The sequence below is a fragment of the Sturnus vulgaris genome, chromosome 2 (assembly GCF_052056855.1).
Source record: "Sturnus vulgaris isolate bStuVul1 chromosome 2, bStuVul1.hap1, whole genome shotgun sequence".
NCBI lineage: Eukaryota > Metazoa > Chordata > Aves > Passeriformes > Sturnidae > Sturnus > Sturnus vulgaris.
Genome location: NC_142244.1, coordinates 1,400,106 through 1,544,284, shown reverse-complemented (window position 1 = coordinate 1,544,284; position 144,179 = coordinate 1,400,106). Strand labels below are relative to the sequence as shown.

The 144,179-nt window shown below is 39.3% G+C and overlaps 1 protein-coding gene and 1 long non-coding RNA gene across 3 annotated transcripts; one reads left to right on the top strand and one right to left on the bottom strand.

The window, feature by feature from the left end:
* The first annotated feature begins 61,887 nt into the window (after positions 1-61,887).
* Positions 61,888-142,167, top strand: LOC148224596 (uncharacterized). Of its 2 annotated transcripts, XR_015799453.1 has the most exons (6): positions 61,888-62,247; positions 117,189-117,333; positions 120,219-120,442; positions 120,663-122,049; positions 135,043-135,135; positions 139,798-142,167. It is a non-coding gene; the product is annotated as an uncharacterized LOC148224596 (long non-coding RNA). The 2 variants fall into 2 exon arrangements; XR_015799451.1 differs by having other exon boundaries at positions 120,219-122,049.
* On the bottom strand, positions 124,585-132,953 carry LOC148224597 (uncharacterized). The gene is made up of 2 exons (XM_088160600.1): positions 131,129-132,953; positions 124,585-124,730 (listed from the first exon to the last, which is right to left on the bottom strand). Exons 1-2 carry the CDS (start codon positions 132,711-132,713, stop codon positions 124,585-124,587), a joined length of 1,731 nt encoding a protein of 576 aa, XP_088016726.1. The 5' UTR covers positions 132,714-132,953.
* Positions 142,168-144,179: the final 2,012 nt, after the last annotated feature.

Here is a 144,179-nt window from a genome sequence, read left to right as displayed (position 1 = left end):
TGGCTTTTTCTTTCCCTATCAAACTGTCTTTATCTCAACCCACAAGTTTTCTAGGTTTCACCCATGCAATTCTCTCCCCGATCCCTGGTGGGAGAGTGAGCAAGTGGCTGCAGGAAGCTTGGATGCTGACTGGGGTTGAACCACTAGAACCACCATTGTATTTTATGTGGCTGGTTGCAAGGTCTCTGCAGATTGGCACTAAATGAGATATATCTGTTGCAAAGGTACTGCAAATGCAACAGAAGTGTATTGTTCATGACTTTCCATGACATTGATTCAGTGACAAGAAACTGAAATCTAGTGCAGCATTGATTTCTTGTGAAATCAGAAAGCCACTGTACCTCAGAATGCTCCATTCTACTCAAAACCATCTGTACTATACTCTCCTCATAGTATTCATTCAGATGTGACAAAATGGTGGTTAGTTATGACTTGACATGCCTCTGGAAAAATAAACAGCGTTTACCACATCTTATAGAAAAATGTATTGAGACCAAGTTAAATCAGTTATCTAAAATTGTGACTGGTAAGAATCCCAGACTCTACGTGGCTTATTACATTCACTGTCACACACACACAAGGTGACAACGGAGGTGCCACACAGCTCACAGGGAAACTATGTAAAGGCAACACTAAAACTTCTGTTAATAAAGTGACAAGAGGGAAAATTCTTTACCCCAGTGGCAGCCCTCATACAGGGACTGAAGCAATTTGCCAAATGAACTACCAAATCCAACTGAAGCACCAGGAGTTTAGAAGAAAACCACCAAAAGCTATCATGAGAAGTTCACAGAAAAGAGAAGCTACACATATGTTGAACTTCAAGTGACAGAAGTGCCACAATACAGTTAGGATGTGCCTTTGTTCAGCCTCCCCATGAACACAGACAGCAGAAGGTGCAGAAAATACTATGTTAAGCTGGTCAGCATTGCTTCCATTCTGAGAAAGCTAAATATATATATGACTTAGAAAAAGGGTTTTTTCTAATAGAAAGGACTACCTACTAACTACTTAAAGTTTACATTCAGAGACAGTCTCACCAATTAATTCTCTGTGCTCTACTTCCCTTTACTTGGCAGAGAAAAATGAGAGCCCAACACATGCTGTTTGCCAGCATTAAGCAGCTTTTCAAAAACACACTTCAGGCTTGGATACATCAAAAAGATGATGCTAATAGCACAGGATCAATGATTTCCTTGTGACTCAGGGTAGAGGTCAAATCCATATGCTCTTTGACCTCTGTACAAATTTTGACACAGCCACTGATTGCTGATGATCTGCTAACAGACTCCACGAGCATAGCAATGTATGACTCTTATCCCTTCAGGAATGCCTCTCAAACAGGACCTTAAACAGAGACAGTAGACACAATTTTCCGCCACAGACAGATACATACCCATACCCAGGTTGAAGATCAATGCAGGCACATTCCCTCAATTTCAGTTGCTACAAGTGATCTTCTGAAGGAACAAGACCCCAGTCCTTACACTGCACAGCTCTTCTCTAAAGAAAAGTATATCTGAATGACATAAAGCTCAGAGAAAAATTTCGCCTGAGACCTTTATTAAGAATAGAGGAAAAGATTTCTCTATGACTGCAGAGGCGTGTTTTCAAATTAGGGCAGTCACAGCCAGCTGGGTGGACACTGGAGCAGAGGTTCAGGGTACTTACAGTATGTTAGGAGGCATCACTGGTAGCAAACTAGGTCTCTAATAATGCAGAAATAAAGGAGGTGCAGTAAACAGCTCTCTCTGCCAAAGAACTGCAAGAAGCTTGAGGAACCTGCTCAGTCCTTCAATAGCACCAGACATGTAGCATTGAAACTTTTTCTCATTCTTTAATTAGAGAAGGAAAACTATAGTGTGCTTAATTTGGTTTGGTTGTATTTTATCAGATTTCCTTCTTTGACATTATACAATGTGCTTCTATAAATCCTTGGCATAAATTGAAAATTCAACCTCAGAGAAAACCAACAACCTTATTCAACACACAAAGAAACTGTTCACAAAACGGAACATTGCCCTTTTCTCAGCTACTACTAAATTCTACAGAAAATCTTCAAATTTTGTCTAAACTTCATTATTCTCTAAAACTGGAAGAAATCCTTGTTTCATACTATAAAAATTGACATATTGAAATGAACACAATAAACTAGAAGAATTCAAAATGGCCATGCTTGTTTTATGAATGCATTAAAGTCAATGCATCATCTCATACCAGTGAAGAAGTGCAATGACAACAAAGAATCTTTTCCTCACATTTAATTGCTGCTTTGGCGCCAATCTGAAAGTATTCACATGTTTTATTTAATAGATATATTACCTTCTGTGGGTATATGAGTCTTCTGTTGCACCATGTCCTCAAAGTATTAGGCAACAGCCACAAAGCCTATGAAAGATTATTCGTAGACCCAGATTGTATGGCTGAACATAGTTTTCATGTTTTATGCAAGTCTGAATTATATACATTCAAAGTGAACTGTTCAATTCAGAGACTCACAGAGCTCAATTTTAAAATTATATAATAATTTTTGAATTAACAAAAAAGGGAAACCATAGCACCTGTGGTTTACTGCATAGCCTGTTAAATATGCAGTGTAAATTTGGAAAGAATAAAAAAGCCTTTAAAGAAGAAAACTTATAAAAAACAAGTCTCAGTTTAGAGTGAACTTTGACACTTTAGCTATAAATTTTTTAAAATAGAGTGCATAAAGAGGAATTATATAACACAAGCTTCTCTTTCATGGATCCTCACAGCCACTGCCATTCTATCTCACCCCTAAGGGTCACTAGCATCTTACCTATTTCAGAATAGCCACCTACATATAAGAATCTAATAGAGTCACAAGGTAATAAAAAAATTGCCATTAAATTACTAAGTTGAAATATTTATTTTCTTTACAGTAGCATGCACGTTTTGTGGCAGTGCTCTGGAGCCTCACCTCTTGACTGCAATCCTATTGTAACATCAGAGACCAAGCAGCAGTGGAGTGGGGTTTTTGAAGTTCAAGCACCACTAACAAGCAGGAATCCTTAAGAAAACATCCCCTCCTCATACAGAGAGGAGAAAACCACCTGCAGATGGGCAGTAATCCAATCAAACCTAATAGCTGTACCATAAACTTCATTGAAGTGAATTATGGAAGTGTGTGGCTAAAATGATGGAGGCACTTAAAAACACTGACAGGTAGGCATTGTTAGAGCTAAGAAACCATATTTACTTTTTTTTTTTTTTTTTTACTTATAATAAACAAGAGGCCTGGGGCCTGGAAAAGAAAATAAAAGAGAAGAGATAGAGAAGCAGAGGCAATATTGACACTACCAAGATGACCAAACAATAACTTCAACAGAGCATATAATAAATAACCTTATTACATCATTGAAAAAATAAAACGGAACAAAAATCCAAACAACCAAACAAAAACCCCCACAAAAATCTTCAGAGCTGTTAAATGTTAAATCTATCCATTTTGTGAAAGATGATATGCTAATATCAGAACAACACAGTTTTTTAAAGCCCTACAAAATGTTAAGTTCAGATTGGCACAACAAACAGAACAAGATCCCTGTTCTTTGGGTTGACATTTACATTTTACATTTTGCTTCTTCAAAGTATACATATACTACAAAGTATACAAAAAGTTGTTTTTAAACATTTTTCACTCCTCAACCTCCCCACCCAGATTCAGAGTTAGGCCACTCCTGTCTGTCAGCAGATAATTCAAAACATGTACCTCAGCAGACAGTAGGTTCTTGCCATCTGCCTTTTATCAGAGATGTCTGCTATACTTCTTGTGCACTGTGTGATCTTATAAGTAAATCAAACATAATACAAATTAAATATTAAATGAGGGGAATCTTGGGCATGGGACAGATGCTATCCATTTTGTTAGGGGACTCCTGATGTGAAATGGAGGCAAAGAGGAGATTGCAGCAGGGGAAAGAAAAATGACCTGAAGAGCTTGTTGCTAGCTACTCAACTGTTGAAAGTCTTTTTGTACCATCTTTCTGACCCCAATCAGAATTAACGGGGAGTGGGAAAAAGTCACTTGATAACAAAAGAGTAAAAGTGGAGAACAACAACTAATCTGAAACTCCCTGTTTCCCAGTCCCCTAAGCCATTCTAAAGCTAACCATGAACAATAGACATCACACATTCATTTGGCACTCTGATTACATTAGGACACTTAAAACAAGTTCCCAAAAACCAATGAAGGTCTTTGGCCATGAAAGAGCAGTACCAAGATACAGAATGGGGTACTTGTATGGCAGACACTCCATTATTCATCTTCCATGAAGGGGAAATCTGAGCATAGCTGGCCTTGCAGATTAGGCAGCTGGCAGAAGCATCGTGCCCAGAATATTCTGGTGCCAAGCAGTTATCTGGAAAAAAGTGGTATTTTCCTAGGAGCTCTAAGACATTTCTGTACTGTTGACACATGACTATGTGAATCACTTCTTGCTTCTGGGAGAAACCTATAAATGCCCAATATGTTCTTCATGAATATTTACTGATTTAGAGTTAAGTAGTTATGCCCCTGTCATATTCGTGTGGAGTAAATTCCCACACTTACTCCTTTCTCCTTTGCTATCAGTGCTTGTAGTGAGATGAGGGGCCAGTTTGCACACCTCTGCATTCCAGGGACACTCACTGAACTCACATTCAAGGACTGAGTGGTAAAGAATATGTCATATTGTCCCATTTTTATGGGTTCTGCTTTTGCCAAGTGGAAGTGGCACAGGTACATTTCGAAATATGAATTAGGTTTTTAACAAACAAACCTTGTCACGTATGCCAAAAACTATGCCAAAAATCTGGATTTTGGTAGAAAATTTAAAGAATACAACTCAAAAGCCAAGTAAAACCTGTGAGTCAAAACTTACATTAGAACACATCCAAACTCACATCAGAACACACCAAAACATTGGTAGAAAATCAAAGTTTTCTAATATTTTCTAATATGCTAATATTTTCTAATATTCTAATACTTGCTGGTCTTACAGCAAGTCTCAGTATTTTCTAACTAACTACTTTTAATCACCAAGGAGAATAAGCTAACCAACTGCATTTATAGCCTGTGACTCAGCTGGCAATCACTTGAGTTTTCAAGAGCACACACAAGAATTTATTGCTGCAGTCCAGTGAAACTGCACAGGTTTGTACAACTGGCTAAATAAGAAAAGGGTCTACATTAATGTCTAATGAGATAAGGCCAGTTTCGTTCTTAATTTCAAAGATAACTATTAAAATTTAGCTCCTATGCACTCTACAACTAAAATTTTTGAATGGTTCTTCGCCTCCCTGGAAACTTCTGGATCCTGTAGATCCAATATTTTTTAGAAGCTTGTGCCCTTTTGGGTTCTAAATTCTGAAAATTTTTTACAAGCTTGGTAAGTGGATGCTTTACAACATTCTGCATGCCATTTTCCACATCTTTCTAGTCTGTAAGTCAGATTTCTCTGTCCATTTGTGAAGTTCCAGGTGAAAAAGCACACAACTAACAAAAACAGGAAACAAAGAAAAACGTCCTCCCTGACCTCAGCTACTTAAAGATACTCTTGATGTGCATCTAAGAGTGAAATCTGCAATTCTGTAGCACCTTAGTAATACTCACAGCAACCACCAGGCACACTGTTTGGTGGTTCTGAAATGTCCTGTTTTACAGCCTGTATTGGTTTGAAAGCAAAACTAATGAGAGACTCCAAGTCAGTAATACAAGTTAATAGGGGAAAAAAAAGAGAAAAAATAAAATACATGCAATAATACAAAAGAAAAACCACTGACAGAGTCAGAATACAACCTGACACCCTGTCAGTCAGGGTGTTGGTAGCAGTCCGTATAAATGGTGGCTGCAGTCCTCCTGGATGACAGATGTGGTTCTGTTGAAGCAGTGCTCCTGGAGAAGGTGCAGTTTTCCTCCGAAGATCCAGCAATGATGTGGAAAAAGGTCTGACTTTCCTCTGGGATCCAGTAGAAAGGTCTGCCCTCGGGTCCCAAACCCCAGTTTTTTTATCTAGGTAGGAAAGGCTTGGCTCCTGCCCCTGGTTGGGGCATCTCCCAATGGGGTGATGTAATCTTATCAGTCACACAATAGGACTTAATGGCCCATTAACAGAATATATCTTCTGGAGGAAGGATGGGTTGTGAATAGATAACGATGATCATCCCCCGATCTTATCAGATGGCACATCAGCAGAGGATATCTCCCACAGAGATAAGGATCACCACCCCTCCTACATTTCAACAGATGGTGATAGAATACACATTTTTGCATTGTGCCCCAGGACACAGCCTCTGAAAGCAGGTAGCTTTGAAGAGCTGAGTAACCAGAACTTTCTAAATGTCTGCTATGCAAGAAGTATAGTTTCAGGTGATGTGACCAAAGAAAAACTACCTACAAACTGGAGTGAGTTGAGGGTTTCTCAAGAAAGATTATGCTGTGCGGTAGTTAATGACACCAAAGCTGGGTGCACTGGAACCTCTTACTGTCTGCTTGAGACTGATAGACACAAACATAGAAACAGTTCTGGATGACAGACTTGGGGCCACAAAACATGCTTCTGAGGCATTAACTCTGAAGATGCAGGGGGGGCAGAAGCAAGAATTTTCCATTGATCCTAAGGGAGCCTGTATTTGAATATACCTAAAAATGCTTGCATAGGTATCAACACAGGCTGACATTTAGTGCTTGCACACACACAGGAAGCTGTGTCTATTGGGACATGGCTTCTAGGCCTGTCCTTGTGCTGGACCAGAGAAACTCATTTCAGAAGTGCTTCTACTTCCACATTTTCCTTACATTTTTTTTTGCATTTTTTAATGAAGAATGAAAAATTTTTTAAAAAGCACCAACAAACAATAACAAAAAGCTTTCAGCATAACCTACTGTTATGGTATCAAGCCTGGAACTGGCATAAAAGTGCTGTTTCTCTTAAGAGAAGTGACTGATTCACAGTACTGTAGATCTGGATCACACTTTTGAAAATAAAATCTGTTTATGAAAGGAATGTTCAAGTCCCATACTGTTGCCTTCCATTGAGAGATCTGTTATCACAATTTGTCTGCTGAGTGATATGCATACTGCGAGGACAGACATGCTCCCTGCTCTAGACACTGCTCAATAATATCAGACTCCTTTAATACTGAAAGTAACTTCATTAGTAGCTTGCTTTGCCTAATCTATTCTCAGATTGAATAATGCCTTCTTTGCAAATAACACTAATTTAGGTACATTTCCTTTACAAGTAATGCTAATCACTCACTCCAGCTCTCCCTGTAGTATTAATCTTTGATTTACTAGGGTTTCCAAAGCTGAAGAAGGAGGTTTGGAGAAGTAAAAAAAAAATGCAATTTCACTTGTTTAATAAATATTCCCATAGTGCAGCTTCTAGGAATGTCCTATTCAATATGGCAAATAAAAACTCTAAGCCCAGTTCATTTCAGTATTGTTGACTTTCCCTTTTAAAATATCCCCACCTTTCTCTTATGAAATCAGTTGACACTGTTGGCTTCAAAAATTTTTAATATTCACATGCAAAGGCAGATTTTTCACATCTTTCTGGTGCGTGCCTTTTTCCTCTAAACCATCCCCTGCAGCTTTACATGCTGACTGAGGGTCATAAGGAGTGCCTGGAATGAGAATTTTAGATGTAAAAATCTTGTAAAGACAAGCTGTGGATAGGATTTTGTAGCTTCTTAGACACATCTTCAAAGCAGACCCCCAATAACTATGGCATTATGCATACCATACATCTGCTGTCTGCTCTGCTTGGGACCCTTGGAAAAAATTGAAAATGTGTTTGGGTATAGTCCCACTCCAGTTGCAGACAGCTTCTCAAATGCATTTACATTTTCCTTACCAGAAGTGAGGGTTAGTCTGTATTTTGTGCTTTTGTCTAAATTTTGCCTCTTAAAGACAAGGAACAGGACAAATACAGCTCCCAGTACCTTTGGATGTGCTGTACCTGGCCAATGTATCTCACTGAAATTCCCAGGGGATCAAAGCAGACATTAACACTTCTCTAACAGAAGAAGGCAAAAGATTGGCTGGCTCACTGAATACTATCCAGTTTCAAATGTATTAAGTATGTCAGAGATTTTCTTTTTTTTTACACTATGAGATTCTTCCCAAAGGATGATATACTCAGTATGCTACCGTACTAGTATACATTGTTCCATCAGGTTTACTCAGATCTTTCTTAGTGTCACTTTGTGAACAAAAGCAAGAACCTCAAGCTCTGAAGTAACAAGGTAGGAGAATGCCCACCATCAGTAGCTGCACATCCCAGCCACAGGTTTATCACATACAGGTGAAAGACAGAAATCTGGATGCATCATAAATCACCACCTCTCTCTTTCTTATTTCTTGCCAGCAACATAAGCAATTTCCTGGTACTTTCCAAACAGAAAAAGGAAAAAACTGACAACCAAAACACACCCCCCTCCCAAAGAAACCCATCTAATATGAAGGAAACACCCACCCTTGCACAAAATTCCTCCAAACATAAGAAAAGGGGTAAAAGAGGTAGCATATTACCAAAAGAGATACCTGTGTATTTATGCTTTGGTACATTGCAATTTAAGAGGATATGATTGATATGATATGATATGATGATTGATATTATATGATGGTATATTGAGATGCAGTATACTACTACACTCAAGAGAAGAAGATTTCATGGCCACAGAAATATTCCGGTAGAAAAATCTGGAGGAGAGAGAAAAAATCTGAATCAGAGAGTATTTCTGTCCTTGCATGTAAGTAACCTTCATAGATGTGCTCAGGCAGGAAGGCCCCATCCCTTGGAGACATATCAGACATCCCTGTGCCACAAGCTGTGATTCAAATTTATGGAAAAGATCATTGCCATAGACAAATTCCTGTTAGTGGAGGACATGAAGGTTCCTTAGGACCCACCAAGGTAGCTGTGCATACCTGCCCCTCAGGATAGTCATCTCCTGATGGTGACAACTGACCTGAAGGATCATTTCTTATGAGACTACTCAGGTTGCTTCCAGACACTTGTCACAAGAGTTCCTGATCTTCAGTCTCATATCAGGTATCATATGCAGAGTGTCTCCCAGAGTAAAAAAAAAAAAAAAAAAAAAAAAAAAAAAAATGTTTAAACTAAAGCAAACATGGCACCATCTCAATTTCATACAGAGTTATTAATCCTTTCTCTTCTAAGTGGTTCACAGCACTCTGCTTTTCTTACTGTGCTCTGACAAAAATTTCCTGCCCAATATTATGCCATTTTACCATCTCAAGACATCAATATCTCCTTATGCTTTCCAGATATTTATCTGGACCTGTAAGAATCACTGGATCATCCTACAGCAATACCACTAACGATTCTTCTTCCTATGATGTTTGAGTGGCCGACATCCTACATATCTGCATTTTACTCTGCCACAATGCCTGCATGAATTTAATTATGCAGAGGTTGGAAGGCCACTTTAACAGAAGTTGTCACTTAAAATTACAATGAAAGCAAATTTGAGTTAATAGCTTTCTTTCCTTTCCTCATCAGCCAATCCACAACATCCACACTTTGTCCTTTTTATTTCTAAACATAATGGATCAACAGCACCAGTAAAAGTTTATAAAATATCATGGACCATAGTGACTTTTAGGTCAAATTGGGAAATAATTCAAAATCCCTCTATTTCCACTGGTATCTGTCTTAAATTCTCCCTTTGCCCCACAATTTAAGACAAGACTATATAATACCTTGGTACAGACCACAACAACAATTACAGTTGCAACACATTTTGTAGCTTCATCTGTGATGTCATTACAATTTTAAAGTTTCAAAGGCTCCAATGATCTGTAATTGATGACTTTGCCTTTAGATTAGATATGCACATAAATAAATTAATTAAAAAGAGAATATGAAAGATGGAGTAGAAGCCAAATTCTGCTTGCTACTACATGAACATTAAAAATGTAGTTATTTAAATTAATAAAAATTTGAAGAGAGAAAACACTGAAAGAATAAATGCTAATGATTCTTAAGGCAAATGTGCTTATCACTCAGCTGGAATATTTTAGACTGTCATTTAGGCAGAATTTTAGTTTTTGTTCTAAATATATTTAGAAGCAATTATGCTAACTCTGTAGACTGAAGGTTACTGTTAAATTGTTGAGATTAGTCTACTTTTAAAATAAGCAGGTTTGTGGCCAAAAGAAATTGGAAGCTCTGTGAAATCCATTTTGTACCTTAAAGCAGGAAGCTGGGGGGGAAATGAAAAAATTGCTATTAGAGGAGTAGGGAGCTCACCAGAATACATGAGGAAAAAAAATGACAGAGCAGTGAGTGAGTACACAGAGAGGAACACAGGTATTCAAAAGTGAAAAGCCCAGACCTGCATGCTGCCACATGGTAATTTCGCTCTATTGTACCTCTGTACCAAATTACCAACATGGAGGCAAATTTTACCCCACAATATGCAACTTGGCACGGCCATAATAAATCAGGAATAAAAGCGCCAACAGGAACACTTGAAAAACCTTGGGAGTTGTAGAAAGCAAGAAGATAGTGCAGTAGTGTTTGAATGGTCTAAAAGCACATAACCATAATAATGAGAAAAATGGGCCATTGAGGCTGACCATCAGGGAAAAAGCAAAATGAGTTAGACAGAATTGTGTCTAGATGGTATCTTATCTTATGAGATGTTTAGAACAAGGCTCAGTGAAATGGCTAAAAAAAATCAACCTGTAGGAAAAGATATTTTAGGTCAAAAAAGTTATTTTTCTATCTCTAATTCTGTTTGTTCCATGGCACTTCAGAGAAAGGTGGAAGAAAAAATGAAAGGAAGTGGGGAAAGGTACAAGCTGTCTAGAAACAGCAGCCATATTCATACAAGTGAGAAATGGTAGGAGCTTTCCAAAAGTGGTGAGAGTTGAGAAAATGTTTTCAACATGGGAGTTTTATGCAGGCTATATACAAGGGGTTGGAAAAGGAAAAGTGTAAAAGTTTTACTGCAGTAAAAGACCTGGGGCACAGGCCACAGAGATTTGAGAGGAAATAGAAATGTACCCTGTCTGTGCTCATTTGCATAAGTACAGTTGTACTTACAAGTTTGTTGAGGGAAAAACATTAGAATACTGGATTTAAAAGAAAAAAAAATTAAAAATCTGAGGAGGAGAAACTGCAGTTTTATGGCAACACAGGCTAGGCAGAAGTGCAGGTGCAGAATAGAGGCACAGCTCAGCTCTCTACAGTGGGGTCTGTGCAAGGGCAGCTCAGCTATCTACGACCTGTTGCAGTCACCCAAGGGAGAAAACCAGAAAGACAAAAGAGGAAGAGCAGAAAGTGAGGGCTCGGAGCTATGTAGCGCCAACAACTACAGATGGATGCCAAAGTAGACATCCCAAAAACAGCCAGCACCACAATGTGCTGCTACTTGGAGCCACTGCAAAGCACAGATAAGTGCAGATACTTTCTGCCAGGTTTCAAACTGATAAGACCTCAAAAAACACATTTTTCTTCAACAGAGCTGTGTAGGACCAAGGAAACTTGACTGGACTCAGCAGGGGCAGAGACAAGAAAAACAAGACTGTAGTTATCGACCTCAGATTAATAGTTATTTCACTGCTACATTAAAGGAATTGTTTGACAAAGCTGGGAAATAATATTTGCTGGCACAGTCACAAAGCATTACTTTGATATGAAAATGTCAGTGAATATCTCTTTCAATTATTCTTCCTTTCCTATTTGAAAGTGGTGTTTATTCCATAAAAACCTAGTGTTATCTCAGTTTAATTCAGAGAGCTATTCATCAGTGAAGCACAATATAATAAGGTTGTGCAAAATATTACAAAATACAAAAACCATTTAGGACATTTAGGAATGATCTTCACAAAAGGAAAGAAGGTTTTAACCATGCATAATAAACAGGATGATAAATCTTTAAACACTTAAGTAAATTTTTCCATGAACTATTTAACAATCTTCTTTTTTTGAAGGGAACATAATATTTTCAAATCATCTCACAGCAACCTAAGACCTTTAAGTTGCACTTTCTACAAAGCACAAAGCCTGTTATGTCTGACTGCAGTGGAAGTGGTAATTTTTAAATACAGGTTCCAGGTTTATCAGAGGCCCAGATGTATGAGCACTGTATATATAAAGTGAGCATATAATACCATCAATTATGTGGTTAAAATTACCTCTCTCTTCTTAATAAAACCAAAGAAAATCTGAACTTCCAACATCAAGTCAGAAAAATCTGAAAAAGGGATCAGAGAACAGTCATACATTTATTTTTGCATCTTTTATAAAAATACCTGCAACTGCACAGTGTTGCTTATCTTCCTGTCCAAAATATCCACAACTAGGTAAAACAAGTCCCATCCCACTGCTCACACGAGCATTTCAGGAGTGACCTAAGTTGATCACAGTGCTCTAAGAATTGCTGTAGTAGATATTCACACACCATGCACTGCTTCACGTTGCCACATTGCTCCAGTTCTTCACTTCTCCTTTCACAAGCACTCAGAGGTCCTGATGCAGGGATCTTACCAGTTCTGTGGCACAGCCAGATGCACATCAGGGATAGTTGGTATCAACTATCCCTGTGTACTTCCTACACAGCCAGAGGAAGCAAGAAAGATGTTGCCATAAGAACTGGGGGATGTAAAAGGGAGTACAAGGCTGAAAGGTGTGGTCAGGCTAATAATCAAGTCAGAAACAGGTGGTGTCATTAATGCAGAAAATCAAGATGCACAATGTCTCCAACATGTTTTGTGAGAAAGCACAGGGTAAATACTTACCAAATATAAGGAAAGGCAGTTCCTCCCCTTCAGGTCGGTCAGAGGCAAGCAATGTAAAACTTGGGGAAGGTTTCAATATTAAATGCAAGATGACAATGTGCTAAAGCATGCCAATGGAAATGCAGAAAGAGAATTTGCAAAAATATCACAGTAGAAATGACACATGAGGAAAAACCTACACCAAAAAATCTGATTTTAGGAATAAGAAATCCACTTTTTAAAAAGAATTGTGGTTGATTATGTGTGCAGGCACAGTTTCTTTCATTTCCATGTGTTTCTGCTTGGTTGCAGGTCTCCTACAGCGTATCTTACACAGTAAAGGTTGTTCATTTCTGCAAGCTACTGTAAACTCTCTCTTCAAATGGAAGTATGTGACTTCCAATATACACAGACAATGGATGCAAAGCAGTATGAAAGATGGAGGTCTTCAAAATGGGCAGATGCAAAAATATGAATCTAAGATATATCTGACAATTAACTTGATGTCTCAGTGACAGATGGTAAGAGCATGGCCACTCAATGGTAACAGCTTCGTAGAATGAGTTCTGCACAGCAGAACTTCAGTGGTTACAGGAAAGACTCTGAAAATCCTCTATTTGGCATATTCTAGTTAACTACAGTTATCCTAGAAAGGGTGGAAAATATCAGGTGGTTATCAGAAAAAAGTAATCTGAGCGGTTTTGCAATTTTTATCTGCCCATTTGTAGTTTTTACTCTTTCTTTAAATTTGCCAGAAAGTAGTCTTAAGAAGAGAATGACATGAGTGTTTCATCATATAACTCCAGGCATGTCCCACTCGAGCCCATGTGCTCTCAGGCACCTTGGTGTGACTTAGAGCAGATGAAGATTTGCACTGCAGTAAGTAGGCAGCCCTGTGCAGTGTTTCAGCTGGCAGGGAGGCATTCCTGTTAGCATTGAACAAAGAAATTAAGGGGGTGTCTGGGATGATGATTATAATGCAACAAATGGAATCACTTTCCCTTCGGATTCTGCTAAATCATCTCTGACAGGAACCGTTTATCCCCAAGGCTCCTGAAAATATTTTTGAAAAGTCGTAAATTCTGTCTTTAGAAAGGGCTTGATCTTACCAAGGGGAGGTATTTCCAAAACATTACCGTGTGAGATAATACTCTCTAACACCTTTTATCCCTTCTCAAGCTTCCTACCAATCACACTATCAAAATATATTTTTATGCTTCACAATAATCACACTGTTTTTCAAGCAGCGTTCACCTAATGTTATTTTGTTTACAAAGAAATCTGAAGCCTTGCCCGTTGCCATAAAAGGGAATATTTTAAAAAATTCTCCAAGTTTCTTTCCTGTTCAAAACAGGCATGCTCAGGGAGTACAAGTGTAAAAATAAGCAGAAATATTTGGAAATCCAATATCAAACACAGGCATCCTGTCACTGATACCGAGACAAGTTTTACATTGATCTTTCTTCATTCTTGCAATTGCACTGTCTCCAGTAGTACTGTAAGGCCTTTATTCCTAACAGTCTCTTGACTAATAGGAGCCTTGAAATAGTTGAAAATGCTGTACAGTTGTGTAGAAATTTTCCAGAGAACTAAAAAAGATGTTCTTTCTATAATTGCAGCTGTGTCAGAGATAAACAGGCAGCCAGAGCAGGAACAGGCTGAACAAGGAAAACAAGAAAGGCTAACAGAGGAGTAAGAACATTAAGGAGGAAAATTAACTAGCACATCAGAAAACACCAACAAATTCCCAACAAGTAATGTGCAAGCAAGGATCAAAGGGTATGATGAACTTGATGAGAAGCAAAGGCCAGGTCTCTGCTCAATGAGCTCTCACCACTCCCTATTTAGAATCAAAGTTTCATGGAGTTTCCCCATTCTTCAGTGATCAGAAGAGATGGAGCGTAAGGAAGGGTAAAATTTAGGGAGGAAAAAATAAAAAAAACCCAACAATATTTGTCCTCTGTTAGAGCTAATGTTCCTACCTCAAGCTAGGCAAGTTACTTAATTAATTGTTTTCTGTTGGTAACTTCTAATGTGTTCCCCATTTTCTTGCTTGGCTTCGAAAATGATTTGCAGAAATGCTGAGACCTCATAACTACAGCTGGGAATTGCGCTTGCACTCTGGCAACTGCTCAGTGAGAATCACGAATGTGTTACATTGTCCACATATAGTGTTGACTAATGCTAAGTATGCCAAAAAGAAGAAAATACCACCCATTTCCTTAGGCATTTCAGAGGGGGATGCACAAAGGAGATACTTTCATACATTTCCAGTACCATAGAATCATAAAATGGCCTGGGTTGGAAGGTTCCTCAAAGATCACCTCATTCCAAACCCCTTACCATGAGTAGGGACACCTTCCACTAGACCAGGTTGGTCAAAGTCCTAATCCAGCTTGGCCTAGATATTCTTCCAAGAATGGGGTATCCACAGCTTCTCTGGGCAACCTGTTCCAGTGTCTCATCACTCCCACTGTAAAGAATTTCTTCCTAGTATCTAATCTAAACTTACCTTCTTCCACTTTGAAGTCAATATCCCTTGTTCTGTCACTCCATGCCCTTGTCAAAACTCCCTCTCTAGTTTTCTTGTAGGCCCCTTTAGATGCTGAAAAGTGCTATAAAGTCACCCTGAGCCTTGTCTTCTCCTGAAGAACCCCATCTCCCTGAGCCTGTTTCCATAGGGGAGCTGCTCCAGTTCTCTGATATTGTTTGTGGCCCCCTGGACTCATTCCAAAAAGTCCATGCCCTTATGTTGGAAAGCTGGATGGAGACACACGGGGGTTTCAGACAGCAAAGCAGAGTGGAAGATGCATCTCCATAGATCTGTTGGTCAGGCTGCTTTGGATGCAGCCCAGGATACATTTAGCTTTCTGGGCTGCAAGGACACATGGTCAGCTCATGCTGAGCTCCTCGTCCACCAGCCCCCCAAGTTCTTCTCCTCAGGGCTGCTCTCAATCCATTCTCTGCTCAGCCTGTTATTTGTGCTTGGGCTTGACCTGACCTAGCTGCAAGACCTTGCACATCAGTTCACAGCATTTTTCTGAAAACAAGCAGATTTTTGAGGACAGATACAAAAACCAATAGTGTCATGTCCTGAGAGAATTTTAAACAGCATTTAACAGGTGAGGTTTAGACACCTCTAATGAAGGACAGGGAGAAAACAAAGCATCTGCTCATCAACCAAGCACTGCACATATGTCAAACAAGGTGGGGGTTCACAGGCGAAAAACTAAATACTTTCTATAATCCCACTCTGGCATTTCCTAAGAAGTGTGGCTTTGATATTGTTATATCAGGTGGGGTTATTTTGTGTACATATTAGGAAAAGTAGAAGCTCACTTCCATAAATTTTTGAATTATATAAAAATTTTTCAAAATTATATACACCTTTTATGGGATTTTCCAGCTGAGAGAGAAAGTAAGAAAAAGCAGAATTAGTATGGTCACATTACCATACAGCCTCCATGCACGACTATGTCTGCTCAAATAAAGCTTAGGTTTAAAAAGCATGAGCTGACAGCCCTAACATGGTTAGTTGGAGGGGAAAGGGGAATATATTCTTTCATTCTCATGTAGAGCTTTAGGTTGAAGATTTTATGCTGAGTATGTATGGTTGATTTAGACACCTTAAGCCAAATACTACTAAAGTCAGAACATATGGATGCACAATTCAAGTGTTGGTTAATAATGTCTTGGGGAAGATGGGAGAAGAAACAGGGAGAACAAGAAGTGCAGATGAGAGAAAGGAGACAGGATATTTAACTTTTTGTAAATATAAACAAACACATGCTAAATCAAGTTGTATGGTAAGTTCTTTGCTTGCTCAACATATTGCAGTGATTTAAGAAACAGAATGCTGAGACAAGATGAAACATTTGGAGAGTACATATGCTAGCACATTGGGTATATGGCATTACAAATCACTTGCATACACAGAGTGAAAACCTTGTGATTTTAAATGTTGCTGTTGAAACGTAGGTAATGGTAAACTGCACTACATGACTACTGCCACAGTACCATCCAAACCTTTCTTCACACTTCCCTATTCTTAGCCAGCCCTCAAATAGAAAAAAAAAAAAAAATTAAAAAATTAAAAATAGAGCTTGCCTTTTGTTTCCATGAAAGCATCACAGATGAATAAATACAATAATTTACTGCTTCTGAAACAGCAGTAATCACCTGGTAAATATACTGAGACATATTTGTCTTGTTAATATCACTTGTATCTGCCAACAGTAGTCTTGAAGATTCCCCAGGGCATAGCAATTAAGTCTGCAAGCGCTTCAAACATGTACAAGGCAAAGCACAGCATATGGATCTGGGTGTCTGGGTCTCTCTACTGAACTTGATAGGAATCATGGATTTCCTATTTATTCTGTCAAAAAAGAGTTATGAGTTGCTCATCCTCGGGCTGGAAGGTATCCACAAGAGGACTATAAACTCTCCATTTAGAAGGATGCATTTCTGTGCTTTGAGTATTTATAGGTGCTATGACATCATTATGCTGGGAATCATAGTATTTATGTGTTTTCTGTAAAAGACTCATTTACAGTAAGGCTATTAGAGAAAGTGAAGAATACTAACTTGCCTATCAACAAGTGCTACATAAACACAAACAAGATTCATAACATAGAAAAACATACTGTGAGTCTAGTATTAAACACATAGCTGGATATTAATTTTATTTTTTGTCATGACAGAGACACTGGAGGACAAGAAATACACGGAAATAAATACTAAAAAAGGAGAAGAACAAAAGGAAAAGTATTTTACTAACTATACATTAGTCTTCTGTTCACCTGCCATACTAGCTGTCCTTCAGCTTCGTCCTCCAGTTTCTCCTGTGACACTCTTACCATGTCCTGCAGCATAATCGGTACTCGTTCACCAAATGTGAGTGCACCTTAATCTTCTGTGCAAATGTCTATAATCTAAAAAATGTTTTGGTTTTCAAGGCATGTAATGAAATAGATATCATACATGGCAATTTTTCATGAACTTGCATTTATTCAATAGGGAATGTCAGTTAGCACAAGAGAACAAATAAAAAGAATAATCCACTGTCATATGAAACCAAGTTTTCAGTAAAATTGTCATTAGTATTTATGTTAACTGCCATCAAAACCTAAAGAGACATGTTAACATTGGAATCTGAGCAGCCTGGTATCACACTGGTCTTCAGTTTCAGAGAAAAGCTGCTTTAAATTCAAAAGCTCTGATTTCAGTTCTAGCACTGATTGTTTCCTTTGAAAGTGTTCTTCCCCACACCCACCCTCATCTTCCTTCCAGATGTTCATGGAGCAAACACCAAGTGCTTCAGATAAATTGATGCATACAGTTGTAAGAGCAAATTGACTTCTATTTGCTAAGATTTTTCCTAGTCAGATTTGCTGATGTGGTTTTCTAATTTTTTTTGTTGTTGTTTTTTTTGAATTGGTTTGGGTTTTTTTGTTTCGGTTTGGGTTTTTTTGTTTCATGTTTTTTTGTTTTGTTTTGTTGTTTTTGTGTGGTCACAATGCAGAAGACTTTCTTGTTGATCATTAGGAATACACTCTAAAAGTCATAGTCATTATTATGTCAATGCATTATTAAAGGTTGCCTCTGCACAATGTGATACAATGTGATGTTGTGAAAAAGATGCACAAGCTACATTTGCAACTGCAAGATATAGCAGAAACCTGTAAAGGGAAAGAACTTCTGCAACCTGTACAGGCAGAACTGACCCTTTCTTCCAGAATACCCTCATGGAAAACTGTGTAGCCTGAGTTCCACTTCCAATTTTTTTTTCTTCTCCTTTCTATGTCTTCACATCCTCCTGACTCAGAAATCAGACAGTCATTAGGATATGTGTACATTGCTGGCTTGCAACCAGCACACTATGTCACACTGAGGAAACATGGTAGATGTAAAGGCATAGGGCATTGGACTACCTCACATTCTTCTCCTTTAAAAAAAAACTCAAAAACCCACAGAAAAAAAATAAGACAGCAAAACAACAACCAACCAGCAAAAAAAGCCCAAAACCAAAACCCCACAACAAACAACAAAACTCCAAACAAAAACAACACATGCACACTCTTGAGTATAATGTATTCCTCTCAAGAACCAGTGTACATGCTCTCATACCTCTGATTATTCCCTAATGGCTACAGACAGCAGTGAATTTACAGAAAGCCCCATAATACAATTTCCTTAAAAAAAATCAAGCAAATAAAATGGAAATAAAAAAAAAACTACAAAAAACCCAACCAAACCACCACATCAGGCAAAACTATTCCTTAAAAATTCTTTTCTAAATTCTCTTTTTCATCTCAATGGATGGAAGGGAGCAGGATCTGTCCTAATTAGCTCAGGGTCAAGGCTAGAAATGGAGCTGCTGCTGTTCATCTGTGCCCCAGACAGTACATTTTGCAAAAGGCAGCATCAGAGAAATTGTTGCAATTAGTTTATAACTGCCTGGTGTGCTCTGTCCATACTGAGCTGGATTAATCAATCATTAGCAACCTTAACACTGAGACTGAAAATTCGCTAGCAGAATAAACACTAAACAGATGGCAAGTCCTTGACACTGCAAGGACAATCCAAACCGAGCTCCAGCAGCTCCTTCCTTCCAGGCAGGCGTAATCCAAGGTCCCTGCTGGCCAGGGGAGTGATTGCTGCAGGAGGAACCAGCAGCAGCTGCACTGAGGGGGTGTCCCCAGTTCTGCGCACAACTGAGTTTCCCAGGATGTGCATCTGAATGCTGATTCCCTCTTCCTGAGGGATGTCAGAGCCACGGCTGCAGGGAGCAGGCTTGGCAGCCAAGATAAGGAGAGTCAATCCTCACTGCTTCGATCTCGTTACTGCTTGACCACCAGTGGGACCTGCCATGACTGCTGCTGGGGGCTGCTGGGCTTTGCTCCAACTCAGCAAGGTAAAAATGCCTTTTCCAGGGGGAAAACTATCTGGAAGAGCACAGCCAAATACATAGATAACTTTGGTATTGTTACCAGTAATAGGGGACCTACTGATTGTTTTACAGTCAGTGGGATTGTTGTTCAACCTTCCTTGGCCAGAGGTAATTCTACAGTGGAAAATAATTTGTCAGAACAGATTCCTTCCCTCAGGTACCAGATATACCAGCAAAACAATGATCAACTACCTTGAGAGGCATTTTCTCAAACTTGTTCTATCTCAAATCTCTTACAGTCACTTTCAGGAACCTAAGACAAGGTTGTAATTTTTCATGGAAGATATTTTCAATACACTAGGGTCATGACTTTAGGCAGAAATAGGTACATGCAATCCTTCCACTAAATAAGGCCTTTGGGGAATCCTAGATTGCAGGTTTTGGGCTGTTTGTTGTTAGGCCTCATGTTTAAAATAACCACTTAAAAAGGCCTAATGATGTAGCTCAGTTTTGTTAAAACCTGAGAAAATCAGAATCAGAGGAGCAAAGTCCAGTCCTCAGAGTGGAGAAAAGAAACAAAGAACAATCAATTTAGACGTGTTTGTAACTGAGGTATGTCCTTATCCCATTGCACATGAAGGGGAATATGGGAAGATGGGCCAAAATGGGAAGATGGGCCCATATTGACTCTTCTGTGCCTCTCCCAACACCATGTGAGTTGAAGGTGCTCATAGCTGGAGGCTGTTTGTGGCTTTATTGTGATGCACCCACCCACAGGATTCTGGAATGCATTAAAAGCTAACATGGGCAAAAAAAAAAAAAAAAAAAAAAAAAAAAGCTGGACAAGACCAAGGAAGAAAAATCCATTAAGAGCTGTTACATACACAGAAACTACCTTTGACTGAGGTCCTTGACTTGTGGTTCAGAGGGAATATCATATACCAGAAGTTCCTCTGTATTCTTCCGTAAGCACCCACCTTCAGCTCCTTTGAGACAGAACACTGCACCAGATAAACCTTGATTTGGCACAGCCACGCACATGTAATGTAGAGAGGAGGAAAAAAGCTCCTACAAATGCTTTTTGTAATTCAATTACTGTATCATTTTACAAGCATCAGAAAGTTTAAAGAGTTGCTTCTGGTCTTTTAACATAAAATTCACATTCAATTCTGAATTCCTTAGAGTTTCAGACATACCAAGTTTGTTTTGGTTTGTTTGTTAACACATGCAGAAGAATGTTTCATTTAAAGTATTCTACTGATAGAGACAAATAAAACATAAGTATACCACCCCTGAGCCTGGATTGTTTACATTTGTATAACTATGGTGGTTTTAGTGAGAGATGAGAGATGGCAACTGAGGAATCAAAATGGGACAGCCCTTACTGCAGCAGACAGGACTGGAGCTGTATGGTGTTTAGTTCCTGCTGAACCAAGGGCAGCTGAATATACAATTACCTATTTCCAAAAGAAAAAGTCCAGGAAAAACAGCACAAGTTTCTTTCAGGGTACGGTATGAAATCCATTTTATAGGAATATGTAAATCTATCAATTTTGTTTCTTGATATGACCGGTCCTTTTCTTAGTTATATATTTGTTCTTGAAACCTTTTATTCAATACCTATAGAGTATACTTTTGTCCTTAGAAATATATACCTCTTTGAATACACAAACAGAAGCCCACATCTTCCAGCCATTTATAAACCAAGTATTAGACACTCAATTATCACAGCTGAAAGATATGTGCATTATTTTATTTGACTCAGAGTTTGCAAGAGGCCAGAAAGACTTTTGTTAATTTAGTTTCTCTAAAGCAGGTTATACCAGGTTCTATAAATTTCTCAAGTCTTGAAAATTATACAGGAATTCAAGTCTACATGGATTTTCCTACCCTGCTCTCAGAGGCTACACCTACTCACAGGTCTATGTTTGTGCTAGAGATATCTCATTTAATTTTGTAGGGTTTTTTACTGTCAGTTGGGATCTAGACACATCCCACTTCTATTTTTAATTCTTCTCTCCTCCACCAGTTACTACTGAGCTGAGGGGGTTGAGCTAACATCTTCCATAGATCAAGAATAAACACACTGCAGCTGAGGCAGCAGTAAAGCAAGTTTCACTGCTGCTCCCATCCATGTGTTTCAGTCACTCGTCAGAGTAGCTGGGCATGGAGTCAAATCCCATAATCCTGCCCTCACCACTGACCTGGATCACAGGGGCAGTAGCTTTTCCCAGCACCAGTCACCAGTTTACTAGAAAGCAGAAACATTGCTCCGTTTATATTCCTTAGAGCTGTGGAGTAATAACAGGATGGAAAAGGTTTGAGGCACCATTCATCCTGTCTGGAGCTGATCTACTGACCTATATGTGAAGAGCTCCATGTATCCCATTACCATTTCCTGGAGTCATCCTGACCCTTTGTTCCCCACCTTTATTTAAAGACCTGAAGATTAATGCAGGGAACAAATGGCAGAGAAATAAATCTTCATCTCTGTTACATTTCAAGGGTAATGTTTCACAAGTATAATTGTGTGGAAAAGGTGTTTTGTTATGAGGTGGGTTTTTTGTTTGTTTCTTTTGGATTTGTTGTTTCTTTAACACACAACAAAAAATCACCATAAAATCTGCTAGTGTTTATACATATCTAGCTTGAGGCTTCTATAACTTTGAAGCCATTGTAGGCAAAAATATTGTTCAGAATTTTAGTTTTACAACATTAAATGGCTTTATTATCTCTCTAATTTCAAAGCAGACGTGTAACTCAGTTCCTCCAGGAGCACAACATAATTAGTCATCTGTAGACATTACAGAATGATTTTTTTTCCTGAAAAAATTAAAATCTTCTCATTATCTTTAAAATACTTTGTAGCTTATCTTGCTTTTAAATTTAAAGCGGGGGAATAGATGACAAATTAGAATTTGCATCTTATTTACCTGGCTTTCTAACTTGGTCAAAATTGGATTATTGTTTCAAATAAGAAATCGTTCCTTTTCTTTGTACCATCATTAAGACGGTTTTTTTCTCAAGATTCTTTTCCTTTATTTTTAGGTGTTTGTGTGATCTTACTAAACTGAAAGGCAGGACTGCACTGGTTGTATTTTGTTCTAGACAAATCAATGCTGTCTCAGATAGTAGTGTAAAAAAATTTTTTTTACCTTCCCATTTTTATTTGGAAGCTGATTTTTTTCCTCATACAAGAATTCCAAATGTTCAACATAATAAGCAATGAAAAATAGCCTGAAACTAGTGCTGACCCACACTTGCCCCACTGGTTAATATTCTGCAGCCTTAGTGTTGACACTTGCTGCATCACATTTGTAAATAACTACTCACTTTGTAGCTAACACTTTCACTACTATAATCCAGAGTTTATGCTTAAATAAGCATGCACACATCTCTAAAGTATTTAGGAAAGTTACCCACACTTCCTATTAAGTAAAGAGCATGTAAAAATCTGCAAGTGATGAGAGGAGATATAGACAATTTTTTAAAATTTAATCACAAAATAGGCTCTTTTAAAAGCATGATCCATAGATGCATATATTGGCAAAAATATCCCTGCCTGCTGTGTCTTTACACTGCTAACACAAACTCATTTAGTGTCTTCTCTTTTCATTTGGGAGCCCTCTCATTGCAGAGCCCCTAAAAGATTTCAAACATTTTGGGAGTCAGCCCAGAGGGACTTGGGGAAAAGGCACAATAACCCTCTTAAATATAAATAACACAAGTAATTAATTTTTTCCCCTGCTTCCAGTTCCACTACCTTAGAGAAAGCTGAGAGAGCTGAGCAACAGTTGAGCAACATTTAACTCTACAAATAATCTACCAATTTTCAATAAAGGGTCTTTGACATGTTTTCCCACCACTTTCAGCCTCTCCCAAAGCCCTAGGAAATAAACTTTTAGAGGGTAAGTGTTCACAGAAAAAATTGACAAAATTCAAAGCAACAGCATATGAAATTTGAGAACATTTTTCAAAAACTGTGAGTATATATCTCTTATATATAAGAGATATATATTTATATATGTATATCTCACATATATATATGTCATTCTAACCAAGGTATTTTATTTCATGAGCTAATCACAAAGAATTATTGCTCAATAAAAGCTATAGAGACTCTACACAAGGAGTAGAGTTTAGGATAAAACCAAAAAATTTCAAAGAATATCAGTAAATATCTAAACCATTTTAAGAAAAACACATGGTCCATGACTCTAATATTGAAGGGAATCACCAGTGAATCAAACTTTAATCCTACTCCACCACTAACTTTCTTCATGTTTCTGACCAACAATAGCAATAATTTTATTTTCCGTTCTATTTTCTCCCTTTCTCTTGTTAACTTTAGTATTTTACAGAATACTAGAGAATTCTGGAGAATATTACAGTGGAGATGGTACTCTTAACTGTTCTAGGTGATGTCCCTTCAAAGTGATAAAGGAGGTGCCTGAAATACATGTTTGGTATCTCTACAACAAATCGACAACAAATCAAAGCCTCTAGTGAAGACGGTTCCAGAACTTGGAAAACTCAAGTTATGCTCAATGTTTCTCTATCACAGTTCATGAGAAATAATACATCTCCATCAGAGCTCTACTTTGGGTGTGACTTTCTACAAAACTGTGAAACAAATCGTCCTTATCTTTTACACACTCCCTCTCAGAGACCACTAAAAATGTGGGATGATGACCACAGCTGAGACCTGTCCTCCTCTGACACAGGGAGACTCCTTACAAATGAGGATGGAACTGATCTAGGCTGAGATCAGAGCTGTCTTGACGTGCTGGTCTAAGACTGCACCGTGAATCACTCTCTCCCTCAGTGAGCTCAAGGTGTTGTTGCATACACAGCTACCTGAGTGCTTTGACAAGCAAATCACCCCTCTAAGCTCAAAAGGACAGGTCAAATAACAGGACCAAAACACCCATCAAAAATAAAACACATGAAAAAATGTGATGTATTCACATTGCTTGGTGCTCTGGAGGATAACAGCTAACCCTAAAAGAAAGCCTCAGTTGGAACAAGTAGTATCAGCTCTTACAGGGACAATGATGACAATTTGATCTTCCCAGTAAGAATATCAAGAATACTGGAGGGTCCATTTCTCAAGAAAGCTATTTGTTTTGAATTATTCACTTAGTTCCTCAGTTAATTAATTCCAAGGATCTGGCTATTACATCCCAGGCTATGATCTTTCGAACTGTGTTTAATTGTCATGTCAAAGATTAAATTCTTTCCCTCATTTTGAAGTTGAGAAAGAAATAGTTGCAAGAAAAAAAATTAAAAGGAACAAGGCAAAAAATCTAAAAAACAGTAGAACAACCCACAAAACAATAAACATCACTAAAACTCTATAGCTCTGAGAACAGACAGAAAATTAACACGGCCTAATAAAATTCATGGTGGAGTTGTCGCTGTTATTATCTAGAAGACAATAAACATTATTGACTGGTACTTCTTCACACAGAATCCTTCAATTGTCAGCCTTCACATAGGCCTGTGGCTATAAATAAATAAATAAAATTAGATTTATCTGTGTTATAAATATAGACCTCTCACATATGAGCAATTTATAGACACAAGGAAAGCACAATGGGCAGAGAGCAGGACATGGCATGAACCTGGCTCCATTCCAGTCCCCTCGGACCAAGGACAAATCACTGGCATTCAAGTCTCATTAATTTACCTCCACCTTCAAGCAAAGCCACTACAAACACCATGCTCAGCACCATGACCTTTCCCAGCTTGTTCCCACCCATACAAAACATCACTTTATTCATTTTTTGTAAAAGCACATGCAGATTTCTACCTAAAACTTTCAAAGTCACACTCCATATACAGCCTTTTCCTGCTCTACACTCTGCCTTTCAGATCCTCCTACAGAAACCCAAAATAGTTTGTCAGATCTGTATGTAAACCCTGTTTCTCTGTAAGACCTCAAAGAGAATTTATATTCATGCTATATGCATGTATCTGCCCTCTGTGGGATATTGCCAGCTCAGCTAGGGTACCTTCAACATCTAATCCATGCACATCAAAGCATCCTAGGAGCTCCAGAATGAATAACTACAGGCTTTCATGGCATAATTTATACACATATCTAATGTGGTGAGCCAAAGACATCTGTAGTCCTGAGAAGTAGTTCAAGTTTCAGAACTGAGCCCTAAAGTTTCAGCCTAGTTCATGTGGCTTCACCACAACTAACCCAACTCCCCGCTGCCTCCACTGCCCCACAGGACACAAGGTGGTTTTAGTGATCCTGTCACAGAGCAGTGTCACAGCAGTGCCATTGGCTGTGATGGTTCCAGACACCTGCTGAAGTCACCCAGTCACAGGGTATTCACACCAACGTGGTGAATGGAAGCACCTGGGATGTATTCTAACACTACAGGAGGTCTTTTTTAAATCTGCACCTGGCAGCATTCAGAAAACGCCAGCATTCCCAACATTTGAGTATCCCCAATGTCCCAGTATGTTTGTCCCTACAGAATTAATCCTATTGTTACCTTGATTTTTTTAATATATTTTTAAAATATTCTGATCTTTTATAAAAGCAATCAAAGCTAGGCTTCAGAAAGCAACTTTGTATTAGTTTGAGGGTCTTCTGTTTGGGTTTTTTCCCCTCAAACAGTCCAACAGTCCTCAAACATTGCTCCTTACATAGCGAATATCTCCTTATTCAAAAGATCCTAGTCTTTTCCCAATTTTAATTTCCCCATAAGCCACCCCTTGTATACAGCCTGGCAGAAGTGAGGTTTACCTCAATAACTGGAATCTAAAAACTCCATTTAGAAATGCAGTAAGTCATATTGCTGTATCACTGTATCACAGTAAATGTAGCTCTTCCACTAGTCAACCCTCAAGTAAATTCTTGGGATCACATGAACCAAGATGCTTAATTACATACCAAGCTCTCAGAGGCAGAGACATCTGTTTGTGGCTATGAAATTTCTAGTGGGCATAGTAAAGATAGATTCCAAAAAAGCTTTATGTAAATAACCTGAATACAATTTTTGCTTTCTGTTTTTTCATTTTTGCTGTCTGCTTTTCTGCACCAATGTAACTCATGAGATCCTTAAAATGTTTCAGTAGGATGGGCACAAAGCCCACCAGATGCCCACTGTGATTTTTGCTTTGAAGTGTTAAAATGGCAACATTTGTTTGTACAGTTTTTTGTAAATACTCCAAGGTCTTTAATTTGTAATTTAGTCTGGTGTTTTTGTAGAAAGAGTCTTCCTTTAAAAATCTGTACTTGAAGGAACCTGAAAACCAGTTGCTTGGCACATAGACAAAGATATTTAACGTTTAGTGGAGGAAACATACCTGAAGGGAATCTGTAAAGCAGCTGGGAGAACAGGACACTTAGACGGTAATATTTTGTCAATAATTGTACTTTTCAAATGGAATCATTGCATACATGTAAGTGAAGCCATTAAACACCAATTTTTGTTTTTTTAAGAAATCAATCTTAGTCAAAATTTGATTTCCTTTACAGAAAAAGAAAGTAAGAAAAAAAGGTTATCCTCAATTATGTCCTCAGGCTGAAGGACATAAAGCCAAACCAAACTGTGTCTCACTTTATTACTCTCCTACCTCATGGAAACTGCAGTTGAAGGGCCTCTTGTGCTCTTTCCAGCATCTCAGGATAGACTTCATCTTGACAACAGCCAGAATTCCTATTTTCAGGCAGGTCACAAGTCTTACAGGCTCCATCTGTAGCCTGCTTCCAGGAAATGTGAGTAGGAGGCTCTTGAACTACAATTCCCATAAAGCATTTTTAACTGGGAAAGTTATATAAGCTAATCCTGCTTTTACCTCCAAGGAAGCAAAAGTAAAAACCTTCTTTCTGAAGGCTGAGTGAAAAGTGCTATTCTCTAGCTCTTCCCTCCCTATCCCAGGATGGAAATGATTCCCAATAAGCCTGTATTTCACAAAATGGGCATTGCTGTTGTCTGTAACTCATAGCCAATGATTACGAAGTTTAATTTTAAATAAAATATCAAAGGAAACTGCCCTAAATGAAGACTTAGCTGTTGAAAATATTGACCTTTTGAAGAATTTCTCTTCTACATCAGTGAAACTCTATCAAAGGACTTCCTTAGCTGCTAAAGGGAAGATGATATGAGGAAATGTTCAGTTTGACTCACATCTATGAGAACAAGTAACAGTGTCAATGCTCTAAAATACATTAAAAACAATGCATTTTGACATTACATATGGCATAAGGATGGCAAACCAAAGAACCAGCTGGCTTGTTATCCCTCCAAAATTCATCCTCAATGATTCAAATATTTACCAACACTTGATTTACACTTTATCATTCAACTACTTCTGAGCACCATGCAGTATAAATCAGGCTTGGAGAATACTGCAGAGAGGCAACATATCATCTTTATACCTGTTGACATGGCATGCTTTGATCTTTAGGTCTGCCTTGGGCTAGGTTTAAAAATAAAAGTGTAAAGCATGGCTTTAGTTTCACTAGACTCTTTTGATTCAAGTTATAAGGATACACGGATCCATTATATTAGTCACATATTTCCATCTGTCTGCAGAGCCAATTGGACAGAAATGAGAAAAAAAAAAATTTATCCAAGTGTGATTAGAACCCCTCACTTGAAAAAAATCCTTAGAATGAAAATCAAACATAAGATAAAAGTCAACAAGAGTTTAAGATGGATTATAGCAGAAAAAACCCCCAAACAAACAACAAAAACACACACACACACACAAAAAAAAATTAAAAACCACCACAAAACCCAAAACAAACCTAGAATGTACACTTTAGGTAAAGTGCTGACCAACTACTCAATTTTTCAAGTACACACTCTCTGTATATTAGGGACTCAAGTTCTTCAACAACCAAAATCTGCCTACAGCCTCTTGGTGTTACAAAATGTCCATGCACACACAGCTTTTCAGACTCCCTGTGAACAACTGATGCCAAGCCTTTGAGACACAAGCTATAACATCTAGTTAAAGTGACATCTACACTTATTGTCCTGGTTCTTTTCAAAGGGGATTTCAAAGTCATTTTATTCCCTGATGTCACATCAGTTTACAGCATCCTTGCTGTAAATTAGTTCAGATTGTCGTATAAAATTTCCGCATTCAACAAAGAGTTGTACACCAACCCCTTCCCAGCAGATATTTCACAGTAAAGAGGTGGAAGACAAAATGAAAAGAATGTAGGCAATGAGACAACTGAAACCCACTCACTGCAGAAAAACCTTTTTCTCTTGGATGCCACATGTTTAAATTGTAAAACTTCTCCCAATGTCTGTGCAGACACATTTACTAGGAAAACAAACAAACAAACAAGGAAAAAAAAAAACCCAATAAAGCCCTCAATATTTTAGGGTTGATTTTCATGGATTTCAGTTGATATGAGAGTATCAACTATTTCATTATAATTTTTCACTGCAATTTCTGCTTCCAAATCCCTTAGGCCCATTTTCAAACTCTGTTGAATTGCTATGGTGGTATATTCTTTTACCAAACAACATACATATATAGGCTGCAATATCCAACAACTGATGAAGTGTTTGCAAACTTAATTCCCATTTTCTTAAAATAAGGCATTGCTATGACAACCTGCAACTACCACACCACAGCTCCAGCAAAGCAAGCTGCAGAAAACACTATCTACACATTACTTTCCTCTACATTTTGGAATTAAGATATTTTCCTTACTTATTTTGAATACTTATGGATACAATTCAGCTGCTGTATTAATTTTCAGACATCTAATGCTCTTTAACCCTTACCTTCCTCACAGAAGAAATACCTATCATCATTTCTAACCTGGGATCTTTGAGTGCTTTTCTGGACAAATACCAGAAACAAACAAACAAACAAACAAACAAACAAACAATTTCAGATTTTTGCAACATTAATCTCACTCAATTTATAACTCAATTCAGTTTTTCCAACAGTCCCCCTGACCCTTGGCTTGAATGCAGATTCCTTCTACACATCTCTTTTTATAGTCCACATATTTAACCTGTTTTCTCATATGTCATTTACTACCTTTTTTCCTCTAGAGTTTCTATATTTCATTAAAGTTTTCCTGACATATCTTTTTATTAACTTTCTCCTTCAATATCTCACACTTCAAATAAACTGTCTTATTTATACTTCAAATACGTTTCCTTTGGTTGTTTTTATCAGTTAATTAAAAAAAGACAAACCCTTCATCTCAGTGTGTTTTCCCTCCATTTTCACTAGTCTCTCCTAGAGTGGATCAGAGTACAGACAGAACTTGTTTAGTTGAAAAAGTATCCCTTTGAAATCAGAAGCCCACAGCCAAGCTGAAAGGAGTGTGGAGAATAAAATTAATTTTGAGGCCCCTTAAAGACAAGTTAATATTGGAGGACAATGTTAAAAAGTTAAAAGTGGAGGACAACACAGTCAACATTAAAAATGTCCAGAAAGGATCTCAGAAATGGGGAAAGTAATGTCCTGAGAACAAGGAATTCAGGTTGCCAACTTGACATAAGACATTTCTGCTTGATGACTAGCTATTGTCAACTTAAAGGCAACTATAAAAAAAAAGTAAAACATACAGCAACAATCTTCCAAAATATATGACAAAAATGTTTATTTTTGAGCTATTTAAATCATACTTGATGGGTAACATGGACAATGTGATGGATGTTCAGTCTCTAGTCCCCAGCTTCAGTGCTCTGCCCCCTCCCAGAAATGTCTTCTGTAGGAAACACAATGGCAAATTAACACATTGTTTTATTGCACTGTGTGGATATTTACCAGCTGAGCATCAGAACTGAAAATTCACCCACAGATTTCATGAAGGACATCAAACAGCCATTAAAGGGAAAGAGAAGGCTCACTTCACATTAAGATTGCCTGAACTACCGTAAGCAAGCAATGGTTCTACACCATGTTAGCAATCCCCCCACATCATCCAGTCCCTCTTAGTAGCAGTTTTAGAAATATATCCAGTTAATATTTTATTAGCCTATATAAAACATGGGATTCATCTGTTCCAAATATCCCCTTAATGTTAGTCTTAAACCAAATATTGTGTTAGTGTTTTCAGTTTAGATTCTTACTATTTTGCAAAGAAATTATGTATTTAAATTGTTTTATGCCCTGAGCAACGCCAGTACATAACTCTTATGAGCAACTTGCATTCCTAATTATACTCTTTGCATTCTTGCTCCACAAATGATGTTATTTATACTCCAGTACTGGTCCACTAGACAATGTACCAGAGATATCCCAGGCCACAGAAAATAGGTCTGTTAGAGCTACTCATTGAGAGTCTTGCCCTTTAGCTAAGCTGAATGCATTTCTTTTCCCATTGAAGAATCTCTATGAATCTCTATAAATCAAATAAAAAAAGAAATAAGAAGGGAAGAAAAAAGACCACCTAGCAAAGCAGAGCTTTGATTTCCTCTGCTGAAGCACTATTAATGACTCCAGATAGGGTCCAGAAGAACCTGCATCTACTCGAGTCCTCACATGCAGACCAGACTAATGCTTCAACATCTGACATGCCACCTTCCTAACTAAAAAAAGTTATAGTATAACAGAATTTCATGTCAGTCCACGATGAGCCTTTTATATGCTGAACTGCTTTTCTTTTTCTAACAGCTTGCATATAACAAAGGGTGTGTGTCAGAGAGCTTGTTCTGTTGAGACTTCTTGGGACTTCCCAAAAAACTCTGCTTTGATTTTCTTCTGACTTTACAAAACCCCACCCCTTATTATTAGATATTATTTAAACAATTCCTTGAAATCTATAGTGTTGGATTTTTCAGCTAATCCAGACTGTAAATGGTTTGAGTTATTTTCTCCCCCCAGGCCTTATCCAACCTCTTCTTTCAGACTTTGCTATATTATATGCAAAAGATGTCTGTAAGTTTCAAAGGAATATAAAAGATGGGGCAGAAGTGAAAACTTCTAAGTATGGAGTGTGTGATTGGTGTTTGTGAGGTCCAACCTTTGTGCACAGATCTGTCTGTCTCCACTAGGCTTGTTTGTTCCCTATTTCATATGACAATGGAGAGGAGAAGAAAATATTACGCCACACTAAAATTTTAACCCTTGTCCTTTAGGCTGGAGATCCCAGTGACATATTACAGATTTGACAACAAAGCTTGAACCCATACTGTTTCTTGGGGCTGTTGGTAAGGTCCTGTACAGCACATTAAACCATCATCAGGCTTTTGTAATGTCAGCTTTATTTCAAGCAGAACTGTAAAGAAGTGGTAAAGTGCATTACATGAGACTCCAGTCAAGAGAAAAGAAGAAAACAAATATACCATTTGCTTACCTACACAAGAGTGCACAGTAAAGACATGATGAATACAGCTATCTTAGCCAGAAACACTTAGAATTCTATTACATTAATATGTTTGGACATTCATTTACTACCTGCAGTTTTTTGCAGAATATATCTTCTCATAGCATTTTCATTTCCTTATTTAATCGAGAAAGAAAAAGAAGAAAGGGGTGGTTACAGCAAGAGAAAAAGGAAATACTTTCTATATGATATTCAGTCTAGAGAGGTGGGAAGAAGTAAATCATTGTTTTCTTTGTGGCAGAATGTTTTATTAGAGGACAAAAATTCAATACAAACATCAAGTTATCTCACGGAAATGGCTCAACACCATCCATGAGAACTGCTAAATCAGAAAGAAGAGATGATAGAAGAGTGTAAAAGCAGATTAAAGTAGGGACTCAACTTGAATTAAATAATAATTTTGTTACCTAGACAGGATCTGAAGCGTAGCCTCACTATATGATGACATCTTATTGGACTGAGATGATAAAACAGTACACTGCACTTCTTGAAGGGAAGAAATTCACATGCTGCTATGGCTGCTTCACTTATGGACACCTAAAGTATAGAAAGCTGCCTCTCAAAATTACGATTGGAATTCAGTGAAAAGAACTTGAGAACAACCAACAAGAAATTCCAGGTTTCCATCTAAAACTTCATCCTTCTAACCAACTGTTAACTCTTGTTTTCTTTACAAAAGCAATTAGGACTGACATGCTTGCAGAAACTTGCATTAGCATACAATTTTAACTGGAATGAACCAGCTCATGGTATTTCTGGCACATAGTAATGATGACACAGAATGAGTATATTGATATAAGTCACTCTTATTCCTCAGACTTCAGTGAAAAGCATGAAATTCAGAGTGACTTTTAATATATTAATAGTAAAAAGTGAAGCATTGTTGTTCAGTGTTGTCTGTAGCACGTTTGGGCTTCACACATCCAGAAAGAATTGTTCAGCTGGTAACAGCCTTCCCTGGAAGACAGCATGAGATCACAGAAAAGTACTGAGCCAGATGCATGAGCTTTGAACAAAACTTTGGAAGCACTGACTTCAGTAGAACTACACATACACTGAAAATTTACATACGTTAATTACTCCTGAACTGGAGACGCAGTATTATCCAATATGCTGTTCTATAAATCAACCTTTCAAAATAGGTTATAATAGGCATTACCAATGTACTTAGATTTTGTCCTGCTGTTTCCATTACAGAGGCTAATGCCATTCATCAAAAAGTTTTTGCTTGCTGCATTCCTTGCTCAAATGGTACTCCCAACCAAGTAAATAACAGTGGTCTGTGTCACAAAACTTCATAATATAAAAGTACAGCATGTGCTGCAGTTAAAACTCTGTTGGTGTTGTTCTGCCATCCATACTTTTCTTTCTTTCATCTGATACTGTCACGTCCCTGATACCTACCTGAATGGACAGTGTGTATTTGAGTAGGGTTGGCTAGGAATAAATATGTTCCTGAATATACAAAGTGTGCTCTTTTACTGCTGGGGCCTTTATTAAACTACCTGAATATTAGTGGCCCGAAATTGCTATGATTAAGGTTTAATGAACTACTGATTAGCACTAATGAACACAACCCAACACACATTTTATTAAATGATTTGTCTCTTTTGAAATGAAAGTAATGTTAAGCCCATTAATAAAAATTATTTGGGTCATTTCTGAGCACTGTTGCACTCCCTGGAAGCCAGCCAATGTGCTGTTTGATTAGCGTTTCAGGAGGTTTTACACAGCAATAGTTAGGGTTCATAGACTGTATTTTCTAGGCTTAGTAAGGTCAGAGTAAAAAAATTAAAGACATTTCTATGAGTGTTATTTGACAGGAGAGATGCATCCCTATGATCTGTCAGGATCTGAAATGGTACAGCACACAAGAAATGGGAGGGCTTTGTCCCTGGTTCTATGAGATAAAATAGGTGTGACTGAGAGAAAGATAGCATGCACAAAAAAAAACCCAAACAAACAAAATGAAACAAAAAAAACCCAAAACAATAAAACAACCAAAGAAGAAACAAAAAAAACCCCTCAAACAAACAAAAAACCCCAAAAGTCTCCTTACTCCCCAAACACAATTAAACATGGTTGCAAAGATATTCTTTCATATCCTTGCATAATTTCTTCATCATTTTCTAAATAAAAACATTTTGGCAGCTGCATCTATCCATCTGCCATAATGGACTGCACTAGTTTATATACAGTGCAAAGGCTTAAAGCCTTTACGGAAAGACTGAGGAAGTCTTGATGAGCAACTGTTCCTTTATGTGAGGGTAAGATGCAGTTAATTCTCTTGCAGTACAATGTCATAAAACACCCATTAATCCTCTTGGATCCATGATGACAAGTGATGAGAACATCACTTTGGCTTGTATTTTACGGCCCTATGTTCCACATATCCAAAGTGACAGGTTAGGTTATTAAGATATCACTCCAATTAACAAGAAAGATTCCTAACAAATAGTTGCCCCCATCCTACATTAAGTCAGTTGTCCCCAGGAGGATTTCTTACTGATTACTCAATCAGTTATGAAGGAAGAAGGAGTGACAAGAACACAGCCCAGGGCAGTGCTTTTCAGAGACTGCATTATCTTCTTACAGGTAACATAAATAGACATTGCACCTCTGAACACTGCAAAATTTATTCATTTTCTATTACCATAAACATCAATGTTTGCCATTCCAGCCACACAGCAACCCTGAAGTAAAAGCCATACATTTCTCCATGGGTCCCCTGTCTCCAATATGCATTATATCCAAGGCCTTGATGATGCTGAGGAACCTGAAGAAAAACCAATATCATGCTGAAAAGTTCCTGGCTTAGCAAAGACAAAAACATAATGAAAAAAAAAATTAACAGACATCTGTTGGCTTAATGGAGTTTTCTCTAGTGCAGGTTCATTATAGTCTTGAAATCATTTATCCCTTTGTTAAATCAAGTTCAGCTATCACCAATAGAAAACTCAAGAACACATCTAGAGATTCAAAAGAAGTATTAGAATATAAACTATCTGTGCAAACAGACCAATATCCCTCATATATTAGCTGCAATGAGTAATGTAGTAAACCAGTGGCAGAAATAGAAAGGCTAATGAGACCTCTACAAGATGATTTTCATGTAATTAAGTGCAATGGGCTAAATTCTGCTTCAAATTGTTCCCAAGTGAAAGTGTAAGAATCTGTATGCATTTCAAAAGATCAAGAAGAGAGAAGCCGCAGGCAGAATTTGACCTATTGCCAATAATACCAGCTAAGCAAAAGAACTTATTTGCTCTACCATGTAATTAATTGAATGAATACACAAAGTCTCAAAACGGATTTCTTCTTAGAAACTTTGAAAGGTTTAATGTAGGAGGAAGAGACTGAGTGCACAGAAGAGGAAGAGTGAGCAGCTGCAACAGGCCTAACCCAAAGGCTTGGGAAGGCACAGGGAACCTCCCCAAGGGTTTCAGTCCTTGGACTTGATGAAGGGTGGGTGTCAGTGGTCACCTTTCCTACCACACAGATAAACAGAAAAGGAAGATATTCTCCCTTTTTCTACGGGTGGTTTACGGTGTTGAAGAGGCAGGCTGTGCAGAGTTTCCCTTTGGAGGAAATAGATGAAGACCACCCAAGACCTCTGGAGCTACACCAAGAGCTGGAAAACTGCTGGCAAAGAGCATTGCTACCACTTTTAAGAGATTTACTACAGGGTTTAGTGTGTGCCAGTGATGAAGGTGGAACTTCAGAGCACAATCTCCCTACAGAGGCTCCTGTGTTCTCTCGAATGTCACATCCTCATTAATGGCTCCTCTGTTTCCAAGAACACTTTGTCCTCACTTAATAAGTAGAAAGTTACTTCCACACCAATGAGCAACAATTTATGTTTGCTATCCTCTCAGCTCCTTCAAGTAGACAATCTTCCTAGCTCCTAATAGAGAAAACATTCACTTTCATTTGTGGATTAAGACATCACTACTTTAAAGAGGACTAAACCAAATTCAAGCCTTGGTTACAGTAGCCAGGTTTAATTAAAAAGTAAAGAAGAAAATTAATAAATCTTTCAAGGTGCAGAAGTATAACCTAGAGGATGCAGGAAGGGGAAACTGTTTTTATAGATGACGGTCTTCAACAAAAAACTACTAAGGCAAAAAATCACACAGAATACCAAAATTAAAAGTGGGATGCTGTGAAATTGAGCCTGAGAAAACTAACCAAGTATGTGATGCAAGCATCATCTGTGGAAGAAAGATCCATAGTTATACATACTGCAGACAAGCAGTGGTTCTACAAAACAGACATTGTAAAACACCAGCATGATGCAAGCATTTACTGTTGAAGAAATCAGACTTTCACGAGTATAAAACAACCACGAGCTGGCTGAACCCTTCTGTGAGAAAGTTTTACTAAAAAACACATTTAGAATCCAGTACTGTGTATTACAAGTGCTTCTGATGTGCTCCTGCTTTGATCCACAGCAAAAAATGTTCCTAAGACTACGGTCATATTTAGGTTATGTGTGTATACACACATACACACACACACATATATACATATATATATATATATGTATATATAATCCAAAACTAAGAAAAATCTGTAATAAGACATCATCCTTGTCCCTGAGAAAGCTGTATTGAAGTACAAAATATCCACTTTTAGTGTTTATAACTCAAAAGGGAGTGGCAGGATTTATGTACATGAAATTACTGTTTTTATTAGCAACTGGATTAATCATATTTCTTTTTAATAAAACATCAAACTGGCAGTCTATAGGTTGTAGGAGATGCACATAATTTTCAGGAACAGTAAGTCTATATTTCTCTGCAATGGAAAATTTTAAATTCCTGTTTAGAAAATACTCCCTTGGATGTGTAATAAGTATTAAGAATCAGCAAATCTCTTTCTATCTAATTACAAGTAAATTAGAGGTTGTTTTAAACATTAAGAATCTGCTTAATTTTTAGGAAAGGCTTCATAGAGGTAGGGAAACTGAAGACAAATTCAAGGTCTTAAGACTAAGGAATTTTTTTTAAATTACATCTTCATTTCTCAGGAAAAAAATAAATTTTGGATTATCTCAGCATCTCATAAAGAGATAAAGCATTAAAGTTATGTACCTAAGATCATGTATTATTCATGCAGTGCAAAATGTGCATCCTTAACTAGTTATTCCCCCTACCCCCAGAATGTAATTAAAACCAATGACTCCTCTATCAGGACATGTAAGAATAATAAACAAGACTGTTAAATAACGAATTGAATTAAAGCTCCTGGTAAATTTCTTTGACAAGAATTTCCATTACGAGGAAACATGGGAGGATAAAAAAATAAAAAAAATAAGCATTTTCCGTTGTTCCTACGACTACAGCTTCAGGAGTAGCTGTTCCTAGAAAAAGCATGCCTAAATTTAACAGAGGTATTTTCCTTTTGCCCAGGCAAGTCATCTCTCCTATTTAAATCTCTTTACCTATGTCAGATGATTGACAACTGGATACCATTCAAGACACCTGTATTTGCTCTGAGTGGCAGCCTGAAAGTCTCCAGGGACTTTTCTGAGCTTGTACCACAGGAAACGGGTCAAAATATTTACTTCTGGCAACAACCATGAAACTTCATTTGCTGCTGCTATTTTCTTTCTAATTAAAGACTCATTTCAAAGCAGAGTGGAAATAATGTGTCTGCTGTGGTTAATACTTAATCAGCAGTCTAGCATGCCAACCATGTATCCCTTGTAATAGCCCGGGGTCAGTGCCCTGGATCCCACTGGGATGCCATATGGCTGTGTCCAGAAGACTGCAAGCCACAAATGACCCATCATGGGTTCAGTGATAGCATGAATCAATGAGGATACTAATTATTGGTTTTGAAGAGCTGACTCATCCACTGTGGGAGTGCACATTATGTTAACAACCTTGAGTGTTTCAAATCATAATATGAGATGTCATTATCAAAATACAGCAAACCAGATTCAAATCATCCAACTTTTTCCTCGTCATTTACTGTTAAATAATTGAAATATGATTTATCTGTGCATAATGAAAATGTGATACTTCATGTCAGCCCTCCAATCTAAGAATAATATAAAAAATAAATTTTGAACCTATTTAAAATCCAGACCTCCAAATATCAATATGCAAACTTTCTTACATGGTTATAACAAGGGCATTATTTAAAATCTATTTCTGCAAACGGAACATTTCTCTCATACTTCACAAGGACCTGGACCAGATTTTGAAATGCAGAAACTGGGAAAGCACTTAGGTGTACATTTAACCCTCAGTGAGAATACATGTGTCTGCAATAAAGCATCTCCTGAACCATCATCAAGCCTGGACACGCTTGCTAATATGCTCAGCAAATCCAGAAGCTGCACTCCAGAGAGCCCAGCATCCCTCTTTGCTGCGCTCTTCCAGCAGCTCCGGACATTTTCCCAGCACGTTAGAACTTCTGATAAAAGAAAACCTCATTACTGTTTCTGATTCATTACTGATATCTGAGAAAGTAATTTGCTCTGAAAGCCAGGCTACACTCTAGAGATCCCACCTTTTGTAGCAGGATGTTAGGCAGAAAGAGTACTATCTAATATATCAAGGATCTTTGTTAGTGGGACACAATTACTCATCTTCCATGCATAACTTAAGCCAGTGCTTAATCCTTTAGCCAAAGTGAAGCTAGAAACAGGTCTTGCTCCTGAAGTCCTGGATGCTTCTGTATGACAGTTTTGAGGTTTAAAGACCACCCACAAAATTCACACTCAAAGAGCACCTCACAGGCAGATCCTTTCTTTAGATACGGCATTTTCTCTTTTGTCATTAACAGCAGGGTAGTTTGCCTAATGCCTCAGGTGAGCGTGCAATCTCTCGCAGAAGAAAGTTGGTACAGCTTTAAACTTTATTTAGCTTTCTTGCAGAGCAGCACAGCTCGTATCTGTACGAACTTCCCGGGACACAGGTCAGCTTTGGGGCTCGCTCAGGGACGCGCTATCCCACAGAAATCTAGTGGTGATGTTGTGCCCACCAGCACGTCCGTATGTGCTGTGTCCTATACCTTTTTATAATATATTCATATATGCATCATAGAGGATGTCCCGTGCAGTGCGGGAGGTAGCGCTGGAGCTGGCGTTTACCCCGGACTGTCCGGAGCTGGCTGCCAGACAGAGTGACGTGGCTGCAGGACAGAGTGACCCGGGTGCCGGACACAGGAGTGCCCCGGGTGCTGGACACAGTGCCTCGGCTGCCGGACAGAGTGATGCGGCTGCAGGACACACTGACCCAGTGCCGGACACAATGACCCAGTGCCGGACACAAGAGTGACCCGGTGCCGCACACACTGACCCGGTGCCGCACACACTGACCCGGTGCCTCACACACTGACCCCTCCCCTCCTCTCCCGGCCCGGCCCGGCCCGCGTTCCGTGGGCTAAGAGCGGCTCTCGGGCCCCCTCTGGCGGCCGTCCCACGCCCGCCGCTAGCTCCGCTCCGAGCGCCCGCCCCTATTCCTCATAGGACAGACCCTTCCCTTTTTTTCGTAGTAAAGCCTTCCCCCACTTTTCTTTCAGCCACTAGAGACTTCAATTCTGCAGCTGGATCCTGGCCAAACTATTAAGTTCTGTGAAAAGCAGCACCAATTTTATTGAGACTCGACACTGGAATAAGCAGTGTGGGATAATCTTGGGGCTGTCATCACTGCAAACCATGAAGAAAATGGGCTTTCTACTCTGGGAGATGGGAAATCGTGTGAGAACTTCAGGCTTTTTTACACCTGGCCTGGCAAACCACAAAGAAAACCTTGAAAATAAAACACCTAAAGACTAAAGAAAGAAGCAGTGCTTTTCCTAGGACAAGAAATAAACAGAAATTGGCATTTAATTTTGGTTTGTGTCGTTCTTGATGGTTTAAGAGCTGTTGGTTGATGGTCAGAATCAGCAGTACTAGGCACAGAGTCAGTCTTATCAGTATGAACACTACTGTGGTCTGAACAAGCAGAAAAACTGGCAGAGAAAAGGTAGCAGAAATAGTTAATTTTGAGGCATTCTCAAAATTTTCTCAAGACTTTTTTTTTTAATAGACTAGAGAGTAAGTTTTTAATAACTAGAGAGTAAATGTAAGAATACAGCATGCATATATTCTCTTTCTGTTTCTTATTCTTTGTCACCAACGTTCTATCCAAAAATAAGAAAGAGAAATTAGAACACTGTGGGAGACATCCTCCGGGAACAGGCAACCCCTCAGCAAACAAACAGATTACTTATGGAGGAAGGTGCTCAATCTACAGCATCCCAGGCACTTCTGTCTCCAACCAGGCTGAAGATTATGTGCCTGCACGGAGTAATATGGCACAGCAGTTTCCAAGTGGCCTTGAAATCCTTCTCTGAGCTTGGTGGGCATTTTTCATTTTGCGCATTGTTCAAAATTTGCTGCAGTGATTTCAGAAGTTATGTAACTGTGTCAGATGCTCATATGAACAACTATTTCTCTGGCTTTATTTTCCCAGAAATGCTTCTGGCATTGCTTTTCACAGAAACACCAGAACAGAAATAGCTGTGTGGCAGTGCTGGAACTTTGCCTTTTTTTAGGTGCAGTGAAGAAAATTTTTTAACTAGCAGGCTGTTATTAGTTTATTCCTATGTTCCTATGTGATACATTGTTCTGCTGATTCTATCAGGGCACGTCAGGTACTGATTTTGCCTACCTAAATTTCAAAAACAAGGAAAGAAAACTTATTTGTCCTCTGTATTTTAATGACATCTCACTTCCCAGCACCCTGTTCAGTGTTACCAGTCCATCTAAAAGCTCATTCTCATTATTAAAGCATAAAAGAAGTTGAGAAAAGAACACAGAGGGGAAAGGTTGCAGCATGGCCATTGCTCTCATGGCCATCTCCTAAATTTACCAGTGGTCTAACCAAGCTAAATTAGATCATGGGATCTAAGGTCTACAGAGGAAAATTATTATCTCAAAGCACATTACAAACATGGAGTCATTTCTACAGAAATACACCTCTATGAAGAAAGAAGGAAAATTCCTTATTTAATCAATGGTAGGGAAAAAATGAAGCACAGAAAGGTTAAGTAACTCATCGAGGTCTCACAGAGGAGGTTGATCCTGCTCACTATAAAATTTGCTTTAAGGTTAACAGCAGTGAGATTAGACCAAATTTAGAGACAGAGTTGGCATAAAATTCGAACTGTGGAGCTACACTGACCTTTCCACCATGAGGGCACACTTCTTTGCAAAAGAAAAATTATTCATCAAAGATGACTTGTCTGCTTTCCTATCCAGGTACAAATACCACTATGTGAGACATGTAGGTGATCTGATCCTGCATCCTCCATACACACACATATACGCTGTTAGGCAACACAAATTTGTCTAAAATGACCAAATATATATCTTTTGCTATTTCTTTTCCCTAGTAGTGATGTTTCAGAGAAAGAAAAATTGTTTCTTCAACTCTTGTGAAAAATGCTCTTTAAAAGAGGGAGAAGGCCTAGAGGAAAACAGGGAACTGTATGGCAATGACAGTCTTTCAGATCTTGTCATGAAAACTAAGCTTGCATTTCAATACAGTATTATTTTCAAAGAAAAATGTGGTCATCTTTAAATAGATAAAGCTAATCACAACAATTCATTTTAGAGGGAATGAAACACTCCAAATGACCTTTATTTTTGTTCAATCTGATTTATAAAATGTTTCTGTTCTAAACCAAATTGTCACCTTTTCATTTGGTTTGACAGTTTGGCTGTTGAACTGAAAAGATCCATTCATCACCTAGTTTTATTATGATCTTACAGCTGAGGAACTGAAATGCAGAGAAATCATGTTTATTCTTCAAGTCAGCACAGAAAGTCTTTGCCAGACCAAGAAATTGGATCAGCACTGCCAAACCTGTGCTAACATCATTGTGCTTTCTGTGCCAGCACATCTGCAGGGGTTTGTTTACCTGCAACCAAACACTAAACTAAAATAAAATAGGTAGAATGATGCGATCAAAATGAGTTGTTTTTCCTCTGACAGCATCAATTAGATTTAGGAAGGGAAGATGAAAATAAAGAATCACAGCAATGGCTTGCTGCTCTGCACAAGAAGTTTGCCTGGTTCTGCCAGACACCCAAGGTGATGATGATGAAAACCATCCTGCTGCTCTTGTGGCATGCAAGGGCCAATGCCCCGATGGCATGGGAGAGTGCGCTCCCCAGCTGCCTAAAACTGGGTACCCACCTTCTGTACATTCATGTCTATCAGCAAGAAGGGCTCCCAAAGGTGCTCAGCTGTCCAGATTAATATTAGATCAGATTGCATCAGGTTCTTCCCCTCTAGCTTTCTCTCTCTTATGGCTGTTGCTGTTATTTCTGCATCACTTTCTGCTACAGTCAGGCTGTTTCTGTTTCTCCCACAGCTTGAAATATAAAAGTTGTCAGGGATTTCTTTGCACTGGACCATGTCAGGGTTAATATTCTGCTTCTGGTCCTTGCCCCTTTGCAATCTAGTGAAGATTTCCCTACATGCCAGGCTTGTTTTGCTGAAGACAGCTATGAAACATAAAAGAAGGAACATCAGAGTCTCCTGAAACAACCTGAGAGCTGGCTGCAAGTCTAGTGACACGACTTGAAAAGATGGCAATGAAAAACAAACATACCTCGAATTCCCCAGCTATACAGTCTCCACTTAGGCATATTGCAAAGCATTGTGTGAACTACTGCTCTCCTTCCAGTCCTGTTTTCAGCAAACATTTAATTTGCAGAGCTACAGCTCTTTTTAATGTGGTATTATTCAGGAGAAAATCCAAATCATAACATTTGGAACCAGCACCAGCATACTGTGAAAAAAACTGTGTGCTTGTACAAAGAAGGTTTTAGATCAACTATTTTCCAAGTTCCTTTATCCTCACCTGTATTTTAACCATGAAGGGAATATTTTACTTCTGGGTTCAGAAGTGTTTGGAGCTCAGAATGGAAATTCAGAGCTCAGAAAGGGATTCTGGGCAGTGCCACAATTCAGCTCTTAAAAATCATGGTGATCTCCTCTTGGTAGGATGAGTGGGACAACAGTGGTGTCTCGAGGGGCTGGTCAACTAAATGAGAATCATAAGGTCCCATTGGGGCACACCAGTGCAGCAACAACTATCTACTCCTTTTCACTACACATGCAGCATGAGAAAGCTTTTAGTCATGTGCAAGCCACCTTCCTTGCACTCACTTGTAAAGACAAGCTCTTCCACCCACAGCAGCATGTGCTCTGCAAGGAAGCCCCCAGTTGGAATTAAGCCCAGAGGTGGAACTAGCTAAAGTGAACTCAGTGTTCATAGAGGAGGATAAGCACATAAAAAAATCAAAAAGTGAAACACGAGAAGGGCAAGAAAGCAAACAAAAGGAAATAAGCAGTGAAATAGCTACAATACTTGTGCTGCAGGGTGGTGTTCCCACTCCAGTGTGTGTAATTTCAAGGTGATGCAATGCAAAGGCATCAGGGAAGTGGAGGGTGTTGGAGGGAAGGGGACTCCAGAGTGATAAGGAAAGGCAGTGCCCAGGTCAGGCTGGAAGACGACAGTACTTGAAGTCTCAACAGAAGAAAAAACCTGAAGCGTAAGTGTTAACTCTGGCAACTGACCGTCAGTGCTTGCAACTGGTGACAGGGTAAGAGAAAATTTAAAAAAGGGTGAGTGTTCAATAGCAATGTATCAACTTTGATAGCTGAATCTTCAGTCTTCTTGGAAATACTAAAAGCTCTACTCTTTGTTTCTCCTCTTCTCTAAAGGTATGACAAAGAAAATACACTGCAACAGTCAAGCACATAGACTAAGATTTATGGGCTGTCTTCAGTCATGTTGTTGGGTAGCTAACAACGGCCAAATAAACATCTTATATTGAAATATAACTATAAGTTATCTCCTAAAATTAAACAAGTGTTTGTCTTTTGTTTAAAAGAAAAATCATAACAGTCCAAGATTCAACTATTACCGTTTGATGTGATCTTTAGAATTACCCCCTCAGACAACTTTCTAAACAAAAGAAAAGAGAGACATTGTTATATTTACCATACTTCTTAGACAGAGTCCAGTCTGTCATACCCTGGTTGTAGGATGAAGGAAGGATTGCCTGCTACCTCTTCTCTGTCCCTGGTTCCAGAGATGGAATTCCTGCTTTTGCAGGCAGGTTAGCTTTCCTGACCACCAAGAGTTGCCACCTGGCTGAAGGCATTGTAATGTTTTCATGACTGAGAGACTTCAGCAGCTGAATGTGAACGAGACCCAGCCCTTTTGAAACCACCTGCAAATTATTAGCTTCTTTCATGAAACTAATAATTTCATTAATAATAAAATTATTGAAATAATTTACATTATTTAATTTTAATTTATTGTAATAATTAATTAAAAATACATTGAAATCATGAAATTAATGAGTAGCCCCATTACAATGTCCACAGAACTGAAACATAAGCCAGGAAACATTGGGTCAAATGCACTTTTGGTTTAGTTGTATGTATAGGCAAGCAAAAAATATCTGCAAAACAAATCACAAAGTCTTTATTACTAACATTAATAGGGCAAGCCTCACTGAAATAACCCTGATATCTTCAACTGCAGCTTCTGAATACAAAGACCTTAGCATGAAGAGGAAGAAAGGTGTGACCACAACATCATTAATCTGATCAGTAAGAAATAAAGTGGTGGTTACAAACATAGCCCTAAAAGTTACCAGAAATAAACTGATCTTTTATTCATTATAGACTTTTACTCCTCACCGAACCTACTTAGGCCATCTGGTGCAAGAGGGCAATAGAGACAACATAATGAGAAGCACAGATAACACAAATGCACTTAGTGTGATGGAGTAGAGGAGAATTGAGGTGGAAATGTGGGAATCTGGTTCCAGAATCTGATTATCAATCTTTAGTATTTGAAAGTCTTGCATATGTGCTCTCCACATAGCATGTAGACAGAGGATAACTTTAAGCTAGATCAAGCCTGTAAAGGCCTCCTTAAAATATAGGAAAATTAGGTTATTCAGGGGCTACTAAAACATTATGGCCCCGTAAGACTTGTGACAACTTAATTACAGACACAAACAACATTTCGTATGGAAACCAGCTTGCACACAGGGCAGACACTTGAAAGGAGCAGAATTAAAGCTGAATGGAAAACTTCTAGGTCTGACATTTCCAGTACTTGATTTTGCAGCCTAAATAGCAATGTTCAGATGTAAGTGATTTTATATGATAATTAATGATGTAGGAATTAATATTGCTATTGTGCTCAGTATGTTGCTTCAGGAGAGGTTTTCAGAACTCGGCCTCTGAAGATGAAGTGTAGTTTTTGTTTTGTAGCTTCTTTCATGCAAACTATGTCCCCAAAATGTCAGAGTTAACTGAACTGTCACAGAGTCAACTGAGCTGTAGCGATCATAACAAAGGAAAAGAGGCAGAGGCAATGGAGGAAAAAACGCAACCCTTAACAGTTTTCATTTAAGTTAGAAAGGAGATAAAAACACCATGCAGTGACAGAGGTGAATGTTCTATCAGCCTCTTTAAATAATTGTGTTTTACCAGGTATTGAGCCATAACACTGTAAAATAATAACATGTAAGTGGGACTATAATAGCCCAGAGAGAGACAAAAGGGTAAAAATGGGAAAACAGGAATTCTGACAATGCAGCACTGAGGCACTCTATTGGCGACTGCTGGGCTCCAGACAATAGTTATATCAATCCCTGGCTTTTTCAGCCCCACTATGTTGTTTCACATACACAGAGACTTATTACTATCATAGTATTGATATGCTACTGTTTATTACCTTGTGTTCACAGCTGAGGAATAGCATAAAAAAACCACAAGCAAAAACGTAAGACAGATCAAGTTACCAACAAGTCAAATAAAAAGTTTCCACCCTCCCCCTCAGTACATAGAAAAAACAAAACAAAGCAAGACCAAAAAACACACCAAGAAAAAAACCAAAACAAACAAACAAACAAACCCCCAAAAAATTATTACCAGAATTTTGAAGGAAGACCTAGTACATACTGTTTTATAAAGGTCCTGAGTTATAAAACTTACATGAAATGCACAATTATATACAAGAAACAACACTCTAAAATATAACAGAGAATTCTTTTTGAGAGATATCAGAATGCAACTCTTTACTTCTGCGAAAACATAAAAGAAAGGTGCAAGGGGAAGCATAATTAATATCAAGTATGCTCTTCAGCTCCGGCAGAGAATAGTTGCAAACATACTTGCAAAACAGCCCTTCATTAAGCTTCCACATTGAAAGTGACTTCTTCAGATGGACATCTCAGGCAAAGGTCCTCCAAGATGGTCCCACGATAGTCCCTGGGGTAAATGTAGGCTGTATTTTCCCATGGGAGATTTACATTGTTGTTTTGGACTGTTTTTCATTTAAAAGAAAAAAAAATAAAAGCTCCAGAAATTTGGATTATCAGTTGATGTCTTTGAAAGACTTTCATATTTATGCTTGATCACTATCAATCTCATTGAAGTTGGAAATGTAAGGGTGTCTAAAATTCGAGTTGCGAAATAGACACAACAGTTATTAGAGAAATAAAAGTATTTGTGCATAGTTAAATGTCCTGGGGTACAATGCAAAAATGTGTATTCTATCACCATCTGTTAAAATGTGGGAGGGGTGGTGATCCTTATTTCTGTGGGAGATATCCTCTGCTGATGTGCCATCTGATAAGATGGGGGGATGATCATCGTTATCTATTCACAACCCATCCTTCCTCCAGAAGATGTATTCCGTTAATGGGCCATTAAGTCCTATTGTGTGACTGATAAGATTACATCATCCCATTGGGAGATGCCCCAGCCAGGGGCAGGAGCCAAGCCTTTCCTACCTAGATAAAAAACTGGGGTTTGGGACGCGAAGGCAGACCTTTCTACTGGATCCCAGAGGAAAGTCGGACCATTTCCACATCATCGCTGGATCTTCGGAGGAAAACTGCACCTTCTACAGGAGCACTGCTTCAACTGAACCACATCATCCAGGAGGACTGCAGCCACCATTTCTACGGACTGCTACCAACACCCTGACTGACAGGGTGTCAGGTTGTATTTCTGACTGTGTTGGTGGTTGTTTCTTTTATCTTATTGCATGTATTTTATTTTTTTCTCTTTTCTCCTATTAAATTGTATTACTGACTTGGAGTCTCGCACTGGTTGTACTTTCAAACCAATACATTAAAAAAAAAAATATTGTTTTGTGCTTGCTTGGGCAACAACCTGGAATGGTTCTATCATAAATTGTGATTGGATTGGAACAGCTTAATATGTGAAATAACTGTTTCTTTAGACACATTTTGATAGGAGGCAGACTGGCATGTCAGTGGCTTTATGACAAGAAGTCAGGGTGAGAACGTTACAATTCTTTTCTACAATTTCTTCATACTCTCCGGGTAGAGGTGAGTATTGGGCTCTGAGGAATCAGAAATACTTCATTCTAAAAAGTTAAAAAAGGATAAAGACCTCTACGTTTTTAAAAATGCATTCTCAGCTCTCTGACTGAAAGTCTGTATTTATTATTTCTAAAGGAAAGCATCACACCCAACTTCAGACATCCCCAGGCTTGGTTCACTCCTCTCACTTCACTCCAGTGAGAGATGTATACCACAGCAGGAGTCAGAACAGCTCCCCCTTCCTCTGGACTAGTCTGCTGATACGTACACAGGAAAAAAAATGCTATTCTAAGCTGTTTTGGAAGTAGCCCATTTCTAAAGTCATTAAACACACAGCTTTGACGGGGCTCTAAAGAGTAAACCTATATGCCTATGGTCAATATGATAGTCTGTTAATTTGGTGGCTGGAAGAAAGTTTATTTTCTGAACCTCTAAGTTTTCAACACTTCAGGTTCATTCTGAGGAGTATCTCAGAAAAGATGTTTTGCAAGAACCAGACAAACCAAATAAGTTATTAGAGATGGACTGTGTTCAGTAGGAAGACCAACATAGAGCTGTGTTCTCGGATCTACTTGCCAGACGTGCAAATTTACGTGGTAAATACCCAAAGTCAGAAACACGGAGGGTTCAGGTGCAATCAGTCATCTTCCAAGCAGACAGGAGTAACAACAGCATCGGTTCTGCATTGCAGTCCACACTGGTGTCCTACTGGGAACAACAGCACCTGATCTCTCCCTCTTTCTTCATGGAACAGAATCACAGTGAAGACAGCTCCACAAAATTGTAATATGTCATTCAAATGGTCTCAATGTATTGTTTTCAACCTACAGGAAATTATGTGGGAGAAATCCCATCCCACTTCTCTACACAAGCAGTATTATTAGAGGAGTTTCCATTATCAAAGAGTTCCTCGGCCTCTTTTAACAGCCTCTAAGCTGTCCTATCACTCTCCTGTTGGGTCATCTTTCCTCATCTTTAATATCCCTTAGTCTTAAAACAAGCAAAGCAAAACTATCAAGCAAACAAACAAAAGACTCCAAACAAGCACCCCAAATCACAACACAATAATTTCAATTGCTTTCTAGGTTTCTCTCATTTTTTAAAATACCTAGTCCAGGAAATCCCTTCCTACTCAGTTTTAGAGGAAGGGATTACAACAGCTTTTCTGTACCTTGAGAAGTTTTGCCCATGAGGGAAATATACAGTTTCTGGGATTCTTCTGACACAGACTGATTCCCAGTCAAATTGCAGAGAAAAAGACAGCATCAGTAACTTTGAAAAAGAGGATTCAGCAAGAGCATAAGTTCAGACATTAACAGCTTTGGTTCATTTATAGCAGCTGAAGGATTTACACCAGTACACCTTATGTGAACGCCTCTAAGAATATATTTTTTATCTTTAATCTATCTGTTGATACTATTTTACTTTGCACCACTGTGTTTTATGATTTCATCATTCAGCCTCTTCCTGCTTCCAACAAGGCAGGATTTTCTGAGCACATCATCAAAAAGTTGAAGGCCAGCCTCATCCAATTCCCTGATGGCTGCTCTGGTCCATGCACAGATCTGCAGTTTCTCTGGGAGGATTGCCCCCACTCAACCTGTATGGATCTCCCGTGGGGTTTTCTGGTTTCCAGGTTCAGCTGCAAGTGAATCCTTCCTGATAAACAGGTTGAAGAACTAAGGAACACTTTAATTTGAGAACAACAGCAACAAAATTAGGGGTTTTTGCCTTTCTTAAGATGCTTTACCAGATGAAAGCCTGTTTTAACAGGTAACTCACTAACTCAAAAGATTCAGGTCAATTCCCACTTCATCAGCAGACTCTGTATGTGACCTCCTTAATCTATTCCACACTACTATTTCATAGCTGTAAAATGGAGAAATTCCCTGCTTCAAAATGATGAGAGGAGAGAATGCATCAAGGATTATGAAATACTCAGCTATCATGGTGAGGGGGAACTTACAAGCACAAAGATAGTGATACTTCATTTTGAAAGCTGACCTCTGCTTCTGTAGCATTCATAGTCCTTGCTCTTTTAGACTCATCCATTTACACCTTATGATTAATATCAATGATTTAGCATTTCTATTACCCCCTACATTAATATAAAAAATACCAAAAAACAAATAAGTAGCTGAAAGAGATGTTTATTAGCTAGGATTTTACATTGTGATTACAGCACTTAGGCCATAGGTCTCTCATGCACTTAGAAGCATTTTCCCCCTTAGAAGCATTGTGGCCCCTTCATTGCTTTCCTATATAATAATTAAAATTAAATTGCATCTGGAAAAAAATGCTGGACATTTTATGATGCATTATTCTTGGGCTGGATTTGTTTTGCTTATTCACAGAGTAATTTGTGAAACTCAGTAATTTGCCATGGCTATCCCAGTCATTAGTGCAAATTATCCTCCTTCTACTGTATTTGTTTGTAATTGGCTCTTGAAATTAATTCACTCTAATTTCTTAAAAATAATTCATTACAGGATGTTAGTTTTCTTAAGGGGATTTAATTTCTTAAAAGAGTTCTAAGATTGTAATTAAGATGCATATTTAGAGGAGGCATTCTTATATATTCACCTTGGAAATTTATACTTCATGTATTAACAATCAATATGTTCCACAAGCTGGGCCACACTTAAATTGTTTGTTTGGGGTAAAACTAAAACACACTCATATTTGACTGTTCTGTAAACTAGAAGATTATCCAGCATGCTTGGGGCAGCACTGTAACCATATCATGTTACTTTCTATTGAAAAAGCATTCAGAAATGGCCAAGGTTTTCACCTGGAGTATCACACTGAAATCGTGGACATCTTTGTAAATCCAGGACACTTCCACAGATATTTTTCTTGTTGGTTGGGGTTTTGTTTGTTTGGATTTTTTGGTTTGGTTTGGGTTTTTTACCAGTGTTTCTCATATATTAATTTATTGTGAGAGGTATAAAAAGGTTTCTTCTCACATTTGGATAATAAAGTTGTATTTTAATGAGACAGATAATCTAATGGAGATCAACACTGAACCTTGATCCTCAGATATAATCACCTGATCAGCACAGCCTCCTTTTGTGCAGCTTCTACATCAGTGAAATTTAGAGCATCCTTGAAGACTCTGGCACAACAAACAACTCAACAGTTTAAGTGAGCAATCTCAGCATCAGAGGGAATAAAATACCAGCTCCATATCACTAAAATCATTCTCTGAGCTTTAATAAATTCTAGTTACACTTCAGGTTGTAGGGCTCACCACCTTCTGGTGACATTATCATGTGATGAAATACAACACTCTTTACAGAGAGGTTGAAGCCATTCTTTTGATTTTTACTTTTTTAATGACAATTCTAGTAATTAGTTAAATATATACTTAGGAGGACCCTGAGTGCAATCTTTTAGTCTGGTGGCTCCAGTTAACATTAAAATTAGATTTTTGGAAGATGGCACTCTGACTAATAGGAAAAAAATAATAATAATGGAAATTTGCTTTGTACAATGATTCCTTTCAGTGTAACGTGCCTTGGGCTGTTTAAACCACTGAATGTCAGTATTTGTCTTCCTTTCAAGTCCACCTTTATCCAGTCTCAATGGACTGCCCAGCAGGTATCTATCTACTCATGTCCTTTGGTTGCACAAAGTCTCAGTGAGCCTTTGAGTTCCATAAGTCATCTTTATATCACTTATTTAAATTAGCATGTGTGTGTATACACACACAGAGAACAGTATCTACACAGGGTAGTGGCATAAGTCTAAGGTTTTTGCAGATGAGTCAAAGAAAAAACATCCTCATGACATGCACCAGTGCAATTGGATGGCACTGCACAATTAAAAACCAAGGTGAGACAAGCCAGACGTCCACAGATTCATCTTGTTCTCGTGTGGCTGGAGATCACAGCAAGCAGTACCTAATTTAGATTATTTATAAGCACTTGGAAAGCACTTTCAAGTCTATGCAACACTGTGAAGAAAAGGAGACCGTGCTTGCAGGAATTTTTAGTCTAGGAGAGAGCAAGCAGCAGCTGAGATGCAAAGCAGCAAAGCCAATGGAATAAGCACACTTCAATATACATTGTTAGTGCCAACAAGGCTGCAGCAGCTGCAAAAGCTATTTGGAATGAAAGGTTGGAAAGGAAGGGCAAAAAAAGTATTTCTTATATCTCTACTGCCTTTCTCTTTTCTTCTCTCCAGGTTGGGGCGAAAGAAAGGGGTTTGCTTTTGTCAGCACTTCGCAGAAAATCTCCTTGGGAGGAAAGCAAGCAAATGGTTAGTTTCCGGGACATTTTTAATAAATTTTATGTTTCCTAAATGAAATGAAAAGCCTTCTGTGGAATTGACACATTGCAATTTTTGTTTCACAGAGATTCTATTTCTAGCCCTGCCTCTTTTCTGAGTAGGCTTTCTCACTAAGGGCAAACAAGGAGTAAAGGAAAAAAATATTTGTGGATGGGCAGTTATGTACAGATTTGTGCACAGAAATAGAAAGCTTAAACACCAAAACCTAATGCAAAAGGTGGAGAAAGCTTTTTCTGAGCTTTTAAGGTAGTTTTAGTGCCATTAGGTAGAAATGGACTGACTGGAATATAACAAGACAAACTGAAAATCCAGCAGGAGCAGCATACCAAAAAAGCACAAAAAGGCAGTTGGAAATAGTGTACCAAGTCCAGAACTATGTTTACAGAGGAGGATTAAAAAAAAAAAAAAAATAGAAATAAAAGCAGAGTATTTTTACAATGTATGATTAGGAACACCAGCCAAATTACTTCCAGGAAGAATATCGTATTTACAGAGCTCTCTAGAGATTCTCTGGGTTCATTCAGCTGACTGTATTGTACAATTACTTCAGTTTAGTTTTCTATCTTCCACATTTGCAGTATATTTGTGGCTATTAGTGGTTCTCTGAGGATAATTATTCTTTAAGCAGAGAAGAAATTTCTCCTTTTCCTTACTCACAAAATCTTAGGAGAATAACACATGCCCAGAAGGTAAGAGCTCAAAGCAGAATTAAGCTGGGAGCTCCCTGACAAAACCACAGCTTGTATAGGAGGACAACTGCATTAGTCTATGTTCACAGTGTATTTCTTCCTAGTAGTTGAGTTTTCTCATTCTTCCTGCAATGTAGAGGATATCCCTGTATTTGCTACAGCTCTAACAGTAAATTAAACAGTTCTGGAAATGTTCATTAAAGTGCTTCATTTTGTCATATAGATGCAGACAGAGTATCTATCAGGAAGAAATAGCTTTTTCTCTATTGTATTATGAAGTTTTTCACTTCTGACAAGTGGATGAGCAAATCTAGGAACTTAGTGATCTCTCTGCAAGTTTTAAATTCTATTCTTAGTATCATCTGCACTACTGCTTTGGGAAGTGTTTTCCAGCCCCTCTTGTACTTTGATAGTGGATGACTGCACCGATATAATAGGTAGAATGTAGTACAATCTGAAGAATTAACATTTGAATAGTGTTTGTGATTTCCAGATTGAATAGGAGCTAATTAAGAAGTCACAAATTCCAGGAGATGGCATTTCTTGTTACAGTTTTATGTCCCGGTTTTCAAGTGAGACCAGGTAGAGCTGGATAAGGAAAACTGGAAGGTGATGTATTAGAAGAGCCATTTGTATTTCTTTCCCTGAATCTGTGGTTTTTATTCTAAATTATCTTCTGTCACAAAATTGATGCCAGCTTCTGGCTCCTTCTTCTGGTTACTCCAGAACAAATAGAGGAAGATGCCCAGGCACACTCTTTTCCTTTGCTCTCACACTCAGACTGGAGAAGCTCATGCAGCATAGAAATAACTTTTGTAGAGTTGTTATTATCACGGAGTCTCATAGGTGACCTCATTGCTCTCTATAGATTCCTGAGGAAGGGGAGTGGAGGGGGAAATGCTGACCTGTTCTCCTCGATATCCATTGATGGGATTGGGTGGGAACAATTAAAACCTGCATCAAGGGAAGTTTAAATCGAACATTAGCAAGCATTATTTGCTGAGAGGGTGGCCAAGTACTTGAATAGGCTTCTAAGAGGGGTGGTAGATAAAGCTTGAGGATATGATAAAGAAGTAATGAGGATGACAAAAGAATCAGGCAGAACAATCTGAGTGCCCTGGTTACTTGGTGTCCTGGGTCCATTCAAATAAATACAGTTGCTGCAGTGAAAGAAATCAATGAAGAAACATCTGCAGAGAAGAGGTAGAGGCCCTATCAGCACTGAATCTTGGGAGCTGTGCCCTAGAATACAGTGACTGAAAGAAAATTTTGTGGGTTCTGTTGGACAAGCCACAGTGCTCACCATACTGGGGTTATAAATTCTGGGCCTTTTTTATGTTTTATGTGTTAGAGCATGGAGACTGCATATGGGGAAATTACCTCTGTTAAATTCATTGTGCTGATATTAGAAAACTGCATACATTTTTAATAGACACATTTAAATATATTTTAAACACTAGAGATGTGGGAGGGTGGGGAAATGCCAGATAAATTCCTTCATGACTGGGAAAAATATTTTACAGTAGCAGAAGTAGGAAGTTCAGTCTGTTGTTTTTATCAGAAAAATTGATTGACAGCTGACTTGATGCCAGCATAAAAATATCTTCACGGGAAGAAAATGCAAGGTGCTAGAACAGTATCTTTCTTATTAAAGCAAGGAAACACGTAGATACGATATTTAGAAAGAAAAACCAAACAATTCGAGGTAAAATCAAGCCTTATTTTTTTTTTTTTTGACAAAAAAAAATATGGTTAACTCACTAAAGGGAATTACAAAGGGAAACAGTGAATGTTTTCAAAACAGGGCTAGATAGCTTCTGTATATTCTTGCAATTTAGTGAGCTCCAAACTTGAGCTAGGACATGGGCAATAAGGTGAAAGTCAATACCTGCTAAGGGTTGGTTTGCCAGCATACAAGAGAAAATTGGTTTTTTCTGAGCTGAAACACTGGAACCAAACCTGTCCCCTTGAGCATGATGGGCATCTTTAATTTTCTGTGTATTCATATGATCTTCACAGAATCACCAAATCATTTAGTTTGGAAAATATCTTTGAGATCATTGAGTCCAACCTATGACCTAACACCATCTTGTCAAACAGACCGTGGCACTGAGTGCCACATCCAGTCTTTTCCTAAACACCTTGGATACAGATTTCTCATATCCTTTATGGATAAATTTCAAGAATGGAAATTTATTGTCAATCTTGTACTCTTGATTTAGATGTCTGGAAAGAGTGAAGGGTGAGTTAGAAGGTCCTACTTACAGTTTTGGAAATAATTTTCTTGTTCAATAACCTACTGGGGAAAAAAAGTACCAGAAGGAGAAGAACTAAGACAACTTTAATGAAAGTTACCAGGGAAATACTATTTCAATGGCTTCAATAGACCTTATAAACATAGTGTTTTCAAGCCCTCTGTTAAACAGAACAACAGCAAAAGCTGTAGCTAGTCCTATTTTAGTGGCTTGAACAACAGCGATAACAAAAACAGCAGCTTTGCTTTTCCCTTCCAGAAAGCAACAATGTCAGCTAGAATTGGCAGCCAGCTGAAAATAAAGTGAGGCCCCAAACAGCTGAGAGACAACAGTTGACATTTCCCACACTTCTGTGCATCCAGGCTTCTTTCCCTGTAATTCTGGCAAAACTTGCCAGCTTTTTGCTGTTATTTGGAAAGAGGATTAGGGCAAGTAAAAGTGAACTAGGAGTTCAATAATTTGTTCCTCTGCCTTTGTTGGTCTGGTTACTTTTCCAGAATGACAGGCTGCATTTCAATTGGAGCAGTTGACAGTGTTTGTATGTCCTCATTGCAACCTTTTTATGAAACACCTTTTTTTTTTTTTTTTTTTTTTTTTTTTTCCCCACCGTAACATTCACTATTAGTGCTACATTTTGCTACATAGCAACTAAAGTGTGAACAATTTTCTTTGAAACATTCAAGACACAGAGAGAGAGACTATTTGCAAGAGTATTTAGTGACAGGACATTAAGGGAAATAACTTCAAACTGAAAGAGGGCAGGTTTAGATTAGATATTAGGAAAGAATTCTTTACTGTGAGGATGCTGAGGCCCTGGAACTGGTTTGTGGATGTCCCACCCCTGAAGTGTTTAAAGCCAGGCTGGATGGAGCAACCTGGTCTAGTGAAAAGCCTCCCTACCTCAGGCTAATTTACTTTTCTATGAAATAGGTCTTAGTTCTAGGCAAATTTTATTGGAAACAAAGAATATAGTTCAGGAAAAAAACATAACCAGAACAAAACAACTCAAACCAACCACCCTGGGTGATTCAGAGAATAATCTTCTGGCAGACTGACTTTGTTTCTAGCATGACCACATACTGCACAGAATGTTACAGAGGGTCAGATGCAGCCACCCGTGCTCGAGAGAAACTCTGCAGGTTTCAGTAAAAAACTACTTATTGCATTAATTAATATTACCAAGGGAGACAAAATCAGTCCAAAAGAAAAGGAATATATTTTTACAGAAATGCACTAACATTAGCAAGTTTTGCAAAACAGAAATAATATTTTGAATATAGAGTTGGGTACAACTACAGCTGAAAGGAATTCAGACAACAGAGGAGAGAAATTTTAAGAAAGGTTTCATGACAAATAGAGAATACAGAAGTTAGGAAGAAAAGAAAGGAAAGATAAGAGTACATACACAGACAAGGGAATCTGCATAGGGCACTAAAGGGAATGAGCATTGTCTTAATTTATTGAAGAAAGAGGGTCTAGATGAGTCCCCCTGAATTACACATTCAGAATAACAGTCAAAGCTTATTTGAGCTCTTGCACTTCTGATAGACAAAGATAAGACATGATTTCAACTGGAAAGAATTAGAGTAATAAAATAGAAACATGTGCAGGATACCAAAAAGATTTCTGAAAAAGGAAACCAGAATCATAATTTTATCATTAGACCTTGTGTTAGGAGACAAGACAGTAGCACCCAATTTACCTCAGAGAGAGCTTGGAATATTATGATGGGCAGGAAGCTAAGGAAATTTGCATCAGTTGAAGGAAAGTGAACTGGAGGAATCATCCTAAATGAGAACATTCAAAAGTCCTCTGAATCAGGGCTCTGGAAAAAGCTATCCAGTTTCAACACAAGGACAGTGCACAAACAGATGAGATCATCCACAATTTCAATGAAAAGGCAAGCTGGCAGATTTTTTTCAAACACAGGTGACTGAAAGGTGCACCTAGGTTGTGACTTCTTTAAATGATTAGCTCTTGTCCTCTCCCATTAAAGATCTTTTGAATTAACTCCCTTGAGGTAATACATTCATAAGCGACCAAATATTAATTTTAAACATGTCAGTAGGACTGAGGAATTCAAATCGAAATATGGCATGCAGGTGGAAGACTCAACAACCAAAAAACAATTTATTAGTATTAAGAGGTAAGGGAGAAAGGTACTGTAAGATAAAAGGAAGTCAAATTCAGGGAAAGATAATAGGAAAAAACCAATAAAAATAAAGAAGGTGCCTTAAGCACCATTCAGAGAGAACAATTGGGGTTTTGACAGAAATCAGTAGAAAGGGGGTCTGTACCAAGGACTAGTAAAGATTAATCCAAAGAAATAATCAAAAAACAATTAAGACATCAAAACATTTTAAATCTTTTTTTCCAATTAACTGTTCTTAAAAAAATCAAGATTTGCTTTAATTAATTTTGCTTTTTTTCCCCTTTTGTGATAAAACAAGAACAAAATAGTCAATTCAATCTTTTTGGTTTCAATATAGCATTGTACTTCAACTCAACCCTTTATTTTCTAGGGCAAAGTGGAAATGGAAAAGGACTTCATTTTGAAGCAAAAAGTGTTATATTGATTTTTGAAACTAGTGTATCTGTTTACTTTTTGAGCTATGCAACCCAAAAATTATATCAAAATTTTAAATATGAAGAGATAAGAAAGATTATCTTAAAGACAAAACCCCTATGTTTGGAAATTACCAAACTTGGAAAGTGAATAAGCAAAGGCTTCATTTCTTAGAGGTGAGAGTATGAGAATGAACAACCCTGGTGTAAGTCACTGAGTGGCAAAATGCAGGATCAGTCTTTCCAGCCTTACCAGTCTAATGCAGCTCCAAAATCAGCATACAGTAGTGAATCAGACAGCAGGTCCTCACATACCAGTGTTTTTAGGTAGGCAAATCAGAATAAAATGTGTCCTGGCATGTGTTATTTTTCTTGGCAGTCACTAACAGGTGCTATAAGAGAACAATGGGCAGTTTCACATACAACAGGGATGAATCCAGGATGAATCCTAATTATCTCTGTTATCCAAATAGATATTTGTTTCTGAGAGTGTCTGGGCTGCAGCATGTAAGTGTGAAATAAATGGGAAAAGCATACAAAATTTAGAGGCAGGAAACTCCGTGGAGACAAATGGAAAGGTAAATGCACAGGATAACAAAGGGATTTATGTAAATGCACCTGGGTACCTTAGGTGAACATTTCAGTGACTGCATCTCCCCATGCAAGGGAATTCAACTTCTGAACTCTCTCTCTCAACACTTCCTTTTTAATCTTGGTTAGTTTTTATTTTTTTTTTTTCACACAGATTTCTGGCTTTAATTGTGCAGATCTTAGACCTTAAAGATGTTGTTTTCTGTTAATGATGATACACAAAGCTGACATGAGGTCAGAACTTAATTAATTTCAGTTCTTTGACTACTTTTAGAAGACAGCAAGAGAGGGGAAAAGATTAATACTCTATGTCTTTCGAAAAACCAACAACAATTATTTTAAATAAAAAGACCTTCTCTCTCCAGAAGTAACAAAAATGCAGTGTACAAAAATAGATGGCACAATTTGTGACTGTGTGAATTTTTTATGAAGATATATTTCCACATTTGCTTCTCCTGAATCATGTGAGTTACAAGCATGGTTTCTGATAAGTATCCTATTTTTGTGGTGCTGACTGTATACTGCTAATTCCATTTTCAAATAATGTATCCTTAAGTGGCATATGTATCTTTGTGTCCTAGGAACCCATCCGTAGAAAAGAATATTGAGTATAATTGATCCAGTTTTGACAGCTACAGAATACAGTATTTTCTTGGCATATGCAATTGGTGCATTTGTCTATATCTCCTCAGCCTAAGAAAGAAAATATTCTGGACTTCTGGTTGGCTTCTGTGGAAAACATCATCAGTAAAAGGCAACAGAGTTGTGCCAATCACAGTAAAAATTTTCCTCTGAAAATCTTTCATGCTAGAATAGTAGTTTTTTCAAAGAACGCTGCTGTATGTGAAACTACTTGCTTTCTTTATAATCAAAGCTTGCTTTTTAAAGTACACTAAAAAAACAGTAAACTTGTGTTTTAGCAACAAACATCTATTTTTATTCTGCCATAATATCTTTGGGTATATGAAGATAGTTTATATTTCTGTTTCTGTGCAGGCCTGTGAACCCAGTTCTGTGGTGAAATTAGGTAGCTACTGCGAAGAGTCTGCAAAATAAACACCATATTGCATCTTGGGTGCTGTAGTAATTCTGCTGTCTGTTAAAAATTATAAGGCAGATGAACTAACAGGAGGGGAGATTATATCTTTTCCTGAAAAGTAAAAAACAACCAACCAAATCTCAAACTTACACAGAAGATTCCATGGAAGCAACAAAGTACTCTTAAAACATTCTCTACTGATGGGTACCAATAGATGGATAGATTGTCTTTTTCCCTCTACCAGAATGTCAGTGCAAAAATAATAATGTCCACAAGTACTTTCTCTGCCAGAATGACATTTCATCATCTGCAGTACTGGTCCCTTAGGTCCCTCCAGAAGATCCCTGGCCTTATGTGCATGTCACAGCATTTCTCTCTCATATTTCCTCTCTTTATCTCTTCCTCTGCCCCTCTGCCTGCCTTTCTTTTCTTCTCTGTCCCACTCCATCTCTTTTTCTTTTCTTTCCTCTCCCCTCTCCTCTCATATTTTCCCACTTAAGATGTCAGTGGATCATTCTCTGCCTGTGTGCTTGTGCACAGAGGATATGGGCAGGACAATTACCTGTTCAAAATGCTATAGCACGGCTTCCAGTCAGGACTGGAAGGAATTGTGTGATGGCTGAGGAGCTCAGTCAGAGAGCAGAGAGCAGGTTTTAGCCATGGCTGATGTGTAGAAGCCCTGTGTGCTGAATGCACATGGGTGGCAGTAGCTGGCAGAGGTCTGGTGCCCGGTGGTGACTCTGTGTGTGGCTGTAAACCATGCAAGGGCCACCTGACAGCCTTAGCTTAGAAACTGGCCAAGGACACTTGGAGGATCCTGCATGTGAATAGCTAAGAGTGGCAGCAGGAACCAGGGCTGAGCAGGGCTGGAAGACCACGGATTCATCACACTTAACAGAGGTAACCTGAGAAGGACTCACACCTTAGGGCCTGATGGCCACAGCCTGATGGTTTGCATTGCACTCTTCCAGTGCAAGTGCAAACCCAGCAAACCAGGGCTTGATACTGACAGAAGAGAAAGATCAGCTTCCAGCTAGTGGGATTAGTACAGTCAGCCCTCTTAGCAAGAGGATTTAAATGCCCTGGTTGGGCTGTGGTTCCATGTCAAGGACATGCTGCATGTGGGCAAACTGGGGCTCAGGGACACGGCATGACAGAGAGCAGCTGCAGCCTCTGGCACAGGTACTGGCCCACTGCAGCAGCTGTGTTCAGGGGGCTCACAACGAGGGAGGCACTGGGAAGGCAGTGGTTCCCAGAACAGCTCCTGGAAAATGTCTGGGGGCACTGTGCACATCCTGGGTTGTGCCCTCCTGACTATCTCCACACTGAGGGCTGCTCTGGGCTTGGTGGGTGGGCAGCTTGGCTCTGAAGGTGACACTAGGAGCACTGTGACAGCACTAAGAAGACACAAGGTGTGCAAGCAGCACCTTCAATATTCACAGGCAAACCCCTGTGCCACGTAAAATGGCCAGAAGGCACAACGTAACAAGCTTCAGTTAAAATAATTCCTCAGCAATTTCCCCTAAGAGACAAGGATGGTACCTGACCTGTTCCCACTGCCCCATGCTAGGATAATTTGTGTCCCCTTCAAGGCCTCTCTGACTCAGCAACACAACCCAGCATACAGCGCACAACCACAGGTGACAGAGACACTGCCAAAAAGGGACCTGCATTCACTCCTTCAGATCAAAACCATTATTTCAGCTTTTCCATGCACTTTCCAACATAGCAATCTTGGCTGTCGTAGTGATCATCTCTAAAAAGAAGACAGCTCTTCTATCCAAGCCAATACTGACCACAATCCCCTTCTCTTTAGTTTCCTGTCACTCCATAATTCTGGTACTGAGCACAGACAAACTTCTGTCTTATTAATGGAGTAGGATAAAGGAACAGGAATATAAAAAAATTCCAGTTGGCAAATCTGCTTGGGTTTTGCTGGACTTATCTTTCACTGGGATCAACCTTTTCAAATCTGAAATGATGTTTAAGTCTTTCAATTTTTCCAACAAAAATAACCTCCCACAAACAAGCTGAGTACATCATAAAGAGGCATATTTCCTCTTATAATTTCTTGTAGAAACACCCCTTTGGCCTATTGGTGCTATTGGAATACAATGTCCTGAGGGGTTTTTTCTTTTGTTTTTTTTTTTTTTTTTTTTTTTTTTTTTTTTCTTTTTTTTTTTTTTTCTTTTTTTTTCCTTTTTAAATAGAACAGAATATCTGGTATTCTATATGGTCTACTTGCAAGTAAGATCATACTCGAGAAATTAAAGCCTGTGTTCAAGCTGAAGTGACAGATAACCTTAAAGACCACTATAGCTTACTAAGGGATTAGGAAAAAAAGCTTTAATGTGAACTTTTAAATCAAATATTTTGAGCTAGGGCTATGAAAAGGGAATCCAGCTCATTCTAAACACCATCTGTTTGCTGAGTGTACTTGCATATTTTCAATTTCTTTATTCCACAAACTGCCATTTAATACCCAAAAATGTCTCTTGGTTTGAAGACAACATTTCATAATAAGATGCTTTTCCATTTTGGGGATCCTGTTGGTGGGCCATGCAGTGGTATTAGGATACCAGACTTCTCCAGGATGTAAACAAAGCAAACAAAAAAATTAATGAAACTTTAAAAACAGTAAAAATTATGCTCTCTGCTATGAGAAGGATGCCAAAAGAGAAATTGTGAAAATAAGAATAATTTAGCCATTATTTCTCTCGTCATGTGTACTTCCAGCTTCATATTTTCCCCCATGCTTATACTTTCTGTTTTTTGATAATTACAGAGAACTGGCACTGCATGTGTTCTGATATGAATGTTAGCATTAAAAGTTTCCTACTCCAAACAGCACTTTCTGATTTCTTTCCTAACTTTTTAAATGATGTCTTATTTTTGTCTTCCCTTTTAAGATTTTACTATCAATGCAAACAGAGATGTTACAGAAAAATTACATATAGAGGCAATACTTAGAGCTTCAAACAGTAATCTGAGTTGGATTGTGCTGTTGAAAGCAGGGATTCATCTGCTTTCTATAAAATACAACATGCACAGTGTGCTCCCCTAAATTATAGCATTTAAGGATGTCCTCCTGAATGACTGTCTGTGCCAGCACGATTGTCTGTGCAGCAGAGAACCCCAGACAGCCAGGGAGCTGCTTCCACAGTAGAGTTAAGAATTATACCCTGCCTTAACCCATTTCCACATGGATATCGCTCCCATTTCGGGCACACCAGCCACAACACAGAAGCATTTTGCAGCCAATATGGTATTTCTCTCTCCCTGCCAGATTAAGTTGGAATATTTATACTCCCTAGGGTCGTGGGCAATGGAGAAATTCCTAGAGACAGCATGTCGTCTGTGAACCATGGGTCAAGATTATCTAATACCTACATTTTGAGACTCTTAGTCTGAAAAATGAACCCTTATTCTTTCAGGAAGCCTGTTTTGAAGCCAGCTGAGGTAAGTAACTGTTACTGAGGGGTATCCTCATGTTCTTGTCAAGAATCTGCTTGTTGCTGAATTAACCATAACTATTGGATTCAAAAAGGATAGTTGTGATAAATGAAATGTTTCCTGTGTGAAAGTCTTTTCACAGTGAAAGCACTTCCACAGCCACAGAATGATGGAAAGCTTCCTGTCCTCAGGAAGCAAATATATGTAAGTATATAATTGCAAACATGTAATGTGGTAATTTTACTGCATATAGAACATAACTACTGATGTGTAGTGTAGTCAGTTCAAACACACTGAAAATGAATGATGATGAGGCCAGCAGATAAGCAGAATGTCTTTATGCTGCTATATAATCAGCTTGATCAAGTTGCATTAACACATCAGTGCTGTTTTGGGCTCAGTGCTATTAGCAGATAAAGCACTTAAAAAATTATCCTGACATTTATCTTCTCCAGTTACATTAACCCATTCCGTGCTCCATTAGAAGTTAAGGTACAAACTTAAATTTCTTTTTTTGTATCATTATACTAAAGGGTGTCTGAGAGGAGGGTTGCTTAAGTACTATTTTTGTCCTCTCTGCTTGAAATGTTTTCTTTAATTAAATTCTTTGAATTACTTATGTTGTACTGTCATTGGGTGCAATACAGCAAGGACAGAGAAGGTCAATTAATCCAACATTTTCTGATCTGCAATGGATCAGCAAAGACACTGAGCATTTCAATGACCCCATCCCACTGCTGTCCTCAAAACAAGCTCTCTCTCCCCACTCACATGCTTTTTTAGTCATATAGTAACATCAATGCAGAACAGCTTGGCCTTAAACAATTCCTGAAATCCTCATAGAAACATATATCCAAAAAGCTGATCTGAGGTGGGCAAGACCCTACATCTTGGAGTCCTGGGAGAACCTAAGGTTTTGCAGTTTGTTTCCGTACTTGGGGATGCAGTGGAAAGGCACTGCTTTTTGGTTATCCTGTCTGTTTTGGCTATCCTGTCTGTTTTGGCTTTTCTATCCTGGTTTTTGAGCAGACCAGAGTTTTTTGACTTTTTAACTGCTGACCAAAAAGTACTGCACCAAACTGTTCAATCTCCACAATCACCTCTCACCAGAACACAATCTGTGGCACTCTTGGTCTGAGGGATGGGATTTCTCAGCTTTCAGCTTGGCATCTGTTCCTCAGAATTTAATGTCTTTTACTTTCAGAGGAAATGGGCACAGAGTCAGACTAATGTTGAGTGCTTTAGAAAAATCTCATTCTTGGTGCCACCTCTCTTTCATTAGTCTTTGAGTCAGATCCTCACCTTGAGTGTACTAGAATAGCTTCATCGATTTAAAGGCAGCTGCACTGATTTACACAGCCAAGGACCTGTCTGCCTCTATTTACAAAGCAGTTCCTTGACCCTTTAGTGGGTACAGCGGTCTTAGAATGAGGGTTTAGACACCAGTTGTCCAATCAAAATATAATTGCTTCAAAGTAATGAAACATTGCCTTAAGTCATCAGGAATCTGCTGAGCCTGGGTCTGATGCTGATCTGCGCATCATGTGTACCTCTGAGCATCTCCATGAACACTGCACATGACAGAGATCCCAGGCTGGATTTCAGTAAAGCCAGTTCTAAGCATCTTTGTAGCCACATTAGAGTAGCACTCACAACAGGCTTGTTAGTATGCTGGAACAGCTGCCTCCCCTCAGAATGAGGCAGCTTTGGTAGGCAGGCTGTGACACTGTGCTGAGAAACACAGAATATCCTTGAGATTCAGTTATTCAGAACTGGCCCTCTACCACCTCTGTGCTTTTACCACTTTTAGGTAGAAAAGCAGCTGCTTACCTTCACTACCTATTTAGTCCTACACTCTTTAAATGCACTTCTTATAGCTGCATCATAACAGTGTTGCTGTTGCAACATGGAAAAGCCAGCAACTGGAAAAAACTTTGCACTAAACCCTCCTTCAGAAAAAAAAGAAAAAAGAAAAGCAACAAAACACCAAAAAGCAGAGCATTGCAACCACTGTCCAGAGCTTCCATGTTTAAAACTAGCCTGGATAACAGGGGAACTTCTCAGCACCTCCTTCCCTTTCTTACTCAGGAGGCATTGAAACAAAAGAAAACTGAAAGGCTCTATGGGTGCTCAGCTACTGTGCTCGTCAGAAAGTGCCCAGTACCATTGATAAAAAACATTTATGCTTGGATACCAGTGGAAGCAAGAGACTGGAACTGGCACTTGGAAAAACAACCTTTGTAGATTTAACAAAACAAGATTTGATCAAGTTTTTGCGAAAAAGTTTGGGGCAGAACAAGAAATTCAGGTGGGATCTCTTGAGAACTAAAGCTAACATCCTTTTCTGTAGGACGTCCTTCCTGTCTCTGTATAGCTGGAGGGAAATGTCTGAAAAAAACAGCACATTTTGAACTGCTCTCTAAAATGATTCTGTGTTCTTGTCAGTTGGTATATCTTTCTTCATGAAAATCAGTCTCTCATCATCTAACTAGCCCTGCAGCTCTCTCTGCATAGATTGTCATAACTGAGCCTTGACTCTGTTTTGCCTTTGAAGATAAAACAGTGTGTTCTTATTGCAATATCTGTCTAAATTTCCAAATGTGCCAAGCCAGGGGCTGGTCTACTTTTCCTTCTCCTCCTTCCCCCACTTTGTTGTTATTTCTCTTACATGAAAATGTTTGAAGGCTGATATAAAACTCAGAGAAGTCCATGGAATGACCCATTGACTTGACTAGAAACTAGATCCAATATATAACAACACACAGTTTCAGAAGAAATTTAATTTAGCTTAATTTGGTCAAAAATTTAATTTAACCTAACTTAGATTACCTAAGCATCAGAACTAGAGGTACTGCAAGCCACTGCACTCCGCATAGCAATACAAGATGGTTCAGGGACTTCACCCCCTCCCACCAAGCCAGCGTCATTGAGTTAACTGTGACACTGGGAGCAAAGTACTCACGTCAAAATAGCACTGCCCTCAGCCTAATGATTCCCCCAAGAGGCAAGGCTCGTTAGCTTGTGCACTCTGCCATACTAATGTGCCATTATCTGGGATACTTCCATGCTTTCAAACTAGTTTATAGAACCAGAAATGCCCTGTGGAGCTAACAGATATGAGTCGTTTCCGCCCATTCCTATCAGAAATCAGGGTATTAGTCCATCCCTTTGTTAACCTCTGATGAAAAGGCGTTGGACCTGCTGCAGAGCTAGTGAGCTATCCCTGGCCGTTATGGCAGAAAAGCAGCCAAACTTTCTTGCAGTAAAACCACTTGTGTCTAAATACCTGGTATATTTTTCTACACCAAGGCAGTATGTCCTATTGTGGACAAATTACCCCTTCTCTACCCAAGAAGTTAAAAATAAATTTATATAGACGATTTTGAAGTATCATCTACATGTTTGTGTCTGTATTTGTGCATATATGTGTGGAAATAAATGCCACATAAATAAATAAATGACCATATGAAATAAATGGGGGCATTGACAAATTAGCCATGTTTTGAGGAAAAGTTTGAAAATAAATTTAACCGTTTTTCTTGAGGTTTCCCCTGTCACTGTCAATTAAATATCTAAATTTCACCATCAAGTAGTAAAATTTTTTGGCATTTAAATGTTTTAAATTATCCACCTAATTAATTTCAGAGGTGTAACATACATTAAATAAATACAGGACTGACCTGTGTTATATAAGTAGTCTATATTGCATATATGTGGATTATTTCCAGATTAGAGGTCCAACTTTTCCTATCACATAGCCAGCCATTAATCTTCTGCTGGGACGATTAGTTATTTATTTTCTGGGAATTCAATCCACAATTTTTCTGACAGTTGTGACTGATGGGGGGAAAAAATGGCAGAAGAATGCCTGCAATGTCTTTAAAATCAGCCTAATTCACTCTCTCGAAAAACATTTTGAAATTCATCAGTTGCCACTGCTGTCCAGAGTCTGGGATGAAGCTCCCTTACCTGAAAAGCTGAACATATGGAATTTGTCAACATTTGCTCATTGCCTCTGCTGCTGGCTGCACAGCTGATCCAATTCAAACATGTCTTCATTCCTTTAGTTGGCTGGCCCTGTTCCTTTCAAGGATGACTAGATCTTATCTCAGCAGCCCCAGTTCTCCCTTTTGAGTGACAACTTCTGACGTTTCAGACTCCAGTGAACTGCAGAATTCAGTTTAGAAAGCATCTAGCTTCCACTCCAGTCACTAGGTACCCTCGACATCTTTATCCATGCCTCTCTTGGGGATCTCTTCAGCTTCCACACGACCTCTGACTTTATCTTGTTTTGCAGGTTTCAGCAATTCACTGACAATTCACTGGTTTTGTCATTGAGCTACAGTGCAAGATGCTTTTTCTGTTATGTATGTACAGAAAGCTCTATCTTTTAAAATTTTTTTCAAGCTTAACTTCCCTCATTGTACAAATCCTCATCTTTCTCAGCCAAATCATTTTCCAAGTTTTCCTGGTTTGCTCCTCTGAGAGAACAAAGAGAACTACCAAGAATAGCTGGATTTTCTTTTTCCCCTGCAAAAATTCCACCCTACTCAGACGTTTATTGGTTTAAATTTCCCATTTTTCCTGCTATTCAGATAATTATTAATACAGGGAAGCTATGGGACTAAATAACAGCTCTGAATTCTGTTTTCTTTCTGCTTTCACAGAGCATATAAACTTCTCATTTTCATTTGACTTTAATTATATATATATATATATACCAAATGCTTATTTCTTGGAAAGTTGAGGTGGATTCCTAAACATGCATGTTTTATCAAGCAGGAACTCTAGTCAGGGGTTAGACCTTGCATTTTCTTCCTTTGAAAATATTAAATATAGAACAGTAGACTTTTGAAAATTTAGCAACAGTTTGACTTTTGTATAATTGCCTAGCTGGTAGAAGAATTTTTAAAAATCATAAACTGCATCTATATAGATATAGATATAGATAATATAGCTATAGATGATATAGATATAGATATAGATATAGATATAGATATAGATATAGATATAGATATAGATATAGATATAGATATAGATATATAGATAGATATATTAGATAGAGATATAAAATACAATCTTATCTAATGCTACAGCTCCCTAATGCCAAGTTACAGCCTTGGCAAAAGAAGTCGGATGGTTCTTTGTGTCTTTTAAGGTACTGTTGCCGTTTGCTTCACATTCAAACCTGTCCCCACACATATTTTCATCTTCAGTCAGTAACTGGTGGTAATTAACATCACCCAGTTCCTTATTTGCCTTTAAGACAGACACTCTGGAGAGAAAGAGGGTTTGAATTAAGATGCCAGGCTGAAATGCAGGCACATGCCCTCTTCTGGGAAGTCTTCCAGAGACACAAAAATATCTGGCAGGGTAATGGGCTACACAGCTGAAAAACACGGTAAGATTCAATAGAGACCTCGTATGCAAAAGCCGAGACTGGCTTTCCTTACAAACCAGCAATACTGGAGGCTTTCCCCAGAGAGCCAAGGTGCTTTTAGCCCTTATTCACAGGCATTCCTCATGGGTAGTTTTTTATTCATTTTTGCTGTCTTGTTTGCAAGAGTTTTCTGTATCTGCTTGCTTACACAGAATAATGTAGCAGTCTCAAAAGCCAGCTCAGAGCAAGATGACATGACAGACTACAGAGATGCTAACCAAGCTGTTTAATCCTATTTGTTAGCAAAGCTGGTCAGTGTGGGTGGAACAATGTTCTGATGTATATTCTTTGTACTTAATCCTGTAGCTTCTGAGAAAGGGGCTAAAGAGAAAGATGGCCATCATCCAGATTAAAAAGCAACCAGGGGATTACACTGACTTTTGATACAAAGAATAAATCAACCTGAAAAGCTATAAAGGAGAAACATGAAGATCTGTAACATGGAACAAAGATGCTGGAGTGGAAACAAAGGGCCAGATAAACCTTGTCTGGCAGAGAGAGAAGCTGCCAGCCAGCGTGGTCAGCATGGTCAGCCTCCCCCTCCGTCCCACACAGCGAGCAGCCAGCCACTGGGCTGACAACACTGGGTACAAGGTGCAGGAGCCCACACCTCAGGGAACATAGGTGAACTGCCAGGGTGCTTTCACAGTGGTGGATTGGCAGGCTGCAGAGAGCAGCATCCCCAGCATGAGCCGTGTGTGAGCAGAGGAACCTGCCCTCTCAGGGTCCTCACAACCCCCTGGCACTGGGTGTGTATGGCCTGGGAGGGAGAATATGTATAACTCTGCAGGGTGAGGGCAAAACTAGCTTAGTTTTGGTTTTTAGTATTCCTCCAGAAGGATAGTTAGAAATTTATAGATGTTTATTATTATTTTGGAGGTGTGCTATTGTGGTTTATTTTTTGTGTAGCTGATGCTGTCTCATGTGTAAAATTCAGTGATTGGCAGTTAATTACATGTCACTAATAAAACAACATGTTACTTCAACCTTGATTTGATTTAAATTGTGTAAACCACATAGGTATATTTTTTTGTCCCTGAGACATGTCTGATCTTTAAAAATAACCAGTACTGCTTGTATTTTGAGATGCAGTCAAGATCTTTTTGTATCATTGAGAGCAAGGGCTGGATGAGGTCCCAGAAGACCTCCTGCTTCTGTTAAACATTGCCTGCTTCTGTTAAACATCCTCTTTCTATCTGCTTGATGTCAGACAGGTCTCAGAGGGACTTCTTCCTGCAGAGCCCCTTTGTCTCATGGGTTTGGTCACATCCTGCTTTTCTGTACATGATGACAATCTCTCACTGGCCTGCTCTGACTGTTTCACACCTTTTTGCCAGAAACCATTCCCAACAGGACAAGCCAGAGGTTTTCCCCCAGAAATCCATTGCTGAGGCCAAGAGCAGAAGCCAGGGAGAGCTAGAGGAGAAACTTTTTGTTACAATAAGGAATTTTTCATGTGTATATTAACAAAAAAATGAAAACAGGAAAGAAAAAACAGTAGGAAGATTACTGAGGAAAACAGGAAGAAGATGTAGAAGGAAGAGCATAAAAAAGCAGAAGAATAGTCTGAGTCAGGGGATGTAGGAGGGATATATAGGAATACAGCCCTGAAAGTCTTTGGTGGAGCTGAACAGAAATTCAGATCTGGAAAAAGAAAAACAAAACTCTGCTGAAGGAAAGAGAAGAAGGTAGGAAATTAGAAGGAATGACACAAAATACAAAAGGGAAAAAGGATGAATAAAGAAAATGGGGAAAAGAGATCAAGAAAAAGGAGAAGCAGTGCAATACATGTTCTCCAAAACATCCATTAAAGTAATGGAGAGAGGGTTTAATTTTATTCCCTTTTCTGTGTAGCACATTACTTTAAAATGACAGCCTGTATAAAGTGCATATACATTTCTTAGGTATCTATATATAATATTTGTATTTATTTTATTTCAACATTTTAATAAATAAATTAATTCTTCATTCAAGCAATGCTGGAGGAAAATTAAATACACTATGCAGAAAAGAACAAGCAAGCAAAAATCCTACAAATGTGTGGTTCAAATTTTCTGTAAATCACACGAAGTAGTTATATTTCAAAGTATCTGTTTTTCAGAACATTATAGGATCATGATTTTTAAAGAATGCCTCCCACATATTCTCTTAAAATCAGACCATTCTGAAGAGTCCAGCTGGCAATCAAAATGTGAGACATGCAAAGTTAACAATTATGCCTGGAAACCCAAAATCATATTTTTGTCACCCTTTATATCCTCCTCTCTGCCCACACAAACTCCCTGCTGGACTTGAACACAGAGAGGTTTTCCTGCTCAAGACAAAGTCCATCTCAGGAATGGTGTCAGCTTCCCCCTCTGATACCTTTGTTGGAAGTTATTAATCTAATGCCTGTCTTCTGGCAGTTTCAAATGCAGACAGACAGCTATGGATGACTGAAGTTTAATTATGTTTCTAAAGATGTAAATGAACCCAGAGGCTTAGGGAATGGGAATGTGTTTTAATAAGTACCAACATAGGTAAAATAAATAAACCTGCAATTTGGTTGGATGGGAGACGGAGCACGTTTATATTAATTATCTCTTTCTTTTCGTTATAATTGAAGGGCAGCTCAACTAAAAACCCAACTCAAGCAGGACTGTAGAAGAAAGCTGCTTCCACAAGGTCACTATCTTCATCTTTTTGATGTCTCTTGCTAGAGAAACAAAATTCAAGTTAAACTGAAGAAAAATAAATATAACCATTTCTTTAAAAAATACATAAAACCATCACCTCCTGCCACAGGCATGCACAGCACTAACCTGCTTCCAGAGTTGGCACTAATCTTGGAAAAGCATGCACTCTCCATTCCTATTAGTAGAATTCCAGTGAACATTCATGAATTTACTATTTACAGTTTCAAAAATATAGGAAGAAAGTAGCGTGGTCCCAAGATATGTATGTGTGGGCATATATACTCAAGCTCTAAATTTGCTAGGCCCTGAACAACTCCCCTAAAAAACAGCTGTTTTCTCTACACTTGGAATTTTAATCTCTTTATTCTTCTTAATGCAACTTGTTTCATTTTAAGTAGTAGAATCAAGCGTACTGGCTGTGGTGATCTACTGGTAGGACTACTGCTAATAGAATTTTCTATTACTATAATCAATTGAAAATATTTTTCCTCTTTTATGATATGATTCCATGCAAAGGGAGAAAAACACCATTCCTGAGGCTGCAGTGTCAAGGAAATGGTATTTTCTTAGAACAATACTGTTGACTACCTTCTTGTTTTCTTGATCTCCAGAAGCCTCTGCAATCCAGCCAATATGGACTCACCTAGAATTCATTACATACAGATTTTTCCAATATAGAATAAAAATCAGTTTACAATAATGGCAAAAATGTATCTTGCTGATGGCACTTGTTACTGTCCCATCAGATGAATGCATATTGCTGACTTCATATCCATAAAATAGGTAGATTTCTTCACTTTTTTTTTCTTTGTAAGAGTTTCTGTGTGGTAGTGATAAATACTGCTACTTTCTCTTCCAAGGGTTTGGACTTGTGACTCTAATAATTACTCCCATTTTGTCCTCTTTGTTCTAAAATATGTGTTTCATTTTCTTCTAGAGGTTCCCGTACTTTCTGATAAATCTTGCCTCTCTTTCTGTCCCTCACCTGACTGGCACACCCTTAAAGTTACAGTTCTCACCCAAAAGTGAACGAGCTGCTAGAAGGAAATGTGTTTGTGAGGTTACAAAAGAGAAGTATGTCTAAACGGATGTGTGTCATGTTCCTTACATGCTGCTCTGGCCTTTTCCAACCCAGATTGCAAAAACATCCTAATGCTGAATTCCTGCACAGCCTCTCTGGCACAGAATGTCTTTTTACATCCTAGAGGATATTATGGTAATTCTTCTTCTGCACTTTTTACCACTTTTATCTCTTTCTGTTCATTAGAGTTGTTACAGTGCACCATATTTGAAAATACAAACCTTGAGCAAGACAAAAGCCGTTCAACTGTCTGGGGTGGTGGGGTGTGTTCTATCTATTGCAACCCTGACCAGTGGATTGAAGTCCCCATATCTGTTTATAAATCAGAGCTTTGAAAACTTTAAAGTTAAGATTCAGATTGGCTCATATTTTAGGCTTCACTCCTGATTCTCTTGATTTTCTCTGATCTCAATGCAGTTTGCAGTTAATTATCTTACAACATAAGCACATCAGAAATTGCTACCATACTACTAAAGACACTGCAACTCTGAAAAGAGAGTCTTAATATTCTATACTGACAGCTATGCTTACTGCCACTCTATTTTTTTTTGTAGCACAGACAAAACAGCTGCCTTTGACAATGGAAGCTGTTATGATCATTTTAGTCTAATTTAAGAAACATTCAGTCCTACTCCAATGGCTATATCAGATGTGTCTCTGTCTGTGCAGACGACTTTGTCTGCTGTGAGTGCCATGGTGTTGGGCTTCATTCCAAATAACTCATTCTCAAATGCACTCCACTCCCAAAACAAGGCATGAGACCAAGGAAGAACTACCCTACTCCTCTACAGCTACTGCAGCCGAAGGTGTATCATGCAAGTAAAGAAATATATGCACAACTCAGAGTCCTGCCACCCTCAAATATTTCCACTGCTATCACAGGGAAGTCAGAAAGCATGGGAAAGTTCTTTCATCAAACATATCCAGTCTCCGAGGATGCTTTTGCTGAATCTTCAAGCATAAGCAAGCCATATATTTTTCTAGTGTACAAATCTTATTCTTGACACAATTATTCATGAGTTTAAAATGTAGTTCAGTAGGCAGTAGGCATAGTGCTCCATTTATTAGGTGTGACCTTTAGAAGCACATCACCATGTGGTGGGTTGACTTTGGCTGGACACCAGATGACCACCAAAGCTGCTCTATTCACTCTCGCATCAGCTGGACAGGGAAGAGAAAATATAAAGAAAGATTTGTGGGTAGAGGTAAGGCTATGGATAGATCACTCAGCAAAATACACACAAAACAGACTCAGCTTGGGGAAATTAACTTATTACCAATCAAATCCAAGTACAATAATGAGAAATCAAACCAAATCTTAATATATCTTCCCCACACCTCTCTTCCTAAGTTTAACTACACTTGTGCTGTTTGATTTTTTTTTCCTCCTCTCCCACAGTCACATAGGGGGACAGAAAATAGGGACTGTGATCAGTTCATCATGTTATGTCTGCTAATCTTTCACCCTCATCAGGAGGACTTCTCACTTTCTCCAGTGTGGGCTGCTCTCTCCATGGGTCCACAAATACTGCAAAAGCCTGTTCCAGGGGAATCTCTGCTCCAGCCACTGCAGCATCTCCTCTCCCTCCTTCTCCTTTGCCCTTGGTGTCTGCAGAGCTGTTTCTGTCACATATTCTCACTGCTTCTTCTGAAGTTATCTTTTCTTTCCCCAGTACTTCTTAAATACATTATCCCAAAGCTGTTACCAGGATTGCTGATGGGCTTAGCCTTGGCCAGCAGTGGGGCAGCCTTGGAGCCAGCTGGCATTGGCTCCATCCGACATGGGGGTCACTTCTGGCACCTTCTCCCAGAATCCACTCCTATGTGCCCCCAGTACCAAAACCTTGCCATGCAAACCCATTACACAACAACATTAGTAGATAATATTGTAACAAATATTTTTTTTTAGCAAAATACTGACAAGAAAATTTTATCAATACTAATATTAAAACCAGAGAAAATAATCTAATTTTGAAATCAATAAAGCAAAAGATACAGCTGAATGCCCCACAAACAGAAATAGGATGTTGTATAGCATAGTAGCAATACTAGATTTTTCTTTTTGTTACTATGAAAAAGTAATTGTTAATTTAATATTATCTAAAAGAAAATTGAATTCCTAGAAGCTACTCTCAGATAATCCCTTCTAGCTAAACAGTGAATTAGAGGGCTTTTAGTACTCAGTACTCACAGAAGTAATCTAGGAACCAGATTTAGTCCTTCAAGTACACTACGAGACTAACCCTGCAACATAGAGTACTGCAAGAAAACTGTGCTCACAGAGAAAATTGTTCACTTCCCAGGCACACACACCTTTCAACAGTTGCTGCTAAATATGGCTTACTTTACTGAGGCTAGGAAGCTACTTTCAGACCTCAGTAACAGAACAGTGAATCTGCATTATAAACCTCATTGATGTCTGGAAAAAAACCTGCCTATTAGTAGACTTCCTTCCTACCTCTTCTTTCCTCTTTCTCTCAAAAGCTTATCTTATTTGTACATCTGAAATGAAACACATTCCAACCTTGCTTGTGTCTGCAAGACTTGATCAGCAACACACATATCCAAATAAGATTCAAAAGAGCTCAGACTTGCAATTATATAATTAGCCTTATTAATGGCTTACTTAGATGTGTTAGCAACTTTGAGTTTATTCTTGCATTCTTAGCTGGAAAGAAGTATGAAAAACTATTTGAGAGATCATGCCCTACACAGCAAATAAATGCACAGATGCAAAAAGTAATCATGCTTGACCACTATATTGAAGGGATGATTAGTCACCAGATTCTTAAGAACTTCATCCAGAGGAGTCAACTTCTTTCAGAGTAAATGGTATTTATATCTATGCTAGCTCAATCCTCTTGAACAAATGTGATCACATTGCTAAGCCTTTTAAGTGACTATCTATATGCAACGCTGACTGAAAGCCATCAGCCCACAACTCATTTCTCCAGGCCTTGCAAATTAGACTTGAAAAGATTCAGAGAGGTTGAAGAGTGCAGCATCATTACTGTACACTAGTGGTGGGGTCAGGTCTTTGGCTGCACTGAAAAAGTGTAAAGGGAAGGCTGCTAAGCCAAGGTGTGAAGGTGACAGGTATTGGTGTTGCTCATGACACAATAGTGACACAATTGTCAGCAGCTCTAGGTATGGCTGACCTAAGTCGGGATCATCCACAGTCGCTGCTGAATGGTGGGTTTCTAGCTGAAAACATACCCCTTCTACACTGCCATATAAATTAAGTGGGCCTTGGACTATTCCATGCCACTAAGGCTAGATGCCTATATCCAACCTATACAGCAAACAAGATGTTTACATCAAAACAACCTTTTGGGAATATTCTTACCTCATATTAATTCCTTAAACGTGCCTTGGGTTAATGATAGTTGACTTAGAATTGTGGATAAATGAATTCTATTGTCCAAGACCTTTTTCTTGTGCAATTTCATATACTGGTAAAAACAGCCACGAAGCCCTCCAGTGCACCTCTATCCCTCATTTAATGTGCTAAAGAAACCCCTCTCCCTTCTATCCCTTCTCCACATGGATAAATTTTATCATTTTTCAGGTCCTGACACTGTTCAACCCCAACCAGCAAAAAACACCAGATAGACATTCGCTCACCCAGTTTAATGACACAGAAAAGGATGCAAATGATAGTGACAACAGTAACGATAAAGGAATTAGAATATGCAAAACAGGTGATGTCCAATCCATTTGCTCCCCACTTTCCAAGCAACACCCAGCCAGTTCCCAAGCTGCGGTCCCTCTACAGCCTTCAACTCAGGTAATTAACTGAGTATGGCACAAATGATACAGAATCTCCCTTTGGCCAGTTGGTGTCACTTGTGGTGGCTGTGTCCCCTCCCAGCTCCTCATGCCCCTCCAGCCTGCTCACTGGTGAGACACAAAAAGCTCAAAAGTCCCTGACTTGGTGTAAATATTACTTAGCAACAACTAAGAGCATCAGTGTGCTACCAACATGATTCTCATACAAAATTCAAAACACAACACCGTAACAGCAAAATGGGAAGGAAATTAACTCTATAAATAAATAGGAATAAAATTAACAGACTGCTGCCTCCAGCCCCTGTGATGATTCCACCTCCTCTGATTTCACCAGACAGGTCTTCCTACATCATATGCCCAGCACTGACCTCTGATGCTAATGTATGAAACCAAGCAGTGAAATACAGAACTTTATCATCTAGAGACGCTCACAAGCTGTCTGTATCTAAGAGGTGCAATTTAAGAAAAAATTGCCAATGAAGAGAGTTGAATTGAATATAAAAGGCTGGTTTTCTTTCCTCAGTATGCTGCTTCCATCAAAATCACACAGCTTTGGGCTAAGTAGGTCAAAACATTCAGCAAAAATGCCATAAGAGCTACTTTTTAATGTTTTTTTTTTCCAGTATGTGAAATTTTTCACCAGCAAAAGACAAGGATTATGCATTTGAGATGTTTATGACAAAAGTTGTTTTCCCTGTATTGTTATCTTCCTCTTTCCCAAGCATTAATTGTACTTGGGAAGCATCTCTTCATCTTAATTGTGAAATTTATCTTGCCTCAGCATAAGCACACATACAGATTTTTGGAGAGTAGGGTTTAAAGCTATGAACAGACTTTTCTGCTTCTGGAAACCCAAATTCATTACTAAGACCAACAAAGGGTAAGTTACACAAGCACCAAGCTCAAAGAGCATGGGAGCCCACATTGCTGAAATCCCATAATTCAGAAGTCTGCCCTTTATCAACTTGGTAAATAAATTTAACCTTATGGAATACCCATTAGTCAGTTCCAGAGAGTTGTTGATAGGTTAGAGCAGAAACAGCATTTTCCTGATGTACAGTTTCAAAATTAAGCATCTTTATACCCCAAAGCTGTTTTTATTCTCCAGAAATTTCCAAACAATCTATTTTCAAACTATAGATAGCAGATCTCTGGGGGAAGAGCAAGCTGAATAGGATTTAGGAGCTGTCCCTCCCTTGCTGAAAAACTGGGGAAAGGTGAGATCTTCACCTACAGGATTTTATCTTGGCAAGATTTTATCTTGGAGATAATAGAAAATCCTTGGTTATATTAATACTCAAAAATGTTGGAAAATTTCCAGGAGGAAAATTAATTTCCCCATTGAACTTCTTACACAAACTGCATATGAATTTTTACCTGCTGATTCAGATAGTTTTTGTTTTTACAAACTCCAGAGGGATGCCTTCCTCTAACAGCTGTCTACATGAGCTTTGCAAAGCTGTCTTTTCCATTTAGCAGCACACCTCTACCACAGTCACTCATCTTTGAGCCTGATTTCTTGTGTCCATTAATCTTTTTGGTGTTGTGGACGGGGTTTTTTGTTTGGATTTTGGTTTTTGGGGTCTTTTTGGTGGTGGTGTTGGTGCTGTTTTGTTTTGGTTTTGTTAGTTAGTTAGTTAGTTACTTAGTTTGTTTGTTTTTGGGGTTGTTTTGTTTTGTTTTGTTTTGGTTTTGGTTTTGTTTTTTTTTTTAATTAGGTTGATATATATGCACTGAAACTCTAGACTGATGTGTTTTTAAATTGGGTCCTGAAAAGTTTCCAAGTTTCCTCTGTTCTTTCCTTCAGACAATTTCACTACATATTAACCTTTTAATAAACTCATAATTTTCATAGTATTTTGCACAGGGAAGACTGAAACTATAAAATTGACAAGTCGATTTAGCAATGCAAACTTTCAGTTTCTATTTATGTGCAAACTGTAAGTTTTGTATGTGGTAGGCTATTCTAACACAGTATGTTTCTATAAGCCATTATAATGGCTTATACTACTCCATCACACCTGAAAGAAAAAGAATAGGCAATCAGCCACAAAGTTGATGAGAATGGGGAAGTTTAAATCTTGTCAAATGCTTTCTGACATAAAAGAAATTGCATGGAAACAATTAGACAATGCGTTAATAAGCAGACGGATGTTCTTTCCACTTTTTCTATAAGAAGCTTAATGTGTTTGACAATATGTGAAGAAAGCCTTCTTCAATACATGAACACAAGGGTTACTGCAGAACTGGCACTGAATACTTGTAAATGGCAGTGTTGTCACATTGCATGAATTGCAGAGGACTCAACCAACAGTGGAAAACATTTCTCTTTGTCCTGCACAGTCCACAGCATTGCCTTTTTCTGCAAGTTTTCCATATGCAGAATTATGCAGTCCATTAAGTTCTACCCTTTTCAGAGACCTAACTTCGATCTGATGTAAATCTTTGCCGTTTGATTTATTTCAGTGAAACAGCCCAACTTTGTGTGGCAATGGCACCTTAACCAACAATATATATTAATGTTGTTTTCAGTGCATTGTATCTGTTTCACAAATTGGTCCAATGGGTTAGACGGTAAACACATTATGCAATGTAACCACAAGAAACACTACCAAACCAGAAACATAGCTCAGAACTTCTGACTGCTGCTTTCAGGTCTCCCAAAGGAGTTTTTCAAGACTAATTACTTGTAGAGTTGGGTATGCTGTCATAAAAGATCCTAGAGAATACTCTACATTCCATGTATTATTCTAGTAAAGACTATCTATGTTCTTTTTACTAAATAAAATAAATCTTCAAAATTATTGTCTCTTAACTTTGTCCAGAAAATGAAATTAATGGAAAAATTATCTAAAACAACATACTCAAAACAGAACTGATCTATTATTTTGTCTCCAGTTCTCCAAAAGTGATTCCAAAGTATTGTACGATACTGGTAATACCTGCGGGTTTTTAAAGAAAAAAAAAAAAAGCCAGGAGAAAATAATCATTACATAAAAAGAATCAATACTACAAGAATGAGTTAAAAACTAGTCATGGAAACAGCTCTAGTGTTCAGAATATACCTCTTGAGGGGGGATATTGGCTCCACTGGAAGATGTTTATCTCTGTGAATGTCTTCAGCCTTCGTTTCAAGAACTGGGTGAGAATGTAGCTGGGGCAGCAGTAACTGCTGTTTGCTAGCTCTTAGCACAGTAATGCAACATGCACTTTTATAAATACACTGAGCCAGAAGAGCCTGTAATATCACCTTGTAGTTTTATTAACCAAGATGTTTAGATGGGCAAGTCTTTCCTGAGAATTGCTTAAAATTATAAGATGAAAGTTTGCAGGTAAGGGAGGAGGAGAGAGTTCAATTACTCCAGACATTGTTTTGAAAGCAATCAAAGATTGCAGATTTGCCTTGACATGACACACTCCTTTACACTTTTTTTTATCAGAGTGTTTAAATGCATTGTAGATGCACTCAAACTAGGTGGTGTGAAAACCCTAAACCAAAGAGTTTAGTTTACTCCTTGCCTGGAATTTAGTAAAATTGCTGTAAATTTCACTCTCTAGCCTAAACACCACAGCCTTAATTCTCCCCCATACCCATTGTTTAAGCAAAGTTCAGCATCACAAATTCATCAGACATGAGTCTGCTGGAGTAGGGGAGGGGACTTAAGAAGGGATGTTAAAAGAAATTATCCATTTGGGGTTTTTAGTGGGAGATCCCTGAATACAGTCCTAAATACTTGGCATTGTCTATTAAGCACAGTTTCAAATAGTACAAGGGTAACATGAAAGTAAAGGGTCATTTTGTGTCATTTTTCTCCATTACATATGCACTTTAGCAATGTGGGTAACAAGCTAAATTGTGCTGACCTTTATCAGAGACAGGGTATAACTGCTGAAGGAGAAGTGACATTGCGGCATGCCATGTTTTCATTTGCTGCTGCACTTTCCAGGCTTCCTGATACCACATAACCACGCTAATGAGCACATCAGCTCAACATACTTACTCACAAATCCCTTTTGAATCATTCTATCAGTTCCAACTGCAGGGGTGAATGCAAATACCAATCCCAGACCTCCAGCTGGAAAGCACACAAGAAATTAGACATGTTTTAATTTAGAAGCCCCTCAACTATGGATCAACAAAACAAGAAAGTCTTTTACTAATTATATTCCATGCCATCATGACACTTTAACCTTGTGAGACTGCACAGTCATGTCATGACAACATGCTCAGCAGACTTCACGAATGTCCCATAGTGGTACATCAATATAGTAAAGTTGAAAGATGCCCATTTAGCAGTCTTTCAATTTGCTTACGAAGAGAAGGATGAAATTGAAGCCATTAATCCCTTGATTCTTCTTAGGAACAGTTCTACCACTTTTAAAGCTCATGCCAGAGTTTGCTGGAAGCAGTTATAGGAGGGGGTAGATAAAGGTGAATTCAAAGTCCATTCACAACAGCTAAGAAATATCGACCTACCCTCAGGTAAGAACTCCCCATCACAGCAGCACTAGATGCGACTCTCTCACATATTCATTTTCCTCAATAGGCCAATACAAAACTCAACAACCCTGCGATTTCCCCTTCATTTTCTCACTGACAGTCTATGTCTTCTAGCAGGTACTGTATTCTCTTTCTTTCCTGCATAATTTGCAGAGACCATTTTAACATAGCCAAAAATGTCTTTTTATGCTAAATTCTCGAAATCTAATATTTAAATATTTACACCTAATAGTAATTATGTCTCAATCCTCTTATGTAATGACTTCTGACCATCTTCAGCAACTCCACTGCTGTTTCCCGTCCCTGACACATCTTCTCTCCAGAGCTTTGACTTCAGTTGTGACCAATGAACCTGCTGTAGGACTCTGCTCCGAGGAAAGATGGCAATTAGCACAGGAAAGAAGAAGCCTCTTAACATCAGTCATTCAGGAACCTATGCTGACTACCATTTTAGCAAGTTTCAGGTGCAAACCTAAACCAATAGGAATTTTTTATCCTGGTAAACATGTGAAATCTGCTTTCTCCTTTCACCTGGACCTGCATGGAGTTACAGTCAGAGAACAAACTGCACAGAGATCACATGGCTTGTCATTGGCAAATGAACACCAATTCAAGTGCACAGCAAGTGACACACACAAATGGTGTTGCTGTTGGGAGGTGTTATGGATATTACTGCCCATACAATGCAATAGAACCAGTCCTCAGTAGTTAATAATTTCATGTAGCTGCAAAAGGCTCAATTCACACAGTTTAGTGAACACCTAACCTTTGAGCCAACAGATACTTTAATCGCCTTTGATGGAACAATTGTTCATAAGTTGGAAAGATAGGTACCTATTCAAAAGCCTTGCTGAGTTTCAGCCACAAATTTTTACCCTATAATAAGTAAATAGTATAGTTCCATTCGCACCTAATTAATCATCCCAGTGTATGTTAACACCTGACACCAACAGGAAAAAAAAACAACAAGAACCACATTAATCATCAGAAAAAAATAAACCAGAACAACACCAAGGGCTTGTTTTGTTAATACTTATGGCAGGATCAGCTTGCCAGTAGTATGTTATTAGAAAAAGTTTTTCATTATTTGTTCACACAGCCTGTGTTGAAACGGTTATCTCACTTTTCTCAGCTCAAAGTTTAATTTTAGATATTAAAAAATCTGCTGTCATTAGTCTATCTGTGAGTTATTTATTCATAGAGTTAGCAATAGAGGAAATACTGACAGTGATGAAATCTTTCTTACATACACCTTCTAGAGATTCAGATTTATCTTACAGATTGCAAAGGGTAAGAGAGTTAGTCAGTAACACAAAGAAATTCCAAATCCTCTCTTTTCTGAGCTATTTGGATGAAGCATTGAAATGGGGGTTAGGACAGCAACCCAACTCACCTTTCAGGAGATAAAAAAAGGTAGCCATTTTCCCCTCTCTTAAAGTTTGTTTGATTTAATGTTGAGAGCTTGAACACTTTCTAAGCCCAGAGGCCATGGACAAAAGAGGTAAGCAAAATCCCAGCATACTACTAGGGTGAATGAAGTTTAGGCTATAAATCCTAAATCAGAGGACAAAACTAGATTAAAATATAAATGCATTTTTCTAAGAGGTCACAAGGTCAGATGTCAGGAAATTGGACAAATAAATAGAGGTGAATCTGACAAAAGTGATAGGCAAAAACTAAGGCATTTTTCAATAAAAATGATAATGAGCAGCAGCTTATATAAGTCTAGGAATAATAAATAAAAAGGTAATCTGACAATATATTTCTGTAGTTATTGAATAAAAGACTTGGAAAAAGTAAGATATAAATTCCAGTAAGATGTTGAGGAAGTATCAGCTCTGGCCAAGGATAGTTGAAACAAAAGGAAAAAAGTTATTCTGAAACCAAACAAATCTTGAAATCAAGCTTACATGTTGAAAGGACACAAATGGGGTGAATTCACTTGAGACATTGAAGTTCCACAGAGATGTCACTCAGAAAGGAGGTGGTGATTTGTGTTACATGTACAAGGCTGACTGCTGTGTCTGCAGCTCCCTCAGAAGCTCATACTGGACATTAAGGGCTAAACAAAGGCCAAAGTTTTCTATGCTATCAGAGAGGATTCACAGAATCACAGAATAGATGAGGTTGGAAGGGATCTCTGGAGTTTGTCTAGTCCAACCCCCTGCTCAAGCAGGGTGACCTAGGGCCAGCTGCTCAGGACTGTGTCCAGTTGTAATATCTCCAAAGACAGAGGCTCCAAAAATTCTCTGGGCAGCCTCCATTAGACCACATTTTTCAAAGACCATCTAGTGCCTCATCACTCTCTGAATAAAGAATTTCTTCCTCATATCTAATTTTAAGCTTACTCTCTTCTGGTTTGAAGCCATTCCTATTGTTCTTTTACTCCATGCCCTTGGGAAAAGTCCCTCACCAGTTCCCTTGTAGGGCCCTCAAAGTACTGGAAGGCTGCTATTAGGTCACCTGTCATTTCTTCTCCAGGCCAAACAACCCCAACTCTTCCAGACTTTCCTCATAGCAGAGCAATGATGCAGACACTGAAGCTGTGAATTGACTGTCCCTAAAAAAATTAAAAGTCCCTTCTTAGTGACTGGGCAGTTTAAAGTGACAAGGTACCCCAGGAACTTCAGCAAAGTCAAGTCAATATTTAAATTACCGCAAAGATAACCATACTTATCATACTTATGGCTTCCAGTATACCCTAGACCTCTGAGATACATATTTCTGCTTATCATATTTCTTTTTTTTTTTTTGTTTACTTAAAGATGCTAAATCTTAATATCATAGAATGTGAGGAGAATTTTAAAATCTGTTTCTGGTTGTAAAAAAATATTTATCCTTCAATTAATGAAAATTAGTTTTTGTTTATCCATAGTACAACTATATTTTGATTCCCATAATATTTCATTCATTAGTATTTTCCATAAGCTGTTATCAATAGTACTTTTATGTCTATCTCTAAACTTTTAATTTGTACTGTCTTTGAAGGTCTGTCATGATAACTTAAGTAGGCCTAAATCTTGGACATGAAAGGTTTTGCTTGTATTTTTGTAATTGAATATTGCTATGACATCAGAAAAATTTATGACCCAGGTAAAAATGGAAATATCTGTATAGTATGCACAATTCTTCACATATTGGAGTAAAAAAAAGTCTTTTCATGTTTTGCAAAACGTTTTTAAAATAGTCAAACCAGTTGATTTTTAAGATTGTAGCAAAACTTTTCCTTGTTGCTGTACAGATTGAAATAGGCATAGATATAAAAGCTAAACCATTTCCATAAATATTTCAAATACTAGATAAGGTAAGGACCTGTCAGCATTTCTTTAGCAAATCATTATTTTCAGAGACTGTGACTCAATATATGAAAAAGTAAGACTTTTCTTTGGACTCCAAATCATCTTAAAATTAAGGGTGGCTCATCCAGTCTGACAGAAAATTACTTCTTGCAACAGTGAAAAAATGCAAAACTAATGTATGACTTCCTAGCTCCACCTCTCCTTGCAGAAACTATGGATCTCAAATGTGTGGCTGTTTCTGTAAACTATATTCCTGTACCTTAACTGGATCTTTTTAATTTTAAATGGAAACTTTTTTCCCCGAGTGTCCATAATACAGATTAGCAATTTTAGATATGAACAGATTAAAGGAGGAGAAATATTAATATCAGTCTTGCTGTGTGTTCATTCTTATTAACAAAAAAATTAACAAGCATTTGAGAAGGTGGAGTGAGTTTTACCTTTGCCAGCCAAGAAATTCTGCAGGGGTCTGTCTGTCTCTTTAACCCTTCTTTTACAGTGATTTTCTTATACTGCAGTGCTTATGCTATTATATAGCTATGGAATCTCCAAATAACACCAGCTGCCTGATAAACAAGGCATCTAGATGCAAGAAGCTCCTTTCACAGCATCAGCTCACAGACCTGGAATTTTGGAGGGAACTGTTTATATGGTATGAATTTGTATGGATTACTGGGCAAAAATAATGGCAATAGTAAACATATGTATGAACTAGGAAGCTTGTATAAAGTAGAGTGATTGCCATTTCATTTCTCATTCGTCTACCTAAAGTTACCATAATGTTATGCGAGGAATTTGCAATTTTCAGGAACCAATTCAAAACCTTGATGAACTTCATTTAGCAGGACATAGCAACAAGACAAAGCAACTATCTCAGCTGTTTGCAAAACATTAATAACCATCCATCTCTTGTTACACTTTCCAAATGTCTGGAACAGCACCTCGAAGGAGGCTTCATCCTGTTTCTCCATTGTGATATTGTCTACAATGAAGTAAAGCACAGGTAATAGCTCGATTTGATTTAATATCTTCATACCCCACTTTGGTTTGTACCTTCTCATTTTAGGCATTGCCATGCCTAGGTAACGCTATGAAAGAGAAAACACTTTCTTAACAGAAAACACAAAGCTTAAAAAAACCTCAGTGTCTCAGTAGGTATTGAGGGTCATGAATATACCATGCAGAATGGTGAGAAAACGTTTACTTTATAACAAAAATATTTAACACCTCTTTCTTCCACTCCCCGCCTCAGGTGTCTCAGTAATCACCAATCTCACTCAGTAGCTGTTTAGTACAACTTTCTGCTTCAGCTAAAACATGCATTCTGTAGCATATCGGCAAAAGTTCACTAAGTAGAACTGAAATACACCTTTGCTTCGATAAAGTAAGCAGTTGTATTAGAGACTCGAGATTTCCACATTTGAAATACTGAATTTTACCTCAGTGATACCTGATCAAAAAGGCCAATGCCCAGGATCTCACTACCAATTGTCAGTCTCCAAAGCACCAGTAACTGTGAACAATATTACCACTCTGAGCACATGTAATTTCATACATAAAACTCAGTCACCCCCTGACCTTTCACCACCTCTACTTGAGAGCTTCATTTGTTGGACTTGTTATTCCAAACATTAAGTGATAGAGCTCAATTGTATGTGAAGCCCCCACCTCAAGACAGTTTCAAACCCATCTGGGATTAGCCACATTTCCTTGGAAGCTACTAAAATCCCCTCTTCTCTATAAGTACAAGAACCAAGAAAATTAGAAAAAGGTAATAGTCTTAGCATGCTATTTCACATAAATTAATGATATGTCTTTTAAGATGCGGTCAAAGACATTGTATGTAGCAAAAGGTTGATACTTCAACCTTTTATTTAATAATAGTAATACTCAACTTCAAAAAGAAAACTTCAACATCTCTGCAGGAAGAAAATCATTATTTGAGATCTCTTTCAAAATTCTATAAAGCTACATGCTGTTTTGCAGAAACAAGAATCATTATTCTACATGATATGCCCAGCTACCTACCCTGTGAAACACAAAATGACGTTTCAGCCTTTTTCTAACATGTTTAAAAGGAACAGCACAATGCTCTGTATGGAAGTAGTAATCTTATTAATGATATTTGACACTTTCCTAGCATAAGCCTTTGTTGCAGTTGGTTATAACTTTTCATGTTTTAAATATTGAGGCTGAACTTTATACTTACATTTAGAGATAAAAATAGTGTGCCATTTTCCCATAACCAAAAGACTCATTAGTTTTCTTTTATCCAAGCTGATCCTCTTTTTCTTCTAAGACAAGTTACTATCTCCAGGGTTTAGGACAATGGCTTAAGACCTGTGGATTTTGTGTCTACATTTGTTAGCTGTCTTCCTTGTCATCTCGGTAGCAAGAGAAGGAAAAGCCAAATTTCTGAAAATTTCTATTTCAAATGTATAGAAGTTCCTTAGTACTGGTAACCTCTTTTTTTTTTCCAGAAGTTTTTATGTATTTTTAATTGTAGGTCTCTTTCCCTTCCTCTGAAAAGTTTTAGGATAACACAATGTCAGCATTTTGCTAAATTGGATCTCCCCCCCCATTCAGTTAATGTGATGGCCATTTGAGAATGAATGAGGATTATATATCAAGAGACTGTTGCTTGTACAAGTCCTGGATACTTGTCAACTGCTTCAGAAGGTCTGAAGTCGAGGTTGCAGGAAGATGCTTAAAAAACGAGGGATTATTTAGTGGATAGGCTACTTAAACAATCCAGCAAACCCTCCAACCCTTCTGCTTCATGGTAGCAAATTAGTGAAAACATATTTGTCACAGGCTACCCTCTGGTAAGTAGTCATGGTTATTTGAGGTATCTGGGAATGCTTTTACTTCAATTCTGTAGTTGAAACATTTGAAGAAGGGTTTGAATGTAAGAAGCATCCTGTATGCTAAATAGCCTGAAGATTCATGCCTTCAGCTGACTGCCCACACTAAGCAGATGCTTGGCTTTGGCTTCTTGGGCCTATAAAAAGGAATATTAATAGCAGCCAGCCTCAGCTAAATTCATGAATGTTTGCGGAACAAGTTCCTCAACAAATTAATAATTTTGAATTCAATACCAGGATCAAGAAGGTGAGGATGTGAAGGCAATATTAAATAAAACATTCATTGAACAAACCTGGGGTCTTAGGGGAAAAAAAAAGCCACAATCTATAATTACATAGTTGTACATTTTACTTTAACAAACCGGCAAAGGTGGTAAATTAAGGTCACAGAAGCAAACTTAATTCTTTCACTTCCCAATTTCAACATATTTGACTTTGCAACCTCAAAGTTCTTTTAGCGTAGGGTTTTTGGATCCAGCACATTGTATTTTTTGTAAGACAGCCAAAATCAGCTGTGTGAATAAATGCAAAACCTTCCATACCACAAATATACCAAAATCTGTCTTTTTATCTAGTTCAAAAAAAGACAGTAAGTTTGTAAGTGCTTGTTTTGGAGGTTGGAGTTAATTTGTTTGCAGTAATTTAGTTATCAAAGTGTGTCAAATCCCTCTGTTCTGTAATTTCCACAAAAAAAAACATTACTCAGGGAAAACACTTTCTGGACAGTGTGAAAAGGTTCCATGAGCATGAGAATTCCACTAAGGTCAGAAAAAACCTCCACGAAGTGACTGGGCTGACTGATGTGAGGCTTATGAGTTTTTAAGGAAGATACAGCTCCCTAGTAGAGTACTGAATGAGAAGGAGGGAGACTAGAGAATAAAAAAGGAGGATGAAAAGACTGTTTCTGTGTGGTTAGAGCAAAAGACAAGGAACTAAAGAGGCATCCAGTTAACAGTAGAAACTGTCCAAATTGCAATATCTTACTCACACAAATATGTTTAGCTATTTTCAGAGCCAAATTTTACCTATTTAAGGACACACTTTAACTCCTTACTGGAGTGGTTTCAGGACTTAATGCAGTTATGCAGCAATACATTTTCCTTTGTGTGTCATTTTCCTTGAATTGGTGAGTCAGTTGACACTGTTCCTTCCATCCAATTCAGGATGCTTTGGTTAATGATGGGTTAAGAGGGACATGCCCAGCATGTTTTTAAAGCTGGGCAAGCTTGGTGCCAGACCAGTTCCAGAGACAGATAGGAAGAAAAGGAGTCTGGAGAAGGAGGCCTCTTAAAAATTTACTCTGTAACAGACTATGAAGATTTTTGGGATATCTGGCATGCTCCTACAGCACAGAGTAGTGATTTGGACATAACAACATAAGTGATGTGGTTCCTTGAAGCAAAAAACACTTGGCCACAGCTACTATACACATAATGGAGATAACTTATGCTCTAGCCTACAACATAAATAGACCTACTTTACATCACCTTAGCAGTTATTATTTTTTAAAGTCTAGGAACTGAAATGCAAAAGCCACTCAAAGCAACTCTTAAATATGAACAACTAAGCTTTAAATTAGTTAAATATTTAAGCACATGCACCAGCGCTTACATTAAAGTTGTTCAATTTAAGTGTTACTTGTTGGACTAGTACCATAAATCAACAGGAGTCAGAACATGCAAAAGTTTATGTTCTAGCAGTGACATGATTTTGGCACTCATAGGACTTTCTATTCCCGTTTTCTCATTAAACATATTGCTTAATATGTATAAGGGTGCTTAGACGAAACTATTACTTGTCAAACTGATATAATCATTCACTATCACTAATGTTTTCTATATTTGCATGCAAATTTTCCTCTTAAAAACATTATTTAAATAATTGTATCTTAAGATTTCTGAGTTTTCTTGCACATTGTCAAGAAACCACACATATTCTTAGACACTATCACATTTAGTATTCCTAAAAAGTCTTTTTTGCTTTTAATGGATCATTTAATTTGTTATTGGATGAGAACCACACACAGCACATTTTTATCCTAAAGGATCCCAAAACTAAATGGAAAAGAAGTGATCTGCTAATCAGTAGGAGTATTTTGATAAACTCTGAAATGCAATCAGCTGTGGCTTGAATTGCAGCCATTGTTTAGCAGTACATGCCTACCACTTTACAGCTTGTAGTAAGTGCTGAAAAATTGTACCTTCCCTAATAACCAAAGACGCTGTGGAAAATTAAGTAGGTAATATGTCATTAACAGATCTGGAGTTCAGCCAAGACATAGAAGCTGATTTCATTACTTTTCTGCTGAGCCCCAAAGAATACAAAGTGACTTGAGGAGATCCTCAATTTTCTGTATTACTTAAAGGACAGCAAATCTAAACAACACACACCACACCAGGCTGATTTCAGTTGTGGTTTTTCTATTTATATAAAGCTGAATTAAAAAAAAAATTATCCAGTCTTTGTTTGGCATAACCACTAAAAATTATGGAACACAGTTTTAAATACACCAAGTAGATATAGTTGCACAAATCTTTTCCAAAAATATCAAAGATGAGCATTAAAATTCCCTGAGAGGTTTTAGATTGTCCCTTCTCCAGCACATGATGTACACTCCTCCCCAGCATGATGTACACCTTTCTGTTGCAGAGTTCTAAGTTTTCTTTCAAGACTGAAATAAACATTAAAAATAAGTATTTGTGTCAAAATTTGTGAATAGAATAAAACAACTGCCTAACAAGACTCTTTTTAATTCACTGCACTTTAGAGCCTCAGGTTATGAAATAGCCATTCTCTATGGTTTTCTGCATCTCAACAGTAAATTCCAGAAGGGAGACTCATAGCTGCCCCAAGATTAAAGGTAAATTCTCTTCAGCAGAGAAGACTGGTGTACTACACAAAATAGGAGGGAAAAATAAACACAATAATTTAATCACAAGGGAAGTGTATAACTTCCTAGCAAGCTGTTGTTGAATTTCCTCAACTAAGAATGCTTGGATATTCAATAGAGATTGGAAGAGGCCTGTACTCAATAACCACTGTATTCATATTCTTACACTCCTATTCACCTTTCTGCAGCAGCTTCCAGCACCAATGCACTCCAATATTTCAACACCACTGCCTCCAACACTCATGAGATCAAAACCAGAAGAAAACAATTTGTCAAAATGCATCACAGCTGGGAAATGGAAGACAAAGGACTACAAAATTCAGGTGAACAAGGAAAGAATGCTAACAACTATGGAAAACTTGATTATGGTATCTGAAAAGAATATTTCTCTGTTTGAATCACAAGCTTCCTAGGGAAAACCAATGCTCTTAATGAGAGATACTCCAGCCAACAAGAAAAGTACAGTCATGCATATGCACAAGTCCCAGAACTAATGCACTTATTGTTGTATGAGCAAATGACAGCCCAGCACCACCTAAAGTTAAAGAATCTGTAGCACCCACATGCATCATCTCCTGAGAGAAACATCAGGAATTGTCTTGATTCTAGTGCTTAAAAAGGGAAAGCTTTTCCTTCCAGTAGTTTCAATAACAATAGTGATGGAGGAACCCTGTACAGTCTAAAAGGAATTTCATGAAGGCCTTAAAGAATGTAAACACTTTTTTCTACTGTTTACAAGCTAAATACAGCTTTAATTCCTTATTATTTTATCAATTAATTCTGGCAATTGTCCTATTAGATATTAATATCGTTGTTTTGCAGAGGGAATAATGGAAGAGCTAACTGAAGATTCCCCTGTAGACAGAAGAAAAAAGCTGAGAAATTAGATCTCCAAAGTAGATAGCTTTGAATCACGGAATTATTTTTTTCATACATCTCCATTTGCTAGAGATGCAAGCCTGCAGAAGGGAACAGACACATTCCTGGCCTTCAGAGTTGCAGGACGAGCTAGAGCTGTAAACATAATGTACACATGGGCTGAAGCCAGGATTTTGGATGCAAGCTCTGATGCCAGATCTGGGTTCAAATGACACTGATCTCCAGATTAAAACCAATAAACACTCAGATCTGTAGTCATAAGTACACAGATGGTGCTGCCCATATGTTTTTGTGGCATACACAGGGGAAAATCCAATAATTTAATTTGCACTTTTTCCTCTTCATTGATATGATAATTAAATTCCCTGAGAACATACTCAGCAGCTTATAGGAGAAGGAAACATTCAGAACTTGGTAGTATTGACTTATTTAACAAGCAGGAGAAGTGAGAACTGCTACGATTTATAGAATTTACATGATGACAGAGCAAATCTTAAACACAGTATGTTAACTCCTAGACATGCTGTAAAGACTAAGGAGACAGAATGAACTGTTGTATATGGCATTTCATTTCTAGACCACTGGGCTAGATTATTGAATGAGCCCAAGGTGACAGAATTATTTTTGCTACTTACTTACAGAGAAGCAAATCTTTTCATAAGAGTTCAGACACGGAAATAAGGAGGACAGTTTTTCTTCCAGGTTTATTGCTAACATTTAAAACAATGCTTCCATTAAATAAGTATTTTCATACTTGATCAGTTCAAGGGGTTCATTATTTTCAGGCTCTGAAATTATGTAGATTTCTAGTAAGTATTCTCTTCCTCTGAACACTAGACCGAAGTGCTACTTTTGGTATTTGCTTGATGCTCAGAATGTGGTAATGGTACTTGGAAGAAAGTTTTTCATGGAGAGATCTAAAAATTATGTCTCACTTCCCATGCATTTATGTGAAAACCACATTCAATAGGCATTTATCTTTTTTTTTCCCACTTCAGGTTAAAAGCTTCAAATGAAACCTAGCCATCCTAATAAATTTTAACACATGTAAAATGTCCTTATGGTTCGAATAAAACATATGTCTCTGAAGAATATAGATTTATTAATTATGAACAATTAGGAAATCTATCTTTGTAAGACTTGCCAAAGTATGAGTCTTCAAAGTCATTCAATCTAATTTTTGTCTGATGCAAAGCCAATCTGTATATTTTTATAGACTTATGTTAGCTTGCACAACAGTATATGACCATTAACATAATACACATTAGGACAAAGGGGTTGTTAACTACATATCTAATATTGCCTAAAAGTTTTATATACTGTTTGGGAAACTTTAGTTATGAATAACTCCCTCCAAATGTATTCTTCCTGCTTATTTTATTATTATATTTGATGGTCATTTTCTAAGGAGTTCCAGATTATGCAATTCTACCATTTTTGTGCATTGTTTGCTGTTGAGAAAACAAATAGACAATGACATTCCACGTGTCAGATGTCTTTTATTTAAGTCTTTCAATTTATATGTCCACAAAGAATCAATCAAGATACAAGATGTGTCACTGGCTAAAGCCCATAATGAGCTTTTTTAAATTTTTTTTTTTTGGTAATCCTAAAGCACTGCATTTTCTCATGTCTTTTTCTTTTCTACCATAAGCTTGTCAATGAGTGTGCAAAAAGTGTTAAAGTTGACTAAGATGTAGGAAGAAGATGTATGAAAGCACATTTGGGAAGAGAGCATTTGGAGTAACAAGTGTGTGAGGAGTCTGCAATGCTGGCCTTAGGAGAATAACTTAAGAGTGTTAAAATCAAAGGAACTACTGCCCTGAGCTAGCAGTTCTTCTCCAGAGAGAAATACATCTTGGGAGAAATAGCCACCTTTAGGAAAAAACAAAACCAAAAACAATATCCTTTTAGGGTTAAAAAAATGCTTCTTAACTAGCTATTTACAAATAGCTGCCTATTTAGCATCCTGCAAAGCCTAGAGAAAAACACACTGTTTTAAAAGGACCATTAAGACCACAATGATTGGGTATTCACAGTTAAGAAACACCATTTTAAAGCTCCTGTACTTCCTTCAGCTCTTTTATACATGTTGCATTATGATGAAATCTTTAGTAAACACAATCAGATGACATTTTTTCCCCACAGGATCCTGCCTAATGCAATGCACAGGATTCAATATACTCCATTAATCAGCAGCTATTCAATAACCTTATCCCCATTATCTTCCCAGCATCACCCTTTCCCCCAGTGGCCTCAACACTTCTCCAGCTCTTCCTGGAATTCATAAGCCTGCTCTCAGCCTTCGGAAGGCATGGGAGTGCATCCATGTGCCACCTAGCCAGATTCTGCCAAGAAGGAAAGGGACCTGATGGTCATCTGTGCTGCTACCCACTGTGAGGGGAGGTGTGACTACAAGATTACAGAACTCTTGAACTTTTCAATTCCTTTTCTCCTCAGGATAAAGGATCAGGGAGCAAAGTCACACTGCTAAGGGCAGGGAGAGATTTCTACATGCCCTGATTTGCTGCTACCTAAGCCTGTGGCCCATGACATAGAGCAAACATTCAAATGGACAGGCCTTCCTTCGTCTCGCATGACAACACCAGACACTACTCCCTTCTCCATAAGGGAGTCTACTTCCAGTCACATTCAGGAAGAGCTGGCAAGCCCAGTACACCCAGATATAAAATGAAAATAGAAATTCAACTTCATAAAGTGCCTCTAAAATGATAGTTCCCATGAAATGCTAAGCTGTAGGTGACACTTACTAGGTTTTGGCAAGTCATGTGAGATGTTTAAGGCCTAATTTTTTGGAATGCTTCCCCAGCACACTCCAGGGTGTTGTGTTAGCTGTGACAGCATCCTGACCCATCTGCAGCGTGGGTGCTAAAGGTGTATGCTAAGTTTGTGTTTGTTAAGTGACTCAGGTAGTAGGTAGAGATCTATGATGGAGACAAGGTGAGAACATATTTCTTTACAGAGCCTTCAGTATCCTCTGGCCATTTTACTGTCCCATCTCTTCTTCACTCCTCTGCTTTTGATCCCTCACTGCATGCCTTGCAATAAAACAGGGTTTTATGCACAAGAGCTGCTGCTACCACACCTGTAGAACAGTTGGATGGTTGTAGCACACGTAGCACACGTGAATAGTGTTGTACTTGTGCAGCTGATGCAGTCCTGGAGCAGACCAGGGTGTGTACTGAGCAATATGACACAGAAAGAACAGAGAGGGAAGGGAAAGGTGTCAGGGCTGTTCTGTCTGTATGAATGTCCCAAACTGGCCCCAATGCTAAATACACAACAGCAGCTACAGTCACTGCTCCTGCTACATCCAGAGAGAAACACCCATCCTAACCAGCACTTCCTGCACACCACTGCCTCAACTACATCTCCCAGGAACTTTCAGTGCCACAGCAGCAGAATGTCTCTTGTGGTGACTGCTGGGGCAACTTCTGCTGCTCCACCCTTCCCCTTGTGAGGCAGCCCTTGGTCAAAAATATTAATTGACTGGATAGTATATCCTCAACAATTCTGTTGCCTCAGATCCACCTACCAGAGGCCACTACATCTACTTAAAGTGTGACTTAATGAGAAATGATGGGGGACCTTGTGATGCTACTGGTTCTGTTTAGAATAGTCACAAAACATGTTCATTTCAAGACCTAGATATTGCCCTCTAGTATAAACCATTACATTTACCTAACTGGGCATTTCAGCACCTTGGGAAAAACTTGATATCCCTGGCAAGTTTGGGTAGAGATTTTTATATTTTTTAATGGTGGTTTAGTTAATTATTTAGTATGAATAAAGGAAGTTTCCAGAGTTCTCTTTCTCTCTACATTATCACAACTTTTCCTTTGTTTTGGTGGAGGATGGTGGGCTTGTTGGTTTTTTTGTTTTGTTTGTGTTTGTTGAGGTTTTTTGTTTGTTTTGGGGGGGTTGTTTTGATTTTTAATATATATAAATATATCTAAAAATAACTACTATATAAATATACATTAATATATATATATTAATGTATATATATATATACATATAAACTTTTTATGAGCTGCAAATCAGGGTTCTCTATTACCATCATGCAGGAATATTTCACTACTGAAACTACTCCAGGTCAGTTTGATTTACTGTTACTCTTGCAATTTTATGTGCAACTGCTCTTCCACCTATGCAGGTTAACTGTAAGGAATGACAATAAAAGCAATCCTTTTTCTTTTTTGCTCACCAGAAACTTGAAATTCAGAGGAGGGGGAATAAGCCATGAAGAATTGTGTGAATTAGTTTTTGGACTGAGGATAGAAAATACACTTGGGAATTACCAACATTAAAATACCTGGGCATTATTTTCATTTATCTAAAGTAGGCTAGCTGTGGAGAAGGAATTATGTACAAAGTTTAAGTGCTTTAATTGTTTTGGAGATCTTCTTTTGGACATGCTTAAACTCCCTTTAGGCTTGTGAACTTGTAGAACCCTCAAAGTTAAATTGAGGGGGGAAAAGTAAAACAGAAAACAAACAAACAAACAAGTACAATCCTCCCCCTCCTACATTTAATATTTTCAGATTTTCTCAGATCTAATTTACATCAGTGAATTAAGCCTGTACCTTTAGAAGTGTAACCAACATGTTTGCTTAAACTGTACTAAATTTCAACCTTAATATTGCTATGTTTCCTAAGAACTGCCCTCTTTTTAATCATTTAAGGTACACGCTACTCTTTGCATTCTCAGTAGGATGGTGACAGAGCTGAAAGAATGAGAAAGAGTCTGTCTTAATCCCTCATAATCTCCCTAAGCATCAGGTTCTCTGAGCAGCTTCATTATTAGAACTATCATTGCTCAAACTTCCTCTATTACTAAGTAATTATTTGAATAATCCATTTTGCTTCAGTAAGTTCATAAATCATTTGTTTTGGGGATTTATTTTGGCAGCAAATTTAGGGAAATTCATCTGCTCAGACCAGAAAATACTCATTTCTTGTTTGCTTTGCAGGTCTGGTACCCTATTAGCCCTCAATTTAGCAAAATGTCTAAGACAGAGGAAAACAATTTCTCTAGACACAGTGCAAGACTGAATCACATCTCATTTACACTGATGTAAATAAGAGAGAGACAAGTCAAAAGGAAGAATTTACGGCACTTTAAATTGGAAAGAAAATCAGACTCAAAAAGCTTTGTAATGCTTCAGTGTTGTAGCTGAAAATGTATGTGTTGAACGATCTGCAATGGTAAAAATTAATCAGAAATAAATTTTATCAATTTTTAAAATAAAATCAAGGGACTCAGAACAAAAAAGCACTCTTTGGCTAAGTCTATGACAATTTGATAAAGAGTAGTGACCCCTACAGAAATCACACCGATTTTCTCTAAGCATCTCTTCAGATGGGATTCAATTAGTAAAATAAATGGAATAAGGAGAAAGAAAAAAAAAAAAGAGAAAGAAACCCTAGGAAATCTTATTATATGCTATTAAACTCAATAAGGCTTTTCCATCAGAGAACATCAAGTCTTATTTCTGGTAATCCCTGTGCCGTTGTAAATCAGGAGCTGCTGCTATAAAGACTACAGAATTCCGGCAGAATAAAATTGCAGTAAGCAGAAGCCAGAACTTTGAGTTATATTGCACAAGTCCAGATAGTTGGGCAAAAATCTTTGCTGCTTTCTTGTAAGTCTCTCAGAAATGTTAACACTTCACCATCGACAGTTTGGCACCTCTGCCCCCAACAGTCTGAAACAGGAACTAAAGGTGAACACCATTAAGCTGGGCTTCAGTAGATTTTGTTCCACCTAAATCCCAGCATCTCACAGCTGGATTCCCTTCAAGAAACTCAAGGCAAAACACAGGTAATGCCATGGATCATCAGCCCAACTGCCAGCAGAGACCCTCTTGCCTCCAGGCACCAAGGTGCCAGCCAGGTTCCCTCAGGTTTATTATCTCTCAGGTCCACGCTGATCGTGCATTTCTTGCAATCCCTTTGCTCACCATAAGCTGCAAGGATGTGATCCCCATCCCAGACCTGTCCTGTAGCAGAGTATTTTTTTAAGGGTGTGAGAGAAAGGGGCTTAAGCACAAAGGTGCCACATTTATTAGTCTTTTCTCAGGCTATGTGCACAGAAATGGTCTTCCCCTGGTACACTCTTAAAAGAAAGTGTGCCCCTGAAATTCAGCTTACCTTAGGTAGAAGATGAGTAGCAAACTGAAAAATTTATCCACAGTGCCTGTGAATATGAGTATTAGGTAAATATGTTTGGGAAGGCAGAGGAGGAGGGTGTGTGATCAAGGGTTTTGTGGATCTTTTCAGAACCAAGCCTCTAGGCTGTATCTATCACAAACCCTCCCACCCTGATATCTTCTCACATGTTTGGAATTGAGATCGTACAGTGACAGTATACAGAGGTACCTGCCACAGACACCTTCAAACACACCCATCCAAACATTTCTATTAGGATGGGTAAGTAAACATAGCTATTCTTCAGAGGCTTTTTGGGACTGGAGCCTGATATTTCTGTTCTCAGGAACATGACTCCTCCTGTCCACTAATAAGTGACAGAGTGTAGAAGTACATGATATTCTGACTGAAGAAACAGCAGAGTATCCAGAATCTGATCCTAAAAATTATCATCAGGTGAAAACACTTGGATACCTTGGAAAACAGAGACAATAGAAGTATTATATTCTTAAAATAAATAAAATATATAAATAATACACACAACGCCCTCAAACACAACTATTTCTTGGAATTATCCCCTGAGAAGCAGATTTCAAGTCAAACTTTGATTATAGGTATGCTAATTCAATTCAGAGTCAGCAAGATATGCATTATAGGTAAATATTTGTTTTGTCAAAGAACATATGCCATAATAAAGTCTGTTTGTACAGACAGAATCCATGAGGCTTAAATTTTGTGATTTATGCCACAGTACAATATAGTTTTTCTGAAACATTTTATAGAAAATGTAAGATATATCTTATCAGACACTATATCTGGATAAAAAACATGTCTGGTGTAAAGCAATGCCAGCCTCTGAGAAGTTGGTGGGATTTGTTTCTGCTTAGCCTTGAACTGAAACTGACCCAAGGTATAGAATTCTGATGATTATGTTTCATATCTTTATCATATCTGGCCTGATCCCAAGATAAATAGACCATTTCCCAGCAATACAGTGTTTCTAGATACCAATTTACTGTAAAATTCTCTGTAAGCAATTTCAATTCTCATGTAGACTCTACTATATTGTATTTTCAAAAAGTTCAACAACAAGAAAATGAAAGTAGAGAATCAAAAGCAAGTTTCTTTACGTTGAAAGCAAGAAAAACTTGTGAGTTTCATATTGGTACTGTCAGAACAACTAAAAAGCAACGTTATCAGAAGTCTTAGTGGAACCTCAGAAAAGAATAAAGACTTAGGGTCCAAGTTCATTGTTTTATTAAGTTTCTTGATGAAAACAAACACAGCCACCTGCCCCCAAAGAAAAAAGTAAAACCTACCAACCACCCTCTCCCGCCACACAAACAAAAAATCCACAGGAAAAAAGTCTTTGGTTTGGTGAAACAAATGAAAAGAGATGTAAAAAATCCTAAACCAGCAAAATACCGTGACTGACTTGAATGAAGATGGCATTCACCTCAGGCATCTCACTACCACACGATGACAGATAGCTCCAATTCAGATGTCTACCCAAATTCAAGGAACCTGAAATTCTACACCTTCACCTCCAAGTCAGTTCCATTGGGCAGAGCTGCTGTCTGCCATTGCCAGGACAAACAGCCTGCTCATGGAGAGCAGAAAGGCTCCTCATGCAAAGATGGTTCACACCGTGATGTTGTCCCAAGGGTTAATGTCATTGTCCCAGCACCACGGTGGCTGTTGCAGCCAGCACTGGTGCAGGTGGCCTGAAGGATTTTGTCCTAGTTGAGCTGAAGTTGCACTTTGGAGCTTCCTGCTGTGGAGATGACCATCAATTTTAGCACTGTTTAGCAACTTAAATTACACAGAAGTCTCTTCTAAACTCTTTACAACTCCTACTCTGATGCCACACCACCAGAAGACTAATTTGTTCTGTGGGTTTAACTGGCTTTAGAATAGTTTCCTTTACTTGAAGAGTTTATGCCACTGATGACAGATTTAAATTTCCCCTAGGCTGCCAGCTTCCCTCCAAAACTAATGTGAATCCCATCAGCAGTTTCACTCACATGGTCTCATATCTTAGATTTCCACATTCCCATCACTGATTGTGAAATCCACCTTTTGATCCACATTAGATTAGAGACATGAACTGGAGATAAAGCTCTTTACTGACTCTTACTTAAGACTTTTCTCTTTTAATATTGCTATGCATCAATAACAGGCATGCACAGCTCCAGAATATGACTCAAATTATAAGCCAATCAATATCATCATGAAACAAAATAATTTTGCAAAATTGTTAAGTAAAAGCTAGAGTATATAGCTCATTTGATAAAGAAAAAGTGTAGCATCAATAATATACGTCAGTATTATTATAAAAGTCAATAATGAACTCAGAGATCTTTTCCAACCTAGCTGATTCTGTGAATCTGTGATCATATCCCCATTGAATAACTTCCTCAAAGTACAGGGTCCACTCAGGTCACTTGGGTTGAGTAGGAGTTTCTTGAGTACTAAACAAAAAATATGATTCTGGAGATCAAAATACAATCCTTATCTAAACCTCAGGTTCACAGCATGCTCTTGTCAAACTATGTAATCTATCCTAAAACTTCATGTCTTTCTTATAAAATTGAGACACCTTGCTATCTGATGGGGGATAGCAGGAAATGAGAGATGCTCATTTCTATGCTAATGAGGGGTTTAAGAAGATAAACAGCAAAGAATTCAGAAATGCTTATATTGAATACGGTCGGCACAAAAATTACTACCATTGTAATACTACAGGTTCACATTTGGTACGGTTTAATTTAACCAGCAATATTGAAATGCAGCATGTCAGTTACCAAATGAAAAAAGAAAGTGAAAGAGAAGGAGAGAAGGAGGGAGAAGGGGGGAGAGAAAGAGGAACAGAATGTAGTATCATGATGGAAGGAAAGTAACAAGGGTATAATCTATTATAAGAAATTACTTATGAATAAATTGCAAGACTATAAGAGCTAAGAAAACAAGAAGGGAATAGCAATTAGATAGAAAGCACAGACAGTCTAAGAGAAAAAAAATTCTTTTCAAAAGAACGGTGTGAGGTCTTGTGCCGATTGAGGACAATAAGTACATCAATTGGCATTTTAAAACATCCTGGAGAGGCTAAGAAATCTATTTGTTATCCAGGACTGAAAGAGATCACTGAAGCAAAAGCAAATAATATTAATAATAATAATAAAAAAGCACTCCACAGTTGGGAAGATGCAGAAGGATGGCTATAATTTTTGTTAGGGTGAAAAAAGCACACAAAGTAACCATTTTCAGGATTAATATGGCTATTCAAAGGGAACTGATATGCTAAACATTTCTTAGCTTTGTTAGGAAACAAATTTTCAGGGCTTTATACCAGGGATAAGATGCAGCTGGAAGGTTTCATTATAAGAAAAGAACTCCTACATTAAAATTCATTTTACTTGAAATCTCACAAAACCACTCTATTCTATGTAACTGAGGTAGAACTCGTACACTTTCTTTGTAATAGAATATCTCCCATTATCTAGAAATTTACCTTAGCCTATCCTTGTAAGGGAAACAATATTCTCCATGTGCAATTTATAACCAGTCACACCTGTTATCTTGTGGCACTTGCTTCCATGTAAAAGTATGGAATTTCAAATGCCAGTCTAAGACTTTCTTGATAATTTTAATGTGTTTACAGCCTACAAATACCTCAAAAAGAATGTCTGCCCTTGCTACCTTGCTATGAATCCTCAGTAAAGTCAAGCAACTTTTCACTAAGTGAGAAAGGACCTGGGGGTGCTGGTCTCTGGTAGACAGACAGCTGGACATGAGCCAGTAGTGTGACCAGGTGGCCAAGAAGGACAACAGAGATGGTGAAGGGCCTGGGACTGATTGTGTTATACAATAAAAATTTTAAGCATGGCTAATGTCAAATACCTGAACAATCCTACCAGCTAGCCAGACAGCCACAAGAATCTACACAAGAGTAGAGTTTCCTAAAGTACAACATTTAGAGGCACGAGTGAAAAGCTCCAGTACAAAAGAAGCATGTTTTTATGAAATCCTAATAATTCACATAATTAGGCAACTTCCTCTTTTGTATGAATAGAGTAACAAAGAAATCATGCTGAGATTAAAAGCCTGAGGGCTTCTTATGGCTCTTTAAAGCCAGGCTGTCAAAATTGATATTAGAGTTTACAGGACTTCCTCACTGTTCACTGTGGTGTGAGAGAAACTGCTTCACCCTCAGAAAATATCTGAGATGTCTTCAAAGAGCTGAGCCTCTGACACACCATAGACAGAAGAAGTCAGAGACCACGATCTTTGAAGAACTTGGAAACTTCCAAAATCTTGGGGACTAGTGAGACTTATAATAGCTTTTCATGTCACATGGACAGTCCTGAGGACCTCACAGTGCTCTTAAAAAATCTTAATTTCCTCTTCCCAGATTCACTTCCAATACAACCTCGTATTGTACTCCATGTATGACTCCCTGGGAGAAGACTTTGCAGCTTTCATCAACAATATTTGCTCAGAACATTGTCCCACAGCTGGACATGAGATTTTAGAGGCCCTTTAACTCAGAAAAAGTTGTCAGGGGCAGCATAAGAGATTTTATATCTGAAGAAAGTGCAGTTCCTTTGTGACAGATTTACCTGTATACCTCTGCCATATTCTTCTCCAGATACTGTGTGTGTCCTACCAACCATGCTGAAGAATGTAGAGTCACATGGTGGCAGCAAGCTGAAGCAGGCTTTGACCCAATTGAAAACAGCAGGACTTTTTCTAATTTCTGTGCAAGTATGCAAAAGTAGTAGAAAAAAAAAATCTCCCCACCATGCCTTCTACATCCTTCCAGGTCTTCCTTGTGTTTGCCTACTGATATATACAGGCAATTAAGAGAGATTGCAGAAACACTGCCACGAACATGGATTCTGCCCTTTCTCCCCTCTCTGAGAGGAACAATGTCGTTATCTAGAGCTCACTGACAGGGAAGTCAGAGCTGCATTTTGGTGATCTCTGACTCCCATTAAAGACTAGAACACAACTCTGGGGTTACTTGTACTGGCAGACCAGGCACAGGAGAGCAATACTTGTTTGTCGTGTCACAGAGCCACGGGAGGTTGTGACATGGTCACTCGACAGCAGGGCAGGGTTTGGAACGTCTTGCCTGCCACAAGAGCCGAGTTCAGGAAACAGCTATGCAAAAATCTGATTCAGAGCCCTTTGGAATTATTACAAAACCATTTTTAGGATGCTGTTATTGTTGGTTCAAGTGAGGTTTCAGCAGAGGCTAATAAAGAAAAACTGGTCTCCAAAGCCTCCACCTGCTCTCCTTCACCCTAAATGTGTGACAGCACAGGAGTCTGCCCTGCCTCTCTTCAAACACTTCCAAAAAAACCCAACCAAACAAAAAACCCCCAAATCTGTAACTCGCTTCAGCTACAAGATAAAAAAAAAAAAGGTTTTATTTCCTTTCCTCTCAAGTTCCTGCCCTCAAGAAATATAATCTTGAATCAATCTTTCGCTCAACCAAATAAAACCATGAAATAATGCAAAGAAAATAAACATTATCTGTCATTTCAGGGGCCAGAAAACATAGCACCAGGAAGAATTTATTGCTGACCTTCACGCTAAGTGTCTGGTGAAGAATATACGATAGTTGCAACTGGATAAAAAATTATTTTCATTTAGGGCAAACAAAAGAAATGAATATTTCAGCAGTGATTTTTGCCTGTTTTTCAAGGCAATGCAACTACATATGCTGTGGATTTGTTTCAGCTTAAAAGCTCAATTTCTCATAAGCACCTCAGAGAGAAAAAAAAAGAAGGGTTAAATGCATACTTAATTAAGTGACTTCACACATTAACAATCATAGCATGTGTAGAAATCAGATGTGTTTGAAATATTCATGATGAAATGCAAAAAAACTATCACACTTTTACATTTCGGTCAAGCTTGAAAATGGGTTTGTTTCTGTGAAAAATGTCACTAAGATACTTGCTTTTCTTTTTACTCTCTCTTTATTTATTTTTTTTTTCTTTGCATGAAAAGTACTTTGCAGCTAGCTTACATGAATTCATATTCACTTTAGCTTCCTAGGGGTGAGATTCATATTTCATGTTTTCAATGCACTGATAGCAATATTCGCAACTACTGCATATAGTGATGTTTGGGTGTGAGGATAGCTGACAAAGTCGTATGAATGAAAAAAACTATAAGAAAGAAAATTAATAAGACATTAAAAACACTTCTAAAATACAGCACTTTTCTCACAGAGAAAGAAACTTCAAACAGCTCAGAACTAGGTAAAGGTCAAGCTAAATTTAAGGGCAAACTTTCAGACATTACATGAGTGATATAAATTTATTTCAAAAAAATGTTTGAACCTTTCTATTTAAGGAAATTTTAATTGAACATTTATCATCAATATTCTTTCAAAATGCATTGCTTTTACCTGCATAATGATGCACTGGCATTTTTTGTCCAGAAAATAGGCCATCAGAAGACATTCTTCAATACCTTTACACACAAGCTGTTTTTATTGTCATTCAAACTAAACAGTATTCTATACTCTGATGGCTACCAGAGCTCTTCTTGCAGAAGGCATCAACTCTTTATGAAAAAAAAATAGGTTCACTGCAAACCATAGAGATTTCAGCCTCAAAACCAAGGGTTTCAATGAAAACTCAGTATTATTTCTCAACAGAAACAGAAATTATTTCACCAACACACTTCAAACACTCACTTGATATTCTGTCTCTGTTGGCAGGCAGGTAACTTGCTTGAAGACTGTCTTTAACCAGCTTACTGTTCAGTCTGACCTCCTGTTGCCAGACATCAGGTTCTCAAGTCTGCTTGACCCCTGAAGAGCCAAGGGTTCAGATGGGGATATTTCCTGATAATCCCCTCCTCTCCCCTCACACATTTTACTTCCCTCTGAAGAGGAGAGGCCAGAAAGGGAGATCGTGTGAAGGGTGTCTGGTACAAACCACCCCTTTTGTTTTGCTGTATCCAATTTACACCCAACTGATCAGTTACTTTTGTTTATCTGTGTGTGGAACAGCCACTGTTTCATAGAGAGAACAAGAAGAAGCCATTATGCTAAAAAAATGAAATATTTATGACAGTAACGTGGCATAGAGATACACACTTGTACAACACTGAGAAGAGGAGACACAGGATGTGGCATAAAGTATCACGGGCACGGGAAGACAAGAAGAGGCCTGGGCTTGGCACTGGAGATCCTACAGCTCTAAACAGTTCAGTCAGGCTCAGTTTAAAGCATGAAGATCTTGAGCTGCACAAAATCAGTTTTAGGAGTCATAAAGATATTATTTCTAATTATTAAATTAGTAGATTTTAGACATAACCTGAAACTGTAGACCAATGAAGAAAAAGATGCAAAAGTCTGTTAACAAAGATATAAAAGTGATCCCTTACTCAATTTAAGATAGATGAAGAAGAAAATACCAACATATTCAGTAGCATATTCCTCCTGGCAAAGGATTCCAGATACTGACAACTCTTCATCACCCGTTACCACACACACCACTGCCAGAGTGAAATCTGAAATCACTGATTAGGATCCAGAGTAGTAGCAACAGTGCAAATGCAATGCTAGGAAAGGGGGAGAAACTCTCTCTCTCTCTCTCTCTCTCTTTTCTTCTTCTGCAGCAATTAGATCTGGACTAATAATGATCTAACTTTTCAGATTTACTAACAATAGTCTTGATTTTACTTATACATAATGTGTGCTTTTTCCTTGTCCCAAAAACATTGGCTTTTATTGTAACATTGGCTGGACTGACTACAGGAGAAAATGCCAAACAACTACAAAATCTGTTAGTCTGGACAGGAGGTAAAAGGCAGGAAGCACACACTGAAATAGAAACTTTTTCAACATGGATTTTTAAAATAGAAATATTTTCAGGATGGATTTTTAATCTACCATGTCAACACTTTCAGTCACTTAGTCTTTCAATTTGGCACCATCTGTGCATTACAGTTATTACTTGGGACATCACTGGATTATATTAGTTTTCAATCAGAAATCTATTTGAGAGGAAATTATTGTTTTCAATCCAATTTGAGTTTGCCATATTTCTCTGATCTTGCAACACTTTGCTGTTAAAAACAATGAGATATTTACTGCCTACATTCTGCTGATTACTGAAGATTTTCACATATTGGAACAGACACATTGATGCAGCTCATTGGTATGCTGTGTGGCATGACTGTGATCAGCCAGTCACTTCCCTTAAAGTCGCAGTCATTGCAGCTCCTGGTACTGTGAAGACTCACAATTAGGCTTTACTTTACCCATAAATAGAAAGTCATCTATTTGCAAACCAAATCTTCATGGGAAACTACAGGCTGGGGATACATCTGCTGGCTTGGCATTAACATTTTAGCTTCCAGCCAATTAGGACAGAACAGTACCTCACATTATTCTAGGGCATAAAGTATTGATTCCAAAATACAATTGCTGTTTTCAACCTTAAAATGTCACCTCACCTACCTTTTTACAAAGTGAAATTCATCAGCATTTACAGAAACAATCCTTCCTGCTACAAGAAAAGTAGCACTTTATACCAATTGGACATGAATCTATTAAATTATGATGGAATTTTTTTAGCTACAAATTATAGCCATATTAATACCTACAGATTTCCCTATGAACAATAAATGCAAAAGGTTTTTTCCCCCAACGATTAGCCATTTTAAAGAGTAGTCATTTAGCGCATGCAAATTTCCTGCCTTGCAGACCAAGTGTGAATTAGAGCCCTAGGAGGCTGGCTTATATGAATAAACTTAGATAGCGCTAATTATAAAACCAGCATATTGCAATCACATTTAAATTGTGCAACTCCTTTATTGCAACATGGGTGTCCCCTGTAAATTTGGTAGGCAAGAACATAATTCTTTGTCACCATATTTTGATGTAGGACAAGGGTTATCATAAAATAGGAATTAGAAATGTTAGAAACTCTTTGAACGTGTGGTAAAATCTACTCAAGGCTTTGAATACATGAAAGCTTAGGCCCTGCAATATTTATGCATTAGGCACATGGACACTAAAGTAGACTCAAACCCACAGTTGTCAGTATCCCTCCACAATAATTTTATTGTCATCTTCTTTCCTCATGACATCTGCATTTTTGGCAGAACACAGACAACACTTCAAAGAAAGGACAAGCAAGAATTCAAACCCAACTGTCAGCCCTACGTGCAGTGTAGGGTATGGCTTAGTAGTGGACTTGAAAGCCCTGAGACCAAGAAAGAATCTCAATTCATCAAAGTTATAGGAATAGTTCTATTCAATCTATTTCTACCAGAGAGCAGACACTGAAATTTCTGGATTAAAAACAAACTGAATATTTCTTCTATGTTTGCAACACCCATCACAACCCCCAGTGATTGCAGTTTTAAACACTTTCTTGCTCTTCTCCTAATCCGCACAGGATCTGTAGAAAATCTGTATATTTCACTTCAGCTTTTCTGTACCTTAGCATTCATAGGTTCTGGAGATTCTCTGCTGCAAGAAGAGATCAGAAAAAACCCACTGGACAAAGGAGCAACAGCACAACATGGGAGATGCGAAATCTAGAATTTAATTTCATTAGTTAATGAGATGAAAAGAGACATTCAACCCAGCAATATAAAAGTTCAGGCAGAGACTGTCTCTAATTGTGGCTGCTGCCTCCCTCAGATTATAAAAAATCTTATCAGATTGAGAGAGCAAAGAAGCCCCAGAAAGCAAGGAAAAACAAAGCACAACGGAAGAGCAAGCGTCATTAGGATTTAATCTTAGCAACACAATTTCTTCCTGTTTTACAAAGGCTCTTTAATGCTCTGTAACTAGAAATACCCTACCTTGCAGGGCAAGGACAGGGGCAAATGTACTGTTCTTCATTTTTGTCTCGGTATATGTTTTTGTCCTTTCATTTCAGGATGAGTAAAGCAATTCACACAGGCAGACAAACTTGTTTTGTGTACTAAGCATTTACTAAATTAATTCTTCTATTTCTATTTAGTATGTTCGTAAATCTGCATGTCAATATAACTTTATCATTCTAGTGTTTTTTTCCGGGTTGGGTTTTTTTTTCCTGTTTTTTACCAAAATCAAAGCACCGTCAATACTTCTGTTGTCAATATATGCAGTTACAGAAAGAAACTGAGATCTGCAGAATTACTACAAGGATACATCTAACACATGTAATGCACACATAAAACAGTCTATATTTTACCATAGCTAAATCCCCCATGTAATCAATTTAATGTAACAGTAATATTACTAGTGCTGAACTCTGTGCAACATTTATTCCTGCAACATAGGGAAATTTGAGAAATCCAGACAGCAGACAGAAAGCTGTCTTTTTCTTTCCCATCGAGTTCCATAATTTATGCTCTAATTGTCAAACCTTGGAAGGCAGGTGTGCAAAACCCACAGAGATCAAAGATTTTGCATTCCAAAGACCTTGCTTTACATTTAGCAAAACATTTCTTGTTCATTGTCAGTTTTACTCTGCAGCAGAGGCTTTCTTATACTTTCATCTTGGCTGCCTAAAACCCAGCCTCACCTATGAAGACCAGGGCACCCTTACTTTCCACTTGGAAAAAAAAATAACCAAACAAGAGATGATCCTGTTTATTGCTTGAGTGTTTTCCAGATACAACAATAATCTGTTTAATTTCATTCCATTTCTAAGTTAGGCTTTTAGGGAAAGAGCCAGTGACTCTTTCTTGCCCAAGACCACAAAGGACAGACAAGAAGGATTTATATGGACAGAGGGACCACAAGCAAGTGTCAAAAGCTGTGAATTTCTTCTGGCCTGCCTTGGATTCAATGCAGCTCTCTTGGAACTGCAGGATGGAGTGAGACTTGCCAGCCCCTGCCTTGCCAGCCCCTGCCTTGCCTGCTGCTGTGTGAGGCAGTGCTTCCCACCCTGTCCCTGGTGATCCCCAGCAGGAACTGCTCCGTGTTCTGCACAGCTCCTGCATTCTCGCATCTCCTTAAACTAAGGACGGGTTTGAAGAGCAAATGATGGACTGAGCACTGCTGGGTGCCCCACAAGAGAAGCGAGGAGTCAAGGAACTGGAAGTAGCTTTTGTTGCTGCCCCACTCTAGTTTGAATACTCAATAGGTGGGACAGTGGGGAAAAAAGTGGGGACAAACTCAGCAAAGACTTTTAGAGCATTTTAAAAGAGCAGGGACAACTGGAAAGCAGAAGAAACATGCAAAAGCATGGAGGAATAGTGGTAAAGTTGATTTGGAAGTGGGGGAAGATCAATTAATTGGAAATGCAGGGGAAGGTAGAGGAGGGAACTGGATATTTTGGAAGAACAATTAATGCATGAGGAACAGATTAGTATGACTTGCAGGGATTATAAAGGGTTATGTAATAACTTGATTAGGAGGAAAAATTAATCAATGAGTTAGTGGTGCTACTCAGTTTTAAAATGCTTACAAGGCTAAAAAAAATATTCAATTTTCTACATGGTAGAGTTAGTTTTTAGAGATAAACTCTTTCAAGGAGTGTGTTGGTTTGAAAGTAAAACCAGTGCGAGACTCCAAGTCAGTAATACAAGTTCATAGGAGAAAAGAGAAAAAAATAAAATACATGCAATAATATAAAAGAAACAACCACCAACACAGTTCAGAAATACAACCTGACACCCTGTCAGTCAGGGTGTTGGTAGCAGTCCATATAAATGGTGGCTGCAGTCCTCCTGGATGACAGATGTGGTTCTGTTGAAGCAGTGCTCCTGTAGAAAGTGCAGTTTTCCTCCGAAGATCCAGCAATGATGTGGAAAAAGGTCTGACTTTCCTCTGGGATCCAGTAGAAAGGTCTGCCCTCGGGTCCCAAACCCCAGTTTTTTTATCTAGGTAGGAAAGGCTTGGCTCCTGCCCCTGGTTGGGGCATCTCCCAATGGGGTGATGTAATCTTATCAGTCACACAATAGGACTTAATGGCCCATTAACAGAATATATCTTCTGGAGGAAGGATGGGTTGTGAATAGATAACGATGATCATCCCCCCATCTTATCAGATGGCACATCAGCAGAGGATATCTCCCACAGAGATAAGGATCACCACCCCTCCCACATTTTAACAGATGGTGATAGAATACACATTTTTGCATTGTACCCCAGGACATAATCCACCCCTTATTCTATTACCATCTACATCACACCCAAACCAATACCCTCTTACAGATATATAATACAAAATGAAACCTTACATACAATTCCCACTAAAAATTAGGTCTCTTTGCCGTACACAACGGGTTTCCCCATCTTTCTGCATTACCCACCAGGTGCAACCAGGTCCTTGAGCAAAAACAATCCCACGGATTGGTTTGCCTTTGCCTGTGGTGGGATTAATCCAAACAGTCTTTCCTAAAATACCTTTCATGTGTACCACTGGGACCTTGTCCCCATCCACTGTGTGCAGGGGTTCAGAGTGGGCAGGACCGGCTCGATTGATGGACCCTCGGGTGTTAACCATCCAGGTGGCTTTGGCCAAGTTCATTTCCCAATTTCTGAAGGTTCCACCACCAAGTGCTTTCAAAGTAGTCTTAAGGAGTCCATTACACCGTTCAACTTTCCCGGCAGCTGGCGCATGGTAAGGAATATGATATATCCATTCAATACCATGTTCTTTGGCCCAGGTGTTGATAAGGCCGTTCTTGAAATGGGTTCCGTTGTCTGATTCAATTCTCTCAGGGGTACCATGCCTCCAAAGGACTTGTTTTTCTAGGCCCAAGATGGTGTTCCGGGCAGTGGCATGAGGCACAGGGTAGGTCTCTAACCATCCTGTGGTTGCTTTCACCATGGTCAGTATGTAGCGTTTGCCCTGGCGGGTTTGGGGAAGGGTGATGTAGTCAATTTGCCAGGCTTCCCCATACCTGTACTTTGACCATCGTCCACCATACCACAGAGGCTTCACCCGCTTGGCCTGTTTGATTGCGGCACAGGTCTCGCAGTCGTGGATGACCTGTGAGATGCTGTCCATGGTAAGGTCCACCCTTCGGTCACGGGCCCATCGGTACGTCGCATCTCTCCCCTGATGACCAGAGGCATCATGGGCCCAACGAGCTAGGAATGATTCTCCCTTGTGCTGCCAGTCTAGATCCACCTGTGATACTTTCACTTTGGCAGCTCGGTCCACCTGCTTGTTGTTGTGATGTTCTTCATTAGCCTGGCTTTTGGGTACGTGTGCATCCACGTGTCGAACCTTTATGGTCAGTTTCTCTATTCGGGCAGCAATGTCCTGCCAAATCTCAGCTGCCCATATGGGTTTCCTTCTGCGTTGCCAGTTGGCCTTTTTCCAGCGATCCAGCCAACCCCACAGAGCATTAGCTACCATCCATGAGTCAGTGTAGAGATAGAGCCTTGGCCACTTCTCTCGTTCAGCAATATCCAAAGCCAACTGGATGGCTTTTAGCTCTGCGACCTGACTCGATCCACCTTGTCGTTTGGTAGCTTGTGCAACTTGTCGTGTGGGGCTCCATACTGCAGCTTTCTATTTCCGGTTAGTGCCTACAATTCAGCAGGAACCATCAGTGAAGAGGGCATATCGTTTTTCAGTCTCTGGTAGCTCATTATATGGTGGGGCTTCCTCAGCACGTGCCACTTGCTCCTCTTCTTCTTCAGAAGACAATCCAAAAGTCTCACTTTCAGGCCAGTTTGTAATTATTTCCAGAATCCCAGGGCGATTTGGATTCCCAATACGGGCGCGCTGAGTGATGAGAGCAATCCACTTGCTCCATGTGGTGTCAGTGGCATGATGTGTGGAAGGCACCTTTCCCTTGAACATCCAGCCCAGCACTGGTAGTCGGGGTGCCAGGAGGAGTTGTGTTTCTGTGCCAATCACCTCTGAGGCAGCTTGAACTCCTTCATAGGCGGCCAAGATCTCCTTCTCTGTGGGAGTGTAGTTGGCTTCAGATCCTTTGTAGCTTCTGCTCCAGAATCCCAGTGGTCGGCCTCGTGTCTCACCAGGCACCTTCTGCCACAGGCTCCAGGACAGACCATGGTTCCCGGCTGCAGAGTAGAGCACGTTCTTCACATCTGGTCCCGTCCTGACTGGGCCAAGGGCTACTGCATGAGCAATCTCTTGCTTGATCTGGGCGAAGGCTTGCTGCTGCTCAGGGCCCCACTGGAAATCGTTCTTCTTGCGGGTAACCAGGTAGAGAGGGCTTACAATCTGACTGTACTCAGGAATGTGCATTCTCCAAAAGCCTATGGTACCTAGGAAGGCTTGTGTTTCCTTCTTGTTGGTAGGTGGAGACATAGCAGTGATCTTATTAATTACCTCTGTTGGGATCTGACGACGTCCATCTTGCCACTTGACTCCTAGAAACTGAATTTCCTGAGCTGGTCCCTTAACTTTACTTCGCTTAATGGCAAAACCAGCTTTCAGCAGAATCTGGAAAATCTTCTCTCCTTTCTCGAAGACTTCCCCTGCTGTGCTGCCCCATACAATGATGTCATCGATATACTGTAGATGTTCGGGGGCCTCACCCTTCTCCAGTGCAGCCTCGATCAGCCCATGACAGATGGTGGGACTGTGCTTCCACCCCCTGGGGCAGACAATTCCAGGTGTACTGCACGCCCCTCCAGGTGAAAGTGAACTGAGGCCTGCATTCTGCTGCCAGAGGAATGGAGAAAAATGCATTGGCGATATTGATAGTGGCGTACCACTTTGCTGCCTTGGACTCCAGCTCGTACTGGAGTTCCAGCATGTCTGGCACAGCAGCACTCAGCGGTGGAGTCACCTCATTCAATGCACGATAGTCTACGGTCAATCTCCATTCTCCTTCAGATTTACGCACAGGCCAGATGGGGCTGTTGAAGGGTGAGTGGGTTTTGCTGACCACTCCTTGGCTCTCCAGTTTACGGATCATTTCATGGATGGGAATCACTGAGTCTCTGTCAGTACGGTATTGCCAGCGGTGTACTGTTGTTCTGGCGATTGGTACCTGTTGCCCTTCAACTCTCAGTAGTCCCACAGCAGAGGGGTCATCTGCAAGACCAGGCAAGGTGCTCAGTTTTCTAATGCCGTCTGTCTCTACAGCAGCTATCCCGAAAGCCCAGCGATATCCTTTTGGGTCTTTGAAGTATCCATTTCTAAGATAGTCTATGCCAAGGATGCATGGGGCCTCTGGGCCAGTCACGATGGGGTGTTTCTGCCACCTGTTCCCAGTTAAACTCACTTCGGCCTCCACTACAGTCAGCTGCTGGGATCCTCCTGTTACCCCAGAAATAGAGATGGATTCTTCTCCTACATACTTTGATGGCATCAGAGTACACTGGGCGCCGGTGTCAACCAAAGCCTTATGTTTTTGTGGGTCGGATGTGCCAGGCCATCGGATCCACACAGTCCAATAGATCCGATTATCCCTCTCCTCTACCTGGCTAGAGGCAGGGCTCCTCTATTCCTGATCCTGGTACACGTTGCTCTCTCCCTGTAAATAGGTTCTTGAGGTTCCTTCAAGAGGATCAGTTATATCATCATTCTGATACTGTCTGGAGTTCTGTACACGAGAGACTGGAGCAGCATTGACTCTAGATGAACTTCTTGGGGTAGGTGTCCCTCTTTACAGCTCACGTACCCGGGCTGCTAAGGAGGAGGTGGGTTTTCCATCCCACTTCCTCATGTCTTCTCCATGCTCCTGAAGGAAAAACCAGAGGTTACCTCGTGGAGTGTGTCCTCTCTCCCTGCCTGAGGAATGCCGGCTCCTAATGGCAGAAACTCTTGCTGGTTCAGGAGAGATCTGGTAGTTGTTTTCCTTAAGTTCTTTTTTTAGTTTCTGATGGCCCTCTTCAATCAGGCTTCGGACTTGCTCCACCAGCCGTGTTTCCACGGATGAGACATGGGTACGAAATGGGGCTGTGACAGTGTCCTCATAAATTCTTAGTTTATTGGCCAAGACGCCTACTATGTCCTCACCTTCCCTCCACTGCAGCGTTGCCAGGTAACGGGAATACATCTCTGGTCCAAGTCGTGCAAATCTCAACCACATCTGTGACGTGCACCGGACACGGTCTGGGCTCTTAGGAAATCTCTCATCTTCTGAGAAAATGATCTCCAGCACGGCCAATTCCCTCAGGCATCGGATACCTTGTTCTATTGTGCTCCATTTTCCTTGGTGCACCTGAAGATCTTCTTTACAAAGGTATCTGTCCTTCACACTTGTCAGCAGTCGCCGCCAGAGGCTGAGAGTTTCTTGGGTTCTCCCAATCCCCTGGTCAATGACCACATCCCGGGACAGAGATCCCAGTTGCCTGGCCTCACATCCATCCAGAATGGTGTCATTGGCTGCAGCGTCCCAGATGCGGAGCAGCCAGGTCAAGATGGACTCATTTGTCTGGCGGGTGAATTCCCTCCGCAGGTCACGCAGCTCACCCAGGGATAGAGAGCGAGTGATGATCTCTGGCTCTGTCACTTCTGCTGGGTGCGAAGGTCCTGCCACGTCCTCGTCAGTCACTATGCGAACTGATTTGCTCTTTGATTTCTTCTTCTGAACGGGCGCAACTGCTACTGGTCTAGGCTGTTCTGGCTCAGTGATGGTTTGTGTGGAGATGCTGATGGTGCTTCTGTCTTTTTTCTCCTCTGTGGCAGTCTGCGTAGACACGGACACTGTTGCTTTGCTTTTGGCTTTTTCCTCCTTTGTGGCAGTCTGCATAGACACGGGCACTGTTGCTTTTTGTTTGGTTCTTCTCTTCTTTGTGACATTCTGTGCAGTCGTGGACGAAGTTGATTTGTTTCTTTTTTCCTCTTCCTCAAGAATACGCATCAATACGCCATGTAGTGTTCTGTTTCTAAGCATGTTGTAGGCTGTAAAGGCTGTGCAGAGGAGACAAAGCAGAACTAACAACAATATTATGCTGTCCTTAGCATCCAGTGGGAACTCAGCATTTCCAAAAACTACTGTATCAGGCTGGAAAGATTGGAAAAAATCATCCTTTACCCCTCCCCCCAAGGGCTGGGTGTGATTGTTAAAACCCCGGATGTAGCAACCTAGACTAGGACAAGCAAACAAAGTCGAGTATATATTCCGGATTATGTTCATTGCTTCAGAGGTTATCATGCAGTAGACATAATAGGCCAGTAAATCAATTTTTATACCATATCCTGGTCTACACAGGAGCATTACAGCTGGCAGATAGTTCCCCATGTGTGGAAAAATATAGAGAGCAAGATATAAAACCCATGTAAGCATGTTGAGAATCATGGTGAAAACAAAATTGTAATACTGACTTTCCTCAGTACCCTTCGTGCCCCACGTTGGGCGCCAATTAATGTGTTGGTTTGAAAGTAAAACCAGTGCGAGACTCCAAGTCAGTAATACAAGTTCATAGGAGAAAAGAGAAAAAAATAAAATACATGCAATAAGATAAAAGAAACAACCACCAACACAGTCAGAAATACAACCTGACACCCTGTCAGTCAGGGTGTTGGTAGCAGTCCGTATAAATGGTGGCTGCAGTCCTCCTGGATGACAGATGTGGTTCTGTTGAAGCAGTGCTCCTGTAGAAGGTGCAGTTTTCCTCCGAAGATCCAGCAATGATGTGGAAAAAGGTCTGACTTTCCTCTGGAATCCAGTAGAAAGGTCTGCCCTCGGGTCCCAAACCCCAGTTTTTTATCTAGGTAGGAAAGGCTTGGCTCCTGTCCCTGGTTGGGGCATCTCCCAATGGGGTGATGTAATCTTATCAGTCACACAATAGGACTTAATGGCCCATTAACGGAATATATCTTCTGGAGGAAGGATGGGTTGTGAATAGATAACGATGATCATCCCCCGATCTTATCAGATGGCACATCAGCAGAGGATATCTCCCACAGAGATAAGGATCACCACCCCTCCCACATTTTAACAGATGGTGATAGAATACACATTTTTGCATTGTACCCCAGGACAAGGAGCCATGCTACATAATTGACTTATTGGGCAGTTTGCTATTAAACAATTAAGCATTACACGACTTTATTACTTTGATTTGAAATTTGAAGACTGAAATCTTTAATTTGAGGCCAGTCTCAGGGGAGAAAAATGCTAATCTGGGGCCATTAAATCAGAAGAAGGGCACAAAGGAAAAGTTTTCTATTCTCCCCTCACTGGTTCAATAAAACCTCTCTTCTGGTCTCTAAATTAGGCTGTTTGTTTATGTAAGTGGCCTCAAAATCTGCAGCTCAGCCTAACTAAAATACTGGTAAGGCCATCAGAGACGGTCCATTAGGAAGGAAAAGAGGAAATCCCACGCAACCAGAGAACTATAACAATACAACAAAAATGCTCTTAAGAGAAAGGAGTTTTGCAGACGTCTGTCTGAGTTCCTCTGAAACTACAACCAAGTCTGCTGATATTTTAATTCCATTACTAAAACTAGGTAACTAAATAGGAATGTATATTTCTTGTCTTCCTCTTTCTCAAAGGCAGCAAAAAGTTCAGGTCTAGTTTCAGAGACTGTGCCTGAATGAGACAACAAGAAATTTAAAAGCCCCTTCTACTGAGCAGGCATATTCCACTACTATAGTAAAGAATTCCCTAGAACATCCCCAGCAATGTTTCCCACCTATCAGATATTTCTGTATGCTGGGGTCATCTGCTCAAAACAGTTACAATAGTTAAAATCTACAGTAGACATAGAGACATTATCAAGCATCAAAAATAGCATTGTGAAAGAGATTTAGAAAGGGATATGAAGAGAACAGGATGTCCTGCACAGCCAAGTAAAGGCATATGGGTTTCTTGTGCTATATATGCATTCCTCAATGTACTCAAATACAAATATATCTTAGTAAGAGAGCAGCTGAAGCATTTCTTCATTACAAACCCCTTGATGTGTCTGTAGTCCCACAGAGATAAGTGAATACTTAGAAGAATGAAGAAAATGCAGTTCCTATTTCAGAGAAGTTACATATGAGACATAGAGGCTACTATTTTGGTAGCCTACCAAGATTTTTGTCATAGGTGCAGGAGAAAGAATAGAACACAGACAAGATCACAAAAACAGATCAAATACACATACGAAGGCAGGAATGGTGCAGAAGAATGAAGGCAGATGTAGCTACTCACTTCTCTCTACAGAACAAAATAGTGTGCAGCTGAAACACACAGCAATATCTAAAAATTGCTTGTAGAAATAAGCTGCTTCTCCTGTTGTAAAAAAGGTGCACTACAATGAAGAAAGACAGCAGGAAGGAGAAGATAGTCAGCATGATTCCAATAGAATTTCCAACACAATATTATCTACATTAAGCTGAAATACCTTTTATGAGGCATATCAGGCAGAGTGACATACAGGCACAATACTGATACTGAGTGTCTCAGCAAAAAGAATATTTAGGCCTGCGTCTTGTTATGATGGTTTCTGCTAATTTTTTTTTTAATAATTTATTGCCGTGTATTATTTGAGCATAAGAGGGATAAGTAAGCCATAGTCTTCCCAGTTTTTATAAATCTTACTAATTAATACTGTTTCCTGACACATTGTATATGTGTGGCATTAAAAAAACCCACTCAGAATTCCTAAAAAAGTTATTATAGAATGGAAATGTCCTCACTCTTAACATGTGAGACTCTTATTCTAGTCCTCCTGAAAAGGTAGAGAACTCAGACTGATTAAATTTTTTTATTGATTTTTTTTCTAAAAACAAACAGAAATATTTTCAGCACTACAGCAATTTAAAGTAATTTACATTTTTTCAATGGAGGGGTAAAACTAAGATTACATTTTCTTTGTTGATGATTACTTTAAAGAGGAAGGAAATAAAAATAAAAAATAAACTAAAAACAACAACAACAAAAACAAACAAACAAAAACAAATAAAAACATCCCCCAAGAAAGACAAGAAATTGAAACATTAGTCTATAAAAACTGTAGACAATTTCTGTCATTCAGTTTTGCATATACTATCTAGATTTTGGCAGAAAAATTGTTTGTACTTGATAAAAAGAAAATTCAGCAGAGAAAAGGACAAAAATCCATTTGAGAATGGTGTTCTAAAAATAGATTTTCTGAGTTTGTCTGCTAAATGTGGTCTTTGCAGGACACCTGCTCTGAAAAACAGTTGGGCAATAATCCAGGAATGACTCACTTGCAGGGCCAAAAACGTGGTTGCCCTCAGTTTACATCTCCCTTTCCAGAAAGGAATTTGAAGCCTTGAGTTGGGTGTCCAAGCTTTCTGCATGCCCAAAGGAAGCGTTTGGGCTCCTCAGGATGAGATTTGCCAATCCAAGCCTACTGAAGAGGAAAATTTGTCAGACCAAGCCTGCTGAGGACAAAGATGTTTGTCGATCACATTACTAACAGTACTAACAGCTTTATCAAAAATCAGTATTTTTGAAACTTTGTCAACAATTCTGGGGTTTACCATGCTAAGGCTGCAAGAGTAGACACTGTAAGCACCAAGGACCAGCATCACTTTAAAAGTCTTGCCCTTCACCACTCCAAAAAAAGAAGGTTGCCAAGATGGAAAAGAAAATGATTGAAACCTCCCTTGACTGCTTGAAAACTCAGGATATTAATAGTTCTCTTCAAAACCTCATGCTTGGATTTTTTTTCTCCATTAACAAACAAGAATTTTATAGTTTTCCCAGATCAGTGCCCAAAGGAAAAGAGGCTGTGCGAGCAACTTTCCTCTAAACAGAAAGCATTCAGTTGCTGACAGAGGGACAGAAGGTATTTGTATAATTTTAAAACAAATTTTTGTAACATATTCAATAGTTTTAATCAGTTAAACAGGAGAATACCTTGTACAAATGTTAAATCCCCCAATCAGGCCCAACTGTTTCTTCTTTTCTATGAAAATGGAGCAGGAATTGCACTTCCTGTCGAGGAAACAAATAGCTCTCAACTAGTGTCACAAAACCTGCTGCAAAATGACCCAAACACATTATTTGTGCATCGTCTCTTAAAGTAATCTAATACCCAGCATTCTCTTTTGAGCACTGTATATCACGATCAGGTGAAACATCCAGGACACCCCTTTCTGGATGAAGAGTTGTAATGTATATTTTATCAGCAGTTGGAATTTGTCAGCAACACACAAAAGAATCCTTCTATTAGAGTTTCTCTCAAAAACATACATACATGCTTATTGCTGCTTTGTTCTAGAGAAAGAAAACAGCCTTGTATCAAACTGCACTTTTCCAAGAGCTTTTCCTTTAATATGGCTCTCAAACAGCTACTTCCCAACATGCAGAATGTTACCAAGGAAACCAGTAAGTCACAACATCTTTGATTTGTCCCAGGCAAAGGCAGCAAAAAACCCATTAAAGCAGTATTTTAAATACCTTTACTCAGCTCTAGGTCCAGCCTTTCTCATCCATTCAGGAAGCAGGTTTGGCAGTACTTTTGACTTTTGTCCCTGTTTTTTTCTAGAGAACCCTAACCCATGAACGTGTCCTTCAAACTCCAGGATCTGGACTAGGCACTACTACGACCTCAGCAGATGTATCCAGCACCACATCCAATCCACTGTGCTCTGCTTGAATTTGGCTCATCCACAGCTGCCAGTTTTTACCAGGTACAAATAAGTTTCACACCCTGTTAACAATGCAGGATTAGTTTGACACCTGATACTGCCTGATCACAGCCTGTCCTAGCGTAAAGAACTTGCTGAATGTTGCAGTAGTTCAAATCCCTCCAGTGGGATCTTATTTGCACCGAACAAGACTGACAGATATTTGGCTAAATTACACTAATCCATGTCGCAAGTGGGAAGAGGAGTCTTGGTTTCATTTTCTGAGTCAGCTTTAGGTTTGGTCTGAAGCTGTTTGGTTTCTCATTAAAATATAAATATGCATTAAAAAAAAAAAACACCAAAACTCGGCAAGCTTCTAAGCAAACAAGTCAGAAAGCATAAACGACATTTTTCTTGAAAGACAGGTGAGATCCAGCTTTCAAGGCTCAGCTAAGTCACAGTTATGTAAATTGCACAATAAAACTCAGTGGTAAAAGCTAATCAGTTGTGGAGATAAATGCCTAAGGCAATAGTAATAAAATGTCCTCAATAATAAACATGTCTACTCTTCTGAATTTTGTAAAAATTTTCACTATAGAGATAAAAAACAAAACAAAAAAGCCACCAAAATAAGCCAAACAATAAAACCTGAACAAACAATAAAACATGGCTTATTGTTGATGTTCTTGCATTCATTAAAACTCTTATTTTACAATCAATATACTGTAAATTCTCTGGAGTCTCTGTTTTCTATTAAATTAGGAATAATCTCAATCCAATTCTCTGCCAGTGCTCTTGCACTATTATATGGTTTGTTTAACTCTGTATCTGTACAACTGATCCTTATTACAGCCTCTGCTTGTGCAAAAATGCGTCAGAAGAAATTTGTTAGTAGGATGGATACTGTTTCCATCTATGCCCTGCCAGGCAGCTACAGCTTATTTTAGTCTGACTGAAGCTCCAGTCTGATAGCTGAAGCCATGAAAAGTGGACTGAAACTCCTGTGTGCTAGGATGGAGTTTCTTCTGCAAGAATCTCACTATAAATTGGATGTGAGCATATAAATGTTTAAAGCCCTGCAAGCTTAAATAGGAGGGTTCCTGCATGCTACTTAGAATGAAGCTTATAAAATCCCTCTCCTTCCTTAAGGCTTCTGAAAGATGAAGGAATAAGAAGTCTGTAAAAAAACCCCACATTTCCGTTTTAAAGGAGTGATAGTCTAATAGACAGCTTTAAAATCTGCTAAGATTTCATTAAAAAACTTTCTCTGAAGTGAATCTATTAAAAAAGTGAAATTTGAGATGAAATTGGAAAATGAGCTTTTCATATCAATGAAATAAAGCTGATTTGTTGAATTTTTATCACTTGAAAATATCAGTTCCCCTGTTAAGTCTTAAAAGAAAAGGCAAATGAAAGAGAAAACCCGTCTCTATAAATCCTGTTAGAGGATAAAACCTTGTAAATCTACTTCTTCCCTTCTCTCGACCAAGTACACAGCAACTTATTCTTGGTGTCACAAGGTGGTGCTCTTCCTTTCAAGTAATGTCTTTCACCTTTAAAACGACCTCATTAACTTGGAGAGAAAAGTACATGTTTTGAGACTTACGCACATACATTGACACTTTTACTGAAAAGGAAAAGCATCTCATCTGGATCACTTTTTTTTGGCACAAAAATGTACAAAAGACAAGGGGTTTTTTTTGTAGGTGATGTGTATAACTTGGGCATGTTAATGTATGATCCGTACCAAGTTCTTTTACAGTTTTAAGAACCCTGGATTTGCTGAGTGCTTAAACCTGCAATTATGTGTTTGTTTTGTAGGAAGCTCAACCTAACTAAAGCTTTCAACTCTGCAAGTACTATTCTAATGATTAAAGCACTGAATCTATTTGTGCAATCAAGAATGCAATCCCTATCTTGTTTATTTTATACTAGATCTATTTTATTCTATAATTCTTCTATGTGTTCTACTTTTGGTAGAGCAAATATTTTTGCATTGAACATTTATAATTTCATTAAAGGTATCATAGAAGAGTTAGAGGGTTTGACAGCTAGGCATAAAGAGTTGTGATTTTTGGTACTCACTGGCGTATTTAGAACTTGGGGGTTTTAATTTTTCCCAGTTAATCCTGAAAAAACATTACTAGCAGCACAGATGTCTGCCTCCATTTCCTGATTTATCAGTTGCTTAAGAGATCAATAGGATAGATTATGTTTCCATAATATTATTTTTCCAACTGCTAATAAATTCAAAAGGTAATACTGTATCAAAGTTAGCAGCCTGGTGCCTCTTTTTCCAGAGAAAATTCCATACCCCAAGAAACACAGGATTCCTGTGGTACGACTTATTATCATAGGATCATTCAGGCTGGAAAAGACTTCATCATGGAATCTAGAGTCTAGCCAAGAGATCCATGATTACTGAGCCTCTGAACTAAAACTGTAACTCCAGCTAAAGTTTTGTAAAGCACAACAAAGACAGGGAGTTATATAGCCAGAGAAATAGCCTAATACAAAAAAATTAAAATGGGGCATTAACATGTTAACCAAAAACAAACAAAGAAACAAACAAAGAAACAAATAAACAAACAGCAAAACATGTAAGCTGTATGTCTGACCACAACGCTTGCCAATACAAGTGGCTAACAGAAACAGAGCATTGCCAAAAGCGAGGGACATGATGGAAAACCAGGGCATGGCAGCTAAGAGGTGTAGCCAGAGCTCAACACAGCAGGAACCTGCATGCAGTGGGACAGGAGGAGGGATGATGCCAAGCAAGGACAGGTAAGTTGAAGTCTCTCATTGCCTACCTACACTTGAAATGCTCACCTCTACTCTAAGACCCCCAAAGAGCCATATGTATCACAACTGCAAGAAAGCTACCTTCTCCCTTATCTGATGCTGAATTCAACCGAAATGCAGCTTTTTTTTTTTTTTTTTTTTTTTAGGTACTGAGCATTCCAGAGGACGTGTTCAGAGCTTTAAAAATCCCCAAGTCCTCAGAAAGGACTAGTTCATGAATATGTTACCTCTCTGAAAACCCCATTCTCTTACTGCACCTGGGCTATGAAGTGTGTTGCTCCTATTTACTTTTCCTGTCACATCTCAGTACCTCCAATACTGCAGAGGCTCTCCCAGCTAGAAGGTCCCCACCACACAGATCACCCCCTTGGTATGTTCAAATGCCTCCTGATTTGCCACTGGCATCTACAAAACTGTTGCATATCAACAATGCAAACATCTCTAGCATTTTTGAAAACTGAGAGCAGAGGACAGTGTGAAACAAATGAAAAATAACAACAAAATGTGTATGAGAGAGCAGAAAATACAGTGACTGGGTTGGGGAAGTTCAAAATTAATTTGTTAAAACCCTTGTCCTTTTTCATACACAGGGGAGTGGCTGTGGAATTACCAGCATGCAGCATTAGAGCTCTGCAGCAGCTGGGGCTCTGATGCAGAGGATGAGCTTGCCAAGCTGTTGTGGTGCCTTGAGACCTGCTCTTTAGCAAGGCAATGTCAATGGAAGCTTTTACTGCCCAATGCAGCGCTTGCCATCTGGGGAGACCATTATTCTAAAAGTCTAACTCCCAGCCCTTACATTCAGTTAGGACAAGTTTTGCTGCTGTGGAAAGCTTTTTTTAAAATGCAGAACTGATTTACTACTGCATAATTTGGTGTGTCTAGAATTTATGACAACCCAACTTGGGTATGACAGTCTGCTGCCATCCTGAGCGAAACATCTGGGACTCTACAATTTTAAAACTTTGAGAGAATGAATTACATGTGAAGCCTGTCCCCAAATTGGACTAAGTCACCACTTCTTTCAGGCTGACATAGATCATCAAATCCACTTTCCAGCCACCACTGGCATTGGAAGAGTTGTACAGTAATAATGCAAACAAGAACTCCAGAAACAGATATTTCTCTGTATGCCTACCATACGCCTCCAGGAAAGAAACATTTTAGGCTTAAAAACTACTAAAAGAAAGGACAGTTTTCTCTGGTTTTCTCACAACCTCTTAAAGTTTTCAAAGCATTAAAAAAAAAAATAAAAACCTTCTGATCTCTCACTAAATTTAAGTCTTCAAGCCCCTTAGAAATTCATCTCCTTCATTAGGCATCTCTAAAAAACCTTGGTAAGGGCAAAATGCACTAGCACCCATCACTCCTATGGACTCTTGATGTGCATCCATGTGCACATTCTGCCTGTGAGGGCATCCCTGCAGGTGACTTCAATCAACAGCATGTCTAGACTCTGGAAAGGCTGAAAAGGACATTTTGATAGAACGAATACTTGGAGAACTTTGCTGAAGTTTGGGATTTTTCACCTTTCAAGAAACAATGAAGCAATGGGGATATTGACACAGCTGTCTGAGCAGAGGACAGGAGCCACCACTGCAAATAGAGTTTCCCCTCCGGATGAAGGCAAAGGAAGAACTACATTGGACATAATTAGTTTTGCAGTAGAAAACAAATCAATTGAAAAAGCAAGTTTTCAATCCTCTAACACAATAACAGGAAGCATAACATTGATTTTGGTTTGAGGTGGAATGGTCTCTGCCACGTGGTATCTGTGGGCCTTTCTTTGTTTAATTTATTTTTTTCCTCTTCGGAAGGTGACAACTTTAAATGAGTTAAGGCTGTTTACTAAGCACTTCCTCCATACCTGCTCAAGGTTCACCTACAAAAATCTAGAGTTGGATTTAACCATCAAAGTCCCAGATATTGTGGCCCTGGATCCACAAAGAAACATTATGAGGATTCCGCATTCATCTCAAGGTATGACAAGCCTTAGTGCAGCAATCAAATCTCATTAAACAATAATTCCAGCAGGAAGGTAGCAAGCCCCTGCAAAAACTCCTCATCATCCTTTCAAGAATCTGAGACAGGAATGCTCAGCAATTTCAATAAACTTGGTCGACCTAATTTTTTTCCCAGCATATCCCAGAAAGCTGCCAGATTGTCTTTTTGACCAGCCAGAACACCAGTTATGGACTGGGCTCATGTTTGGCAATGACACAGTTCATGCATCTTGGGCCGCTTCTGAATGAGGTTCTTATCTAAACAGTGCCTGAAGGAACATACAGAACCCACTTTTTTGAAAATTTCTCTCTCAGAAGCCATACAGTGACAGTCACAGACTGCCAGGTGATTTCACTTCTTCTCTTGCATTCTCCCTGTCTCACTGCTCTTCAAATTTCTTCATCCCATGGCAAGGTCAGGCACATCCACCCCCATCTGATATTTTTTCTTGCTATAATTCTGTATCAATATTTTGGAAGATTTAATCAGAAGAGGAAGCATAGAGCAGGAGAGATCAATAATTGATTATGCAGTTTCTTCCTCTCTAAAGCAAATGATTCACCACCGTAGCAGTTTAGTGATTTCCGCCAAGGTCCTGGCTATCCAGCCTAAATAAACTTCTGCTATCTGAGGGGCTGGTAAGTAGAGGAGTTGAGGACAAGCAGTGAGGAAATGTATTTATTTTATAATTTAAAAGTGATTAAATAAAAAGAAGCATACATCAGATGCAACCACATAGTGGAATTACATCTCAGAGTAATTCAGCTGTTTCAGAAAAAGATACTCTTACAGTGAACATAGAGTTTGTCTAGATTACTAGACTATACATTACAGAAAAAATATTATAAACCAGTATTTTTAAAAATTTAAGGAACTGATGAGATTCTTGATTTCCTCAGAGCACCAGAGTACGAGAGTATTGAAGAACAGCACCATGGTATTAATTTGTGAGGTACAGAAAATAAAGCAATCCCACACACACAGGATGGAATCAAGGGACAGAACTAAAAAAAAATAATTAAAAAACCTCAACAAAGTCTCCAAAGAGAAGTGCACCTGGAACTACACTGTTATTTAATGTATACTATGAGCTATGTGAGGGCACAGCAGAAATTCTTTCAGAGTGATGCTGAGCATCAATTCATAATGCAAGGCACAGGAGCTCACCCTGCTGCTGCTCTTCTTCCACTGTTCAAGGGCTTTGCTCAGGAGCAACACACCACCATGGAAGAAAGTGCAGAAAATGAGCACTCTAGGAATAATCTTGTCAAAACATGTAAACTCTTGCACTCTTGACAGACATGTGGTATCTTCACTGGCTCCTGAATAGTCACAAAGGCAGCATGCCCATTCCCAGTCTGCTTATTTTTTTAACAACTGGAAAAGCCCCACATGCTCTCACCCCCAATGCCAGACCTGACTTTATTCCATGGCTTTTCTGGAAGCCAGATTTTTTCCTCTGCACAGCTCTGCTGAAGGAAAAGTAGGCAGCTGTGGCTTCCTGCAGGATTCTCCCATTTGCTAATGAGAAGAGAGGCTGAGTTAGTTACGACTTCCTTCTTGTCACAGAACTGCTGTAAAAACAGACACCTATTTATATCATACAGTTTCTGAACTGACATCTTGTCATCTTCTCTTGCCATCCCATACTTCCTGGAGTTTATCAAAGTCCTGGCATTTCCTAATATATAAAGCAGACGTATCATATATCAGAATATATGAACTGTGTTGGGCTGTCTATGAATCAGTGTGTGTACTGTAATAACAGTGTAAAAATAGACTTTTCTGGATTGTTTCCTGTCATCTACACACTTCCAGAAAGTTAGTGATAGACCTGTGAAGGGCTATCCTATGTGAATCACACACCAAGAGCACCTCCCACAGACTTCTCAATGGAATTATGCTCGCAACAGCTCTGTCTTTTTAATCTAGCGGCACATGAGTCTCTCAAAGAGGTAGGCAGTGTAATAGAGAAAATCTGCAGGAAGATGCTCTCAGTGGCTTAGGTCATGAAACTTAAGAGTAATGCCTTGAACACAGGTTGCATTAAATCTCCTAGAGATGCAAGACATGAAAACTTAAAAATAAAGAAATATAGAACGTTCTATGGAAGATGCCAGTACCTATTTTTATGTACTAAAATGATTTACTTATATTCCAGATAGATTTCATCTACTTATTTCCTAGTATTTTCACAGACTACAAATAAAACTAATGAATAGTGCAATAGAATCATAGAATGGCTTGGGTTGGAAGGGATTTTAAAGATTATCTCATTCCAATGCCTGCCATGGTCAGGGACATCTCTCACTAAATAAAATTGTTCAAAGTCCCATCAACCTGGACTGGAACATGGGCAACCTGTGACAGGGCCTCACCACCTTGAAAGTCAAAAATTTCTTCCAAGTATCTCACCCAAACCTCTCCCCTTTCAGTTTAAAGCCATTCTGCCTTGTCTTATCAATCCATGCCCTTGTAAAATGTTCCTCTTCAGCCTTCTTCCAGGTGCTTCTAGGTATTGGGATGCTGCTCTAAAGTTTCTCCAGATCCTTTCTCCAGATCCTTCTGTCCTCCAGGCCAAACAACTCTAACTCTCTGAGTCTGTCCTGAGAGAAGAGGAAAAGTTCTCCAGTCCTCTGATCCGTTTTGCTTTAACACTTTTAATGAAAACAACCAAGAATATCAACATTTTTTTATATTAAAATATTTAATCTGGCTGTACACTAGGATTCTAATCCTTTGTCTCATGTTCAACATTAAGCTATATTTTCTCACAGTGACCCGAAGTATTTCCCAAGAGTTGTAATTCCTAAGTACTGCAGTTGTCCCCAATACACAGTATAACCCAGACTCTTCAATCATACTTCTCTTGTCACAATGAATTTGAATTTAATTAATTGTAATGAAGAATGGTAATGGTGAAACCTGCCATGTACTATGGCATAGTAGTCTGGAGCCTGAATATTTCCCAAAAGAGACCCAGTGTTAAATTGCATCATCCTCATTCCACTTTGAACATCTTGATGAAAAAAAAAAATAAAATTCTTAATTAGGTCTGATAGCAAGATAAGTATTCATTTCAGTTACCCCAATGAAAAAAGGAGGGAAAAAAAAAAAAAAAAAAGACAAAAAAGAACTGATTTCCAAGGCCTTCTTTGCATCAAATCTGGTAACCTTGCCTTCTTCCTTCTGCCATAAATGCCTCAACATTTTCCTCAGTGCTAGGCTCAGAATATTAAATCCTTTCTTAGAAATCATGTCAAACCCCACTGCTTTTTTGTCTTCCAAGACCCAGTTCCCTTTAGGAAACACTCAGGAAAAAATGCTTGTGGAGCATTTAGGATTAGCAGGCGTGCCCTTATTTCTCATTAACAATGAAAATCACAGCAGCAAGTGGCCTGTTTTGATGGGATCACTTTTTTCAGGCACACTTCAAATCTGACCCTGGAGACTACTTTGTCCTGTCTGACCCTAGGCACTCCTGAAATGGAAGCAGCACTAAAATAAAACAGCTGAAAATCACATTTATATTACAGATTTACTTTGTCAATCAGAAATTATGCTGGAATGTCAAGTGTAGGAACAGATTTAAACCCTGGCTTTGTAGTGCAGGCTCATTTCCCACTCACAGCTACACAGCCATAATGGAATATCCTCAATAAATAATTGCTCCATTTTAAATTTACTTCCAACAGTTTTATGGAAATATGGATCAAGTTTGAAAGGGCTTTTAAGATCCTATTAAAAATTAACCATTTGTTTTATTGACTGGACAATTTGCAATGTGGTTGACTATGCAGTTTGGGGAGATTGGGTTTGTTTTATTCTTGTTTAAGAGTAATTCTTATGTGGATGCATTCTTTTACTATTGGTCAGGTGAGGACTTTGATAAAGCACAGGATAATTTGATGGGGTTTATTTCCCACAGCACTATTTAAAGTAATGCTATCATACAGTGGTTTTAGTAATTTTTGGAAAATATAATTCACTGAAAACTTCACTCCAAAGAAAAGTTTTATTCAGAACTGAGAACCCTCAAAGAATGTAAGGTCCAGCACCAACCAACATGTTTGCCCTCAGGAATGGTGACTTGCATGAAGTTCTCTGTTGGAGAAGGGAGACGCGGACACCATATGGTCATCAGCAAAGTCTCGTTTATTGATACGCAGAGTGGCGATTAAATACAATGCTTAATTAGCTCATGCATAGTGCAAAATCTTAGCTCCTCATTGGTCTAGATGTGCTGCTTAGCTAAGCACTTCGGCATTCATGTTTTTCTCAATTCTACGTGCCTTCCTTATCTCAAGGACACTGTATCCTTGAGACTGAGGCTTACTTTGCTAGCCTCACCAAGTTGATCTGACTATGGCCTTTTTCTTCCAGCCATTCCTGCACCAGGCTCTCTACACTTCCCCCGTTTTCTTTTTGAGCTAAAAGAGTGGCATGCCAAGCTTTGCTAACAGTCTTTTGAATAAAATTTTGTAAGCAAGTTATCAAGCAAGGTAGCAATAAAGCTAAGCACAAGAATATACCTAACACCATAATAGCATACTTAATAACGGTTCGAATCTATTCCCTAAGACCTAGGCTTTTTAACCACTCGTCGATGCCCCAACCATCTTCTTCTTTTAGGTTGTGTAATTTCTGCTGCATGTCTTGTATCTTTTTGTGGATGGACTCAGAGTGGTCAGATAAATTCATGCAGCACATTCCTTCGAACTCCTCGCAACCATACTGGCAACCCTACTAGGCAGGTTCTAAAAGGATTTTGTACTCCCCCTAGACTTAAGCAGATTGATTCTTGCTTTGTTATGTTAGCGAATGTTACCCATACGTTCTCCCGAGGCGCATGCTGCATTGGAAAAGATTTTGTGCGAGCAAAGTTAGCAAGCATAAGCAGTGTAATGATCATCATTTTGATTTCTTTGGCGGCCTATTCTTTTTACGCCCTGTATTGCTCCTTGTTATCTGCAGTTGTTTCACCTTTTCTATACTTTGATTTAATACCTCTTCTGGGTCTGTACCAGGCTTAACCGGTCCTACCCGAGGCCAAGGCAGGTGTGGGACTTTATGTCTGCATCTTGCAGCGATAATGTGCGAATTTGCATAGATGTGCTGCCTCTTAATCCAGTTGGTAAGTTCCCACCGGGCCCAAGCTAACAGGAGCTGTTCTGGTGTCTCGTATAGGTTTCGTACCTGGGCATATGGCACTCCTGCTTCTTCTTCTAGGGCCAGACCCCAATCTGAATCTCTTAGGTCGTCACTTTGACACCTCCAGCACCACAAACTAAACACTGTTCTCTGTTCCACCCACGAGCAGTCCCCACAGCCCCCGCACTTTAGAGCTATCCAAGCCTCACACCACGGCCCCCCACACGCACAACAAGGACGGCTGCTGAGAGGCTGTTCTTCTTGGTGGGCGTGGCTCTCAATCCAATCAGCCCAATTCGGTGGCGACTGCTTTAGCGCTTCACGGGCGGCGCTGCTATAGCGTCCCAGCTTCGCTAAATAAGGCTGTAAGGTCACCGTCAGCTTCTGCTGGATCCGCTCCTGATCGACTGGAGCCAGCTGCCTCCTCAGGAATCTTTCCACCAGTTCGGTCATCTAGGACGGGCTTCACCCACCTAGCAGGGACCCAAACTGTTCCTGTGGGGGTAGAAACACAAACATAGCCTCTCCCCCAATATACCACTTCCGCTGGGCCATTCCATATTCCTGTCTTTGGATCCCGGTACTTTACCCATGCCTTCATGCGCTCTCCTCTGTTACCTTCCCTTTTCCCTCTATGCCTGATTGCAGGCGGCTCAGATTCATCCTCAAACACACACAAATAATTCATCACATAGAGAACTTTAGCTAATCTTTCCTGTGGATCACCTATGGACTTGTGTTTGAATAAATATTGTTTGAGTGTCCCATTAGCTCTTTCTACTATGGCCTGTCCCATGGGTGAGTGTGGTACTCCTGTAATATGTCTGATTCCCCAGAGTGTCATAAACTGACTTACTTTCCCACTGACATATGCAGGTCCGTTGTCGGTCTTTACCTCCCTAGGCGTTCCCATAACTGCAAAGCAACTTGTCAGGTGTCTAATTACATGGATTGCCTTTTCCCCTGTCTGTGCTGTGGCCCAGATATACTTACTATAAGTGTCTATGGTAACGTGCACATACTTGAGTCTACCAAACTCTGCCACATGTGTGATGTCCATTTGCCAAGTTTCATTACTCTCCAGACCCCGAGGGTTTACCCCACACCCAAGGCCTACCCCACTATTGTGATGACTGCAGGTGGGGCAGGCTCTCACTATTGCCTTAGCCTCTTGCATGCCTATTTTGAACTCACGCACCAATCCTCTAGCATTTTGGTGAAATCGTGTGTGTGACTCCCTTGCTTCAATCCCCCTGTCATCAGCTACATTCATAACCAGTCTATCCGCCCTGGCGTTGCCTTCTCCCAAGCCTACGTCCCACTTATGACTCCTGACGTGTATTATACAATAAGGCTTGAACCTTGCTCCTACTGCTCGCTTTAGCTGCAGCAAGAGTTCATAGAGTCTCTTGTTCTGCACCTCTTTCACAGAGGCGTCCTCAATTCTCTGTGCTACTCCTGCTACATAAAATGAGTCAGTGACCACATTCAAAGGCCCTTGCAGTTCACTTAGTGCCCACACAACGGCAAGCAATTCCAATGTTTGTAAGCTGTCCTCTGGGGCTGCATCTATTGTTTTATTCCTCCACCGAGGGCCTTCTTTCCAGGTGATCGCTGCTCTTCTCGTCTTTTTCCCGGCATCCGTGAAGGCTGTGGTGGCGCCCGCTATCGGCTGCTCCGATCGTAGTGGCTTCGCTATCCAGTCCCAATTTCCTAGCCACTGAAGGTGACGTGGCATCAGCGGTCCGGTGTGGATGGCTGCTCCGACTTCCAGCAAGGCCGTTTGTAGATCTCCTGAATTGAGGAGGTACCAATCTAAGTCCTCCTTTTTCATGGGCAGATAAATTGTTGTTGGGCTCGTTCCGGTGATTTCCATAATCCTTACCCGACCCTTACGAATCAAGGTGGCTACTTGTTCGATTTTTGTGCTGATTGTCCTTTTTGCTTGTAAAGGTGGGGTTATCCATTCTAGTACCCGTGTCTCCCGCGTTTTCTTTTGTAGCTGTGTGAGTGCACCGAGTAGGTGGTTGGCAGTACTCCAGATGGTAAGATCGATGGGTGAGGAGATATCTCGGCGGGAGACAAACCCCTCATCGATGCAGCGTATAATACCCTTGAGGGCTTCATGTTGTTGCGGGGTCACGGTTACGGGTGCGGTTGGGTCAGTTCCTTTAAGTAGTGGCCTGAGGGAGTCTAGCAAGGAGTTGGGTATCCCAACAATCGGCTTGAGCCATTGCAGATCTCCTAGCAGTCGCTGTGCTTCATTTAGAGTGGTGATCTTTGTTGCAAGCTGGAGCTTCTGCGGCCGTACGATCTGGCCTGTGATAGACCACCCCAAGTACCTCCATGGTGTGGATCGCTGTATTTTTTCTTGAGCTATTATGAGGGATGCCTTTGCTAGGGCGCTTTGAATCTCCTGCATCTGAGTGTCTGTAAATGCTGATTCTTGAGCAAAGAGGATATCATCCATATAATGATAAATAATTGTGTTGGGCCACTGTATCCTCAATGGTTGTAATGCGGCATCAACATACAGTTGGCACAGGGTAGGCGAGTTCTTCATTCCTTGTGGAAGAACAGTCCATTCATACCGTTTATCAGGTTCTCCTCTGTTTATTGCTGGTAGGGTGAACGCAAATCTTTTAGTATCTTGAGGGTGTAAGGCTATAGTGAAGAAGCAGTCCTTTAGATCAATGATCAGAAGAGGCCAATGCTGTGGGAGCATTGCTGGGTTGGGGAGGCCTGGCTGTAATGCCCCCATCGCCTCCATCTGATCATTTACTGCTCTTAAATCGTGCAGAAGACGATATTTTCCTGACTTCTTTTTGATCACAAAAATTGGCGTGTTCCATGGGCTTGTCGAGAGTTTCAAATGTCCTTGTTGGAATTGTTCCTTTACGAGTTGATGTGCTTGTATTAGACTTTCCCTTTTTAGAGGCCATTGCTTAACCATTACCGGTTCATTGGTAGTCCAGGTGATTGGGATCGGGAAAGTCCAAGCAATGGCAATTACCCCAAAGGGTGCTCGTTGGATAAAACGACCCCCATCTGAGCCAAGATGTCCCTTCCAATCAAGCAATGTACCGATGGCGGTAACGCAACTACGGACAACACAGTCACCAAATCTTGCCCATCTACAGTAACCTTTATTGGGGGCGTTTTTCTGGAGAGGGTGAACCCTCCGACGCCTGTCACGGTATCCGTGGTCTGCAGCGATGGCCAGTTGTGGGGCCATTTTTCTGGAGAGACAATGCTGGTATCTGCCCCAGTGTCTAGGAGTCCCATCATTTCTATTGTCTGTCCTGCATAGGTTAGTTTCACCTTCTTTTTGGGTCTGGTATGGAGATCCATTGTGAGCATAGCAATACCTGATGATCCGAATCCTTGGTCTCCGCGTGGGGTTTGTCTTTGTGGTTGAACACCCCGGCTCAACTGTGGAAGTGGAATAAATTGAGCAACACGCTGGCCCTTTTCAATCGTAATAGGAGGGAAAGGAGTATATACCATTATTTGTATTTCCCCGGTGTAGTCTGCATCAATGACGCCTGGAAGCACAAACAGCCCTACAATGGAGCTCGACGAGCATCCCACTATTAGTCCTCCATGAGCTTGTCCTTTGATATTTATCGGGCCATAAACTCCAGTTGGGACTTTGACGGGGCGAGCTGTCATCAAAGATGTTTTTACTGCGGCTGCCAGGTCGAGTCCCAGGCTCCCTGTTGTGGCTGGTTGTAGACAGGAGATGGCGCTGATGTTACGGCGGCTACTTGTGTCCGGGCGCGGCTGCCGGGCGCGCTCCGCCGGGAGTTTCCCGACTTGCGGCGGCAAGCTGACGTGTTGTGCGTGTTGCTCTGGCAGTTTTGGCACCACACTCCTGAGGCTCGGCAGTCCCGTCGGAAGTGGCCTCCGCTTCCGCATCTATAGCATCGCGCCGAAGGAGGCCGGTGGTCGCTCGATGTGGCCGGGGCTGCTGTAGAAGCACGGAGCGGAGCAAGAGCGGCTAGCACCTGCGACTGTGTGGACTCGGCTTGCTTTTGTAGCCCTAAGCCTATTTCTTTTAGTGCACTAACTAGGAAGGCCTGCGCCCCTGACGGCTGCAGTGCCATCCTCTCCAACGCCTCCTCTATTGTCCAATTGGCCCCCAAAGTTGATAATACCCTTTTTGTTGCCTCATTGCTATTCTGCAACACACATTGCTTTAGCAGCGCCCCTCTCATATACTCTGGGACTCCTGCCTTTTCAATAGCAGCAGCAGCCTTATCTACAAAGTCCCCAAAGGATTCATTTCTTCCCTGTTTTATCCCCATATACATGGGTATGCCTGAGCTATCCTTGACCTGATCGATGGCACTCCTTACTAGACGCATGGCTTCCCTAACCTTGTCGGGTCCCGAAATCATTTGAGCCTCTGTCCTGCGGTATTGACCCAATCCCATTAGTTCGTCTATGGTAATTCCAGCTAACGAATCTCCCGGGCCCCTCTGTACTGCAACTGACTCCTGAACAAGAGCCTGCCAGTGGGCGTTAAATAGCAACTGCTGATGTTGCGTAAAAATCAGCTTCACTATACTTCTCATATCATTTGGCAACAGCAGGTATGTATCGAACAAGAAATCTAGCATTTGCTTGGCTGGCTCGCTCCGGAAACCGAACTGACTCACTGTTTGTCTCAGCTGGGCTAGCAACTTCCAATCGGGGGGCGAATATTCTCCCACTTGCACAACTTGTCCCTGCTGGTCTACTCCCTGGGTGTACGTTACAGGAAAAGCCCAGGCTTTCGCTGCGTCAACAGCGCCCTCGTCCCCAGTCTCCAAGCCGTGTCTGGCCAACATACTCCACGCCTCCCTTCGCCGTTTAGCCATCTCCTCCCACAGGTCGCTTTCCGCCCCAGGGACAGGGTCTGGCTGCGCGGCAGGCTTAGGGGCGCTAGGCTCAGACCGGCAAGGGGATTTTTCGCCGCTGGGCTGAGGTCCTTCGCCCTCGGAAGGTGGGGTTACTCCGCCTTCTGCAATTGTCTCCGCCGCCGCGGCGGAATCCTCCTCAAGCTCTTCTAAGGGAGGTGCAGAGGGCCAAGCGCAGCTGGCCATGTCTGCCATTCCTGCCGCCCCCCCAGCGACAGGTATTTCTACTCTGGTCGTGCTGGGTGCTCGGGGCTCATTATCGCCATACTGAGCATTTCTTTTATATGCCTCTACTGCCTCCCGAGCCGCCCTTCTCTCCGCCTGCTGCTTCAGTAGCGCGTTATGAACTACCCGCCAGATCTTTCCCAGCTTTTTTGCTGTTTTATCATCCTCTAATACCGCCTCCCACAGTGCATCCCCTAACTTACGCCACTCATTCAAATCATGCACGGTGTGAGGATTAGAGAATAAACCTTTAGCATAACCCCAGGCTAACAACCCCGGTATGTCCTTCCTGGGATTAATCTCTTTCAGCCCTAACTTATCTACATGTACTATAAATAAATCATATGCTGCTTGCCTGTCCATTTTTCGTCGTCAGCGCTGTTGCAACTCTCTGGCTTCGGCAGCACGTATGGCCCAGGACCACCTTTGTAGCTCCTGGGGGTGTCTTCCCTACGTCGTTTGACACCGACCCGGTTGCAGCAGGCCCCAACTCTACTTCACTGACCGTGGCGCGTTCTCCCCCGTTTTCTTTTCAGCGACGGAGGGACGTCGAGGTCACCATTTGTCGGAGAAGGGAGACGCGGACACCATATGGTCATCAGCAAAGTCTCGTTTATTGATACGCAGAGTGGCGATTAAATACAATGCTTAATTAGCTCATGCATAGTGCAAAATCTTAGCTCCTCATTGGTCTAGATGTGCTGCTTAGCTAAGCACTTCGGCATTCATGTTTTTCTCAATTCTACGTGCCTTCCTTATCTCAAGGACACTGTATCCTTGAGACTGAGGCTTACTTTGCTAGCCTCACCAAGTTGATCTGACTATGGCCTTTTTCTTCCAGCCATTCCTGCACCAGGCTCTCTACAGTTCTCCCAAACAAAAGCAGGAAATAATTCACAATTTCAATTTAGTTACACTTCTGCTTCTGTTACATCCCTAACATTTTTCATCCTTTTATAAAACAGTAACAGGAAAAAAGGTGAAACAGTTGTTCATTTAACTTCCCTAACCTTGGAACAAAGGCGAGTTTAAGCAGGCATATATTTACTATATATTTACTATATATTTATTATATTTAGCACAAGGAAGGGCTGTAACTTTCTCCATACGCTTTTCATAAGTATTCACCTTACTAAACTCTCTCCTTTCTGCTTGCAAAGTCTTGCATCCAACACTCAAAAAGGGAGCACAAATAACCTCCCTGTTCCAAGGTCTCAGTCCAGTAGCAATGCCTAGATTCCAAGCAGGAACTGAAAAGAGTAAGTCCCTGGTGACCACTGCCCTAAAAATGTTGACAGTAACAAGTGCAGCTTAGTCTGGAGAATACAACCATCCTCTTTACTTCCACTATTTGACATAAACCCTAAAGTGCATGGCTGTTTAGAAGTCATGTGAAATAAAAAGACAGTAAATTTCAGGGAGTTAGGCCACATGAATGCCAGTAAAAATAGATAAACAAGATTTTTTGGTAGATTTGTTTCAGACACTTTATCAAACTTACTGATTGCATAAAACAGACATGAAGTTGAAAGTGCCAAATGGCTAAAGTGTTTCAATTTTTGATACCATCATGATTGACAAGTTGTGTAAGCAAAAGTTGAGAGAAGTTGGAATAGTGAGATTAAGTCTGCTTAAAACTTGGAAACAAAGAATAAGTATTCTTTTATGATATAAACCAGATTTTTAGCTTTAGGAACTCTGGTGATTCAGCTTAAGAAATCATGCAGTTTACCAGCTGTCTTTTCTCAGAGGTTAGCTACCCAATTTTCTTGTAGGCAACACCTTGATTTGCAGGATGTCAAGATGACATTAGGTTTACTGTAGGAAAAACAAGTTACTGCTCACTTTGTCCCTGTGCTCCCTCTTGCTCTGCTGCACATACTGTCATCACATAATTTGCTAGACACAAGGCAGGTATTTTTTTGCAACCTGGCTTAGTTATGAATTACATGAAAGCTGAAAAACATGAGTGAACAGACAGCACGTACGTACTATTAGCAAATCTCAGCAGGAGAGCTCTAATTGTTCATGTCCTGAAATGCCTGATGGCTGCTGAAGAGAAAGAATAGGTTAGTTTTAGTTCTTTCTCCAAATATGAGTTTTACTGGAGGATGAATATATTCATCAACACCCTTTATTCATTAGCTAGAGCTTTTATTACCTATTATATGAATGCATGTGTATGTGTATATATACATATATAAAAATATTTATATTCTATTCAACACACACGTTTCTATTTTACACATACATATATATGTGTGTGGGTTTTCTTTTAGATCCCCCTGAAAGCTTTGCTGAACTTATTTACAGAGAAAAAGATGTATTTGAAACATATCTCTAACAGCACAGGGATAATGTGACCTCATGACTTTTCCACCTTCTGGTTGGATTATCATCTTAGCAGAATGAGAAAGCAAGTGGTTTCAATATAAGCCCCTTGCCCCTTTTCCAGAACCCTGTAGAGAATGAATAAGTTCTTGAGGTTTTCTGGTCCATCATGCTTATTTTCCCTTCTCTGTAAAAACTGATACCACAGCCCTCGGAAGATGGCTCTGTCCTCCAAAAGCAACAGCACACTAAGCACATGAGTAGCTCTCTACATGCAAATGAACATGCCTGAGATATTATAAACACCAGCTTCCCTTTCTTCTTGACCATCACCCTAACAAGGCTGTTTTTCTGAGTTCAGGTGGGGTTCTTCAGGGACACGTCTACTGTCACTGAAAAGATCCATTGGCTGTGATGTTTCATTACTGGCTACAAGTCCCCTTCTCTTTCACTGGTAAGTGCCTCATTTTCCTTCATTCCTTGCATGCCTAGAGACAGCAACAAACATCACAGTACACTGCTGCTCTCCCTGGCTGCAAGTAGGGGATGGGAAGGCAGAACTGAGGGTAGACATTTCCCGCTCAGATTTTGTTACCTGGCTCCTGAGCAAAGGGAAGGAATAGTAAGAAAGCTCAGTGCTAAGCTACAGACTGTTTACAGACTGTGTACAGACTGCACACAGTGGGAAATATTTTGAACATCAAGACTGGCAAATGGACATATAAATGTCCCTTCAGGAGTCCAATCTAGTCCCTGGCTAGTGTGGAAACAGAGGAAGGACAAGAATCTCCCAACACCAACAGCATTTTTTGTCCATAACACACACAAATCAAATGCCCCTGTTCCATGTGAAGCTCTAAATCACCTTGTAGACTGGCAGTCCTTTCCACATTGATGCTACTGTACTAACATACATTTTCCTAGGAGACACTGAAATTGCAGAGAGGTGACCCACACTGCTCATTGTAATTTGTTTACACCATACAACAAATGCAATGTTGTAGGATTAATAGCGCTAAAATCAAAGACCCCTGGTTCATATGAGTTAGAAACAAACTTCTCCACCTTATAAAGATGTGCTGGTTACACCTGGGGGAGGACAGACTCAGAGAGGTTGTTCTCTATGAGAACTTCCTCTGTGAGTTGATGGGACCAATTGGAGGCTGGTTTGGTTATTGACAGCCTGAGAAACCAATTAGAGAAGTTAGTTTGCTCTGTGAACACACATTTTGAAGGTGGTAACCTGGGAAAAAGTTTTCTTTTATTTCTGGTGGCTGAGCAGGTAACACCGGCCCGGGCTCCCTCCCACGCGGAGGTGGGGCTCAGAGGCCGCTTGGGCCCCGTTTCCAAACCAGGGGACCCGATGGCCTTGGGGGAGGAAAGGCTCACTGATAAGACCTTAGCCCTGCTTCCTCCCCTACGGGCCCATGGTTCTGGGGGGGCCCGGCTCCTGCTGCTGGCTCAGAGCAGCTTTGGAGGGGCCGAGCCTGCCCAGCCCCGCACGGCCTGGGGGGAGGCAGCCGGGCCTGTCTGGGAGCAGGGGTGGCCATGAGCAGTGAGGGCTGGAGCTGAGCCCCAGAAAGGCTGATGGAGATCTCAGCCATCCCTCACCCAGCACGGCCTGGGCCTGGCCCAGCCTCTGCAACTTCAGTGTGAAACTTTAACTCTTTTAGTACTCAGATAAGACTTGCAGACCTCCGATCTTCCTTTGAATGAGAAAGAAAAGTAGATGAGATACACCAAAGTCAGTGAAGCAAGAGCTGAGTGTTTTAGATGGAAGGAGAATGAGGAGATGCTCTGAAGATGGCTGAAAATCCTCTTGTAAACTGTAGGGCGGACTGTACTGCACTGAAAATTCCTATAAACCGTGGATAAAGACATGGGGGGGTTGGGGTGTTCCATGTGATAGATCATTTGACCAAACGCACCTGTGCTGAGAATTTTTTGCCCCGAGGAAAGAAGGGGATCTCGGTTTTCTGAGGATGAAGCATGAACAGAGAAAAAGAGAGATGAAGAGAACTTTTGCTTTGGAACAGTTCATTCTTAAAAATAATACCCCGTGAGTTTAACATGGCCCACAAGCACAGCTCTGGGAAGGCTGTGAAGCTGGGAGGAGTATCACAGTTGCAGATTCCTGGGTGGCTGCTATTTGTGAAAGTGAAGTCAAAAGAAAACTGTTTCTTTCCCCTCTTGGGAAAGAAATCCCTATAGCCGAAAAGAGGAGGGTCCTCTCCCTGAAGTGAACTGAATAAGATTATTTAAGTGGGAAACTGACTGAAGTGTCTTTATACATTGTTGTTAAGAAGGAATTGGAGGAGGGAGTGGTCTGAAGATCTTATTCTGAATTTACTAATTTCTTTTTCTTTGTGTAGTTAATAAAGTTTTTTATACTCTTTTAAGTTTTAGGCCTGCCTTGCTTTTGTTCCTAATTCTATCTCACAACAGAAAATTAATATCTTGAAATTGGCAAATCAAATCTATAACAAAAGGTTTGAACCAAGGCCCTTGGTTGGCCAATGCACTTGTATATGCAAAGTTACAAAAGGACTGTGTAAGGAGCAGACTTGCAGGATGCAGTGTAATTCTGCTTACAACATAGAATAGGGTCCCATGGACATTCCGATTCAGGAAGCAGCACCAGAGGCATGAGCAGCATGGAAGGTGGCAGAATGCTACTGGAAACATAGCTGCCTTCATGCAGGTGTTACCAGGTCAGCATTGCCTACAGGTTGAGTCATGCCATGGCTAAGGGAGGATTTCATTCTGTAGACATGCAAACAAACTAATATATTTTATTTTCTTTTAATGAAAGAGGTTATTGACCTGCTGGAGTAAGTCCAGAGGAGACCACCAACATGATTAAATGAATGGAATGAAGCACCTCTCCTATTAGGAAGAGGCTAAGAGAATTGGGATTACTCAGCCTGGAAAAGAAAAGGCTTCAGGATGACCTAATTGTGGCCTTCCAGTACCTGAATGGAGCTAAAAGGAAGATGGAGAGAGACTGTTTACAAGAGAGGTAGTAAGAGGACAAGGGGAAATGGCTTCAAGCTGAAAGAAGATATGTTTAGATTAGATATCAGGAAGAAATTCCTTATTGTAAGGATGGGGGAGACACTGAAACAAGTTTCCCAAAGAAGCTGTGAATGCCCCATCCCTGGAATTGTTCAAGGCTAGGTCAGATGGGGCTCTGAGCAACCTGGTCTAGTGAAAGGTGTCCCTGAGCATGGCAGGGGGCTTGGATCTAGGAAATCTTCAACGTCCGTTCTAGCTCAGGCCATTCTATGATCCTATTAAAAAAACCCAACAACCAAACCAACAAACACTGACATTGAAACGGTAAATTTTTTTGTAACTGTAGCTATAATTACTAAGGCTGCATAAATCTTGTCAAGTAAAAAATAAAGAAATCTCTTGAAAGAGAGCAATAACATCATCTGCAGAGAATGTATGGCTGTGGCCAGAGCACAGGCCACACCATCACAGCCCAAATCACTACAGTCCAGGAACCCTTGCCCATTTTACAGGATTTTCCAGTTTTGCAGTGAAACACTTGCAGGTACTGAGTTATTAAGATATAGGAGAGCACATAAACATCATCTGCTTACTGCATAGGAGTATTTAATATTAGGCTTTCTTTTATACAGCAGAGATCCTTGATGGAGTATTATCCAATTACAGCAGGCTAAGAATACTGCCATAAAAAATTTACTGACAAGATTAACATGAAACAGAATAGCTTGAAATTATTGCCATAAAAATCTAACACAAAATCCTACTAGTGGAAGATTTGCTAACACTGCATCTCCGAAAGATCCAATACATCCAAATGAGCAATCCTTAGTCTCTTTAATGCTGAAACCAGGACAGAGATAGGAAAATAAAGAACAAAATTCTTCTGTGTTAATCTTCTGCCACAATTGGTTGGGATGGCTTTTTCCTGCAAAACCGATACCAAGCCAAGTCTTTTCACTTTAAAATGACTGCCCACTGTGTGTTCAGCTAAAGATTTCGTCAGAGGCTAGTGAAGACAGGTGCCCACTCTCTCTCATTGCCCAAGGGAAGAGCCTAGCAAGCCAGCATCAGTCATTCCTGCTTCCATAGGTTCATACAGAATCAATTTGGCCCATCAGGAACACCTCACTCATGCTAGTACTTCAGATATTTCTTTCTTTCCTAACATCACACCAGCTACAGTGACTCAAGTGGGTTGGCAGATTATTCTATCTCCCCCCACTTGACTCCAAACAGGATGGGTGTTGGTGTTGCTTGGGAGGACACCAGAGAAGAGGGCACACACAAATTCCCCCATGCTATGAAGATCCTCCAGTCACTGCCCCACAAGATGCCAGGAAAACCGGTGTAAGGGGAAGGATGAGAGGACAGGTGGCAAGAAGGAGTCCAGCAGAGTCCTCTTCTGGTCAAGTGGTGGAAACATAGACCCAGGCAGAGGTCCAAGTAGCACATTAATATATTTGCCTTCTAAGAGTACAGGATACTTGAAAAACAGATCAGAGAAAAACCAAGGGGATCTCCCTCAGCTCACCAGGCCAAACCCTTGGCAAACCACTTCTGAGATTTGTGACAGGCAAATGCAGCAGGATATTTCATGTTCACTTGCCACCTTACCCTTCAACAACTCTGAAGAGTCAGGACTGCAGTATCTGAGCCATCCAAGTACAGGAAATATTCTGCAGCAGATCTTAAACCACCTGAGTACTGAAATCTTAGTGACATTTTGATTTATGTGTTAGTTCTGCTCTTTCTCCTGCTTCCCTAATTAATTTCTCTTCTTTGCCATACTTCAGAAAGTCATGAACAATCCAGCCTTTTCTTGCACCCTCTCTGAACTGCATTGGAATGGTAAATTACATTTATGGACATTCATTTTATTTTAAGAATTTTCATCTACAAAGCACAGTCTTCATGTTTTAGGTTTTGAGGTATTTTGTTGCTTTTTTGTTGTGTTGTTTTGGGTTTCTTGCAGGAAGGAACAAAAGCAAAGTATTCCAGCTGCAGTTGATTTTCTCTTAATTACTTCCCAGATCAAATTAGTTTCCCAGATGCTATCTAATATATTGCTTCCTTCCTTTTTTTTTTTTTTTTTTCTTTTCAGGTTACCATCCATGACTGTCTAGCTACTACAGGCTTTGATACATGGACAGAAAGAACATGCTATTGTGATTACATCAGGAGATGAGAGGAAAGTGAGAGGAAACTGTCAATAACACAGTCAGGATTTTTTTCTCCCCTCTTTCATAAGTTAAAACTTCTTAGGCTGTCTACAAACCTCTTAGTACTTGAGGGTGGGGCAAAGAAGATGGAGGAATTGGAACAGATGAGCAGTGTTGCAGATTGCTGTTTAGTGGTAGCTGAGAGACAACTGAGAAGCATTTCCATTACTGAAATGATGAGTAATGCCACCAGGCTTGATCCAGAATAAAAAGGAAAAAAATACAAACCTTTAAAAGGACAGCTTCATTATAAGGAGATTTCTATTCCTGCCTTCACAGATTGGAAAGGACAAAATGTCATAATCTTGCGTGTGACACACTGTCTTTTTTATCTATAAACAAACACTTTTGTTTAAAAAAAAAATCATTATGTACAGGAGTCAGAAATGTTAATCATTAGATAAAAAATAAGCAAGAAAACAGATAATGGAATGAAATAAACTGAAAGGAGATTCATTTGGGGAATTAATTTACAATGCCAAAAATATAATTGCCAACTGATTAACACATTTTTTTCTCCCTCTTATGGGCATTTATTTTTAATTTATTAATTTCAATGTTCATTATACCCTGATTACACTCTCTTTTAGAAGGAAATAAGATTTGAAGTGGTTTCTATTTTTTCCCTGTTTTATTGTTTCCATACAGTAATTGTCAGTATATCGTGTACTTGAATCTGTTTGTACTTTGTCTCACTTGAGGTTCTATTTTGAGTTGACTGTATTTGGGGGGAACAACATGTTTAAGGGCACTTGGTTGCAAATCAATCACTGAATGATAAGAGCTAAATTAAAGTGGTACTAGCATCTGCTCTAGACCGCAGAGTGTCCTTGTGGCATTGCCAGTTCTCTGTGCAAAGAAGGAAGGAGAAAACACAAAGGTTATCCATAAAATGCTCTAAAGTTGTAGGTAGATTTCTCAAATAGAAAGGTAATTTTCCTGCTCTGTAGAAATACTGCCCTGTGCTAGGTCAGTTTCATCTCTTTTATCCAGCAGCGCTTCTACACAACCCATTATTGCTATTGCCATGGAGCAACCGAAGAAAATGTGAGGACAACTAGGCCAGCCAATCTAGTTTATTGCTTTCATTATTTTGAGCAAGCTGCCTATGGTTTCGTTTATATTTCAATCATCTGAAAACACTCTGGAACCCTACTGAGTATTGCAGCAAGAACTGTTCAGAGGTGGACAAGCCTCTCTCGGGCAACAGATATGAACAAAATTTCAGTCTCTGAAGAAAGTTACTAACAGCAATGTAATTTTCTATATGCATTTTTTGCAAATTGTAATAAAAGCATGATTATTCAAGTTACACTAACTGAAAACAAGAATCATAGAATAATTTAGGTCAGAAAACACCTTCAAAATCATCAAGTCAAACCATATACCTAATACTTCCAATTCTGCTAAGCCCTGTCCCTAAAGGTCACATTTACAAATATGGAAGAAAGTTGAATTTCTCACAAGCAACATGCTTTAGACCTGAGGCTTTGTTTAAACAGTGAACATGGCTAGTAATCTTGCTTGTGTCTTTAACTCTGAATTCCTGAAATCATTATATTTTATGGCAGCAATTATACATCTGGATTATTCTTAGTGTTTATATAAATAGCTAGGCTTTGTTGGAATCTGGCTAAATTGTTTGCCTCAGTAATATCTTAAGGAAGCAAAGTCTGTGGGTTAATTACATGCTTAGCAAAGTGTCCTGGGGTACAATGCAAAAATGTGTATTCTATCACCATCTATTAAAATGTGGGAGGGGTGGTGATCCTTATCTCTGTGGGAGATATCAGATGGCACATCAGCAGAGGATAAGATCGGGGGATGATCATCGTTATCTATTCACAACCCATCCTTCCTCCAGAAGATATATTCCGTTAATGGGCCATTAAGTCCTATTGTGTGACTGATAAGATTACATCATCCCATTGGGAGATGCCCCAGCCAGGGGCAGGAGCCAAGCCTTTCCTACCCAGATAAAAAACTGGGGTTTGGGACGCGAAGGCAGACCTTTCTACTGGATCCCAGAGGAAAGTCGGACCTTTTCCACATCATCGCTGGATCTTCGGAGGAAAACTGCACCTTCTACAGGAGCACTGCTTCAACTGAACCACATCATCCAGGAGGACTGCAGCCACCATTTATACGGACTGCTACCAACACCCTGACTGACAGGGTGTCAGGTTGTATTTCTGACTGTGTCGGTGGTTGTTTCTTTTATCTTATTGCATGTATTTTATTTTTTCTCTTTTCTCCTATTAAATTGTATTACTGACTTGGAGTCTCGTACTGGTTTTACTTTCAAACCAACACACAAAGAAGCAGCATCTCTTAAGTAGCTATTTGCTACTTATTTGCTACTTATTTCTTGAAGGAGCAGCGAAGAATACCTGGTTCCAATACTATGTGAGAGACAGAATTAGCAGAAAGAATCATAGTTAATATTTTAATAGCAGATTTATTTATTTACAGATAGAGATACTAATGCAGATATTATTTCAGCTCTAATCTCTCATGTTTTCTATGTGATAAAATGGCTTTAGTTGTTAGGGACATATTTAAGACACTAGAAATTCAGAGTTCATACAGGAATTATAAGTGGGATCTTGATCATATAAAACCAATATGAGTTTTGGCATTAACTCTACCAGGATTTCCTTTTCCTCATTGGCTTCTACCTCTGGAGTCTATTCCATAACAACTATCAATTCACTCAAAAAAAACCGTAACTCAAAAAGGTAAGATGAGGGTTTCAAATATGCATAGGTGACATATAAACCCAACTCCTCCAATTTCTTGAGGTAATCTGGCACCCAGATGCCCATCCTGAATCACATTTTCCAATTTGAATTTGTAATTGCAGTGGCATCTATGCCATTTATTCCGGTACAATTTTTTCCCCTCACTTGTATTACATATTTGACATTTATTTACCTTTAAAAATATTGCCCCTGAGAGGAATAAGTCATATACCATGCCCTAGACTCAAGTTGCTATTATAAAAAAAGCAACACAAAACACATTAGATACTCAGAAAAAGTTCTTAACATGGACTTAAGGCCCCCAGCAAGGCTGCAGATTTGCAGCCACAAAAGAAAATCAGCTATGAGTGAAAGGAGACAGATTGATAAGAGATCAGTTCTGGTAATACAATTCCATCCCACTGGGGGTTTTATTGGCAAAACACATATCAGTCAGGGCTCAGTTGTCTGGGAATACAGAGCTAGCTCTAAGACTAACTAATCAATTCAAGTCTGTATTAATGGACCTGCTGGGCTTTCAAGTGCTCTTGGAAGTGGGAGCAAAGCTCTGAAGACTTTTATAGTATACAAAACCAACCTTATCTTCAAGCCCTACAGACACAGGCACCCAGAGCTTTATCTCTGTATCAGCCAGCCTGCAGTCCGACTCTAAAGTTGACTGTTGAAAACTCAGGCCTTTTGCCACTTCTTTGATGATCTATAAAGAAGGTGGAAATACAAAATGTCACAGAGGAGGGAACAAATGAAACTTCTTTCCTCAGAGGAGTCCATCAAGAGAATTTCCTCAGCAATACCTAAGACATACCTGCATAGTAGTGAATTACATCATTTACCAGCAAAAATCTTCCCTCTTTTTAATTTCCTTCCATGCAATGGATCCACTTCTAACCTTACTCTTTAAAGCAGTCTGTATGGTGGATTTAGGTCTTTCCTCATCCCACTATAGCTGCTTTATAAAAGGATGTTATTGAGCAAGGAAATGTATGTAGGTGGACGTAATTATCATTGCTGGTTTTGTATGGAAAAATAAGTAAAATTTGGCATTCTGTAATGTGAAATACAAGCCCTCAATTAGCTACATAGCTCAGAGAGATTATTCTATCCCATTCCAATATCTGTTACCCAATCATACAGCTTCTTTAGTCTAAATAATTTTAATTAAGCAAGTCTACTTTCTGTAGTAGCCATTACTAGAAGATAATTGACTGCATTGGTAATGAAGCTTTCTGAGGGTGCTAAACAAACAGCAAGGTTAATTATCTGGCAGTAATGCTTGTTATGGCAGTGCAACACTGGCCAGCTAAGTTTCCTGTTCTCCTGTAGTAGCCTTTCAGTAAATCAATGTAATATCCATGGCTATATATTATCTTACTGCTACCACAGGATTTAGCAATGGAAACAGGAAGCAACCAACTGGTCAGGAGTGCATGGAAACCAGTGTACAGAAAGTAGGATAGTTATTAAATGGGTTTGATTCAACTGGTAGGGTTTAGTATTTTTTT

Coding starts and splice junctions, on each gene's coding strand:
- LOC148224597 (XM_088160600.1), bottom strand. CDS start 132,713: ATGGACAGGCAAGCAGCATATGATTTATTTATAGTACATGTAGATAAG. Junction 124,731..131,128: donor CTATAGATGCGGAAGCGGAG/GCCACTTCCGAC, acceptor TTTCATTAAAAG/TGTTAAAGCAAAACGGATCA.